The sequence below is a fragment of the Tenrec ecaudatus genome, chromosome 9, assembly GCF_050624435.1.
Source record: "Tenrec ecaudatus isolate mTenEca1 chromosome 9, mTenEca1.hap1, whole genome shotgun sequence".
Lineage (NCBI taxonomy): Eukaryota > Metazoa > Chordata > Mammalia > Afrosoricida > Tenrecidae > Tenrec > Tenrec ecaudatus.
The window spans coordinates 157,286,834-157,397,028 of record NC_134538.1 but is presented as its reverse complement, the minus strand read 5'-3'; the positions used below and the strand labels follow the sequence as shown (position 1 = coordinate 157,397,028).

The window sequence follows — 110,195 nt, the reverse complement described above, 5'->3', positions numbered from 1 at the left end:
TGTACAGTACAGTTCTGTGCCTTCTGGTGCTTAGAAGAAGAATAAAATCATAGCAGGCTTGAGTTGGTACAATACTATTTGAAGTGTACTGGCAAAATATTTGTCATACTTGTTATTACAATATTGATGACAATAGGAATAAAAAAACTTAACCAAGAACAGACTAAAACTTAACTGGCTTTTAATTGCATGTTGGTGTGTCTTTAATTTCTTGATAAATTAGTCTCATGTTTGATGATTTAATATCACCTATTTCTAGTGCTAAGCAAAACTCAATTTAGTAATTTCGATGGTATTTTAGTTTGTCTTTTGCCACCTTCACAAAAACTGCTCCATACCTCGTAGCTTCTCTAACTTAATTGCCCTACCATCTCTTTCCAGAAAATAAATAAAGAGACTGTGCTCCCCTGGCAATTAAGTGCTTTTGTACTATAACCCATCACCCAAGATAAAGTGTAGATATCTAATAAGACACACTAGCAAGAGAAATTATACTTTTCCATTTATATAAATTGTATTCCTTGATATGACTGAACCTATGAAAAAACTCAGACAATATAGTATTGAGTATTTGAACTATGCCTTTGTTCAGTTAGACAACTGACAAACATATTACCGAAGTACCTAATTTGCCAAACTGTTTTATCAAATGAAGCTATATAGCCTTCAAGACTACAAGAACATTTGGCCAAAGTTCATACTTATAAGAAAGATAGGGATTGTGGTAGCAGTGGGATAATTCTGCTTCATGTGGTTGAATTATGGAATGATGTGTATTAATAAATTTAAAAGGCATAAGGATTTATCTTATTTTCAAGGGCTTAATATTTCTTGAGACAACACTTGACAACACAACATTCTCTAATAGCCTTCAGACACAATTACGGATGGCTTGCATGCTTTTTATTTGTTAATGATTCTGAGTTGAGAAAACCACATTATGGGTAAAAAACCAAAAACTGGTGTAGGATACAGGTAGAACTACAGATATAAAGTTGTCCAAGCATCCTCCTGTTTGTTGCTTTATAAAAAATAGATTTCCAAAGGGGTACTGGGTAATTTTCTTTAAGGGGGGACTAGACCTAATAAGTTGTGGAACCTCTGGGTTAAAGGCTCAAAAGCTTGCCCCCAAAACAGACACAATTAGTGTCTGTCCAGAGGAAGAAGAGGAATAAACAGTTTTCAAAACCAAACTCACCCAAGTAGATTTTGATTCATAATTTTGACCATAAGGGACAAGGTAGAATTGCCTCTGGAGTTTCCGAGACTGTGCAGGAGTAGAAAGCTTAGTCTTTTTCCTGTGGAGTGTCTTGTGATTTCAAACTGCCTATCTTGCGATTAAAAGCCCAAGATGGCCACTTTGCTACCTGGGCTCCTAAACATGTAGCAGAGGATGGTTCTGATCCATCGACCTCTGGGTTATGGGCCCACCATGCTTCTGTGCTGCTCTGCTGGCTGTCCTGAGCCCAGAACGATTTGGTTCTTGGCTGTCATTACTGAACATTTAATGAAAGAGTCTACAGCAGAGTTGTGATCAAAGGGAGAGGGGAAGTGGGACAGAATTTTAACTTATAGAATCCAGACTTGATGAAGCAATAGATGAACCCCTGGAAATAACTGCCCCGAGATCATCTTTAAACCAGCAATATCCTCTGACATAGTCAATAGTAAATGATGCCTGCCGGTGGGGGAGGAAAGTGGGGACCTATCACAATGATGGACATACAACCCTAACCCCCCACCCCCAGGGTGGTAAGTGTCAGGGGAAGCCAGCCCCTAACACATCATTACGGGTCCAGTAGGCGCAATTGTACAGCGATATTAAGTAAAGATCATAGTAAAGTTATAGAGAGCATGAGAGATAGAAGTATAGAAATAAATGGGAGTCAGTCACAATTCATGGTAGCATGCTCACCTCAGCTCCACTCGATGGTCCACGTGGAGGGAGAGAGTCTCTCTTTAATGTTAGCCTAAGCTTTTTATATTCTCTAGGGACGTGTAAGTCCCCTAATCACAGGTGCACAGGGAGGGGTTGTGCTATAGGTAATACAATAATGAGAGGGGGTGGTCTAGGGACATACATGCAATACATGTGATAAGATGGGCGGATAACTTAACTTTGGATGTCACAGAGTCAGCTTGGCCTGTTCCCTGACTCGGTTGATAGAGATCATTATTGGTAGGGTGAGAACGCTTGGCCACAGGCCTCAAGGAGGAATAGTTTATTGTCCCTAGTAGCAGGGACTGAGGCCTGCCATATAGTCTGGTTGACTAACTGCCCTAGATGCCTACCCTGTGCTCTGGTGACTGACTACCCTGGGGAGGATGTCTGTAAGCGTTTGACCTCTCCCCACAGGTAAGCAACAGAAACATGGGTGAAGGGAGACAGCAGATGGTGTAGGATATGAAAATATAATTTATCAAAGGAGGGAGAGGAAGGGAAAAAATGAGCTGATACCAAAGGCTGAAGTAGAAAAAAATGTTTTGAAAAGGATGATAGCAACATGTGTACAAATGTGCTCGACACAATGGATGTAGGGATTGTAAAATAATGTTTTAAATGCCTGCCTGGAGCATTATGCTCATTTAAGAGCTAACTGTATGCGATCAAATTGACAACAGCAACTGAAAAGATGAGATGGGAACCTTAGGCCGTGGGGTGGTTTCTAGGAAAGTAACAGCTCCGTGTGAAAATGGATAATGCCACTGATTTGTGCATGTAGAAACTTGAATTGCTGGACTCAGGGTAATAGATGGGGTAAGGTACGTGTGAGGGCGCTGCCTGCAATAACAGCACAAAGGAGAGCCAGGAATTGCAAGAGGAAATTGACTGTGTGTGCTTACTGGATATTGTGATTAAAAATCCTATAGCAGAGTCCTGATTTAAAAGGCCTGTGGGACAGCCGGAGGTACTGAACAGAATTTTGAAGACATGCTTTTTAACAATAAAAGGAAAAAAACACCTAAACCCTATAATATTCAGTGCTGTTGTCAAGTGAGTTCTGACTCCAGATGACCTCTTGTGTACAAAGTGTAACTAGTCTACAGGGTTTTTAAAGATGTGTCCCTCCCCTAAGCGAATCACCAGCCTGTGCTGAAGTTTCCTCTGGGTGGTTTTGAATGGGAGCCCGCAGTGTAGAGCTAAGCCATTGGCACCCCACACGAGGAAAACCAAACCCACGGCCACTGATTTACTTCCAACTAGGAATGACCCTTACACATTCTGAGACCACAAATCTTTACAAGCACAGATCGGCTCACCTTTCTCCCTTGGAATGGCTGGTGGGCTAGCAGAAATGTTTGCTGAAGGAAGAAAAGAAAGTGAACTTCGGAGAATGAGTAGGCATTAATTAAGGAAGAGAGGCAGAGTTTAGGGAATTAAGTTTCCTGTGCCTAATAAACTGCAAAATGTTGACAGACCATGACAAACAAATGCTCTGTGGCAGACTATCACAGATAACGAGACGCAGGTGGTCCAAGAGGAGCCTGAAAAGGTTTGACAGGAGTTGGGTGCTGGAAGCCCCTATGAGAATTTGACTCAAGAGTGATGAGGAGGAGAGTACATAGCCAGATGTGTGCAGAGTGGGAAACAGGCAGTTCGAAGAAGAGCAAGGTTGGAGTTCAAGGGAACTAGGGAGGTCTTGACAGTACAGTCCCATGTGGATTAAACCTCTGGCCATTGAAGGGGGTACATTGGAAAGAAGATGAATGCAGATGTCAAAAACCAAACCAACCACTGCCATCAAGTCAATGCTAACTCTGTGGGTTTCTGAGACTAACTTTACAGCAGTAGAAAGCCCAGTGTTTCCCCAAGGAGCTACTGGTGGTTTCGAACTGCCAGTCAAGTAACCACTACACCACTAGGCATCCTTGAATGAAGATATAGCTGTTAAAATTTAGCCCTTTATGTTCCCTTTTGATGCATTTTGAATTTGTTCTCTTTCTGCTTTCTCTGGGATTGACGGTTGTGTGTGGTATGGTTTTATATGAATACTGGAAGGAAATACAGAGCTAATAATGAGGACACGGATGAAGAAAATGTTCTAAAGTTGATTGTGGTGACTGCACAATTCTTTTTAATATATTTAAACCATTGGATTGTAGGACGTGAGTTAGATGTCAATAAAAGTGTTCATTTTTTTAAGCTTTAAAAAGAGGTCTGGGTCTGGGATAGGAGTCCTGGTGGTGCTGAGGATACAGCATGCGGTTGCTGTACAGAGGGCAGCGGGAGCCAACCAGCGCATCATGGAACAGCGGTCAGCAAGCTGCGATGATCCAGCCACACGCAGCTCCTTCAGTATGTACATGTGCCTCAGTAAAATTGAAACTGAAAAGAAGACTATCATAGTTTTACTTATTAAACTTTTAAAAGGTCGTATTCAGATAGTGGTGATTTCATTTGTTGTTCAGGCCTGCTAAACTCCAAGACACTAAAGGCAGCTCCACACATTGCATTTCAGCAGATCCTGCTTAAGGAGTTGAATGAAGGATGTGAGTGTAGCATTGTTTTATAAGCTGAAAGGGAGGATGAAAGGGGGGCTGGGGGATGGTTGAGCACAAGGTAAGCAAACCAACCCAACAAAGTAACTAGTAAGTGAGCCACACAGGGCGCCCTCTACCAGGCAAGGCAACTGTGGTGCCTGGGAAATGTGAAAGCAAGGATGCCAGTGAGGCTCCAGTAGTTAGTTTTTGTGAAGTTTGTGTAAGTTGTGCAAATGTGGTCTGTGTTGCTTTACTGTTTCTGCAACTTACAATTAGTATTGTCTTGCCTGGGTGCATCCGGAAACTACATGAATCTTCGTGTCCAACTTGACTACAAGCTAAAAGGTATTGTTGATCATGGGACCCTGGCAATTATTACACAGGCAATTATTTTAAATATGTAAATAAAATTAATGTTGGTTTTATTATATTTAGATACATAGGTGGTTGAGATTTACTACAGCGTATTTTATTTCACGTGCAACTAACAAACATGTTACTGGGAAGATTTCTAGTATATTTTCAATTGTTATTGTTTTGAATAATTATTTAGTTCATTTTCTTTCCTTTTAAAATACTGTGTCTTTGTAATGTATTAAATAAAATATATTGTGTAAGGTACTTTTCAACATGGCTATGAAGAGAAACATTAGAAAGACCGTTGACGAGCACCGTGGCTTTAAAACGGAATGGACAGAGTCTTTCACATTTACCTCCCACTCGGATGGCCTTCCAGCCTGTCTTATTTGCCAAGAAAAACGCACACAACAAAAAGTCAAATTTGGAAAGACATTTCATGACCAAACATGCCACATATGCCATGAAATGTCCTGTTGGTGACATAAGAAAGAGCAATGGAAGAACTTGAGAAAAATGTTGAAAAATCCAGTTCTATACTTAATCATTAGAGACATACTGCCAATAATGTGAATCTTGCAAGCTTCGTAGTGAGCCAGGAGATGGCTAAGAGAGGAAAGCCATTCACAGATGGGGAATACGCGAAATGTTACTTTGTTAATGCACATGAATAACTTTTTCAGGATTTCAAGATCAGAGCAGAGACTTTAAATAAAATTAAAAGCATACCATTATCTGCCCAAACTGTAGCAGATGGGATGGTTAAAAAGGCCTCAAACGTGACCAACCAACAAGTCAAAGACATTAAATTAGCTTGGGCCTTATCGGTTGCGGTAAATGAGTCATGAGACCTCAAGGACATAGCCCAGGTTTCCCTCTGCACGGTCTGTGTCACCCGAGGGGCCAAGGAGAACTTTTCGGGTTGTTGCCACTCAGAGGTCAAGTGCATGCAGAGGATTTAGCAAATGCTGTCCTTGCATGCAGGGAAATCATATCACACTCAATAAAATGGTTTCATTGCAACCGACAGTGCAGAGAGTATGATGGGTGCAAGAAATGGTTTTGTTTCCATTTTATTTTTTTTTTTAATTTTAACAATTTATTGGGGCTCATACAATTCTTTTTCACAGTTTTTGTTTCCATTTTAAAAGGAAAAATTAACCATGAAGTGATTACTTTCCATTGTGTGCTCCCCCAGGAAGCACTTTGTGTCCAAACATTTCCTGAAGAAATTGGTAAAATCATGAAATTGGTCCTTAAGATTTCCAACACCATTAAAGCAAAGGGACTTGAGCATCGGTAATTTACAGTGTTGCTAAGTGAAATGGAGAGTGGATATTCCCATCTGCAGTACAACAGGGCTCAATGGCTTTCCAGAGGCGATATGTTAAAGTGTTTTTCATCTTGCATAAAGAAATCAAACTATTTCTCGACAAGAAGGGTGTTCAATATCCAGAATTAACAGAAGATCGTTGGTTGCAAAAATTGTACTTTATGGTAGCTGTTACATCACAACTAAATCAGCTCAATCGTAAATTACAAGGCAGAGGAAATACTGCTTTTTCAGTGCTAGAGGAAGTTGCTTCTTTTAAAAAGAAATTGATTCTGTTTGCTGAAGATTTAGAGTGGAACTTTAATTCATTTCCCAAACTTGTCTCAGTATCGCCAAGAAAACAATGCCCTCGTTAACAAAAATTATTTCAAGACAGCAGTTTTAGACATGAGAGAATCTTTTCTTCAAAGATTTCAGGAATTCAGAAATGATAAATTCTAGCTTTTATTACAAATCCTCTTAAGACCAATGTGAAGGAATTAAATTTTTCTCCGTTTGATATTGACATGGCTCATTTTGAAATACAGTTGCTGGACTTGACAAGCAAAGACATAGGAGCTCCAAATTTATACGTCTTAGTACCAAAACTGAAGAATTCGAAAAATGCCGTCTAATTTCACAGTACAAGCAGACTGATTTTCAATACTTGGACTAGTATGCTGGACGCATATTCTGATTTGAAAAAATTTGCACTTTGTGTTCAGTATCTTTGGGTCTATATATTTATGTGAGCAATTGTTTTCTAACAAGAATTCCATTACATGTAAATTGTGGCGCCAAATTACCGATGCCAACTTGGACTCATGCCTTAGATTAAAAATGACTAGTTCCAAACCGGACATAGAGAAGCTTTCTCAGGAAATGCAAGCTCATTGCTCACACTGAGTGAAGCCAATAAAAGCAGTTGTTTTGTGTGAATTTTTCTTTTTTTAATAAAGATACTATTAATACTATTGTTATATTACTTTTGATTTTCATTATTTGTAAAGATATATTTACGGCTCTTGAATAAGTTTTAGATTGTTGTGCCCACTGCTGCCACCAAAGAAAGCTATGTCGCTGTTTTTGTCAGGATTACAGTCTTAAAAACACTTTGAAACAGTTCTGCTCTGTCTTACAGGATCAACTCAGTAACAGAGGTGGTGTGAAAGAATAGCTAGCCATAGAAACCCCAATCCTTGGAAGGTAGAATCCAATGAGCAAGATGTAAGCATAAAGAACCAATCCAGGGGAATTCAGATGGCTGTTTGGAACAGCAGTGACAGGTGAGAGAAGACTTGAAGGAGGAGCTGAAAAGGAGCCATTTTGGATGCGCTGCAGCAGAGGTGCCTTTTGCGTTATCCAGAGGAGCCTGGGGGCACTGGTTATGGGGTCAGCACGTCAAACCCACCAGCCACTCTGAAGCTGAATGCTCCTGTGGAGATTGACAGTCCCCAAAGCCATAGAAAGGGTCTGAGTGTCAGAATTGACTGGGCCGCAGTGAGTTGAGCTATCTAAGTGCAGTTTACAGCTGATACACAGGTAAGATGTAGTCGATTAAGAGGGCCCGTCTAGCCACAGTTCCTTATGTGGTGTAGGATTAGAATTCTGGGCTCTGGGCCTGTGGCTACAGTGCCTACTTTGGAGGGAGTTCTCTGCCTTACTAATCGATAGGCTTAAGGTGGAATTAAGTCCTAACTTTGGCAGAGGGTGTGAATCGTGTCACACTGTTCCCTTGGGGGTATCTCTAAGACTACCAGAAAGTGTGATTTAAGACATCATCCTTCATATCTGAAAGACAAATACCACACCTCCATCAAAACCATTCCTCCATGTAGAAGAGCCATGTCAGACACAGGACCATTGGAAGAGCACATTTCCAGATCTCTCATCTGACGTGGATGCCAAGACCAGTGACTGGTATGGAAGCTGGGATAGAGTGGGACTGTTGGGGAGAATGACAGGCTGGCCTTCTGGCCCATGGAGTCAAAGACCCAAGGGCTGAGGCCCCCTCTGAGGTCAGAATCCCCATTCCACAGAAGAAAGCAAGCCTGGGCCAGGCGGTATGACTCCAGAGCCATAGTTACTTCTTACCCTGCGGGCTTCTTTTTAAAGGAAACCAGCCTGCCGAATCCTTTTTCGCTTTCTTGATTCTTACCAGAGTGTACACAATTTTCAGACAATATACTCATGCACATGAAAACAGCAAGGAATGAGAAATGTGTGCTAAGCATTTCTACTTAACCTGTTAAATAAATGCGTGTTTGACCTCTTAGTACTATTGTTTTCATGTTTCTCTCTTATATGAGAGTGCTTTGAAATACTTCATGAATAGTTCTCTTGTTCAGTCAATGCGCCTGCCAGTAAGTAGAGCTTACTATTCTAAGTACACGTGAATATATAAAGGAGACGTCTGGAAAGACATAAATAGTGCACACTGTTAGTAATGGTTACCACCTGCCCATGGGGAAAGGGAGGAATGGCTGGGGGAGGAACCGAGGGCTTTTATGTATAGACCACTTGAATCCCTTATAACAGGAAGCTGCTGTTAAAAATGGAGGGGGGAAGCTTATTTCTAAATTAGTTTCTTGGTGGTTGTTTTTTTATGGTTTGTTTTTTGACATCTCCAGTATATCCTAAAATCACAGAGAAACATCTCAAACTTTAGAACTTTAATGATAAATAGACATTGTGGCAGGCATTATGAAATTCTGGTGAGGGCAGTGTCCTAGCAGTCTCTCCAATTTCACGGTTCCCAGCCCTTCCCTCCGGGCTGACTGGGCAACTGGAAACCCACCAAGCCAGCCAGCTCCTCCACTGAGCGCTCCCCCTTGCCGTGGAATTCCTGGTGCAGGGCCACGTGTTGCCGGACGCTGCGCAGGAGGCAGAGATAGGTGGCAGCTTGGAAGTGGAGTTCTTGCTGGGCTCTGCATAACTTCTCGCCGGTGACCTGGAGAAATGGTGAGGTCAGATATGATTATCAGCCCAGCCCAGCACCCCACAGCCCTAGATGCAGCTCCATAGAAGACAATGTCTTGGTCCAGCACTCACTCGGGTTGGAGAGGAAATGCCTACACACACGTGCTCTACGGGAAAGCTGAACCCCAGGCAGCCTGAGAGGGGTTTTAGAGGGGCTTCATTGACTAGAGGGGGCCCCCAGCTTTTAATACCGAAAGGAATCATCTAGATTCAACACATACTACGTTACAAATGAGGACAGGAAAGCTGAGTGGCTCAGTGGCTGGCTGGCCAACAGAAGCGCTGGGAATGACAGCGAGTTCTCACTAGTGTTCCCAAAGGGCATGTGGAACCTTCTCTCCATCAGAGGAAGGCAGGTCGTGGGCTGTCTGCAGGACTGGCTCATGTGGCACAGGCCTTTCCTTGCCATCAAAATTAGCTTTGGTCAACAGTAATAAAATGAAAGATTTATATATAAAAATATGCACGTATTCACAAGATTCATTCATTTGTTCTTATCACTTACCCACCCGAAAGGTCTGGATTCTGCTGACTTACAAAGCTAGAAGGTCCAAACCCATTGCCCCCAGGGGCTACAAACCTTGCTCTCTCAGTTCTCTGAGTGTCTAGAATACATACACCAGTGTATGGTCCTTTATGTGACTAGTTTTGTGTTCTGAGGTGGTGGACGGAAATGTCAGACCAACTCAAGTGGCTTACTGCGTGCATGTGTCCCCAGTGTGGGTCACATCCTGGACACCACGATGGATGTCAACATCATCCTCTGACTGTGGTTTCTTAATTTGAACCTTTAGGTTGGAATCTGAGAACTAGAATGTTTGGGCTAAGATCTGCACATCAAGTATGAAATCACTCAGACATTCAAGAGCTGAAGTCAATGAAATTATCAAACATACTTTTTCAGTAACTAATGTGCCGAGATTAACACCAATTTCAAGGATCAACAAAGGGTAGCATTCACTTCTGTGACACAAGCCCGTTTTCTGGATTGGGAATGTGAGGTTGGTAGCATGAGGGCAGAAAATCATGATCCCAGTATGGCTGACTATGAGTTGGAATCAAACTCAAGGCTGCGGTTTTGATGGAAGACATCAGGAGAGAATGATCACGAGGGAACTGAACCCCAGTGTCTTCCTGTCAGCTCCTACGCACAGCGACCTTATTGAGCAGTCTATTGACAGTCTCCGAGACTGAGTCTGTATGGGAACATACTGCTTCATCTTTCTCCCTTGGAGCAGCTGGTTAGGCTTGAACCACTGGCCTTGTGGTTAGCTGCCTGACATTTAACCCACCAGGTCTCTTTGGGTCAACAATAAAGCCAAACCAAACTAACTGCCACAGAGTCAGTTCCGATTAATGTCAACCGCACAGGACAGCAGAGCCATCCCTGTGTCTTAGACTCTACATCTTCATGGGAGCAGTCATCTTTCTCCCACTGAGCAGCTGGTGGTTTTGAACTGCTGACAGAGCGGTTGGCAGTCCAGTGTAACACACTGCATCACCAGGGCTCTGGGTCAACATTAGGGTAAACCACCAAAAAAAAGAGAGAGAGAGAAAAGAAAAGGCACTCTTCCCTAAAGAGAAAGGGGAGGCTGCACCTAAAAGGGATTGCCCTCTGTGTAAGGCCAAGATCAAGAAATTGGGCGCAGGGTCGCCCCTTAGCCAGAAGGAAGTAAAAACCTTTCCTATAAGCCACATGCCATAGAGTTGTTGCTGAGTGGCCTCCATTTGCATTGATGGTAACATTTAAATTCCTGCCTATCACCTGCTTTGTCTTCCTCTCTCTACCCACTCCTAGCCTAATCCAAACTGCTTCACAGTTCTACTGCTCCTATACCTTTCCCACCCGACATTTTCTTGCCAAATCCAATTTATCCTTCAGGACCCCTCTTAATTTCCTTCTGAAAGCCAATCCTCTAAGTACCCCTTCTTTTTTCCAAGGGCCCTGGCCTACTCCCTTTCCTTAACCTAAGTGCTTCATTGTGTCTACCAGGTATGCTGTGGGCTGTTATTTTGTTTGGGCTTTTGGGGGATCCAATTTCCTAGCATAGTTCCAGAACATTATGGCCTTTCCAAAAATTAAGTGCAAAAAAATTAGGTGGATTTTAGTTCTAAGATTGGCTCTGCCTATCAAAAGTTAAAGCGTCAGGGGTCTTAAAGGCTTGAATGTAAACATGCGGCCATCTAGCTGAGAAGCAACAAAACCCACATGGAAGAAGCACACCAGCCTGTGTGATTACGAGGTGCCAAAGGGATCAGTTATCAGGCATCAGAGAACAAATCATCGTATCATTGTGTGCTCACCTCCCCGATAAGAGTGCTGAAGACAAATGGGTGCATATAAGCAAATGTGGTAAAGAAAGCTGATGGTGACCGGCTAACAAAAGATAGTTTGGGATCTTAGAGGCTTGAAGGTAAACAAGTGGCTATCTAGCTCAGAAGCAACAAAGCCCACATAGAAAAAGCACACTAGCCTGTATGATCACGAGATGACGAAGGGATGAGGTATCAGGCATCAAAGAACAAAAAATCATATCATTGTCAATGAAAGGGAGTGCGGGGTGGGGACCCAAAGCCCATCTGTAGGCAAGTGGACATCCCCTTAGAGTCGAGTCGAGGGGAGAAGATGAGCCAGTCAGGGTGCAGTGTAGCAACGATGAAACATACAACTTTCTTCTAGTCCCTACCCGCTTTCATGATCCCAATTCTACCTTACAAATCCGGCTAGACCAGAGGATGTACACTGGTACAGATAGGAACTGGAAACACGGGGAATCTAGGGCAGATGATCCCTTCAGGACGAGTGCTGAGATTGGCGATAACAGGAGGGTCGAGGGAGGGTGAGGTAGAAAGAGGGAACCAATTACAAGGGTCTACATATAACCTCCTCCCTGGAGATGGACAACAGAAAAGTGGGTAAAGGAAGGCATCGGACAGTAAGATATAACAAAATAATAATTTAGAAATTATCAAGGGTTAGTGAGGGAGGGGGAAGGGGGAGGAAGGGAAGAGGGAAAATGAGCTCATGTGGGGGCTTACATGGCGAGCAAATGTTTTGAGCATGATCAGCATAACGAATGTACAAATGTGCTTTATACGATTGATGTATGTATGGACTGTGGTAAGAGTTGTATGAGCCCCCAATAAAATGATTAAAAAAAAAGACTGACTCTGCATTCTAACTTGGCTGGCACGCTTCAAGAAGCTCACTGGTTTTAGATCGAAGGTTCTTTTCACTACAAAGCTGTTTCCTTTGCCGAAGCCTGGGAAGGCCCCCTCCTGATTGGGAGTTACCAGGTTCCACATGCGCTCTAACGTGCTCGGGTACAGGCCAGGATTCCTTGGGCCTCAGTCTCCACGATTGAAAATCGAAACCCTTCCACTTTACTCTGGTCTCCGGGTGCAGTGTGGCACACACAAAGGAACCGCCCCTGTATGACCTTCGCGCGTTTCCACCTGACATATTTCAAGTTCACGTGTACAGGCACCGAGAACGAGCAGAGACGGCCGGCACACATCCGTCTTCTGTGCCCGCCAAAAGGGCGGTTCCGGGGAGCGGCGATAGTGGCGGGGTGCTGGCAGCTTCTGGTCTGGGCGCTGTCCGCCCCTCCAGGCCTCAGGCTCCTGGGCCCCCAGCCCCATTTCCGCCACTGCGCGCCGCAGGCCGCCCAGGACCCCCGCCCGCCGCGGCTCTCCGCCCGGCCCAGGACCCTGTGCGCCCGTACCCGGTGTGCGCGGAAGGCCTTGGTGAGGTACCGGTAGGCCGCGGTGTCACGGTAGGGTCGTCCAGTGGCAGCGCTCAGGTAGCGCAGCTCCCGCAGGAGGCCCCGCAACGTGCGCACCGGGGACCCCAAGGCCGCCATTTCCCCGAGGCTGGCGACCCGGGCGCGACGCTCCGCCACCGCCCACTCCAGGCAGCGCGGTGGACAGGCCCGACTCGGGCACGCAGAGGATCGCCCTCTACCTGGTCCGTGGAGCCGCCGCAGGCGAGCGCCGAGCGGCCCTCAGCGAGCTAGACGAAAGCAAACGAAAGCCGAGCTGCCCTGAGCAGCAGTGGAGGAAGGTCAGCGGGCCTGGTCACCGCGTCGGAGGGCATCGCTGCCCACCGACCGCAGGCCAGGAGGAAGGCGAGCCCAGGCGGGGTGTGTGGTGTGTGTGTCATAAGCCCAGGAGGCTGTTTTGGGTGATTTTCTAGAAGGGAAATTTAAATTTAGTTTATTTTCTAACCCTTGCGGCACCTCCGGCTCATAGGGGGCAAATGGGGAATGCTGACTCTTGCAAACCAAGCCTAACAGCTGGTAAAAGCACGCCTACAAGCTCTCCTAGAAAAGTTAGTCAAGTACATGATGATAACTCACTATAATTATTTAGGAAAGAGGAAAAGTAATTTTAAGGGAACAAAAGAGATAGCACCCCAGATGGGACTCGAACCCACAATCCCTGGCTTAGGAGGCCAATGCCTTATCCATTAGGCCACTGGGGCTTCTGCGAGCGACGCCTTCTACCGACGTATTCAATGTTTCGGCTTTACGACGTCATTGGCACTGTAAAGTCGACGTAACTTTTAGGAAATGACTCGATTGAAGCACTGGCCGTGGCATGCCGGGATTCGTAGTCCAGAGAACAGAAGAGCCGCGCTCCCGCTCCGGAATCGTCCCGGTAACAGCTGAACCCTCGCGGGAGGGGCTGCGGGCACGCGCACGCTGGCCTACGTCAGCCTGCGCCTGGGCAAAAGCGGGCAGCGACGTCGCCGGGCGGGGCGCACAGGCCGGGTCTTCAAGAGTCGCTTTTGGGCACCTGTTCTTTCGCATCGTCACCGGAAATAGCCGTGCCCCTTCCGGTATTGCGACCTTTCTCGGCTCCGCTTCGCGGCAGCCGGCCGTTAAGTAGCGGCCACTTTGGTTCCGGTAGCGCCTCTGAGGGCACTTCCGCAGAGATAGGAGCCTGTTATGAGCGCTGACCTCCTTTTCGAACAGTGCGGTCGCCTGGCGAGCATGGCGCGGCGGCGAGGTTGGAGCTAGTTCCTCAGAACTTCATTAGAAATGAGTCAATTACTCTGGGGGACAACAACAGAAAAGGGGGTGAAGGGAGATGTCGGACAGGGCAAGATATGACAAAATAATTTATAAATTATCAAGGGCTCATGAGGGAGGGGAAATAAAGAGGACCTGATGCCAAGGGCTTAGGTGAAGAGCAAATGCTTTGAAAATGAGGGCAATGAATGTACAGATGTGCGCTACACAATTGATGTATGTACGGATTGTGATGAGTTGTATGAGCCCCTAATAAAACGTTTTTTAAAAATGAGTCAATTAAAAAAATGAAATGAGTCAATTAGACGTCGCTTCATCTCCTATTTCCGTACTTAATAGTGTAACTTGGACAGGGCAGTCTCTGAGTTTTGATCTCACACAAACTCACAAGGCGTCCTCAATACCCCAAATGCAGACTGAACTCTGACCTCTGTCACCTTGAGAAGCCACCGTTCTTCTCTCTCCCATCCTCTGCTTGGGGATTTAAACTTTGTTCCCGCCACATCTGACGTGTAACTTTCCATTAAAGTTGCCCCAGTGACCCTTTGCACTTCTTGGGGTGTTTCTCAAGAACCTTGTGGTCAGACTGTATGGCAAGGTCATGGCGACTCACTTCCTGCCTGGGTCCTTGCTTCTGTCCCGACCTCTCCCACCTCCATAGCTCCTCACCCCACGTTATAAGTCAGGTCAACATGAGAGTGCGCGGTGGAGGGCCTAGGGCAGTGGTTCTCAACCTGTGGGTCGTGACCCCTGGAGGGGGGTGTCAAGTGACCCTTTCACAGGGGTCGCCTGTTTCCTAACTAGTAAAATGACAGTGATGAAGTAGCAACAAAAATAATTTTATGTTTGGGTGTCACCACAACATAAGGAACATGTATTAAAGGGTGAGGACATTAGGAGAGTTGAGAACCACTGCCCTAGGGTAATCAATTGTATGTTTAGCTTTATGAAAAATGATGGTTTTTTAAAAGATCACTTTGGTTACTGTTTTGAAGGAAAAATAAAATAACTATTTGAAGTCCTAACCCCTGTACTTGTGAATATGATTATTTTGGAAATTACTTTATTACCAATCAAGTTAAGTGAGGTCCTTTCAGAGGAGAGAAGTCCTAATGGTCACCCCTTCTTGAGGACATAATGGAGAATGACTGACTCAGAAATAGTCGCACGTGGTTCTGCTGATGTCCTGAATTCAGCATTGTAGCTTCCAGAATGGTGGCAGAATCCACTTCTCTCCAAAGGCACCCACACTGTCGTATTTCATTACAGCGGCCCTGGCACACTAGGACCCCAGCCCAAACGTGCGTGAGTGCTGGCCGCTGCCACCCTTGGCACCACAGTAATGATCATCTCAGACCATTCCCAGACACACTGTGTGCCAGACTGGTGTCAAGTGCTCCCTATGCGCATGTTGTCTTATATAACTTCACAGTGATCCTGTGAAATATGCTTCCCCAATTATACAAATTCTGAAATACTAATCTGATAGGTAGGAAATAAAGCCTAAAGGTCTAAAACAGGAACTCTTTGAACCTCTACAACATGTTGAGCTAAAAATATCCAAAGATGTAAATATGCACAGAATGTTGGGTGGTTTCGTTATAATGTTGGGTTCTTCACTAAAGAAACATCAGATTCATTTTGAGAGACCTTTTTTTAAAGCTTGTTTACAACACCAGGCATTTGTATAAGAATGGCCATGCATCAGATTCATGCAAAGAATATTTCTGTGTAAAATTTTTTTGCCACTTTTTAAAGTAATTTTGTCAAGTGACTTCCAGGAGCATCTCAAACCTTGCAGTGTGGCCATCTAAGGCTGTCGTATGTTTGAAGTAAGTAGAAACTTGTCTCTTTTTTCTTCTTCAAAGTAATTGATGACATACTTTTTCGTATTAGAAGCCTTTTAAGGGCTCAACTAGAAAACTAGAAGGTACTTCTGTAACTAGGATGTTTCAGAGGAAGGAAATGTGCCCAGCATGCTCAACTTGCCTAAAGGGCAGAGGGCAGGCAGGGAAGCAGGGGCAGAGGGACGACAGGCAGCCTGAGAACCCAGGACTCTGACTCCAAAGCGGGAGTTCTTAACCACTGCAGCTTGGTCCTTTGCAGACAGTCACTCATGTTTGTCCAGCGGGACATGTTCTGAGAGACTGCTTCTCTGCTTTTATTTTCAAAGGATGCTGATGGCTGGCTTTTTCATCTGTCTCACTCACTGCTGCTGAAGCCTGCTCTGGGAGCAGCCCCCCTACAACAGAGTTGGCCTCCTAGTTAGTGAGTGGCCCTCACTGTCAACAGCAAGGCAAGGAGGAACCAACTGCAGCAAGACTTCCCGAAGCCTCCTGATGGGGGAGTGCTCCCCACCTGGTTCCTTCAGATCCCTGGGGGCTTCTGGAGGGAATCTTCTCTCCTCTGGGCCATTGAAGAGAGCGGCATCAGCACTTTAGAATTACCAGAGGGAACTTAAATAGGCTTTGGGATGCACCCCCAGCCCATAAATTCACCTTTGGTGGTTTGGTTGAGTCCCAGCCACAATGTACTTTGTGGTTTGGGTCCCAGGCCCTCACCTTGTGGTGAAAACCACCATCGAGCAGCCACAAGCCTTTTTGAGCTCCCCAGAGCATAGAAAAGTGATGTCGGAGCCCCATAAAATGATTTTTTAAGTGATGTTGACTCCAGACTGCAATGTATGCAACACCATCATGGAAGAGTCTGAAATGTGAAAATGACCAAAATGGGACACAGGGACACGAAACGAGCACAGTCGGTTGGGGAAATAGCGCCAGTAGACCTGCAGGATGCAGGGCTACCACCAAATTTCAATTTATAAACAACACCATAGCTGCAATGTGCCCTAAAGTGAGGGCTGTCTATCAATTTACTCTGTGGTCAGTGTGATAAGGTTTTCTGTCAGCTTGACGGGGCCAGGATGAGAACTGAGCCTACGACAGGCGGGGTCAAGAACTGCCGTCTCAGCCACGGCAGCTGAAAGTCCTCACAATGCTCCCGGTACGTCCTTTCTTCTGTCCATGCCCTTCTCGGGGTACAAATGGTTCAGAGAAATCTCAAAGGCAAGTTCTATGAAAAGGGACAGGAAATACTCTTTTCCTCAAAATTCACAACTTGCCACGTTGCCTTCCCAAACCTCTTGCCTGATTTCATTCTAGTGTCTGCCCTTCACCTGGAAGCTGATGGCTTGTCATTGCACACCCTATATTGTTGGAGATTTTGTTTAACCTATGAAAACTTTTTATTAAACCGTAAAACTATATACATTCAAAAGCCCTGAGCCCTAGATGAGATCACACTTCAGAGTTGGCCCTGTCTTTGGCCCCTCCCCTCACACATTCCCAGGTGACACTGGATGGAATATCAGAAAGAGGAGCTGAAAAATCAAATGTGATCACACTGTTCCAACTCCTCACACAGCTAGAAGCAAGATAGATTCTGTGCACATCACCTGAAGATACAGCTCCATGACCCCCAGTAGACAAATGGGCAACATAGTCATTGCTTGCTCCAGTCCCAGTAATTCTGGGAGCCCTTCAAGGGGCTGGAGGGAATTTAGAACATGAGAGTTTGGCGGCAGGAGCGATTGCTGAGGATCTTCAGGAGGTATAAAGCATATGAGAGGGTACCCCTCCCCGCCCCAAAACACCTGGAATTGTGCTGGGCAAAGCAAAACTTTCATTTTTTTATTTTTATTTTTTTTTGTTTTCAACGTTTTATTAGGGGCTCATACAACTCTTATCACAGTCCATACATATACATACATCAATTGTATAAAGCACATCTGTACATTCTTTGCCCTAATCATTTTCTTTTCTTTCTTTTTCTTTTCTTTTTTTACATTTTATTAGAGACTCATACAACTCTTATCACAATCCATACATATACATACATCAATTGTATAAAGCACATCCATACATTCCCCGCCCCAATCATTCTCAAGGCATTTGCTCTCCACTTAAGCCCTTTGCATCAGGTCCTCTTTTTTTTCCCCTCCCTCCCCTCTCCCCCCTCCCTCATGTGCCTTTTGTAATTTATACATCGTTATTTTGTCATATCTTGCCCTTCCCCCCCTTCTCTGCTGTCCCTCTCCCAGGGAGGTCACATGTGGATCCCTGTAATCAGTTCCCCCTTTCCAACCCACTCACCCTACACTCTCCCAGCATCGCCCCTCACACCCTTGGTCCTGAAGGTATCATCCACCCTGGATTCCCTGTGCCTCCAGCCCTCATATGTACCAGTGTACAACCTCTGCCCTATCCAGCCCTGCAAGGCAGAATTCGGGTTATGGTAGCTGGGGGGAGGAAGCATCCAGGATCTGGGGGAAAGCTGTGCTCCTCATTCGTACCACCTCGCACCCTAACTGACCCATCTCCCCCCCTAAACCCCCCTATGAGGGGATCTCCAGTGGCCGACACTTGGGCTTTGGGTCTCCACTCTGCACTTCCCCCTTCATTCAATATGGTGTATATATATACACATACACATATTCTTTTTTTTTTTTTTTGCATGATGCCTTATACCTGGTCCCTTGGGCACCTCGTGGTCGCACTGGCTGGTGTGCTTCTTCCATGTGGGCTTTTTTGCTTCTGAGCTAGATGGCCGCTTGTTTATCTTCAAGCCTTTAAGACCCCAGACACTATCTCTTTTGATAGCTGGGCACCATGCAAAACTTTTATAATACACATTTTCCCCACTAGGAAAGCATTGAGCAAGTCGCCCTGAGTTAAGTGCACCCAGTGACATTGCCTGGGAAGGTTCTCTTGTCACAGTGAATTTTCTTCTAAATGCTATTTGAGTCAAATCTCATTTTTTGAACAGCATGTGGTTGTGAAATTTTATTTCATGCTGGGAGGGGAATGCCACAGAAACTGTTGTGCTGTTAAACACAGCTTACAAGGACAGCGCTATGGGACAAACTCAAGTGTACAAGGTGGTTCTCTTGTTTTTAAAAAGGTGAAATGCCAATTGAGGACAAACCTCTCATTTTGAACATCGTCAACTTCCAGAATGGATGAAAATGTTGACTCATAGTGCATTTGGAATTTATGCCACCAGGTCAGACTGTTAATCAAGCTATTTAGAGGTTCTGAAAAGACAGCGTAACAGTGTGCAACAAAAAGGGCCTGATTTGTGGCAGACGGTACTGGTTTTGCCACCACGACAATGCACCTCATGCAGCCATGTCAGTGCACCAGTTTTTGGTAATAAGCAGCATACCTCTCTTTCCCAATGCACCTGACTCACCTCACCTCCCTCTGCGTGACTTCTTTATGCTTCCTTGAATGAAGAGGGACATGAAAGGACAGTGATTTGATGGCATAGAAAAGGTGAAGAAAAAAACAATGGAGGTGCTGTCAGCCACCCAAACAGATGAGTCTGAAACGTGTTTCCAAGCAGGGAATCGCAGATTTGACAAATGTACTAAGTGTAATGGAGAGCACTTTGACGGTGATAAGGTTATTTTGTAAAAATATTTAAATACATAGCTTTGGAGGGGAAAAAATCCCACTTTGTGTGGTTTGCCTAATCCCATTCCAGCCCTACTGTGTCATAGTACAGATGATGCTGGCTCATCTTTGGGGTTCAGTTCCGTGGTTGCACTCTTTGGTACCCCCAAAGATAGAGGGCATGACCCAGGTAAGTGGCAAAGACTCAGAGCATTCAGAGATACGAGTGAACCTTACAGCAGGAGCCCAAAGGCACCCCTCCAGGAGCCCCAATCGAAGCAAGAGGGGGAGGCTGGGAAGGCGTGATGTGGACACTGCCCTGTGTCCCGAGTCAGAGCCAGTTCCACAGGAGGTGGGACCCCGAGGCCTCTCAGGGTGGGAAGCAGCGATGATGCTCACCAACAGGAGGTCCGTGGGGCTCTCCAGCTCCTGCAGGTGCTCCTGCACTGGCCGACCTCGGGTTCCCTCTCCGGCTCCTTCTGCAGGAGCCGGACAATGAGCTTGCGCAGCATGTGGTAGGACTGGGCAGACTGGTCCAGAGAACCTGAGTCCTCCGGTCACTTGGCGTCCTTCTCCTAGGCAGCTTGAGGGGCAGGAGCCACTGGCTGAATCCTGCTGCATGGCCTGCTTTGTTGCTTCAGACTGCTTCTCGGGATTGGGCTCAGATTACAGCGGGAGGCCTCCTCTCCTGGCTTCCCTCCACAAGGGCAGCACTAAGGGGCTTCCCGGCCTGGGGACAGGCACTGGGGTATGGCTCCTCACCAAGTCATGTCTCCAAGGGAAGAGACACAAGCAGAAAGACTTGGGTGGCTTAAACAAGGCTGCCGAGCAATCAGTGGTGGGGGGGGGGTGCGCTGGCTCAAACTGTCTGGGGCCAGGAGCCTCTATGAGAACAAAAACACAAATACATAAAGAAAGGAGAGATAATCTGAGAGCTGTAAAACTATCTGAGGTAAATACTAACAACCAACACTCCCTGAAAGAAGAGATTGGAAGGTGGTGGACTGTGGAGGGCCCCCTCCCTGGTGGGGATGAGGAGCTTTCTACAGGATATGTGCCTGCAGGCTGCCTCTAAGCTGCCAGACGGGGCTGGCACAGCATGAACAGAGCCACGGCTCTTGGAGGAGGAGCACGGTCATCCATCGATGTTCCTTAACCTTCCTGAGAAGGCATTGTGGGTATGAATCCCAGCCACCCAGTAGGGGGGCAACCTGTTTCCAGTGATGGCCCTGGGGACTGAGGATGAGGTGCTCTCTGGAGGACAATCCAGGAGCCAATCATTAAGTGTCCTGGTTTTGTTTCTCTAGAGAAACCTAACCTTTCCAAGCATAATGTCCTCCACTTTTGTCCATGTCATGAGGCGTTTGAAAGACTCATCATTGTTGTTTTCTCCCCTAAGAACTATTGATTTTTAACAGTTTTATTGGCACATGATCCACAAACTGTACAATTCAATAGTTTAAGCATATCGAGAAGAGTTGTGCAATGCTCGTTTTCCCCACCGATTGAAGGCTGTGCAGTCGTCCATCGTGTGCATGTACAGGGGTTGCTTACCCATTCCTTTGCACATGGGTTTTTGCTGGCTTCCATGTATCTGCTGTTCTTTGAAATTGCTTAAGTCACCCTTTTCCTTTGGTTAAAAACAGTCGAGTCTCCACAACATGTACCAGAAAGAACAAAATGTTGAAAAGTTGACAGTGATGTTCACACAGCTCTTCTTAATACGACGGAACGACTTAATTGTATGATATGCAAATATCTCAATAAAGCTTTTTCCTTTCTTTTTCTTTCTTTCTTTCTTTTTTATCCCTGTGGAACTTGAGTTTATTATACACAAATATTAACAGGACGATGTTTTCATTCTGAAAATTAAAAGTCATAATGCCTCATCTCTTAGCAGCAACCTCAGATCCAATCTTTTTTTTTTTTTTAACATTTTATTAGGGGCTCATACAACTCTTATCACAATCCATACATATACATACATCAATTACATAAAGCACATCCACACATTCCCTGCTCCCTTTCTTTCTTTTAAAATTGAATCTGTACAGCATCTCTGCGCTCGAGTTTCTCTTTGAGACTGGGCAGCTCCCAGGCAGCCGGAGGCAAGGACACTAAGCTTCCCAGCCTGGTTCTCCTCTGCTTGGCAGTCGGCTGGGTCTGCAGGAGGCCCACCAAGGCTGTCCAGGTGCTGGGAGGGAACTGGGAGCTTTCCAGTGTCTCTCAGATGACAACAGGTTAAAGGATTTGGGTTACCGGGATTATGAAAAACAAAAATAAAAAGGAGAGGCTCTCTTTCTGGGAATCTGCAAGTCTCAGCCAGTCCAGTGCCATAACTGGCTGCTTCCCTGCGCCTGCAGCCTGGGCTCTGCAGAGGAGGCCAGCAAGCTCCTCAACCTCCCCCACTTCCCAGACAGCAGGGCAGGGAGGTGAGTTCTCCCTGCTACACACTTCACTGGTGGCAGTCAGGCGTCCTGCCCCCAGACTCCCCCTCCCCCCAACTGGGAGGAGCCCGCCCCAATCATAAAGCAGTTCTTTCTCTTTCTCTCACTGGGGTCTCCTCAGATGCCCTCCCTCGAGCCTCTGCTGTAGTTGAGCTCTCTGGGTCCCAGGCTCACCTCCCCACAACTAACAGGGGTCCCTGCTCCACTGGGGGTGGAGGGACACTCTCTTCCCCTCCTGCCTTGGTAACCATCAGGGTGGGCTTCTTTGGGTATGAAAAGTCTTTTTCGCCGGGCGTGGTGGCGCGCGCCTGTAGTCCCAGCTACTCGGGAGGCTGAGGCTGGAGGATGGCTTGAGTCCAGGATTTCTGGGCTGCAGTGCGCTATGCCGATCGGGTGTCCGCACTAAGTTCGGCATCAATATGGTGACCTCCCGGGAGCGGGGGGCCACCAGGTTGCCTAAGGAGGGGTGAACCGGCCCAGGTCGGAAACGGAGCAGGTCAAAACTCCCGTGCTGATCAGTAGTGGGATCGCGCCTGTGAATAGTCACTGTACTCCAGCCTGGGCAACATAGCGAGACCCCGTCTCTTAAAAAAAAAAAAAAAAAAAAAGTCTTTTTCTCGATTTTTTTGGTTTAGAATCACCACCTCCTACATACACTCAGCTCAAGTCCAGACTGAACCCCTTCCTTTAAGGACCCACTCCAAGCTAGCTGCCAGGAGCCCTGGTGGCATCGAAGTCACACATTGGACTGTGACCTGGAAGGTCAGCAGTTTGAAACCACCAAAGGCTCTGCGGGAGAATTTTCTGCTCCTGTTCTGAAGTGCCACTCAGCATTGGTATCACTCTATGGCAGTGGGTCCATGGGGCTGGGGCTTCGAGCTCCCTTCCTCAGGCCCACAGGACCCTCAGGGACTCCCACAGTCTGCAGGGCGGCCAACTACCCCCTTCCAGTTTCCCCAGGAGCTGGCCGCCTCCAAGGTGGCTTCCACTTCTTGGGGGGTTGGGCATCAGGCCCTGCTTCTCTCACCAACTCCACACGGGGCTCCCCTGAGGGGAGAGAGGTGGCCGCCCAACCTTGAAGAAGGGAAATGTCAAAAGGATGCCTTCATAGCTGGAAGAAGACCTGACCACCAGGGCTTCCAACTTGCTCACAGCCTCGGGCAGGGTGTGTGGGCGCCCTGGGTCTAGTGCCCCATCTGTAGAACTTGGGTGTGCGTGGGTGATTAACCACAAAGTCAGCGGTTGGAAACCACCAGCCGCTCCTCAGGAGAAAAATGAGACTTTCTACGCGTGTAAACAGTTTCTTGTACAACGCTTCTTTATGCCTTTATGTGCTTGATTAAGTCATACAATAAGTGACTTAAATGCCAATAAACCGATATCTGTTTTTAAAGACATCATTTCAGAAGCCCAGAGGACCCGTTCTCCCAGCCCTGTGTCAGGTCACTGAGTCAGCATCGCCTGGCGACCATGAGTTTAACTTGAGAGTTTGGGTTTGCTCCTGGTGGACCTGATAGAGAACTTCATTTCAGGACAAGCCATCTGCTCAAGGCACTTCCAGTGCCCAAGGGCTCCAGACACCAGTTCCCAGGTGACAGTAGGTGACCTGGAGCAGTAGGCCTATGTAAACGTTTAAAATGTTAATATAACCCCTTTCATTAAAGATGCCTTTATTTTCCCCAAACCATTTTATTAGTTTATACTGCAGACATCGTACCGTTCACTAGTTCAGTTACAGCAAGCAGTGTGGTACAGTTGTTAGCAAAGTCATTTTCAAAACTCTTTCCACCTTCTTGTACTCCTGGATACTCAGCTCCCTGGGACCTCCCCATTGTAACCCTCTTTTATTTTTATGAGCATACACGGGTCTCCTGCTTGGGGAGGGAAGTACTAGCAGCGTAGTGGTTATGCACTGGGCCAGCAGTTCAAAATTTCCAGCAGCTCTGAGGAAGAGAGACGAGGCTTTCTATGCGTTTCTGTAGCGTTACAGTCTCAGAAACGCACAGGGGGGCAGTTCTGCCCTGATAGGGTCACTAGGAGTTGGAATGACTTGATGGCAGTGAGTGTGTTTTGGGGTTATTGTTTGGAGCATTAGGGGACACTGGATATGCAGGGAAATTGTCCTCAGAAGGGGATGTTGTAAGGTGTTGGACCAAGGTCCAACAAACAAACAACTTTGGGAAGTGGAGGGCGCTGGCCAGAAAGTGGAGACCTGCTGGCCTGGAGACCAGAAAGGAGCAAAGGGCGGGCCAGGGTCCAAAGCCACATTGACCCTGGGGGCACCTGCTGACCTTGGCTGCCTGCCCCCCTGCCCTTGAGAGGCTCCTGGGCTCACAGTGACCCTGCAGGACAAAGCAGAGTGCGCCGCAGGGTTTCCAAGGTCATTGTCTTCACTGCCAGGTTCCTCCTGTGGACTTGGCCAGGGGGCCAAAGTGCACCATCACCCATGGTGCCGCCAGGGCTCTGACCTGGCTGTCTAGTGTCTGGGCTTTATTCTGATTAAAACCTGGTTTATCAGCACATAATCCACATGTGCAACAATTCAATAGTTCAATCCTATAAGGTCTATTTGGACACAAAAACAGAATCAAAGACCCAATTAACGGAGTTTTAGAAGCAGGCTTTATTGAGAAGCTTGTGGGCGGGTTCAGCAACTCAGGGTATTAAGCTATTGAAGCTGCGCCGGGGGGAAAAAATTCTGGCGGCGTTTTTATGCCCACTGCTGGCAGGCACAGCTGGGAAGGATCAAAGCTGGGAGGCTATGAGCACACAGGTGCTTCAGAAAGGAGAAGGTAGTTAATCTTATTATCTATATGTCAGGGACGGGTGGAGTGACCATATTTTCAGAAAACATTCTGGCATTGGGCCAAGCTGGTTCCCAGAATTTGGGGTTGAGCAGGGGAGGGGAGGTCAGTTAGGGGTCAGTCTTGAGAGCTAAGATGGAGGTGTAGGACTCAAAATGGAGTCTGTTGTGCCAAGACCGGTCATTTAAGACTCTGCCCTATTGGGAAAAGGGACGAAATTAGTCCATTTCTGTAACTGCTTCCTGCGGGTAGTGGGCGAAGACCAGGGGGAGGGGTTCTTCAGGCAGAGTACTGGGAGTTCCGGCCTGGCACAGGGTGGAGAGGTTGGTATTGCTGTAGCATCATCTGGTGAACTGTTATACGGGTGATTTCAGAGTCAACTCTGCAGGAGCTGAGCTGGATGAGACAAGGAGAAATTAAGAGCAAAATTATTACTAAAATGATGGGTCCTAGTATGGGGGCTAGGAAGGAGTACGGAGAAGAGTTCTACCAGGAAGAGGATCTGTCTGTTCTGAATGTGGTGTTTTGCAGCTCACGGTTTAGCTTGTTGAGGGTCTGGACTCTAGTTTCCACAATTCCCAACTCATTGATATAATAACAGCATTCCTCCTGGAGGAAGGAGGCGGGTTTCCCTTTTTTCAGCTGTGATGAGGTTTAAAGCGCAGTGATCCTGCAAGGCAACTACTTGGGCAACAGAGGTTATTTGTTTCTGCAGGGAGGCTAGAGACTTGGCAGAGGCATCGACTGCCAGCTGGAAGCGTGTGGATAACTTGTCTGCTGTGATGATAGTGTCCAAGGGTCCCGCCGCTGAGTCCTACTGCACCTGCTGCTGAGGCTAAGGAGATGTCCACTGCTATCAGGAGAAAAACTGCTCCTTTAGTACGGCGACTGTATACCTGGATGTATTTGTCCTGGAACTCAGCCGGAGTGTATATAGTGAGCTGCTGAACCAGAGTGACGGGCAGGCACAAAGGGTAGAGGTGGAACTGATGTTCAAATGCTTAGTGAGTGTATAGTTGCACCAAGAGAAAAGTTCTTCTGGGGCTGTTAGTGGTCTGGAGGGGATTTGGGTGACATTACATGTCTGTGCAGATGCACTGGAGTAGAAGAAGGGCACTTGAGTGTTTTCTGGTTGAATGTCTAAGAAGGTTGCGGAGCAAGGACAAGTATGGAAGGTACAAAGCTAGTGGAGGGCAATCAGTTGTAGGCAGAGGCGAGAAAAGGAAAGGTCGTCCGTAGAGTATTTCAAAAGGACTGAGGCTGAACGGCTCCCGAGGGGCCGTGCGAAGGCGAGTAAGAGCAAAGGGTAATAGTTGAGGCCAAGAAAGTTGCAGTTCTAGAGAGAGTATGGTGAGCTGTTGTTTTATGAGACCGTTAGCTCGCTCCACCTCACCAGAAGACTGGGGGTGTAGGCCGCGTGGAGTTTCCAGCAGATGCCTAGTGAGGCGCTAACTGCTTAGATATGAAGACTGGGCCGTTGTCCGACTGAATTGAAGCAGGCTGGCCAAAACGAGGAATGGTGTTTTGAAGAAGGTGAGTGGCGACTATGCTTGCACTCTCAGAGGAGGTGGGAAAGGCTTCAATCCATCCCCTTTCGTTCAGGAAGAGAGCAATACTGGGTGTTTTGGAGTGTAAGTGGGAGATAAAAGCATACTGAGCTAGGAGCGGGAAAGTTGTTGGGCTAAGTCAGTAACAGGATTATGCCACGTGAGTGCAAATAGGAACTGGGAGTCTGGGTGGATAGGAATAGTAAAGAAAGCATTTTGAGATGCAGGAAGGTAAAGTGGGCAGTGCTGGCAGGGATTTGGGAAAGGGGAGTGTAGGGGTTAAGGACCACAGGGGTGATGGGGACCACTGCAGCATTGATTAAGCGGAAATTCTGCACGAGGCAGTATTGTCCATTAGGTTTCTGTACTGGCAAAACAGAGGTGTTACATGGTGAGTTTACAGGGGTGAGCAGACCTTGTTTCAGTAATCTGTCTATGATGGGCTTTTTCCACTTTGCCTGAGGATTGTGGGTGGTATGCAGCGTGGAGTTTTCACTCAATGCTAAGGGAAGTGGCGACCTGAAGAAAAAGAGTGCCCAGTGGATTGATGATCCAAGGGCCAATTTTATTTCCAAAGTACAGTTTTATATATGAATGAGGCGAGGGGACATAGCTTGCATAGTGTAACAATAGCATCCTGATAAAATTGCTCTAAGCACAAACAATTCCTTGGGACAGATTTAATTTTAACAAGGGCAGTTGTATTCTCCGTTTACTCATTGCATCTCTGAACTTGGGAAAACATAAAGACACAGTGTCTTAAGAGAGTCACCAATACACTTCAGTTAAAACTTAGTGATTCTCTATAATTCCTCCCCCCAACTTTTTTTTATAGCTAACACTGAAGAGTAAAAGGCAGCTATCTGCTGAAGCTGTGGTTTCTCCAACAAGCTGCAGGGCACTGAAGCAGAACATTTGGTTTAACTCCTTCCTTATTTCTGCTTGGGTCTGCCTAACAATTCCAGTTTGGTTTGCAATAAAAGTAACCTTAGGCCTAGTCCGTGGGTTTTTGAAATTGGAAATTGGGGGTGGGGATGAGGTTGTGGAGGGGCTTGCCTTAAGAGGGCGATAAGGGGAGAGCGTTGCTGGAGAAGGAGATAGTAGCATGTAACCTGGTTAAAATATCCCTTCCCAGGAACGGAGCAGGGCACGAGGGGAGAACTAAAAAGGAGTGTGAAAATGGAGTTTTGTCGAATGTGCAAAACACGGGGAGGGGGTGCCTGGGGGCTGAGGGGGACCCATCAATCCCCACAACAGAGATCTGGGAAGGAAAGGTAGGGGCCAAGTGAGAGGGGATCACAGAATAGGTAGCCCCCCCTACCCCACCCCCGTACCTGCTACCTGGCGCATGACCCTGGACTTGGTGAGGGTTACAGGAGTGGAGGAGCCAGGGCCTCCTCAGTCCATAAATCCCAGCAGCTCCATACCTTGCAGCTCTGTGTCTGGAGTTTCCTGGATCTCGGCGCCTCAGCTTTGGGAGCTGGGGGCAGAGCCAGGGTCGGGCAGTCCGACTTCCAGTGGCCTGGCCATTTGCACAGCAGGCATGGTTTGTTAGGAGACTTGGGATTGGGGCAAACTTTTGCCCAGTAGCCGTCACGGCCACATTTGAAGCAGGCTCCTGGAGGTAGGCGCTGGCTCCCCTGGGGAGTGCGGTGATGGACAGGATTACCTGGCGACCTTAGGGCTGCTACCAGGACTTGGGAATGGAGGCTAACCACCTGTTGGACCCTTGCCTGGCGAGTGGCCTCAGCCGTCTCCTCCCGAGCATTGAAAACTTTAAATGCCATTTTTACCAGATCCTGTATAGGGGTTTCAGGGCCCTCCTCAGCCTTTTTCAGCTTCTTTCTGATGTCAGGGGCTGACTGAGAGATGAAGTGAGAGGCCAAGATAGAGGCCCCGCTTTTAGACCCTGGGTCCAAACGAGTGTACTTTGTGAGTGCCTCCTGGAGGCGGGTAAGAAAAAGAGCAGGGTTCTCATCTGCCTTTTGAGTAACTTCTCTCAGTTTGTCATAGTTGACAACCTTGTTGGAGACTGTTTCCAGACCTCTAATGAGGTACCTGAGCATGAGGTTTCTATGAGGAAGGTCAGACCCCCAGCTGGGCTGGTAATTCCAACCGGGGTCCTCTAGTGGGATGGCATGCGTCCCCAAGGGGACATTTGGGTCGATAGCGTGGTCTTTGTCTGCTAGCTGGCGGCCAGCATCGGATACCCGCGCACGTTTCTCGGAGGCGAGGGTGGAAGCAAGGATCACTTGGATGTCATGCCAGGTTAAATCATACGTTTGGGAAATGTAGGTAAATTCTTTAATAAACTTAGAGCGGTCTGCCGAGAAAGAGTCCAGGCGGGCCTCTATCTGTGACAGGTCCTGTAAGGACCTATGCCTGCAACCTCTCCTAACAGACAAAGGGCAGCAGGAGGGCTGTGGGAGCAGGTGTGAGAGGCAACCTGTGAAGACAGGGGAGAGCTATGGGGCGGGTGATCGGATGGCATGGGTAGGGCAGACTGATAGGGCGGCGGGAGCTGCGTGCTGAGGGGCTCCACTGGCTATTCAGGGGTTTGAATGGCAGGTTCCTTCTGCTAAGGGGATTGCGCTAACAGTATTTGGCGGGTGGAACAATGGCTACAGAGGTCAGGGCGGGAACACAAGTCCCAAAAGCCTGCACATAGGGGACTTCAGAATCCTTGCCAGTCCTCCTACAGAAATTGTCCAGGTCCTGTGGACATTTAAATCAAAAGTGCCAGTTGGAGGCCAATGTGCCTGGTTGTTAAGCTGGTACCGGGGCCAGGTAACTTGGGAGAGAAAAACAAGTCTTTTCTTTCGCAAGGTCTGAGTATACCCCAGGCTAGAGAAGTTTTTTAAGAGACAGCCCAGTGGAGTCAATGGGTCAATTTTGGACTGCCCGGCACCCATGGTGAGAGTCAGAGGGAGGAGACGACAAAGAGATTCAGCTTACAGACACTGCAGAAGTGTGACTAGGAAACACACAGCCAGGTCAAACAGCTTTAGGCTAACCCTCTGAGAGTTAGTCCAGTCTGAGGGGGCAGCTGCCGTGAGGCCTATTGCCAACAGTCCCGTCAGAGGTGGGACCCTCAAAAGTGAATGCCAGCGTATTAGGCAAAAGGCCACACGGAAAGAGGGAAAGGGAGTGAGCAGAGACAAGGTTTCGGCTTTCTTGGTGAGGGGGACCAGGCAGGAGGGGGTAAGAGGGAGACAGAGAGAGGAAGTGTGGGAGAGAGAGAGAGAGAGAGAGAGAGAGACTCACCAGGCAGCCATAGACTGGTTTTGAATGTGTCCAAGTACGGAAGGCAAGGAGATAGGGGGGCTCTTAGGGGACTCCCAAAGGAGGGGGGAGCCACACGCCTATTCCGGGCGCCATGCCTAAAGGTCCTGGAGATTTGGGGGAGACAGGGGGCTCTCAGGGGACCCCCAAAGGAAGGGGGAGCCACACGCCAATCCCGGGTTTTCTGCTCCAAAACATAAGGTTTATTTGGACGCGAAAACAGAATCAAAGACCCAATTAACGGAGTTTTAGAAGCAGGCTTTATTAAGAAGCTTGCGGGCGGGTTCAGCAACTCAGGATATTGAGCTTTTGAAGGTGTGCCGGGAAAAAATTCTGGTGGCGTTTTTATGCCCACTGCTGGCAGGCACAGCTGGGGAGGGTCTGCACACACAGGGGCTTCAGAAGGGAGGTCATTAATCTTATCTATATGTTAGGGACAGGTGGAGTGACCATATCTTCAGAAAACATTATGGCTTTGGGACGAGCTGGTTCCTGGAATTCGGGGGTGAGCAGGGGAGGGGAGGTCGGTTAGGGGTCAGTCTTAAGAGCTAAGATGGAGGTGCAGGACACAAAATGGAGTCTGTTGTGCCAAGACCGGTCAGATCCTATCGGGAAGAGTTGTACAATCATTGCCACAATCGGTTTTAGAAAGTGCCTGGGCCTGTCTGATTCATTACCAGTTCATTCCAGCTCACTAATGTCTAGGCTGCTGACCTTGATACACTTCATTTCACTTCTGACCGTTTTCAATTTTCCTAGACTCATACTTTGCACATCCCAAGTTGCATCATGGTTAGATTTTTATTTTTCATTAGCAGACTTTTGCAGGTCTCTCTCTAGGCTCTTGCCCCACCAACAAATGAAGATCTCGAAGTCTCCACTCCCACAAGCGCTGCCTGACTGACTGTCCACCCAGGTCGACTCCACTCCTAGGCACCAGTTCCTCCTCAGTCACTTTTGGGTGTCTTCAGCCCCGAGGGGCCCATCCTCCTGAATCTTCCCTAACAGTGTCCTGCTCCCATTCATTTGGCCTTCGTAGCTGACGGTTGCTTGAAGCTGTAAGGTTTCCAGCGGCTACTTCTTCTGAAGTGGACAGCCAATTCCTTCTTCACTGTCTGTTCCATTCTGACCCAGTGACCCTGTAGGACAGGACGGAACTGCCTGAGTTTCTGAGGCTGTAACTCTTTCGAGGGGTAGAAAGCCTAGTCTTTCTCTCACGGGCGGCTGGTGGCTTCAAACTGCTGACCTTGAGGCTGGCAGCCCAATCTGTAACCTCGACACCAATGGGGCTCCTTGATATTGGGAAAGGAATATGTGGCTGGAGCAGTGGGACACAACAGAGAGCTCAGGAGTAGATCCGTGGTCAAATGAGGGCTGGACAGAGATATAAGTAAAACTGGAACTAGTGGGAGGAGTTCCGGTCAGCTAACTGGTGCCGAGAAACTGGCTCACCATCTAGAGAAAAAGAAGTGGCAGCCGGCCTCACATGATGGAGTCAGAGGTGGACCATAACCAAGGGAGGAGGAGGAGGAGGAAGAGGAGGTGGATGATAACCAAGGGAGGAGGGGCTAGACTGACAGCAGAAGAAACCAGAGATCCTTGCTACCCAGGGGCAGGGAGGGTTTTCAAGAATAAGCACCTGCAAACCCAAATGTAAGGGAAAAAGCTTCAACCACTGACAAGGATTTCTGTTTACTCAACGATTCCGTAAGCACCGTTAGAACTGCCGGATGAAACGGCTGAGTGAATCCACACAACCTGAAGAGAAGGCAGACAGAAGACAAGGGAGCGAAGAGCACAGGGGAGGGACAGGCAATCTGCAGCCAGGAAGACCAATTTGGGCCTGGTTCGTTCGGGGTGGTCAGGGACCAGTGGGGTAGGCCCCGCAGGGTTGGGAAGGAAAGGTGTGATGTGGTGGGTGTGCGCTCTGCAGTCCTGATCAGTAAGAAGTGACTTAGCGCCATGTGAGAAAATGGCAGTTTGTAAGCATCTTGCTTGGTAAAATGTCAACAAAAAAACCCAAACAACAAAAAGCCCCTCAAGGAGGCTGGACATGGTGGTTGCAACAATAGACGGAACCCCGGGGGTGATGGTGCAAGACCTGGGGGAGCCTCCCTGCACCATGCCGCCCCCACCCCCAGGGCTAACACGGCTGAGTATTTTAGGTGCATGCCTGCCTAATGAGGGGCACTCATTCAACCAGAGTGGGTGCTGATGGGAGGGCAGGAGCTTGGTGTTTGTAGGGAGACACCGCTGAATCACAGCATGGCGCGCGCACAGGTACACGTGGTCAGATCTGCAAAGGTCATGTGGCTATCAAACGATAGCCCAGACATACCTGGGTGGGGGTGGCGGCGGCGGGGGGCCTCCCTGTGCCAAGAGAATACTTCCAGTGGCCCGACAGAGACCTAGACCTTGGGGGCATTGTTTGAGTCCCTGGAGAGACCCTCACCAGGGCTGTGATTGAACCCAAAATAGTACTTTTTTCTCTAGTCAGTGGAGCTTCTGACACCTACAGAAAGACTCTTAGCTGATGTATAGTCAGTCACCCCAGAACTTTAAATATGTGGAACAAAGAGCAAAGGGCAGATTTTAAAAGTCAGTGTGGCTGCCACCCTCTGAGACCTGCAGCAGCTGATGTCTGCTTCTCAGGTTTACCCCTGGCCAGGGTCAAACAAGGCCTCATCCTGTCTGACCCCAGGTGGCAGCCGGAAATGAAGAGGAAGAGGTTTCTGAGAGAGAGGGCTTTTTTCTTCAAATCAGAAATAATTTTGTCAACAGTTGAAGAGGCCACGTAAACCACCAAGTCTTCGCTGACGTGAGACGTGTTGGTAGGCGGGTCTGCCTGTGAAAAACACGGACTCAAAACACAGCCCCCATCAGGGAAAGGCCGTGGCCTCACTCACCTCCGTGACTCTGAGGACCAAGGGAGTGGGAGGAAGGTTGAGGCAAGAACGGAAAGAGCCCCTGCTACAAGGCAGGGTGCTGTGCTGGGGTGTCATCAGGGCAGAGCTCATAGTGGAAACAGGAGCGGCCCCCAGGTCCTGGCACAGAAAAAACTCCACCACAGGCGAACTTGTCTGGCATGCCGGTGTCCTGTGGGATGCCAAACCCATGTCACCAGGCAGACACGCCTGCTCTGGGGTGGGGGCGGCTGTCCCACTGGTTGTCCTGGGGAGCCCTAACAGAGACTGTATCAGAGCCAAACTCACAGCCACGTGGTCAATTCGGACTGGCAGGGCCTCTCCAGGGTGGGGCCGACTGCCTCCGTGGGTTTCCAGAGGAGAAAGCCTCATCCTGCTGCCTGGCGTGGGCGGCTGGTTTCAAACTGCTAACTGTGCGTCGCAGCCCAGCGCTTACCAGCAGCAGCTGGGCTCCTCACAGAGGCTGTGATAAAGAGACAGCCTTGTGCTTGATCCCACCTTGCTCTTCAAGTGCAAGGACAAACCACTCAATAAAGTCTTTATTCAGTGACAATTTTTTTTTTAAAGAACAGCACTCTTTTGGCTTTATTTCTCTGGTTATTCACATCAAGCACGTTCATTGTCTTTCACCAAGAAAAATCCAACTTGGGGTCCAGCAGGGTGAGAGTGGTTCTCATCTTCCTCATCTGGGTGAGGAGACCAGAGAGCCTTCCACCGTCCTCCACTCTTCACCAAGGCCACCTGCTTGTTTCTTGAAAAAGTAAGTTTCCCATGTTATTTGCATTCGCGGACATGGAAAATGAGACAAAACACTCCGGTCATCCTTCTGTGTGTTCAGGAGAATGTTTGAGTTATCGACACTTTACATACATTGATACTTACAATATGGGTATCTTGGTCATTTAGTGTTATTTTAAATACTAACTTCTATTAGTCTGCTTCCAACTCATGACCAGCAGGGACAAGTCCTTGTACACATCCAATCCCCCCCCCTTAGAATAAGTCTATAGAAATTAAACAGCGGACTGCTGTTTGTTCAATGTGCTTCCTGTTCTCTCGCTGGCTGCCCCGACACGCTCCTGAACCAACCACAGCCATGTGCTCCAGCCAGCGCTGGGCTCTGATGGCCAAGTTTAAGAGATGCTCCTCTTTTCTCTACGCCCTTCTGGGAAGACCCACCTTTTCTGGACCTCTGATGCTCATTCAACTCTACAGAACTGCTTATCTGCTTGCTTCCTCTGTGGCTCTATGTTTTAAAACCCAACTCCCAGAGCACATCTATTTTTAAAAACGTTACATTAATGTAGAATAATAAAACAGCTTGGAAAGAACCATGACCATTTTTTGTGGTTTTCAATGACAAATTAATTGCTGCTGTAACTTTGAAGTGTGTTGCCCGCCCTGAAGGCAGGACTCTATTTTCCATGCGTTTGTGTATGGATCTGACAACACTAGAATGACACCAGAGTAAAATACTTTTGAAATTTAATACACAAAAAACTTTTTTAAAATTTAAAGGGGAAAAAATAAAGAAAAAAAATTTTAAAGGGGACGTGTAAGTCTTAAGACACAGACAGACACGTCGGGATGGAGACCAGCAACAGGAGGTTGAGATGGTGTCCCCCCAAAAGCACTTTCCACGGCAGTAACCTCGAGTAACCACTCGAAGGGGAGGTCGTACGGCGGCCTCTCCGACGAGTGGGACACGGTTGCTCTATTTGCATTTCTTGGTATTGTCAACATCACCGACAAGGATTTCTTGTACACAAATCTCAGTCTTCATTCAGCAAAAGTTCCTAGAATTAAAAATAAGAGTGACAGGGTAGGAAGAGGTAAAATTTGTCTTGACCCACAGGACCAACTGCGCTCCATGTGAAATTTCATGGTGGCTTTGTTTTTGCCACCTTGGCATCATAATGTCCGCCCTGTATTAATGTGCATGAACATGTTCCTTTTTGAGTGGACGTTTTTCATGTGTTAACTGGTAATGTTTTTATCTTGTGACTGAGCCTCTATCAGGCACTTGAAGAATAACATCTGTTTCTCGTGTTTATCATGCTCATATGGGGAAGGCTTACATGAAGAGTAATTTTTAATAGGGTTTACCAATATTTTATTAACACTGGTACCTTTAATATATTAATATTATATAGTTACAAGATGCTGAAATGTTGGAGGAAAAAAACCAACCACTCCCAACCAAACCCAGTGCTGTCTATTCCAACCTCTAGGAGAGAAGAGCTTGGCCCTTTGGGTTGAAGGAGACCGACCGACTGCAACCTCGTTCTCCACGAAGCAGCGGGTGGGGAAACTGTACAACACTTAATCCACTGGGCTCCTGAAAACACGGCTAGCCGACCACTTAATTTGTCCCTTCAATACAGCATTAAGGGGTTATCACCAAGACACACTTCAGCAAGGCTGTCCTTACATTTAAATCTTTCTGTGAAGCCCATGCCGTCCCTACAGGCCAGGACCAGGCCTCTTGGAAAGTCTTCTCCGCACCTCGGTGGCAGTGTCCTGGAAACACAGTCAAGGAAAAGGACGAAGCAGGAGAGGCACCCAGGCCACCACCCCTGCAATTTCTGGCTGTTTGTCCTGCATGTCTTTCTGTGTAGACAATTGCTTCTCCAATAAACTGCGGGTATTTATAGCCTGTCCTGCCCCTCGTCCACCCCAAGGGGCTTTCTGAGGTTCTCTCTTTCTGCTCTTTTCATGGAGAAATGAGTTTCTGAGAGCCCTGTCTCCAGAGACTGGGGCACAGAAACATGCTTGCAGGAAAAGTTCCACCCTGCATGCTGATCCTGACCTGGAAGCACTATACACACGTGGGGGGCAGGGGGACACACACATACCCAGGCCTTCTCCGCTAACCCCAACGTACGCATACGCCTACAGTCCGGTTTCTTCCCGTCAGATGTCCAGAGCCTCCAGCCCAGCTCAGGACCAGCCACTGTCTTCCCAGACCACCCAGTCCCATCGCTCTCCTGCTCTGTCCCGCACACCAACCAGCCAGCCAAGGACCACAGCGTTGTGACAGGCTCTTACAGATCGAGGACGGATGTGACACAGCTAAGGTCACCAGTAATGCGGCAGACACAGAGTCGTATGTACACTTCTCTTTATTTGACACGACAAACACGGGACACATACAAAAGAAGAAGCACTCATGAAACAACCTGCTACTGACGGCAGCGTCTCCACGCAGGCTAATGGGGTGCGGGCTTGAGACGGGCTGAAAGGGAGTCCCAGAGTGTGACCCTGGCTGCTGCCAGGGAGAGGAGCCCTGCGGGGAGGGAGGACCCCCTGGGCTCCGGCTGGGAATGTCTCAGCCCTCCCTCTCATTTCCAAAATTCATCATGGTTTAAAAAATGAAGATCTGATTTTAATTTTTTTGGTTAAAAAATTTAACTGCTTGAAAAATAGAGGACAGCAACTCCCAGAGAAGGCTCTTGGCTGTAGGCGCCTCAGGCCCACCCAGCACTGGACGGGCTGCTGAGCAGGCCCCAGGGAGTGGCCTGGGCTCAGGGCAGGGGCCCTTGGGTGGCAGCAGCCTGTCCACATTCCGGCTCCATCAGAGCTGGGAATTTCACAAGCACCAATTCACCCCCGAGAGCCACACACGTACCCATGCACACACCCGTGCCCACCCATAGATCCTCAACACTCTTTTATTTAAATTTATTATTATTATTTTTTTACTAAAATAATACAAAAAAGGGAGACAGGTATATTTACAAAAACCCATGGCTGGTACAGTACATAATTTTTAAGACACACTAAATGCTACAATCTTTCAGGTCCTGAGATTATTACAAACATCAACTCAAAGCCTGTGTTCAGGTCCAGTTTTTAAAGGAGAAAAAAGAAAAATCCCAAAATAGTAAGTCACACACTTTCTTAAATTACAGTATATCCCCTCGGGCAAGTGGGACCATACCTCTGCCAGCGGGTGTGGGCAGAGGTGGGTGCTGCTCCCCTGGCCTGGAGCAGGGCAGGCAGCAGCTGTGGAAGGTGGGGGTGCCTGAAGTCCCACCTCCGCCTGGCCAGGGTTGGGACCCATGCTGACCTCACACCCACATCAGCCGCTGCGCTCAGGTCTGATGACAGCAGGAGCCCCCCAAGCCCCTCCGTGGTGCCCCTCAGCACAGGGGAGCACAGGGCCTCCCTCCTGCCTACATGTAGCCCCAGATGCACAGATTTCCATCAACGACCCTTTTGCTTTTGTGAAATTTTCAGAGTGAAATCCTAGCTCAAGGACAGTCTTCAAAGGGCGCCTGTATTCTCTGCCTGGAGGCCACAGTGGACGGACCGTGGAGCCACACCCCCCATTCCAGACCAAACCAGGGCCACCCCAGCTTAGAGACTCCCACAGGCCTGAACGGAATGACCATTCCCGTCGTTCTCAGCTGCCGACCTCCAACTGCTACCTCCTTGGCTAGCGCTGTGACTTACAAAGTTAGCCAAAATTTCCCACGAACCGGTCACAGCGCCCCTCCGGGACAGACTGGAACTGCCCCTGCGGCTTTCTGAGACCTGCTGGACTGGCGTGGCAGTAGCTCAGCAGGCCCCGCGGTTACCACGCTGGGTCAGAACCAACTCGCCGGCAGTGAGTTTTTTATGTGAAACCTGTTCCCCAGTGTCCCTCTCCCCACCCTCCTGCCTGTGGCCCTCACTGGGGGCGGGGGCAGGGGCTCTTGGTAGTGCAGGCATGCAAACAGCCATGGCTAGCGGGGCTGGCGGGAAGGAGGGGTGCATCTGGGACTGCTGGGACACAGCTGGGGACGGACAGGCTGAGGGGGTCTCTGTGGGTAGATGGCGCAGTCCCTGGGCAATGTTTTGAAACCCGAGGAAGAGAAAGGAGCATGAGGTTACGAGGAGCCAGACCGGGGTGCAGTTGGCATGGAGTGTTTTCGGAGAACCAAAGATGGGCATGAGGGGTCACAGGTCTATCTGACTGGGCTCTGGATATCAGGGTGGTCCAGGGACACATGGTGAGGTGGTGCCCCATGCAAAAGCCCAGTCGAGCTTTAACGGAACAACTTCGCCCACTACCCAGAGGAAGCGCCCAACTGCAGCCTCCAGCCCGCTCCTTGACAACAAAGGAGGGGAGGAAAAGTACTGCCCGTCACCTGTGATGCCAAGCCCTGGGCAGACAGGCCTCCTTAGTGATACAGCTGACCTCCGAGCCGACTGCCACGTATGGGCAACTGCGGGGACAAGTGTCTCCAGTCTGCATCCACACCGCACCAGACGGGATGGTGGAGTTCCCAATACAAAGACGGAATCATGGGGGGCAACTTTTCAGGCCAATGGTGCTTTGGAGCCTGAGAGAAAAACGGAACTTCTTCCAAGGCAGCCTGAAGGGAATTCCAAGTTCCTGCCCGTGGGGCTGCCAACAGGCTGTAGAAATGCCAGCTGCAGAGCCTGGAACCCGCCAATACCAGGGGGGTACCGGGGAGGTGTTCCAGGGAGGGAGGAAGGGGTTCAGAAGGTGGGGCCTCACAGCCCAGCCATCGGGACTGTGGAACCAAAGTCTCGTCGGCCTTACCCTGAAGCCCGAAAGATAAGCACGTGGCCACAGGCTCCTACTTTGGGACAGACACGCGGAACAGCTCTGTCTTCTGCCTCTCTTCCCTTTTCTCTGGTGAAACACACATTCAACAAAACCTGACGCTTTTTGTTTCTTTGGGTAGCAGTCTTAACATTTATTACTTAAAAATAAAAACAAAACAAACCAGGAAAATGTAGATTCGAGTGGAAAATAAAGACTATGTTTATCTGCATAGTTGATATTGAGAGGCTATGAACTAAGGCCTTACCTGGAAAAACAACCCCTCCCCGCTCCAGGGCCTAAAAATGACAAAAGCAACTATCACCAGAGAAGAACTGGGCCAGTTCAAGCCCAGCTGCACCTGCCTGGGAGCTGGCCGGTCATTCACCTGCTTGCCTCCGAACCCGGAAATGCACCGCACACTGCAAGCCAGAAACACCCACCCAAGGACCGGCGTTCCGCACGCAGCACCAACGAACGAGGCCGTCCCCAGCCACCCCCGCCGCCTCCATCAGGATGGAAACCTGTGGCCCAGACCACGTGCAGTGCCTACCTCTGACTCACAGGAGCACAGGGAGCCCCGCTTCTTCTGAGGGCCAGCGGTCCATCCCGAAAAGGGGTTTAAGGAGGTCGGGCTGAGGAACTGGAAAGGCCAGCAGCTAAATGTCAGGCTCACCACGGCCTCCAAGAAACAGTCTCTCGGCCTTTCTGTTGCACGGGTGCCAGACAAGCCACCGGCAAGACGGGGACACCAGCCCAGCCGTCAACCCGCAAGCACAGGGGTGCTTCCTCACCCACATCCGCTGGACCATACCACACACAGCACTCGCATAAACAACAAATGTGTTTCTGAATCAAAATTCCAGTGACTCTTTTTAAAACTTCAGGGCGAAGGAAACATTTTTATTCTCTGTAAGATGATAATGCTATTTTTAATTATATAGGGCATCTATTAAAAAACTCTGAAATAGTAAAGTCTCTGAGATCCCCAGGAGGTAGGTGAACACTCATGGCCACTGCTCTGATGGGTAACCTGAGGCATGGGGTTGCATGGAGCTCTAGAGGGACACAGAGAGCCCCAAAGTCCAAGTGAGGCTGTGACCGAGCTCTAGCAGATGTCACCGCCAGGAGCTCTGTTTCCTCCTTCGGGGCTACCAGCTTCCTCTTCCCAAAGTCAATGCTACTGACAAGGATTAGGCCTGAGAGGGACTCGCACTGGGTCTGGATGGCTGGCTCCTTCCAGGCGCCCTTGCTGTGCTTGTTGTCAACAAGAAACCAGGAACTCTTGCATGCCGAGCCAGGGTATTTTGCTCACGGGAGAAACGTATGGGCCGGAAGTCAGGCTCAGTCAGGGTGGGATCACCTGGCAGACAGCCATGTGCTGAGTGTCGGTGCCTTCTCAGGGGCCGCAGTCCTCTTCCCTCTGTGCTAACTGTTCACAGGCTCGGAGCAGGCCTGAGCAGCACCCGTACTTGCTGGAGGGAAGCCGGAGGCACCTTGAATGACCACGCTGCCAGCTTCCTGCACACTGTCGCCCTGACCACAGCCCAACCCAGTGCCCAAACCAGCTGGACGCACAACAGACACTGCTCTCGCAGTGGTTGCTCTTAGAGGACGCGGGCAACCTTGGTGGCCACAGGACGGGGTGACAGCCCCAACAGTCAAGGAGTCTACTCGAGTGACTTTCTGGTAACAAGCGGCTTGCTCTCTGCCCACTCAGGCCGATTCCGACTCACAGCGACCCTCGTTTTATACACATGTGCCTATCTGTGTACGAGCGTCCTGCCCACTCACACCAACAGGTCCTGAAGCGCAGAGGATGGCGGGCTCCGGGAAGGCAGGGACTACACGACGGAAGAAACTCGCGGGAGCTCTGCAAACACAGCAGCAGCAGCGACCTGTCCTCACACACAGATACACACCACACAGCACACGCACGTGCGCGCAGGACACCACAGTGCACCACAGGCAAGCTTGAGATTCAGCTTCCTCCTGAATCCCTGACTCATCGGCCTGGACTTCGGGATATCTGAGAACTACTTCAAAAGGAGGGCCAAAGAAAGAAAAAGGCACTTAAGACAAAGGCCTGCATTTACCAGAGCTAGGAAATGACTTACAAAGGGTTGGACTTTCCCCTCAAACTTTTATAAAATTAAATTGCATAACATATCCTTATTAGTTTTCGGCTTCATTACAAAAGCAAAAGCCCTCTCGGCTAAAACAAAAGTCTAGCAAGCCAACAAAACCCACCACACTAGCAGAACAGAAGTCAAAGTGTCCCCTGGGAGCAGGACATTGGGAGATGCAGCGCCGAAGCCCAGGGACCTTCTCAGGTTTGTTTTCCTCGTCCTTCTACCTCCAACGAAAAAAATCAAAAATTAAACACAGAAATGCAAAGCCGACACGGACCAGAATGAAGGGGCCGGTCCGGTGTCTCTGTGGTACACTTCTAAAATAAAGTCCCCAAACTGGATCGAGGGGAGGGGGCGGCCTGAGGAGAGTAGGGCGTCTGCCCTTCCTAACTCTGCATGTGAAAGCAAAAAAAGATGTTTTTTCCCCTCCACCCTTTTTTGGGTGGGGGTGGGGTGAGCTATATCCTGGGTTAAAATAATTTCCAGTATATTGTTTCCAAACAGGCGTCCAATGCAGTCTTCAAACAAGCTCTTCACCTCCGAATCTGCTACCACAAGCCCGATGGGATGTCTGTGAGGGGACAGTGCTGCTCGGATCCCAGTATCAATGGACGGGGTGGCACTCACAAAAGGATGTGCTAACTTGACCCTAGGACGTCCTCAGGGGAGACCAGCCTGTGTCTAGGGGGTCAGCTTCTTGCCAGGCCCCATGTTCCTGGTCTGGCTTGGTTAGAGCCCTCGGCGGCAGAGGCAGGGAGAGCAACGGCTTCGATGTGTGCGGAGCCTTATTGCTTGCATTCACTTTGGAGGCTCTGAACGGGCTTGGCTTGGCACCTGGCCCCCGACAGTCTCTGCCTGTGGCCTGGCAGCGTCTCTGGGGACAGCGCCGAGGACCATTATTGCTTATGAATACTGAGGAGTAATGTGCATGCACAGTAAAAGCTGCTACCACGGCGAAGGCAATGTGAAACACAGACAGTTGAGAACAAACGGCTTCATCTTCCTGCATCATGAACCCCGAGACTGGGGACAGGAGTGGCTGTGCCCAGGGCCTCTTCCTGGCACCGACGGGGCTAATGCTTTCTAGGACACGCATCACTCTGGCCTTAAAATGCTAGAAGCTACCTACCATCGTACTCAAGAACACGACTGGACTTTTACTTTCAAGTGCAAAAATACAGTGGGACTCACAAGTCTGTGCGATAGTGAACCAGTTTCCGCGTGTTTTCCAGTGAGGAAACCAGCAGAGGGAGGTGCCCATGAGCAGACGCGGCGTGTCGATGGTGAGGGAGAAAGGAACAGGTGTGCATTTCCTACTGGCGCCTGCCCCAACCACACTGGGTCATGCTCGCAAGGAGGTGCGACAGGGTGGATGGGATGGAGAGGCTGGGAGGGCTCGGGCCAGGCAGAAGCTCTTCAGGCAACAATACCTTAAGACAGAAAAACATCAGCTCCACTCCCGTGGACTTCTCAGAGCCAGACCTGGGACGAGTACAATACGGGGGGTGGGGGGTGAGGGGGTGGAGCGCAGGACGGGTGGACAGTTCATCGGGTTTTTCCCTAAACAATAAGGAAAGGAGTTAGTAGGGATCTGCATGATTCGGGATTGGTGGGCTAAGAAATCAATACCATTTCTAGATCTGAATCCACAATGCATTTCTGTTTACCTATATACATATACATGTGCATGCACACACTCCACCTAGGGGTGTGCGTGTGTGCGCACAGTGATCAGCAGGCCGACAGGTTAACATTGAGCGCTCAGGAAAGACCTGACCTCCCTCCTGGTATCTGAAGAAGAGCTCCGGTCACACTAGCACAGACATTCAGGCAGGAGGGCCACTCCCCTGGAACAAACCAAGAACTGGCAAGCTTCCAGAATTAAAAACAAGCTAACGCCAAAGCCTTCATCAGACACACGCCCAATGCAAGTCAAAGCTCTCGGCGGGAACCCACTGCCCCTCGGCCACACATACCTCTTTGTTTCACTGGTAAGCTAAACTGTTAGCAGCAAGAAATTATAGCCACGATTCCTTTGAAATAACCCCTTCCTTTAACTGTAACAAGTTCTTGGAACTAAAGTTTTCAGTTATTTGCTAGCTCTTTTGCCCTGAAGCAGCCAACTTGACTTTGAAGGCAAAGTAAAGGCAGAGAGATCCAAACAGATCCGTGGAAATTCATTCACAGTCCCAGTTACCTGGGACATCTGTTTACAACAGAAAAAAAGCATCACATACATACTTCCATTTAAATAAACTTAGTGGCAGCGGGTGATGTGTGACGAGAAGGTGGCTGTGACTCGCTGGACGCTGCTCAGGCTTTGTTCCTTTCTCTGCTGCTTTTGGGCTAGCCTGTCATTATACACAGACCCAGCAAAGCGCCTGCCCCAAGTCTAAATAGAGAGAAAAGGAGGGACTAGAGAGAAGAGGAGGAGGAGGAGGACAAAGTGAACAATCAAATAAAACACCTTTGAACAGAACGACAAGCCCCTCCCGGTGCATCCAGAGGACGCGGAGCTGACGTTCACACTAACGTCAGTAAAGCTGTGAGATTTCTAACGGCGCCGACCTTTCTGCCACACGAATGCACAGCAAACTACTGTGACAGTTACAAAAATAATCTCTTCATCCTACGGTAACTCCTCCCTTTGAATTCCACCTTGAGGATTCAAACTGCGGATGCAGTGTGTGCAGTGCGCCGAGCGCTCAGAGAGCACCGGCCGCGGCTGTGTGCTGAGGGGCCCAAGGGAGGCGGGCGGGCCCCCATCAATGGTGCGGGCTGGGCTGCGAGGGCTCAGAGCACCCAAGCCCGGCCCTGAAGCAAAGGATCGCCGTCTCTTAAGAGAAAGTGTAGATGCGACCATGTGTGAAGCTTGAGGATGTGGCTCCGGACCAGTCGCCAGCAGACACACACCTGACCCGAACGAAAGGGGGACGTGCCCGTTCTGAGCGGCAGATGCGATGGAGCCTGGCAGGAAGGGGCCATCTAGGTTTTGTCTGACCTCAGACACGGAGGGGCTCAGTAACCACAACACTGTGCTGAGTGAGCCCCCTGGAGAGCCCCCCACCCACCGTTCTGCAGCACCCGGGGAAGAAGCTTCAAGTCTGCACAGGATTTCTGGGGAGTGCCATCTGAGATCAGATGGGGGGGGGGGTGTCACCAATGTTTAACGTGGCAGATGTGCTGCACAGTCCACTCACAGACAGGACCACTACTCGTGACACATGGGCCTCGCCCCGGGGTTCACCTGGGAGTGCCCAGATCCAAGCCCACCCATCCTCTCCCTTTCTGCTTCCTCCCCTGGGAAAGGCAAACTTGAGCTTCTGTGGGGTTGACCACCCAGTCTGTGTGGTAACTGGGACTCTCTTTTGGAGAGGCAGAGGACGCAGACTGCACGGAGGGAGGCTGCTCTTCCTTCGGCACCTGGCGCTCATCCAGGCCCGCCTGCGCGTGTCCTCCTCCCCACAGTGCCCGGGACGGGAGAATGTAAACATCGACAGCAGCAGCAGCAGTAGCCCCTTCACGTAGCGCCCACCAGCCAGTCGAGTGCCGCCTGCCCTCTGCTCGCAGGGACGTCACTGAGATTTCCGCGGGAGTTTAGTGTCTCCTTTACTTTGGCCTCCATCTGAGAAAGACAAAGGGTGGATGGGGAGGGGGGCAAGCAGCACAGCAGCCAGCTCTGATAGAGGACGTGGCGGGGTCACCTGCATCCTCATTGCGGATGAGCACATGGTGAGAAGGCTGAGACACAGACGCCACCACAGGAGCCCCTCCCCTACAGCCAAAGGTGCAGTGTGGTGAGGACGATGAAGGAGCCAAAGCGCCAACGCCCATCTGCAAGGGACCTGTGTCTATGGGTGTCTTTAGAAGGCAGGTGAACCCCCATTTCTTGCAAGTGGAGTGGACTTCCTTACCACAGCACTGACAATTCTTTTAAATAAATAATTTTATGGGGGGCTCTTATCACAATCCACACATCAGTTGTGTCACACACCTTTGCTCTTATGCTGCCATCATCATTTCCAAAACATTTTCTTTCTCCTCGAGTCCTCTGCATCAGTTCCTTTTCTCCCCTCCCTCGCCCACCCTTGTGAACCCTTGATACATTTGAAATTTTGTTTTCCTATCTTACATCATCCTTTGTCTGCCTTCACCCACTTTGTTGCTCGTCTCTGTGGGAGGTGGAGGGTGGCATGTGTATGGGTTATAGGTCAATCATTGAGATCGGTTTCCCCTTTCTCGCCCTGCCCTCGTGGTATCACTACTCCTTTTACATTTCCTACAGGGTTTGGCTGTCCTGGATTCTGTGGGTCAAGAGCTCATGTGTACCCAGGGACATTCTCCAGTTTAGCCAGATTATAACGCAGAACTGGGGTCATGACATTGGCGTGTAGGAAACATTAAAGAACCACAGGACTGTTGTGTACTTTGTCAGAGGTATCCTGCCTCCTGGCTTACTCATCCCTTCCTTGTAAGCCCCTTGTGAGGTGATGTCCAATTGTCTACAGATGATTTTGGGTCTCTGTCACATCGGTACGATTACATGTTTTGGGTCTTCTGAAGCCTGATACCTGATCCTGTTGACACCTCATGATCACACAGGCTGGTGTGCTTCTTCCATGTGGGATTTGTTGTTTCCCTGATAGATGGCCGCTGGTTTAACTTCAAGCTAAGATGCCAGACATTAAATCTTGTAATAGCCGGGCACCATCAGCTTTTTTTCACCACATTTGCTTACGCACCTGCTTTGTTTTAAGTAATTGTGTCAGGAAGGTGAGCATCATAGAATGCCAGGTTATTAGAACAAAGTGTTCTTGCATTGAGGGAGACTTAAGTAGAGGCCAAATTTCCATCTGCTACTGTAATACATTTTTTTGTTTGTATTACTTAACATAAAAAAAATGTACTCAGACCTATCTATAAATATCTCTTGCCTCCTGGTTCTTTCCTCTATTTCCTGTTACTTTCTTTCCTCCAGTCCCACTAGGCAATTAATTCTTAATCACTTATGTAAATGAGGTACAGCTGAGTCCGAGCCAGGCCCTCCCTGGTGTAACAGGGAAGATGAGCCACCAGGAACACATGCAGCTTTGGTGTCTTGGAAGGAAACACATAGTCTTCCACTTAGCCTCCACTAAGCACGGGCTGGTGGGGGCTCTCTACCCCCACAGAGAGCTCCAGGCTCAGAAAGCACAGAGGCAGTTCTTTGTCCTGCAGGGTCACTGTGGGTCACAAACTTCTGGAAGGCAGTGGGTGTGGGTTAGGTAATGGGCAAAGCCCGGGCTGGAGAGAAGCAGGAGCACAGTGTTGCCGTAGGGTCATTGGGTGTTTTTTAAAAGGCAGTCAAGGCAAAGCCCTGGAAGGGTCTGAGATGGGACATTGGCTGAATCTGAGGCCAAGGCATGGATGGTGGAGTGGAGAGGCGCAGACCACCACATGCCAACCACGGAGCCCACGTGTGGGAGAGCACACACGCCACGGAGCCTGCTGCAGCCATGGAAGCACAGACAGAGAAGCACACCATGGAGACAAGGCGACTGTTCCAGGAGAGTAACTTCCGGGAGACCATCTAATGAGCCGGCTGTCTGGCAGCCAGTGTGGCAGCCAGTGGACAGCAGTCACCTATGCGCTAAGGGAAAGTTAAATGAGAAACATGGCAAGGTATTTTTAAGTGGGGTTTTGCTCAAAGGGTTGGTTAATTAACAAAGTAAATCACCTTTATACAAACTGGATAGTGAAAGTCCTTTAGCCTGGAATCCAGCAAATCGCAGCCCCAGGCTCCTCTGGACACAATTTATGTCTATCACTTAGGCTTGGTGGGGCCCAGCCACACTCATTCTCTGCCACGTTAAAGTGGAAGCTTTGAGCCGCTGCCAAGAAATAACACGGCCTGTGAAACCGAAAATATTTACTATTTGGTCCTTGCATTAAAGTGTGCTGGCAACGGAGTGGCAAGGTCCCCAGGGAATGCTGAAAGTGGACTTTGGGGCCAGGGCGTGGTGCCCCAACAGACTGGACTGGAAAACACTCCTAAGGGCCAACAAACGATCCTTGAACTAACTACAAGCTCTTCTTTCTTGATGTGTTTAGTTTTGTTCTTTGTCAGTGGTTTGTTTTTGTTGTTTTGTTGTCTGGTTGTATACTGTTGCTTTGCTTTCCTCTGTCTTGTTTCCGTGCATATTATTGTCTCCACAGGTCTGTCTGAATAAGACAGGCTGGATGAACTATCTGGAGGAAAAACAATGGGACCGACAGTTCCGGGGGGACTTGGGATAGGGGGAGGTGGGGGGGGTAAGGAAGTGGTGTTAACAAACACAGGGACAAGGGAACAACATGGGACCCAAAAAGGTAGTGAGGGGGGAGTGGCAGGCCTGGTAGGGAATGATTAAGGGTAAGGTTACGTAAAGAAGAGGTATAGAAAAAAAAAAAGAAGAGGTATAGCTGTAACCCAGGTGGGGACGGAGAGTGGTAGTGGGGCAGGAGAAAAGTCAAGGGAGATGGAGGAAAGAGCTAGGAGTCAAAGGGCATTTATAGAGGTCTAGACAAAAATATGTACATGCAAATATATATATGAGGATGGGGAAATAGATCTATGTGTCTATATTTAAAGGTTTAGTAGTAAGGTGGCGGAAGGACCTTGGGCCTCTACTCAAGCACTCCCTCAATGCATGAATACTTTCTTTTATTAAATTTGCACTCTACGATGCTCACTCTCCTGACACAACTGCTGAAGCCGAAACGGGTGAACAAGTAAATGTGGCGAAGAAAGCTGATGGTGCCCGGTTATCAAAAGAGATAGTGTCTGGGGGTCTTAAAGGCTTGAAGATAAAGAAGCGGTCATCTAGCTCAGAAGCAACAAAGCCCACATGGAAGAACACACCAGCCTGTGTGATCGAGTGGTCCCGAAGGGATCAGTTATCAGGCATCAAAGAACAAAAAATCGTATCATTGGCTGCACACCTCCATGATGCGATTGCTGAAGACAAACGGGTGCATAAGCAAATGTGGCGAAGAAAGCTGATGGTGCCCGGCTATCAAAAGAGATAGTGTCTGGGGTCTTAAAGGCTTAAAGGTGAACAAGCAGCCATCTAGCTCAGAAGCAACAAAGCCCACATGGAAGCACACCAACCTGTGCGATCATGAGGTGATAAAGGGACCAGGTATAAGGCGTCATGCAATATATACATATATCAATCATAGTGAATGAAGGGGGAAGTGCAGAGTGGAGACCCGAAGCCCATTTGTCGGTCACTGGAGATCCCCTCATAGAGGGGTTTAGGCGAGGAGATGGGTCAATCAGGGTGCGATGTAGTACCGATGAAGAATACAGCTTTCCCCCAGATCCTGGATGCTTCCTCCCCCCAAATACCATGATCCGAATTCTACCTGGCAGGACTGGATAGAGCAGAGGTTGTACACTGGTGCATATGGGAGCTAGAGGCACAGGGAATCCAGGGTGGATGATACCTTCAGGACCAGGGGTGTGAGGGATGATGCTGGGAGAGTGGAGGGTGAGTGGGTTGGAAAGGGGGAACTGATTACAAGGATCCACATGTAACATCCTCCCTGGGAGACGGATGGCAGAGAAGCGGGGAAAGGGAGACACCGGATAGGGCAAGATATGACAAAATAACAATCTATAAATTATCAAGGGCTCATGAGGGAGGGGGGAGTGGGGAGGGAGGGTAAAAAAAAAAAGAGGACCTGATGCAAAGGGCTTAAGTGGAGAGCAAATGCTTTGAGAATGATTAGGGCAAAGAATGTACGGATGTGCTTTATACAATTGATGTATGTATATGTGTGGATTGTGATAAGAGTTGTATGAGCCCCTAATACAATGTTTAAAAAAAGTGTGCTGGCGCTGGCTTCAACTCATACAGTGAGGACACTCACATGGATGGGCTGTTCCTCGGTCCATACCAGTGCCTGGTTAACTCCCTAGGCCACAGGGACCGCAGCGCCACCACCTGCTCGTGCCAACAAGAACCTAAACCTAGCCTCAAGTTACTAAGAACAACCTGTCCTACCCAGCCAGCTGGGCTGCAAGGACGCCGGGGTTACAAGCTGGGACTCAGGGGAGAGTAGGGACCATGCAGATGTGCGTCTGCGCGCTGAAGGCTGGTCATTCACGTGAGTGCTGCCCACAGCCATCTCCTGCTCAGCAGGCTTTCCAGGAGTGGAGAGGGCTGTAACTTACTGGGCTCGGGCGGCGGGCACCTGTGGCTCTTACCGTGAAACGTCTGCTGTGCGTGGGCAGGCAGTGGGGAGTGGGCCAGTGGTGCTGCGTGCTGGGCTCCCGGCTGTAAACCCTTTAGTAAATCTGGAAGGGAGGGAAGAGATGAGTCAGCACCCTCTCCACAGGACCGCAGGGGTCCTTGCTGGCACACACACTGCGCACCCAATGGGAGCGCGGCCCCGACGTAGATTTTCACCTGGGATGTACACACGAGGGGCTTCAACAAGTCTGAAAAAGTGTTTATTAGAAGGCAGTGCAAGTATTCTACCAACTTTTCAAAGCTCCTGTGTGTGTGTTAAAAAAGGTGGCCATCCAGCTGATTCTGCCTAGCTGCCGCCCCACAGGATAGACCATAACTGGCCCCAGCAGGCCTCCCAGTTGTTAACTTTCCAGAAGCCCGCCGCAGCGCTGTCTCCCACGGCGCCTGAGGGAATGTGAGCACGCAAACCACCCGGCAACCATGCCGGTCTCTCGGCAGGAAGTGCATTACGGAGGGGACATATGGCTCGTTGAAAAAAAAACGGGAAAAGGAATGCCGGACACCAGGAATTTGACTGATCATGTGCCGGATAAAGTCAGGTGTTTGGGAAAGCAAACAGAAACACAACAAAACCCTTGTCTTCATTACTGCGCTGGCTTCACACCTGTTGCTGGTGGGAGGGGCTCGCCCCGCCTGGTCACACAGGGTGCCCCGCAGTGTTCAGGGCCCACTTACTCTGCGTGAGGCTGTGGTGGAAGGCGGCTGAGGTAGATCCCGAGGTGGTTGTCGCTCCAGCTGAGTCCGTTCCGAAGCCGAGGAGCTCCAGGGGAAACTGGAAGGGCATGGTCACTGGAACAAGGCCACCCAGCATCCCAAAAGGAGCCATGTTTTGATTGGTTACAGACAAAGGTGACGTCATGAGAGTCAGAGGTGAGGCATTAGCCAATAGTGACGCTCCTGCTGTGGACTGCAGAAATCAGGGGTCAGAATTGGAAGGAAACTGGGTGCTTCACCCACTGCCGTCTTGCTCTGCACCCTCAGTGGCACAGGGTTGCTTCCAACACAGGGCTTCGCTTCCAAAGGTGTGTGGTTTCGAAAATGGAGTGAAAATAAAATGGAACTTTGCCGCCAACTTTTGGAAGCCCACTGCAGTGACCCCCAGTGACCCTACAGGACATAACAGAGCTGCCACCCAGGATGGCCAAGGCCGCAGACAGCCATCTCTTTCTCCTGGGAACAGCTGGCAGGCTCTGAGTAGCGGCTGAGTGGGCTCCCTGCACGGCAGAAAGCAGAGATCAAAGATCAGAGAAGAAGACACTTCACCCTAGATTTTTCTTAAGACACGAATAGATGCAAGGCTGTGTCTTCTATTTGCTCTAACAGAGAAAGAAAAGTATTCAGACTGAGGTGGGCAATGGAGGGGGCTTCAGAAAGTGTGCAGAAAGCATCTGTTCTTTTAAACTCCATTTCCCACACTTTTGGAAGCTTCTCAGTCAGTTGGAACGGCTGCCAGTACTGGCTGTGGCCACCTGCGGGTTGTACGTGACACTGTCGGCCAGCTTGCCTGACTCACCACCTGCCTTATGCTCACTTCTGATGTTGCTTTCTGCTTTTACACCTGCACCCCGAGCCCGCAGTAATAAGTTCCAAACTTGGTCACCACACTGTCCCTCACACCACCCCCTCTCAGAGCGCAGCTGTCCTGTCCTCTCCGCACACAACCACCCAGGGTGCTCTTCCAAGCCCCTGCACTCGTCCCAACCCCCCCCCCCCCCGTGCCAACCTTTACTGGGCAGGATCATCGCTTCCAAGTCTCCTCTGCCCTCTCCGATCGCCACCATTCCAGCTCACCCCTAAGGTCCAGCAATGATCTCATGTGCTCTCCTTTTAGCCTAGAACTTCCTAACACTGGCCCTCTATTCCAATACCTGCTCTGTCCTTCCCCTCTGAAGACCAGCGTCATCCCCACCCCACTGCTCTGGAATAAGACATCCCTAAGGTGAGCGATGGCTATGAAAATGGAAATCCGATGGTAATGGTGAGCTTCTGAAAAATTCCCTGCATTTATTCCAGCAAGCTAACTTCAGTTTTCGATCAATTTTGGATGTAGGAATAAAACAGTTCTTTTCCACTTTGATTTTCTTTTTTAAAAAAACCGTTATTTATTGTCATCAATTTACATGCCACTCTCTTAATTTCCACAATTCATAGTTCCAGTTTCTGGATTTTCTTTAAACCTCAGAACCTATGGAAGGAGAAGGTTGCAGGGAACTCTGGGGCGCTTCTGTGCAATCCAATGTTACAGTGTGTACACGTGTGCACATCAGTCCCTGAGGTGAGATGAGAGAACCGATTCCGGCAGAGGCTGACTAACGAGGTCACGCCAAATTCCCAGCACAAGTGCAGACCTCACAGGTGACTAGTGCCCATGAAAAAGGAAAGCGGTTTCCAGACTTATTCCTTAAGGCCATGCTTCCGGTAGAGGGTCTGTTCTTTGGACTACTCTCACGGGACGCGTAAGCAGAGGCCCCACAGCTGGCTGCAGACAAGGCCCGGTTGCCTGTGCTGTGTCCATTCTGATTAGAGGGGCATGGCCCTGCTTCCAAGAGGGGTGGGGAGGGCCACAGGTAACAGTTAAGACACGACTCAAAAGCTGGCCTAACGCAGCATCTGCTTAACGATGTCTTACGTCCCCACTGACGTGGAAAATAGGCGAGCTCCCAAGTCATGCACCAGGGAGGCTGTCTGCCCTGGGACTTTCTCTGCCTCTCGGGCATTTACTGACAGAGACCTGACCAAGGGCACTTCACTCTCCCAGGCAGGGTTCACTGCCATCTCTGGCACCGCGAGCTTAATGGCTATCTTTATTTTCCCGCCTCCAAATGCTCCTGGTAAAAACGGCAGGAGAAACTCTGAGCAGGAGAAACGTCTTTGCTTTTGTTTGTTTTTCCAAGCCAATAATCCTTAGTGCTAGCTACTGTGCGTTTTCTCCTCTGTTTTACTAAGTCTGCCGGGAAGCACGAGCCAGGAGGAGATGCTTGCACGCCCCCCACTGCACCTGGGACCGATGGTGCGCCCTGCCCACGGCCCAGCAGATGGGAGACCAGCTGGAGAAGCCTCAGACACCGCATCTTTCCTTGCCCTCATGACCCCACTTCCTGTATCACCTCCACCTGTTCTTGCTCAAGACCCCGCACACATGTGGCCTCTCTCATCTCCATCTTGGTCCCGGATCTCTAGGCGTTTGGTGACTATTTCCCCATGGGACCCAGTGGCCAGCAGCCAGGCAAGAGCACCCTGAACGGTCAGCTCCCCACCGTACACCTTAGGTGTTACCATCGTCACCCCTCTCACAGGCAAGAGGCCTAAGCGGACAGAGGTTCTTGGTGACATGGACTTGAGGACACGATGAGCTCATGCTCTATTTTTAGGAAAATAACTGTGTGCCCCTCACCATGTCGGCACTATAGGAGTAATAGGCACGCACATGCTTTCTGGGAGAGTGTTGTGTGGAGGGATCTGTTTCCTCCCTTCCACAAGTTTCCCTAACACGAAGGAAACCTCCCCAGCTTTATGCGCATACTCAGCCTCTCCTTCTATTGTGCCAACCATGACATACAGATTGGAGCATTTAGGAGAGAAAAGGCAGCCGGGAGCAAAGCACTGAAGCAACCTGGACAGAAATGACCCTGAGTCAAGTTGTCATCTCGGGAAGGCAGGGAGCCTCTGAGGCTGTGCCTGAGTGTAGTCAGCTGTGAGGATCACGGAATTCTGCAAACGAGGGGAAGCCTAATGGTCTTGCCTTGAAAGGAGCAGGAAAATAGACACCACCAATTACGGCAACTCCAAAAATTGAGCAAGTGAGCATTTGGAAAAACAATAACCTGACCTAACCGACATAAATAACATTCCCATCCACATTTGTCTATAAAACAAAATGGAAACATTAGATCACCCCACATTACGAGGCCCTTTGTAGATCGTTCTTGGCCTTGCAGGGGTGGGTGCCACGGGTCTCCAGGAGCGCGCAGAGCTGTGAGCAGCAGCTGTGAGCAGGGCAGTCCAGGACAAGCCCCGTGATCCATCTCCAGGGAACTCTTCTTGGTGGGCCCTACCCCTGGTCCTTATCACAGACTCCTTCCTGGTCAGTGAATCTCTGCCATTGCCACAGTCCCTGAGCTGCAAGCCGGCCACCCACGGCCACGGGAGGTCTCCCACCACACAGAACAAGTCAAGTGCAGGGCTTGCCCACAGCCCCTGCTGGGGCTCTGCTCCCTGACCTCGGCCTTTCCCCATGGTCACCCTGCTGGCCATCACTTCCCAATCCCTCCTAGCCCAACGGCTCCTCAGAGCTGGCCCTGCTCTAGTGCAGCCCCGAAGAGCGCTTCCCCAGGAAAAAGAGGAGGCTGTCTGCTTCTGTGAAGACTGAGAACCTGGCTCCTCACAGGGTCAGTTCAACTCGGTCCTACACGGCCACGGTGGGTGGAACTGAGCTGATGGCAGCGAGCTTTTCTGAGGAGGGGCTTTGCGTCCCTGACAGCCCCACCGCGACTGTCAGCGGCCACGCCTTAGCCATGCTGCCTGGCTTCTCTCCCACAGCACAGGCACATCCTCCGAAGCTCTGTCTCTGCACCTTCGTGCCGGGACGACCTCCCCGAGGCCAGGGACCCGAGGTGCTGCCCACCCTGTGGGGCACCCATGGAGGAGCGCCTGGCACAGGTGCAGGAGCGACGAGTCCTCTGTGCAGGTGAGCCTGGGCTTCCCCGTGGCAGGCAGGATGCACAGGAAAGGTATCCATTTGAAGGCGAGAGAGGGGCCCTCAGCGGGAAGGTCATGGAAGGGAAAGCAGAGAGCAGCGGTCCTCCACCCTTTCACACGGCTCCTAGCCGGAGGGTGGGGTGGGTGCAACCACACAGTTATTGTCGTAGCTACTTCATCATGGTCATTCTGCTACTGTGATGAATCGGGCAGTCCCTGCGAAAGGGTCGTTTGACTCTCAGGTTGAGAACCGCTGGCCTAAAGCCAGAAGGCAGTTAATATCAGTCTGAGGCCAGACGGGGCCTGTACCCTGGGAAGTGGCAGAGAGCAGGCGCCTCCTCCCCACAAGGTCTGCAGCGCCCTTAGGAAGCCGGGCTCCCTTGTTGGCGTGACCAGCAGGGTCACGGGGCTGTGCTAAAGCAGGCGCACCGGGCAGCACAGGACAGAGTCGAATCGATCCAAGAGGAAACGCAGATGAGCCGTGCAGGTGGGACAGCAAGGTCCCAGAGCAGCCTCCGTGCAGAGTGAGGGACACGAGGTGTGCCAGGCAGCTTCCTCAGCAACAGTGCATTCTCCATAGGAGACAGACACGGAAATGTCAGGAGAGAACCAGTGAGACCCGAGAGGTGACCAAGGATGGACCAAGAAACGATATTCAAAGAAAACTATGTAATCGCTGTAAGAAAGCGACTCCAGGGTTTTGACTTGGGAATGCCTAGAGGAAAAAGTCAAGGGCTAAGAGCAGGCGACCCCTGGGAGGGACACCAGGCAGGGAGCTGCAATCTCTGATACAATCCTGTCCCCTGCTCCGTGGCAAAGCATAAAGACTCATTTAAAAGTCAACTTCTAAACAGAGAACATGGACTGGAACACAGACTGCCTCCCAGCCCTTACTGAAGACATTCCTGACTTCCACACACAATTCCTAGTACCCGTTTATCTATTCTTGTTAGCTTCCCATTTTGGAGGAAAGCAAAAGCAAGCAGATGAAATACCTGCTGCTCCCGGATTTCACTGGCCGAGCTAAGAGTGAGCTGAATTTCTTTCAACATTAGGATTCGACAGCGGCAGAAGGGGCCTGGAGCTGCAGTTGTGCGGGAGGCCCACAGCAGTGTAACCAGCTATGGGGCGATGCTGCCCACCGTCAGCTACGATTTACGCAGGAGCAACTTGAAGTGAAAACTTGCATAGACCAAACCAATAGCCAAACTCCCGGCCATCAAGTCAATTCTGACTCATAGCCGTCCTACAGGACCAGAATGGACTAGACTGGACCACCCTACGGCTCTCAGAGACTGTGACTGTCTGCAGGAGCAGAGCGTTTCCTCGTCCTCCGAAGGGTCAGTGGGGGTTTCCAACTGCTGACCCTGTAGTTTACAGCACGAGGTGGAGTCACTGCACCCCCAGGCGCTTACTCCCTACAACAAAGGAGCTGCTGAGGTGACTCGCGTCTTCCCCAGTCATGGGAGGGAAAGCTGAAGCCACCTGCAACACCCAGTGGTGGGTGGCGACGAGGAGGCAGAGAGGGGCTCCCGGCCTCTCCAGCCAATCCAGCTTGAGAAGCGGTGCAGAAACACCCCAGCCAGGCTTGAGATCACCTTCTGGGTCTAAAATCACTAAAACCAGGCAAGCCCAGCATGGTTTGGGGACACGTGGAGAAATTTTAGGATGTAGGCTGCGGAAACGTATTGATTATATGGGAGCAACCCTCCAAGTCAGGGTGGCCTCGGTAGCCTCCTATTCAATCCTCCACCTGAAAGCGAGGGAGGGCCTTCGGAGCATTGGGAGAGCGTTTGGAGCACTGGATGAGCTAGCACCGGTGCCTATCCAGGAGGGGCTGGACGGATTCACAAGGGCTCAGGGAACGAATGTGGTAAGCACACCACAGTCATGCTCAAGAGGATCGAGTCAGCTGGCCAGAAGGGGGATTTGAACAACAAACTCGAGCTCGGAAAAATTGTGGCACAGGAAGACTACAGAGACCAGTGTGACACAGGAAGTCATGGCTAAGTGACTGCAACATCAACGCAAATTAACAATGTTATTTGGAAACATGCGTGGCTTAGAGAGTAGCACAGGTTCAGACACCTGATTAAATAAAAAACACAAAGCAGCTTCAAAAAAGCCAATGGAAAAGTGCCCTTTTAATTCCACTTTCCAGGAACGTTTTGCAGCCCCTCTCGTCAAGCTGGCAGGAGTGGGGAAGGAAGGGAGGAGGTGAGGAGCATCGGGTGGGCTCCTAAGCGACCGCTGCGCTGTGATGAGTGACCAGGTTTGAACATGCATTTCCGCTGGGAGATACTTGGCTGGGGGAAACAGAACCCAAACCAGAACACTTCCAACAAGACGTCGTCCCAAAGAACCTGTCGCGGGACCATGGGGGCCATCACCCATCACCAGTCTGGTATCAGACCGACTAACAGGTAGGACGGCGCCACCCTCCCTGCTGGCCCAGGGTCGTGCGCACCGTACATACCTGCACGCTGGCTGTTACCACCGAAGACCCTGAGGCAGAGGACGGTCTGTGTGGAGTAGACAACGGTTTAGTAGCACCCTGTGTTCCACTTCCTGTCCCCCCAGACAGACTAGTCCTACCAGCTCCGCTTGAGTTAAGGGTGCCCCCTCTGCTGGCAGGTACATTCAATGCAATTCCACTCAAGCTGCTCTTGCCCGCAGACCCCATGGAAGCTGAGTTTGTGAGCTTGGAGGAGGACGGGAGGCCTTTTGCGGCCGGGAGGCCGGCAGTGCGGTGGGCCGGCAGTAAGTTCAGGGTGGGAGAGTGTCTGCTGAGGCTCATCCCGCTGGGCTGTTTGTGGCCGGGGTTACTGCCGGCGCTGCTTGAGGGCCCACTCTGGGCGACGAGTGCGTTTGGGCTATTAGAACTCGGGGACGCCGTGGGCTTGGGGGCTGGGTTGGATTTGGACATCAGCTTCGTGGACACTGAAGGCTTGGTGGACAGAGAGGGCTTGGGTGAGGGCGAGGGCTTGGGCGACGTGGCAGGCTTCGGAGAGGCAGCGAGCTTGGGGGAGGCAGCCATTGAGAATGGAGGCTTGAAAGCCTGCGTGGAGATCTGTGACACCATAGCCTTGGCTAAATAGTTACTGGAGGTAGTGGTGCTTGGGGCTGTCCTGGAGGCCAGGGGGTGGGGCCCTGCGGACCCATTTCCGGATGAGGGGTTGGGCAGGGGCAGGCGGTACAGAAGTGGCTTGTCCGCAGACTTCATCAGAGGGACGGAGCAGGACACGTGGGGGGTGCTGCTCAGCTTCACCACGGGGTTGCTCTGGGACTTACTGATGGTCGCCTGCAGTGGGGACACATAGTTCTGTGGGACCGCCGAATGCTGGTGCACCTTTGTGGCCTGTGCCAGGGAGGCCGCCTCCTGGGCCTCCGAGGCTCCCAGGGTGTGAGAGGAGGCAGTGACATGGGCTTGGGACGAGGAGGCAGTGACATGAGTCTGCGAGGAGGGGGCGGTGGGGATCTGGCCTGACCGCTGCAGCCCTTGCTGGAGCAGCCGGGCCGGCAGAGGCTCAAGGGAGACTTTCGGGTTCTGAATGGAGGCCCCGGCAATAAGGCCTGACGAAATGGCGGTGTGAGCGAGCTCCGGGGGTTTCTTTGGGGCCGGGCCGCTGTGGCCAGCAATGAGGCTGGAGGAGTGGGCCGTGGGAGCGGAGTCCAGTTTCTTGGGAGTGGCCAGAGGCAGCTTGCTCATGATGCTTGCCAGCTTCTCTTCTCGCAGGCCGGGCCGCGGCTTTGTGGGCAGCACGCTCATGCGAGAGCTGACCGCGGGGCCCTTGCTCCCATTGTTGATGGCCGCCAGCGCCTCAGACACCAGCTCCAGGGAGGGCGCGTGGAAGGCCAGGTCTTCATCCAGGGAGTCGTCCAGGCAGATGGTCTCCTGGGCTGCGGCCGAAGCAGCACTGGTGGAGGCCATGGCCCCGCTGCAGCCCGCGGAAGGAACCACAGGAGGGGCCCCGGAGCCAGGTGTCTTCTGGTCCTTCTTTGGACTGCACTCCTGGGACAGCAGCACCGGAGGGGGAAGACAAGAGCAGAAAGCACAAAGTCAAAGAGCACCCAAGTTCAAAGGACAGAGAAATGCTCGTGGTGGTCACACTGTTTTCTGCTGGAAGACCTTCGAGAGGGCCCAGACCAACATCTTCCTGAGAACAGAGCTAACTATGTGCTCAAGCCCCAGGGGTCTGGCACAGGGTGCACACCAGCCCCGCTGAGCCTGGCTAAGGAAGCCTCACTGAGGAGAGGGCAGGAAACCAAGATGGGTGGCAGTCACATTAATGATGAAGCCCTGCCCCTTGTATCAGATCTCCAGGCACAATTCCATGCCCTGCCAGAGGGGTTCCTTTCTTCCTTTACTCTCCTTGACCCCTCTGTGCTAGACAATCCCTGCAAGCTCTTCCCAGGTCCAGTGGAATCTGCTAAGATGCTGACCACCTGGTCAGACTGGCTGCGTGCCCACTCTGTCCACTCTGCTGGTCGGACGCCCAGCATGGGCGAGACAACACAGCAATGACGTCAGCAGCAGCAGTCTACTGTGCTCCACGGCAGGGTCCCCCAACACAGCCCTCCATAATTGAGCCAGCACCCATGTGCTGAGTGCCCGGTGCTAAGAACACAAAGGCGTCTCTGGATTCTTACGATTGCCTGGAAGGATGGGACAAAATTGACCTTGCTTAAAAATTCAGGGAAGAGAATTATTTAAAGGGAAAATACATGAAAAATCAATGGGTTTCTTTTGCAGAGAAACACAAAGACAAATTTTCTTTCTAAGATCAAGGAGAAATAAAGCCATTATCAAAAAGGATTTGTTTTTAAAATTACTTTCTTCAAAACCAAAAGGCAGGCAAACTCCACAATGACCCTGAGCTGGAGCCTCCTTCACACACAGCACAGGAGGACAAGAACCCAGACGCATAAGCAGTGAGGTGGCATCTGGGGGGCAGGGGCTCCGTCCAGCAGCTTCTCAGGCAGCACAGGAGGTAGGCTGCTGGAACTGCCCCTCTGTAGCCCCTCAGGCATTTCTGAGGTTGCCCTCTAGCACCCTACCCAAAGGAACAGCATGTGGCTATTGGGCAGGATGCAGGAGCCCTGGGGGACAGTGGGCTATGAGATGGGCATCGGTGTGAAACCACCGGCCTCGGCAGAGAGGAGGCTTTTTGCTCCCGTAGAGACTCAGTCTGAGAACCCCAAATAGGCAGTTTGACAAGCACTCCACCTGATGAGCGACCGTGAGACGGATAGATGGGATGGAGGGCTGGACAGGGATGCCCCCAAAAGGGCCAAGTGTGTTTCATGAGAAAGTTAGAGCTTATTTCCCTGAGGAGAAACTTCTAGATTGTTTTACTTTTTTCTCACTTCTTTGAATTGTAAGCATTTCCTTCTATGACCTGTACACGCATGGGGGAGGGGAAGGAGGAGCGCGTGTAGGCACCACAAGCCGGCCGTATGTCAGAGAAAGGACCGGGGAGCTTGCTGACACACCTGCAGAAGCAGAGCCGCTCCTGTCCTTGACAAGAGTACGGGCTCAGCACACCTCAAAGCACGGGCCTTCATTAAAATCCAACTTCACATAGCTTTGTTTTTCATTTTGAAAGGTTACAATAGACTTGGTTTTCTTTTGCATCTGCTTCACCTCGTTTGACAGAGGGCTGTTTAATCCCTCCATGCACTTTCAAAAATATTAAAAAATTGCTGTCAACTATTTTATGATTCACATCCAACTCAGCCAAGACTGGCTTTTGCCTGGATGCTGTGTCGTGACGAGACGCGGGCTCATGTTAGACACGGGCTTCTTCTGTGGGAAGCCAGCAACAAGAGTGTGTGAGGCCCCAGTTAGTTGCTAGTTCCTAAGCTAGTGTTTTTTCTGTTTTCAGTGTAATACATACTCCGGAATACTGACAGAAAATGTGCGTGTGAGTGAACGGGGAGAGGGAGGGCTATTGGTTTTTTTCAAAGGTCAGATATATTTCTAATCACAACATGAACAAGAAATCTGTTATTAAAAAAATGAGCGGTAGGAGCAAGTTTTAGGAAATCTGAAGCAAAGATGGCCAAATAAAAAAAAATCTATCTGGAATATGCTAACTTAAAACCATCGCCTCACAATAAGCCATAGGCCGTCTGCAGCTTGCAGTAGTCAGTCGTTTTCATGACAAATCTTGTGAATGTTATTTGGTGGCTTAGAATGAGGCTCAGTCTTCTCACGTTCGCCATCTGGAGCACACACTGTGTTGCTCCGGGTGCTGAGCTAGGATTCCCGCAGTTGGAATCAACATGCCGGCAGCCAGAGACCACCTCGCACTTAGTTCTAGGTGCCCCGGTGGTGGTCGAGGGCACGTCAGACTGGATTCTCAGGGCACGCCTACCCCTGCAGGACAAAACTGGGTCAGCCAGAAAATGTCCTTCCTAGTCCCAAGCATGTGATGGTGTGCAGGCTCCGCTTCCGAGTGTCACCCCGGGAGCACTCAGAGACCAGCCACGACGTGAGGGAGGTAGCAGGCAGGTCCCCATGGGCAACCGCAGAATCGGTGGCGAAGCGACAGACCCACCGGCAGTTCTTTCTTTACGTCTGATCCTGACGAGAGTCTGACAGTCTTGCTCTCTCAAACATCCCCTGAAAGGCTCTGTGCTCCACCTTACCCAGCTTTCCTCAGTGGCAGGATGGAAAGCACCGTCATTTAATGATGCTATTCTAATCTAGCGCTTCACACAGGATCAGTTCTCCCAAACAGAGTAAAGTCCCCGTCTTAGAATAGGGTCCCTACTGAGCTAGCCTACCCATACAGAGAGACCTGTCCCACCTGTCATTGACCGTGATGGGAGAGCTGTAGTCCAGTACCTACCTTCACTTTAGGTTTAGGTGCGAGCATCACTTTCTTCTTTGCCCTGGGGGAAGACGGGAAGGGAGCTGGTTTCAGGTGTGCTTCAAGGACAAGTTACGGCGAATGCCTACCTCTATCCACATAGGGGAACAGGTACCTCTCCTACTGCAGGGGGGAGGGGACTAAAACCATGCATAAATATTCCAATTACATGGGAGAATAAAGCAATATTTTCCAACATTTGGATTAATGGGGAGAGGGGAAAAAAGGCCTGGTAATTTGTGAAACACAAAATGCAGACAGTGAAATTTTGTGGTTTTTAAAAGGTGAAAAGTAAACTTATCAGCCAAAAAATTAGGCTAACAAAGCTGTGTGAAGGGGTTTCCTTCAAAGACGTGTGAGGAGCGACAATCGTAGGGTAAAAAGAGAGGGCTTCACTCAACCTCACGTCAAGTTCAACCACAGCCAACAGGGTGGCAGAAAGGCTTTACTTACCAAACTCGGACAAAAACGTTCTCAAGTTAAAAGCACAAACCACCTTTCAAATGGAATGCTTTGCGTTATTAAAGAAGAAAGAAATGGTGAAACACCTCACGGCACGGTTTCAAAGATTTTAACACAGTGAAGTGCATCAATCACAAAGAGACCAACGTCATACATTTCTATCAAGAAAAGATTTTCATCCTAAAAGGCAACTTTGGTAGCTCCTGGGTGGGAGCAGAGGAGCAGCAGGCTAGGGGTGGACAGGCATTCACCTGGATGAAGGGATTGGAGACTATCTTACAGGAAGAAGACAGGCAAACACACACACAAAGGGGGTGGGGCAGGGCAGGGCAAGCCACTGGGAAAGACTAGGAAGTTGTATATATTGTTGGATGCAAAAGTGATCTGATATGCAAGCCTTTACCTAATTCACAATAAAAAGTTAAAATTAAGAGAAAACAACAACAAAAAAAGACTGAGACCCCAAGGCCTAGGATCAGAAAACATTCAACCCTGCCCACGGTTTTCTCACAGCCCCTCCTAATCCACTGCCAACTCAGTGAGATCTGCAGCCTTTCTTTGCCGTACCCCGGGTGAGACAGCCGCTCCGCGTAAGGCAGTGTCTCACAGGGGCAACGTCACCACGGTTCCAGAAACCACCCCAAGAACGACGTCAATGTGCTCTGAGGACCACACAGGCAATGTTCAAAATGACGTCTAAAATAATGGGCAATGCTGCATTTCACACAGGGTAGCTGAGCTTGGGAGTGCGCGTAGCAGGAACAGAAATAAAAAGGATTTGGAAGTCTGCTTTTACTCACGGAGCGGAAGTGAGGTGATTATGCACACGCCGGCTTTCTTTGAAAAGCATTCTGGAAAGTAAAGGACAGGTCAGGTTTACTAGAAGGTCACAATCCATGAAACAGCACTTGACGCACATTTGCGGGTTTGATCTCAGTCGGCTCCAGCCTGTTTACCAATCCTAGTTGTACTGGGCTGTTGAGTTCAGGGAGCCGCCTCACAGGCAGTCTGCAACATCGCTGTGGGTTTATAACCTTTTCTAAACCCACACATCTCAGAACAAAAAAATTTTATCATAGTGAAAAGCCCATTTGTCGGCCACTGGACACCCCCTTAAAGAAGGGTCTTAGGGAGGAGATGAGCCAGTCAGGGTACGATGTAGCAATGATGAAAATTGCAATTTTGCTCTAGTTCTTAAATGCTTCCTTCCCCAACCCACCCATCCCCCCCGAACTATCATGATCCCAATTCTACCTTGCAAGTCTGGCTAGACCAGAGGATGTATACCGGTACAGATAGGAACAGGAAACACAGGTAATCCAGGGCGGATGATCCCTTAAGGACCAGTGGTAAGTGGTGATATCGGAAGGGTAGAGGGAGAGTGGGGTGGAAAGGAGGAACCGATTACAAGGATCTACATGTGACCTCCCCCCTGGGGGATGGGCAACAGAAAAGTGGGTGAAGGGAGACGTCGGACAAGGCAAGATATGACAAAATAATTTATAAATTATCAAGGGTTCATGAGGGAAGGAGTAGGGATGGAGGGGAAAAATGAGGAGCTGATGCCAGGGGCTTAGGTGGAGAGCAAATGTTTTGAGAAGGATGAGGGCAACGAATGCACGAATGTGCTTCACACAATTGATGTATGTATGGATTGTGATACGAGTTGTATGAGCCCCCAATAAAACGATTTAAAAAAACAAAACAACCCACACATCTTTGCCGCCAATTCCAGGTGGAGCGCATTGGCAGCATGGGTTCGCTCATTTTTATCATTCTTTACTCAAGATGCTCCCAGAGAGCCGCTCCAGGCAAGGGCTCCCCTCCCAGAGCCCTTTTCTGCTCAGACCCTGGAACGAGGTCCCTTACTTTCGTTCACATGGCCCACAGGAAGCCCGCTCCCAGAGTTCCCAGCCTTCCTCCCACGGCCCTTTCCCCTCTCCTGGGAGTGCCGAGTGCAAGAAAGAGCACATGGCGAGTCGCTTTGTGCTTTACCGCTGGAGACGGTGGCGCAGGAGTGCGCGCCGTCCACGTGGGCGCACTTCCCAAGAGCAGTAACCAAGGGGAACACGGCAGAGAGCACACCTACCTTGCCTGCATCCAGCCCTTAGGCCACAGCGGCTTCACCTCGGTCTCCATAAAGGATTTAAGATAATCTTCCGCAGACTGGCTTTTATTTGGCTCTAACTCATAGCATCCCAATTTGATTTCAACAAGGTTACATAACAAAGTTCTAAACAGATTAAAAAGATATATGTGTATAAATAAATCTGACTACAAAATTATATAAAGTTCTAAACAAAATGACAGAAAACTAATTTCTTTTGAAATTTAGAAAGCACAGAAATCTGACGGCAGTGATACAAGATATAATCCGAAGAACTCAGAAAATGAGACAAGGAGAAACTGTGCAATTATGACTTCCCAACCTAAAACGACTCCCTTGGACACCTTGAAGCAAGGCACCCAGGCCTGGGCAGCACCGGCATTCTCTCTGGGAGGAGAAAGCCCCGCTAAAAAAGAGGGCTCATCTAACAAGCTTACTGCACCTTCCACTCTACTGTCGAGACCGTGTGAAACCGTGTGGCTCGGGGAGTCACGAGAAGATTCGCTCACTGGAAGGATGCTCCAGAAGTGAAGGTGACTCAAGATCAAATGCATCCCCTCTGGAACCACACTCGGTAAGCACACGCTTGCCCATACACAGACAGCCACATCTCACTGGGCAGGAGCCCTCTGGGCACAGCTGTCTGCCAGAGCGCAGGGTGGCGCCCACCTCACCTCAGAGTATCATCCCAGTGGAATTTCTTTCTTGGGCCGATGACACGCTTCCCTGGCTTCTCATCATCATCTTCTTCAGACCCGTTTCTTTCTCGCTCTTCATCGGTTTGCAGCCTGATGAGAACAGTTATGTTATTCTAGAGTGCCTACAACGCACTCCCCTAATCACTTGTTGAGCTGTGGGACACAACCTTCCCACACAGGTCGTGCTTTCAATTTGCAAAGCGTCCCCCTGGTTTGGTGACGCTAAAGAAGAAACGGCATGGGCATTCAGCGTGCAGTTTAGGGAGGACCTGTATTCAAGTCCAGCCCGCTCAGTTCGTGCGAAGTCTGACCAGGCCAGCTCTTGTCTGGCCACACCCAAACCGTCAGCCCACAGGCACCTCTGCCACGCAGACGTGCTCAGTGGTGGCATGTCAGTGGCAGGCTCCAGGGCAGAGCCGCACGCGGAGAGGAGGGGACATAACATACCGAGCACACTTGGCCTGGCTGCGCGCCTGGCAGTCCTCCTGGTACTTGAACAGCTGCTCGGGCATGACACTGCTCACGGCCAGCTTCAGTTTCTGCAGAGGCTCCCTTAGACGGTCATCCTGAGGAGAACGCACACAAGTTCCTTCAAACCTACTTCCCAGGTGAACATTCTGCTTTGGAAACTGAGGGTGTGCATGTGTGAAAGATGTGCCCATTTACACGTGGCCATTTCTTCTACGGCGCCAAGTTTCCCACCTCCATCAAGTCAAATCTGACTCCCCACCTCCAGCAGGGCAGGGCACAACTGCCCCTGAGGCTTCTGAGGCGGTTTGTCTTTGCAGAGCCTCCACACTGTGCACTACTAGGACGGCCATATTTCTGACTAGTCAAGGAGACGCCCACTTTCTGCCTGATGCCCCAAATAATCACTCACAGTCGCCTTTACATTCTTAAAATGACCCCCCAAGTCAGAGCTATAAGCAACATGGAGGTGCTGAGAGCAAAGGAGTCACATGCAGAACAAGTCGATGTCAGCAGCTTACTGGGGTCGGTCCCCCTAGAGCGGAGCCGCAACGGGACACGGGGAAGCATGGCCTAGCATCCTGTCTCTTACTGTTTTCCACTGTGGACACTGGGCTGCAAACAAACTCGCTAGGTTCAGTCTGACGCAAAGGGGGCTGGGAGACCCTTAACCGTGCGGCTTCGGGACAAAAGTAAGGGCACAAACAGGTGTGTTCTTGACAATCTTCACTAAGCAATTTGCAAATATTCATCTTGCAAAGAACTAGGTCCACCTGGAACTGCTCAAAACAAGCTTGAGGTAGTGTCCCAGGTGCAGGATGATTGCGCTTACATCCATCTCCCTTCCAGTCCCTGACCTCACTTTTCCTGCATGGAAACCACTGCTCTTAGAAAGTGAGCATGGCAAAGGTGGGCTTTCAGGAATGACCATGTCCAGTCTTCAGTATGAAACGTGGTCCATGCACACCATTGAATAGAGGTGCATCATAAAACACATGGTGGGCATCTGCCATCACCCCCCCACACACACACAAACACACACACACACAAACAGCCAACGAGAGAGACACTGACGCCCAGCACCCATTTCTGGAAGGCTAATCTCCAAGACCAAAGGAGCAGATGTCACCCCACTCGTCACAACACAGGAACGTCTAGTGGCACTAAAACAAGAGTTTCCAAGGACATAGTCTCACAGCTGAGCGTTGCTGTATACAAACGGATAGATTTCCAACACTTTCAACAACAGCAAAGGTAACACATACACATGGGACGCGAAAGGAGCAAGTTGCAGGAGACTGGATGAGGGGATCCCCTCATTATGAGGGCCTCCTGGGAAAGCCCCGACTGCAGGAAGCTTGTGGAATGTGTAGACCCTGACTTGAGACAACACATGGCAGAGAAAAGCAAGGAAAAGCTAACCCAATGCTCACGGAACATGAGGAGCTCTGACCACATAATGTGTCTTAGGAAGAACCTTCATCATCTGCTATCGTTTCCCTACTTCCAGTGCGTCTTCCGATCACTGGCATGTTTCGGGGCGGCTCCAGCCCTCAACATAGGAAGGGAGTAGGCACAGCCACAAGCCTGATCCTTCAGTAAACCCCACTTCTCCAAGCCGCTTCTCCCCATCCACAGTCACTGCTCTGCCCAGTGACCACAGAAAGCCGCTCGTGCTCTCAGACCATAGCACACGCTCCTCCGTGCCAGGCTGTGCTGTGCTGTGCGATGCCCGTCCTCTGGCTGACCTGAGGGGGGAGCCAGACACTCAAAGGCTGACACTGGGATATAAGACCTGGGAGCAAAGTCGCCGCATCTGCAGGTGCACACGAAAGGACTAACACGTTTGTCCACATCGCTTGCAGCCTGCTACATCTTACTGGAGTCCCTAAAAATCCTACTTCACAGAAAAAACATCCCTCATTTCGTCTTAACTGCATTTGGGTCATTTCTCATCACTTGCAAGTTCCAGAGTTCAAACGTATCATGCAAGGCGTCAACAGGGCAGTGGAGGTGCCAAAAATCCTTTCCCATTATGTGGGATGGCTTCCCAACCCCGCCACGCCATCAAGTGAGATGGTGAGAAGACGGTGGATGGCCCTGGGCAGAGGAACTGGGTCTCAGCTCATGCAGGGAGGCCTGGACAGCACCCTGCTAAGTACGCACACATCTAGTGAGCGTCCCACTGTCTTCATGATGGAGGTGCATGAGCGTAGCTGAGGGAGACATTATATCCAGTTTCAGGAATAAAAAATAGTTACAAAGATGCTGAGAGCAAAGTACATCAGCCACAGAACTGACATCAACTGACCAGCCCAGGATCTCTGTCTCAGAGAATACTGGTTTCTCCTTTAAGCCAACGCCTGTCAAAAGGGGATCCACCACTGGCAGCTTCTCGTCTCTGTGAGGCAGGAGCTCTCAGGCACCCTGTGTGCGCCCCATGCGGCCGCGGACTCACCCAGGACGACGCTCACCTGCACGTTGAGGTGGAGCTTCTTGAGACGTTTCACCAGCGTTTCCTTGTTGCACGGCACAAAAGCTTCCAGGTGGGAATAGACGCTGCTCCGAATGACAGGGCCCAGCTCCTGCAGCTGTAACTCAATGCTGAGAAGAACAACAAGAAGTCAACGGGGCAGCCTTTCCTCCAGGAGTGTCACACAGCCAAGCGGCAGCACCAGCGTGCTGGCTCCCTTTGTCTTCCCCCGCTCGCCAGATGAGTCACTACTCATTGCACAAGACACCTCGATAGACAGAAACCCTGGACAGAGTGTTATGAGTCTAACTTAAGAGTGATTTCACGAATTACCAACAAGCTGGCTAATGACCGTTTGGTCACAGCGGGATAAATGAACTTTAAGGGAGGGTTGTCACAGGAAGCTGTTATAGACACGCCGCCCGCCCAACCCTAAGTTGCTCTTCTCCTTTCCCTTACAGGGGCTCTGATGAGGGAAACCCCTAGTTACATGCCTGAACTGTGAACAATGTTTCCCTGACTCTTGCTACGCTACAGAAAGAGATATTGAGGGGAGTAAAAAAGGAGATATTGGCTGGTCTGTTCACTCAACCGCATTCTCTAGTTCCGGTTTCCACTTGTATGTTAGTTTTTTGAGAAAGAAGTTCCTAAAAGGGTATATAGGTTCCCGGGAACTAGAAATTTAAACGAGTTTTTAATTATCAGCTCATTTCAGTCTAATTAGCAGGGTAAGTCTGCTAATGAATAATTAGGTCCTTCCCAAGATGGAAGACGGCTGCTGCGGAAGGAAGGTGAGAATGCATGTTAATTCAAAGACTAAGGTCAAGGCCAAGATGAGGAATGTGGCAACACATCACGCACTATCACATTTCCCAGTAAGAGATGGTGCGGAAAGACTTAAACATGAAAGGGACGCAAGATCCAACAGAAACCCGGCTACCAAACCAACTGTAATCATGACCACCAGCCACGTTGTGACTTCAGACAGTGAAATGTGGGACACTGTGCTTCTGGGAGCTGGTGACCAAATGCAGAGGCTCATCTGGAAACATGGTGAGGGCAATAGGTTAAACCTGGGGTCAGAGAAGAGCACCTAGACCTTGTCCGGTGTTGTCAAGCCGGGTGCAGCTCAGAGCGACCCCATGTGTGTCAGAATGGAACAGCGCCGGGTCCTGTGCCATCCTCACCAACGTGCTTATGGTTGAGCCACTGTTGTCTACCCACTTTGTCCAGGGCTATGCCCCACTTACTGCCCTTCAACTCTGCCAAGCTTGAGGTCCCTCCCCTACAAGTCCAACGGACACAAGAAAAAGGCGTAACACCCTTGGCTCTACGGAGCACTCTGGCCCTGCTTCTTCAAACACTGATGGGTTTGTCCTTTTAGCAATTCATGGTGCCGTCAATATTCGTGAGCAGCACCGTAATTCAAATGCATTAATTCTTCCTTGGTCTTCCTTATCCAATGCTCAAGGTTCACACAGACGAGGCAACTCACAACAGCAGTCCTCCAAGTAGCACCCTTGCTTTGTCAGTACCCCAAAGAGGTCTCGTACAACAGGTTCACCCAATGCAGAGCATCATTCGATCACCTGACTGCTGTGTTCAGCACTGACTTTGTAGATAAGACCCTTCTGTCCCCACAGAATCTCCACTGAAAGACTTACCACCTCGGGAAGCTCTAAGGAGCTGTCCCATCTGTCTTCTAAGGTCCCGGGGAGTCGGAACGGACTTGACAACAGTGTGTTTGGTTTGGTTTCTAACAATAAATGATTTTGTGAGGTAGGGCCAGGAATGCTGAATCATGAGAACGCAAGTAACCCCACACCTCAGGTCTTAAAAGAGCAGTGCTCTCCAGAGAAGGAAGACATCTCTGTTTGGGACGTGGGGAAAAGAGGCAGAGGAAATAGCAAAGCAAAAGAGAGAGAGAACAGCACTTGACTGTGAGCAGCAGGGCCTGAGGAACTGGGGCAGAGCCGCACAGAAAGAAGAGATGAACTCCAAAGAGGGGCTGGTTGGGTTCCCAGCAGACCCAGGAGGAGCTTGCCCAGAGCCTGGTATTCTGCTAAATGGTGCCGCGGAGGCCTGGGGAAGGGTTTCAGATTTCTCTCCTCTCCCAGAAGCGTAAATAGACCTGAACAGTCTCAGCTGCTGGAGGACCTGATCCTGTCAGCTACAGGCTCCCAGTGGGGAAAAGAGCACAGTGGGCCCGCTCCCCGGTCACGGAATCTGGGGCAGCTCGAGGACCGAGGGCGCCCCTGGGGACTGACTGAGTTTGGTATTGACACAGAGCTGGGGAGGAGGCGAGGGAGTGGACAGCAAGCACTTGCCTCCTTTCCACACAGAATCAATCTGGAATTCTGCATCCAAAGGAACTGGAACACAACCCACTCCTCCCCCCCCCCCCCCCCCGGCGGACTGTATTCTAGGCTGTGGTTCCACAGAGCAGAGCCATCACCAATGAGCTGTGACTATGACAACAAAAGCAAGCACAACGATGCACTCACGCCACCTGCAGGGACCCCAGCAGGCAGCGGACAGGGGCATGGTGGACAGTGACTGGGAGATCTCATTCAGTGGTGGCGGCGGCAGGCAGGGACACTCGGCGCGCGCTTTCCCAGAGCTGTGTCCTCGCAGTGCCCACGGTGCTACCCGACTGGTGCCGTCATCTCGGCGGTGAATCGAGGAGCTCGCAGGCTCTGCACCGACCCGGCGCTATGTGGGACCGGCTGCGTGCACGCAAAGCTGTGGAGCCCTAGCGGGTCCCGCGGATCATGTCAATCCAGGAATCATTTGAGGTTCTTCTAGGAAAAGTGGAGTTGAGCAATCCATTACGTGCACCTAGAGGCCCCTAAAAGGAAAATTTCTCTGAAGATGTGTGTGCTTCTGCATGGAGACCCTCTGCATCTGGGCTGTAAAATGCACAAGACTGAGGTAGTTGTTGCAAGACTGGACGTCCTGCTTGTGCTTTGGGAAATGGCCAAGCAAAATGTGGATCTTTGGTAGCTATGCAATGCAAGGAAGTCTGGGCCGATCAATGGAAGCTTTTGAACTTGCACTGAACAAAGAACTGCAAGGGCTTGCCCATGCCAGTCACCTGGACAAAGAGGAGGCCGTTAGAAGACTCAACCCTAACCGCTGTGAGTGAAGGTAAGAAAGCATTGGTTCTTAAAACAGATGAAAAGAGAAATATCAACCACTGCTTCAAGTGTTTTTTTCTGATGAATGCGTTTCGTCATCATCATCTTCCTCTGCAAGTCACAAAAAGGCATGAGGAACATAAAAGAACAGTGCAGTCAGTTGGTAGTGCCAAAAGGCGTCCATCTAAGGCCTCAACAAGTGAGACACGCCGGACAGGAAAGCGTACTCTCACTCCCAACAAACACCTGCGCACCGTTCCCCCAAACAAGTGAAGGAACTCTTGAAAAGCAGGACAGGTGACCACACGAAAAGTTACAGGTCGACGGAGGGAGAGACACCCTCCCTCTTCATCTGAAAGGCAAGCGACCCAAGGGACGTTTACAACCGCAAGACTCAAGCTAGCAGCAGCAAAATGGAAAGGCTACATCAATCAGAAAGATATTTTCCAAGAGAAGAAATTTCTCCAAATCCTGTCGGGGGCGGGGTCGAGGGAAGGGAGAAGCAGCAGTGGGCTAGACTGGCGACCAGTGGAACCTGAGTGAAACCGAGCACGGTGGGCCATAGAGGGAGAGGAGAACTCATCAAGGAGCTTAACCTGCTGACATGTACTCCCTCACCTAATTTACAAACCCCCTCCTGTAGGCAGGCGGAGGAATGGTGGAATTGTGGTTACAGGAAACGTGGCAGGGAGGAGGGAACAGAGTGAGAGAAGCGGGGAGCCAGGCCCCCACACTAGGACCCAGGGGATTCCTGGCGTGACTTCAGTCAGCACGAGCAAAGGCTTTAAGTAAGAGTGTAAAAGGGCAGCAGCGGTGGGAAAGACACGGAACCAGAGGTTCTAGGCGAGAGAGCAGAGGGCAATCAAAAGGAGAGTCAAAGAGAATCAACCTCGAAAGTGACTCCATTTCATTTAATCAGATAGTGGAATTTGAAAAAGGAAAAAAGAATGAAGGCAAAAAAAGTAAGAAGGCAAAACAAATTATTAATGTGCCAAGGAAATCAGCACCGTTACAGTTTTGTGATTCGTTACAGCCCCTCAGTGGAAAGGTCTCTGATCCTAAATTTCTTTATTGGGGACGATTACAAAGCCCAAAGAATGGTTTGCTTTCCTCATGACACTACTTTCGGGTGAAGGTCTGCTTCTGGCAACTTGGGAGTTAGACGTCTCAGGGGATGTTCTGCACAGCATTTCCTATTCTGCAGCTCTAATTTGGTCTCCTAACAAGAATGCCCTGACAGTATCGCTCCTTCATTGCATGATGGTGTAGAGAATTCTAAGACCCATCTTCTTTCTGCTGTGTGAGAGCCATGTGCACTCAAAAACACAATGAACCAACAATAAACAAAAAAATCAGGACGCGAGAGTGGCCACAGATGCAGGTACTTATAAGGCAGAATCAATCACCTTATGAGATTGGTTCTCTTGGTTTGTGGGCCTGGGCCGTGGCCTGCTGCAGCAATCCAGATGGATTGATTTAATGTCTTTATTAAAGTATATGAGCTACCTCCCAATACGGGCACAGTAGCGTCTGAAATCTTCAAAGCTTACCAGCAGCTCTCTGGTCGCCTGGAACCCATGAGAAAGGGGGAAATCAGGAACCAGAGAAGAAGTCAGACTACAAGACTAAGTGCCTCCACGATCCACCCCACCACCTCTACCAGAAGAACTAAGGGTGCCCAGCTAGCACAACGGATATTACACTCAGGGATGCGATAGTGACATCTTGATAAAAAGAGAAACGAATGGAACAGAACTTGAAATGTATAAAAAATCAGACTTATTGGACCTGTGGAGGTTACGGAGATTGGCGGAGACCCAGACGATGGCCCTGAGCTGCTCTTTAAATCTTCCGTTAAAACCACCCCCTCAAAACACCTCTCTCTTCAGTAACCAGTTAGTCCAAAAGACCGACACCCTTGAGTATTGTGTTGTTGTTGTTTTTACGTTCTCCCTCAACGCAGGAACACTTTGTTCTAAAAACCTGGCATTCTGTGACCCCCAACTTCCCTACACGACCACAGAGGACAAAATGGGTACACAAGCAAATATGGTGAGGAAAGCTGATGGTGCCCAGCTAGCAAAAGATATGGCATCTGGGGTCTTAAAGGCTTAAAGACAAACACGCTGTCATCTAGCTGAGAAGCAACAAAGTCCACATGGAAGAAGCACACCAGCCTGTGTGATCATGAGGTGTTGATGGGATCAGGTATCAGGCATCAAAGACCCAGAACAAAAAAATCCTATTAATGTGAATGAGGGGGCGTTCGGAGTGGAGACCTAAAGCCCATCTGTAGGCAACTGGACATCCCCTTATAAAAGAAAACAAGGAAGAAACGAGCCAGTCAGGGTGCAGGATAGCACCGATGAAACATACAACTTTCCTCTAGTTCTTTACTGCTTCCTCCTCTTCCACTATCAAGATCCCAATTTGTTCATGGGTACAGGTGGGAGCTGGAAGTATGGGGAATCCAGGACAGATAAACCCCTCAGGTACACTAGTGAGAGTAGTGATACCAGGAAGGTAGAAGGAAGGTGGCGGGAGAAAGGGGGAACCTATTACAAGAATCTACATATAACCCCCTCCCAGGGGGAATGACAGCAGAAAGAAGGGTCAAGGTTGACATCAATCCGTGTAATTATCAAGGGTTCAAGAGGGAGGGGAAAATAATGAAGAGCTGATACCAATGGTTCAAGTAGAAAAAATTGTTTTGAGAATGATGATGGCAACATATGTGCAAAGGTGCTCAATACAATGGATGGATGGATGGATGGATTGTGTTAAGAGCTGTATGAGCCCCCAATAATTTTTTTTTTAATTATGTAAGGTCAGAGGGCCATCAGCTATTTTAAAGCCTAAACGATAAGGTGGAGGTGGGGTGGGGGGGTGAGGGTGTGGTGGGGGATGGACCGGGACCACAGGGATGTTAAGTAAATGGATGTAAGTCGACCCAAACAGAAATCATGAAGATGTTAACACAATTCAAACACTGTCTCATGGAGCATCAAGTCTAGAAATGTGAGATTTTACTATGTATTTTTCCACCAAAAATAAAATTTGCGATGACATAGTAGCTGTCACCCTTTCCCTCTCCCAATCTAACTTCTGTCTTCACCACCTTGCTCTCCTCCCACCCACAGCAAAGCTGCTGACACGCACCCGGACTCTCTATCTGCCTGCAAACAATTGCGGGATCCTAAGGAACCTTGCTCGATGTCACTGTTGTTTGGGGTCTGGGTAAGGCAGGCAGGTGGAAGAATATGCCGCAGTTAGTCTGAACACCGAGTTTCCAGAAAAGCAGTGTCATACCACCTGCTGGCCTTCGAATTGAATTTGACCCACAGCAACCCTGTCAGACAGTAGAACAGTCCCACAGGCTGTAAATCCTTATGGAAGCCGGGCGGCCCCATCTTTCTCCTAGAGAGTGGCTAATGGGCCTGAACTGCCAAGCTCTGGGCTCAAAGCTGAGCACTTCAACCACTGCATCAGGAAGACGGCATGCTACACATTTCAGTCCAGGTCAGTACACCTCCTCTCCTGGGGCAATTTTCTTGGGAAGCTGTGATGGCCACGAGTGGACCGCGAGACCCATGTCAGGCAGGCCGGCTCTGCCGACAAACAAACGCTGGGCTCACCTGGGATGGGCCACGGGAGCGTATGCATGGATAGTCAACTGCACTCAGATGTAGCTTGAAGGCCTTCTAACTTTTAAGTGAATAAAGCCAAGTCTTACAGAGTTTTCATCAAAGAAGAAAATTACTTACTCCAGAAGAATATTATTCATATCCTGTGTAAAGAATTTTTTCCTTCCCTCTTCATCAAAAAGCTTGGCAGCCTAGAAAAACATAAAATTGTCAGTACAACTCACAAGAAACAGTTACTCTGAAGGTGAACATTGAATGAAAAAACCCAGGGAACTTCATTATCAGTAGAAGGCCACAAGAGTTGCGGCCAACAGCCAGGCGAAGCCATTTGAGACCCCGACTGGACTGGCTACTGTCTTAGTTTCCTGCAGCTCCTGTAACAAGTGACTGCCACAGGTATTTCCTCTCTCAGGTACTGAGGACAGGCATTCAGGACCAGCAGGGCCACAAGCCCTCCTCTTTGACTATGGGCACCAGTATCTCTTGCCATGTGGCTGCCTCGCTTCTACCTGTAGGACCAGCATCTGCATACCGTTCTCGGCTCTGCCATCACTGTCTCCTCTGTGTGGCAGAGCTCCCTCGGTCCCCCACTCTTCTAAGGGGGCTTTCCTGGATAATGTAGGGCATTTAGTCCTTCTCAAGTTCCTGAGTCACATATGTAAGTCACTTGTTTTCCTTCCTCCATACACAGTCATACTGCCAGGTTCCAGGGGCTGTGATGTTGCTACCCGGGGGAATCATTTTGTAGACATCCAGATACCAGCTTGAGCGTCTATAAAGGTGCTATGATGCTTATTAAGAGTAACCCTCTTTAGAACTATCACAGCCCACCTGGCTGCTGCAGACGCCTGTGAACACACAGAAGCATCCAGTGACGTATCCAGCTCCAGTGCCCGAGCTACCTCGCTGCTGACTGAGCAAGGATAAGGCTGTTCCCGGATTCTGTCAAGAGCTCCCCCGAGAATCCAGCAACAGGGCCCCAGGTGCAGAGGGGTGATCCAGGCAGGAGACAGAGAGGATGCTCTCCAAAGGAAGGTGAAAGTGGAATGAGCATCGACTGATAAAGGAAGAGAAGCCACCAAGCACCTATTTTCTCTTCCCCTGTGAATGAGCAGACACGCTGAGCCAGAGGGAGCAGAGAGCAGGTCCACCTGCTCACAGGCACTGTGATCACCGAACACAGTTCACACGGACCCGGAGACCAGTGCTGCTACACGGTCCATGAACTGCTGGGTGGGAAACCACCTGCTCTAAAAACACAACCAAACCCCAACAAGAAGGTTTTGGAGAAAGCTCTTTGAGGGTAAGACTGCTCCTGACTAACCTCTGCACTGCTGGGACCCAGCCTGGATGCCTGCTGTAGGGTGGGCAATTCAAGAGGACTGAAATACATTTCGACACCCCCCTTGTTCTTTAAGAGCGATCTCCATATTGAATCGACCTCTCACACACACAAAACTCTTTACTGCTGTGGGTGGGCGACCCCTGTGTTCTGACCATCCGGGTCACCAAGACACATACAGAGACATCTCACTCTCCGGAAACATGGCCGGCACTCCTGGTGCATGGTGCCCCCAGGACGGCACTCGCTGTCGGTTGCCACTGAGTCCAACTCTTGGCTCCAAGGGGTTTTCAACTCGGTGCCCCCTTGGAAGCCGATCACTTAGCCTATCTGCCACATACCCTCTGGCGACACAAGCTGCCAACCTAACCTAACATGCCGAGGAGCTGGTGTGAAAGCCCCTAGGTTGTGAAAAAGGAACCTCCACTTTGCACCAGGTGTGTCCTGTGTCAAAAGCCCACAGCTGCTGAGGACAGAGCGGGCAGCACAGGGCCCCAGCCCTCGCTATGCGGCACTGTCATTGCAGCCACCAGGACAGCAAGAGACTAAATCCATTTGAGGAGAGCCTATAGCCAGGACACTGCCAATTGTCACCAAGAGCTGAGCCAGGGCCAGGCAACTGCCCAGGCTGTGAGGAGCAGAGACGCTGCCCAGAGCTGCTTAGAAAGGGTGAACACTGGGCATGTGCAGGTGTGCAAGTGGAGAAGAAAGCTGATGCAACAGAAGAAAGCTCAGAAGCAACAAAGTCCACATGGAAGAACACACCAGCCTGTGTGATCGAGTGGTCCCAAAGGGATCAGTTACCAGGCATCAAAGAACAAAAAATCATATCATTGACCACACACCTCCATGATAGGATCACTGAAGACAAATGGGTGCATAAGCAAATGTGGTGAAGAAAGCTGATGGTGCCCGGCTATCAAAAGAGATAGTGACTGGGGTCTTAAAGGCTTGAAGGTGAACAAGCAAAAAACAAGCAAAAAACAAGCAACTGCCCAGACTGTGAGGAGCAGAGACGCTGCCCAGAGCTGCTTAGAAAGGGTGAACACTGGGCATGTGCAGGTGTGCAAGTGGAGAAGAAAGCTGATGCAACAGAAGAAAGCTCAGAAGCAAAAAAGCCCACATGGAAGAAGCACACCGGCCAGTGCGATCACGAGGTGCCAAGGGACCAGGTATAAGGCATCATGCAAAAAAAAAAAAAAAGATATAAGTGTGTGTATGTATGTGTATATATGTGTATATGTATATATGTATATATATACCATATTAAATGAAGGGGGAAGTACAGAGTGGAGACCCAAGGCACAAGTGTCGGCCAATGGAGATCCCCTCATAGAGGGGTTTAGGAGAGGAGATGGGTTAATTAGGGAGTGATGTAGTACCAATGAAGAACACAGCTTTCCCCCAGATCCTGGATGCTTCCTCCCCCCAACTACCATGATCCGAATTCTACCTTGCAGGGCTGGATAGGACAGAGGCTGTACACTGGTACATATGAGGGCTGGAGGTACAGGGAATCCAAGGTGGATGATACCTTCAGGACCAAGGGTGTGAGGGACGATGCTGGGAGAGTGGAGGGTGAGTGGGTTGGAAAGGGGGAACTGACTACAAGGATCCACATGTGACCTCTTCCCTGGGAGAGGGACAGCAGAGAAGGGGGGGAAGGGAGACTCCGGATAGGGCAAGATATGACAAAATAACGATGTATAAATTACCAAGGGCACATGAGGGAGGGGGGAAAGGGGAGGGAGGGGAAAAAAAAGAGGACCTGATGCAAAGGGCTTGGGTGGAGAGCAAATGCCTTGAGAATGATTGGGGCAGGGAATGTATGGATGTGCTTTATACAATTGATGTATGTATATGTATGGATGGTGATAAGAGTTGTATGAGTCCCTAATAAAATGTAAAAAAAGAAGAGAAAAAAATGATTAGGGCAAAGACTGTACAGATGTGCTTTATACAATTGATGTATGTATATGTATGAACTGTGATAAGAATTGTATGAGCCCCAATAAATTGCTTAAAAAAAGAAAAACGAAACTTCCAGAAAGGCAATTAAACCAGCCAAGATGCCACCCTCTGTAAGAGGGCTACCACGTGGCAGTGCAGCAGGAAGCAACACAGCGACCCGCACAGCAACATCAACCTTCCCACGAGCTGGAGCTGAAGGAAGGCCAAGAGACGGGGCCGGACACGCCTCTCAGTCCCAGTCCCGTGAGGTTCATGACCACAGAACAAGTAAGGGGAATCGATTCTTCAGTCAGACTTCATGAAAGGAACATGAACGAGAAGACGCAGTGGAAACACCAACAGGAACCTCTTAAGGCACCATTGAGCTGCCCCTTCAGTGACCCTGAGCGCAGCAGGGAAGATCCAGGGCCAGGGCTGCAGAAGCTCCCCTAATCAGATAGTTGATGCGGAGGAGTCTCTAACAGAATGACCTTCTTAAAAAGTTCCCTATGCTGTGAAGTTTCATCCAACTCGGAGTAGGCAGCCCGGCCCAGCCCAGGGAGCCTTTCTGGAAGCCAATGGCCTCGCCTTTTTCCTGGAAAGGGGTTGAACCACCAACCTCTCAGTTGAGACTGAGTACTGCACCCCCAAGGTTCCTTAAAGATAACACAGGCGTGTTATGTAAACAGGTCACTGTCATCCTAGAAGAGTCCACGTTACAATGCATTTTAACAATTACTTTATAAGAATAACGTCACACAACTGGAGAGGGTTGGAAGCCTCGGAACTCTGCCCTCCCTTAGAGGGCAGGGGATGCAGAATCGACCACAGCTGGCAGGGCAGGGAATGTGAGATGGGGGAGAGGGGATCCTACACTGGGTTCAAAGTACATTCTGTGTGATGCCGGTAACCACTACAAAGTTCTCTCTCTCTCTCTCCCGAAAAATGACTTGCAGAAAGGAGACAGAAAATGCAAGGTCACTCTGGCTGCTGCCAAGCTACTGAAGCCAATTCTGAAGTGGCTGGACCAACAGGGTGCGGACCAAGTGCAGACACGCTCCTGCACTGTAAGCACGCGCCCTCGTTTCTCTCCATCGTCCTCACACGGCCCAGTCACTCAGCCAACACTTTGGGTTAAGAACACGCCCACGATCAATGCAAGAAGAGGCTGATAGTGGAAGGTGATGGGAAAGAGTACACTACCCCCTGTTATAAACGACTTCCTTTCTTTTGACCCATGCATCCAGCCACGATGGCTCAGAGGACTCCACGGCTGCTGTGCGGAGCCCTGTGAGAGGCGGTGTTTGTGCAGCAAATGGAAAGCACTTACGCTGCGGAGGTCTTCAATCCGTTTTTCCAGCAGTGCTGGCAGACCCTCTGGGAGCATGGGTACTAGCTTGGGCAGAACCTGAGAGGCGTAGCCAGGCTGGGTGGTGTTCCCATTCTCGCCCCCCGACTCAGAAAGGGGGCTGCCGTCGGAAGCGGCGTCCAGCAGTCTGTCAAAGTCAAAGTTGTCCAGCATCTCTAGGGCGTTCTCGGCTTCCTGAAACAGCTCGTGTTCATTTGTGCTAACAAAAATGGGGAGGTCCGGGTCAGCGCTGCTCAGGTTTAAGTCAGAGCCGTCGTTGCCCAGGGGGACAGCGGCAGCAGGGGGCTTGTTCAGGGCTGAGGTCTGCAAGGTCACGGGGGGTTTGGGGTTGGGCTCCTCTTTCTTCAGAGCATCCTTCTCTTTCTGAAACTTCCTGATCATGGCAGCCAGAGAGAGAGAATCTTTGTAACGTTTCTTCTTTTTCTCGGATTTGTGTGAATTTAGAGCCACAACTCTATGAAGTGGAGGAAAGGAAACAGAAAGACTGGTTAGGCTAGGTTGGGTTCTGAGGGCGCGAGCCCTGCGTAAACAGTAGAGAATACAAACAAGCGCTTGGTGGGTGGCAGAGCAAATGGCTCTCACCTGCATTTCTCCTTACAGGCTACGCCACAGTAGCATCTTCTCAGCCATGACCTGGGTCAGGCCACCTATGAGAGGCAGCTTAGTCAATGGCCATTACCACAATGAAGAGGGGAGACAGGCAAAAAAAGCCAGACATGTAGCCACATAGGCTAGCTCTATCCGAATGTCTCTGAACCTTTGCACCTACAGAGCAGACCCAGAGAGGTAAGCACTTGCCCGGCAGGCAGCCTGACACCCCTGCTGGTTCAAGCTTCCAAGAGCCAGGCCTCAAACCTGCTGTGTCACTGAGCACCCTGACCTGCCACACTCCATCTTCCTAGACCCTGTTCCATCCACCAGTACCTGCAACTCTATTTCCTTTTCCATCTCTGGATGGAGGACAGCAGCACTGGCTAGACAAGTGGACAGGTACTCCTATGTCCCTACAGGAATTAAGCAGGGGTGATCTCCGTTAGCTACAACTCCGAAGAAATTGTCTCCAAATTCCATGACTTAGGTGCTTTGATACACAGGCAGTGAAAATCAGAAACCACGCCCAGGGCTATCAAGCCGATTCCTCCTCCTGGCCACCTGCAGGAGAGGCACCACCCATGGCTCCCAGGCTGTCCTCTTTGGAAGCAGTGCCGCATCTTTCTCCAGCAGTGACCGGACCCTTTAGCTAGCAGCCGGTGGTCTGACCCCTGTGCCAGCCATCAGGGCTCCTTCACCAGGGAGGGGAAGACGAGATGCTGTGGGCCCTGGCCGAAATTGGCCTGACTTGAAAGGTGGTCGAAGTGGGACCAACTGGTGCTGAACCTGATCTTCTACAGGGCAGGGAGTCTCAGCAGGCCACAGCGCCCTCATACACCTGCGTTCACATACCCCAGTTGTTTGGGAACTTTCTTCCTTGGTTTCTTCTCTTTTTCCCCTTCCTCTTTCCGCTTCCGCTTCTTCACCTCAAGCTCATCTTCTTTCATCTTGGGAACCTGCAGAACGAACAGAGCAGACACCTTCTCCACACTGAGGCTTTATCCCCTGGCCTTGGGGCCACAGCCCATACTCTCCTGCTCTAAGTGCAGATCCGCCTCAGTCTGGAACCAAACAGGAGCATAGTGAACCGAGCACTGTGCTCTCCATGGCCTGGCTACTTGGGATCAAATGGACACAAGCCACTCCAGAGATCAGATAAGAAGCTCAGGGCAGCAAGGCGGTGTTGCTGGGACAGCAGATTCAGGAAGGAGGCTGCCCCACTGGAGGGACCTGGAGAAGCAGATGAACCGGTGGGTATGTTCTCAACCACAACAAAATCAATAAAACTTAAGACAGGGGCGCAACTCCTTGGGGTTCATAAGCACCCCCACTCCAGTTGTCTGGGGAAGAAACTGGCAGTCTTCATCGTCAGCAAACAATGCGGGGTCCTGGTGCAAGCCGAGCTGACTCTAACGCTGATGAACTGAGGTCACTCAGTTCTCTGCTTCCCAACACTGCCCACGTGTGCCGTGGTAAACCAGACCCTCCAGCACCCAGCACACGTGGGCTAGTAGCCCTGCCCCCTTTCCCGAGACGAGCTGGGTAAACTAGCGGTGGTCTTCACTACAGATGGAGACTGGACCACATGCACAGAAGGGCTGAAAGCAAGTGATTTGTCTCTCACCCCTCTAACCCGTTTTTTTCAATTCTTGCCGCCACTGTGGCCCTAAAGAGCCTAGAGCTCTATTGGAGTCCTGGCGCCCTAGTCTCAGCTGGTAGCGAGGTCCACACTCACTTTCAGTGGCTTGTGCTTCTGGTGGTCAGCAATGTCCTCCTCCTCAGTATCTGACGCCTGTCGAAACTGGAGCGTACCGGTGTTGATGTAAAAGCCTCCATACTTTGTAGTCAGAGAAGCAGGAACTAATTCATCATACTAGATTAAGACAGCAAAAAAATTCAGATATATCCTTTTGGCTTTAATTTTGTCAGCACAATTCAAACAACCCATTCATCACGTCAGCACCTTCCTCGAATCCCACCTGGGAAAGTGGCATCACAACTGACTTCAGGAGGGTGCCTGCACCCAGCACCGCTCCCCTCCGGCATCAGCTGCAGGTGCACACGCAGGGCGGCCCAAGGACCCGTGCTTGAGGAACGGGCGAGCACAGGGCGGCACAGTCCTACGAGGGGATGCCATGCAGCCACAGAATAGTGATGTCATGGAATCCTTCACGTAAAAACTGTTAAAACATGGACCTGATTTGCTGTGCAAGGTTTCACTAAATACACAAAATATTATGCATCCTCTCTCACAAAAATAGTCTGTGGAACAAAAGTTAGAATGAGGGCTAAACATTTGGGTGAATCATTCGATCGTATTCACTCCCTAATTGCTTCCAACAACACAAGGTCCTGATGAGGACCGACACAAGGGCTAACCGGTGCTCAGAAGGTAATGTGGAGCGACCCCATCGTGTCTTCTGTGCCAGCTCTTGGCTTCTACGGGGGGACTTGTGAAGCAGTGTCTGAGAGTCCCACAGAACAAAGAGCGTCGATGTGCTTAAACAGAAGGAGAAAAGCACACTGCACAGGCACTACGAAGGGTCTATGAGGAGCTGACACCCTGTCACAGAAGGGTTTACATCAGACCCAGAATGAGCATCATGTCCCCAACACCTGGACCTACACAAGGCTTGCTACCTGACCCAAAAGGGAGCCATACACCCCACCACCTGGAACAGACGTTTGTCTCAGCCGATGAAGATGGACAGAAGAAAATGTCGCACAGAGTGGGGAGTGGGGACCTGACTACCTACCCAGCAACAGGACAATCCCTGCTGCCTGGGCCCTAACTGGGGCTCTTCAAATTACCTATCTAATCTTCAATAAAGTCAGGTATTGAAGACAATTCTTTATGAGGCCAGGAATATACACAGCCTCTGAGTTACTAAAAGAAGAAAACAAAACAACAAAGCTGTTTTAAAAAAGGACTTTTAAAAAAACAAATGAGTGATAGCTAAATACCAGTTCATTTATCTATAGACCATTGTACATACGACACTTTCTTTAAGTTCTCAACTGGTTCAGGCCTATTCGCAGAGTCTGACTTACCTGGCACTTCCCCAGGGAATATATACAGGAGGCCTGTTCCCTTTTTCCTAGTACTAGTCTCCTTCGGACTTGTCCACAATCAAAGAAAGAGCCCAATTTTTATTCATAGTGACAAATAAATTGATCAATATATCAAATTAACAAGGGTAAGCCCGCTATAAATGAAATCTGCACAACTTGTTCAAGGTAAATAAAGGCAGCAAGAAATACACTAAGAACAAGGGGCAGTTTAGTAAACACTGTCACATGCAAATTTTCAACAATCACCACCAATAAAATATAGGTGTAGTTCCACGTGAATGTGCATGTATCTATGTGCACACAGACATACCTACAGGCACACGTCTGTCCATGTTTATGTGTGCTGCAAATACATGGACAGCCTGTATGAGACCCTACCTACGTCATGGTTACAAGTACTGCCAAGACCTCGCAGCACACGGGAAGGGTTCACTGATTCTGAAGGCGTGGCCCATGGTCTCATGAGACAAGTGCTCAATTGGTCCAAGAGAGCGCATAAGGATAGCATTCTATCTTTGAGTATGATAAGTAGTGCGTGGCTGTCTAAGATACAGCTAATGGTCTCTGTCCACTTGATGCCAGGGAAGTAAAGAACTGGGATGCGTGGTCCATGAGAAATGTACCTCCTCCGGCCGGGGCTAGAGTTAGATGGTGTGTGGCTACCACTGCTGACCAGAGGCACGGTAGCTCGTCCAAGTTAGGGGATAGGAAAACGTAGAGCAAAATTAAAACTCCTAAAAAAGGCTCTCAGACATACTGGACCTATAGAAACTAGAGATACCTACCTAGTCTATCACCCTAATCTATATCTTCTTTGAACCTGGAAGTGAAGCTACTTTCCTTCAAGTAATAGACTGACTTCTACATATGTACACAACCTGGTGTCAATCTGAGAGGATTAGAGTGAAAGGGTGGAGGCTGGCCTATCAATCAAGATATAACCAATGACACCCCTGTGTGGGCAGGGCCTTCTCCTGAGAATTCTGGGAACTCCGAATTTTCCTCGTTGGAGGCGGAGACATCTTCTTACTCTACTCGCTCCCTTGGAGATGCTACTGACAAGGCTGATTCCCTGAGAAGCCACATGAAGCCCCTGCCAGCACTGAGAAGCTTACACACTACTGGATCCAGACTTTCTACGCACTGGCCTGTGATCGTCCTGCATTCAGCGTCAGTGCATTTCGTGAGTCTGAAGAGGACTTTATAGATTGGTATCGGACATATGGGTTAATATCAGACCTATGGGCTTGGACTGGACTAGGTTGGGATGCTTTCTTAATGTACAATTACCTTTTATATAAAACTCTCATACACATATGAGTTTCTATGGATTTGTTTCTCTAGTCTACCCAGACTGACATAAAGGATGGTATGTGGTCTCACCAGTTGACTCAGGAAGACCAGGCTTCTCGAGGGGGCCAGCAGGCCTGGGATCATGTCAGTCACTGAAGTCACTGGCTGAGCCCTGGGGGGCTCTGCCATTGTACAAGTCTGCCTTCTCAGGCAGCGTGCTGGGCTCCTGCCAGGAGGACCCCTCAGACACTTTGTGGAGAGGCTGTGGCCTGGCCAAGAGAAGGGTCAGCACACTGGCTTCTGCCAGCACCTCCTACCAAGCCTGGACTCAGGGCTGTCCAATGGGGTCGGTACACTCTTCACAGGCTCGAGGGAGAGTCTGAAGAGGAATCTAAAGAAAAGTGTTACTCAGCCTGGTCCCATCGCTGATAAATAATCAGGAAGATGTTTTCTTTCCACCCTTTTATAATCTGCATATATGTGGGGCTAAAAAGAATCTTCAAAAGCATTTCTTTTCGGGTACTTATAGTATCTTCATTCTATCAACTATTCTACAAGCACTGAAAGCTTACCATGAAAAAGACAGAGGACAACATTGCTCCTAACGGAGCAGGTTTGTTGGGACATTATTTCCTAAGCCCAAGCTGTATCATGAAAATGACCATGAACCTGTTCTGGGCAATGGACTAAATTACTTTGCAGGTCCACAGACAACCACTCTTTTTGTTTAATTTCTGTTTGTAAAACTGGGACCACCTACCTATCTTGTCCTATGTACGGCGAGAATTAGTGATATAACCCAACAACTCGTATGTACAAAACCTACCCTTGTTAAAAGAGTGGCATTTCAATTTTCTTCACGACAACCCAGGCTGGAGAATACATTACACACATACGCACACAAATACAACAAATGATTTCCTCTCAGTAAGGTTCTGGCCTACTGGAATGCTCTTCTTTTAAAAATGCAAGGCACATCCTCTAAATTGATATAGTATCCAATTCTGGGCTACAAAAGGCAACTTGAAAAACACTTTATTCAAATAAGCTGAATGATATAAAATAGAATATTAAAAAGCTATTTATATTAGCCTGAATACATGCAATGCCCATTTATTTACAGCTGCGGTCTCCCTTGGGTTATTCGGAATTCAGACTCTCCTTCCACACCTGTCTGTTTACACGGAACCTAAGGCTTTACACTGGCCTCTGCCTTTCAGATAAGGGTTCAAGTCATTATCTCACTGGGGCCACAGAGTAATTCTTTCTGCGGGGCAAGCAGGCCACAGACGAACCCTGGGGAATTTCACTACAGGATATATTTCACGTATGCATTTGTTCACGTGTTCTCCTTCTCCGACCTCACCCCACCCCCCCGTGATCATTGCAAATAAATGGGAAAGCAAGGCGAGCCAGGGCTAGACTTGGTTCTAACTCAGAGTTCCGATCAAGGTCATGTAACTTGAAAACACCCAATGGCCTACATTTTGATAACAGCAAGCCCTCTCCACTCCCAAGGTGAGATCTGTCTGTCTGTCCATCCATCGTGCCTGCACACTGGTTGCCTGGTACAGCGGACTGGTTGATGAGAGGAGTGCTACATAGGGTCGGGTGGCCCTATGTAGTGTGCCGCTGCCAGAAGTCCTTCCTGCGATCACATGCCTTGTCAATACCCGTGCAGCCCAGCGCTGCTGCGGTGACTGGAAAGACATGTGCTCACTATAAGCAATACAACAATCACTTTAGTGTCCCTGTCTGCACCTCCGACAGTATCTCTCAACCACAGAGGAGAGAGCCTGGCCAAGGCTGGGATGAGTGTGGGGAGAGTTAGCAATACACCTGGCAACTCAAGCCACACTCATTGCTATGGGAACCAGCGCTTTCCATTTCATGGAAAAAAGAGGATTCCAGAGGCAAGCTGCAGACTTGGAGCAATACAAATTGGTCAAAAAGGCTGGCGATGGGCACGCTGCCACTGTCCTAAGGCACAGCTGCATTGAACAGTGCAGTACGTTCCAGAGCTGGCTGCCAGCAGCACTCACTGTCCAGACTGAGGGCCCTCACGGGCCGATTTCAAAGCCTGCCTGCCCCCGCTGGGGAAGAAATTCAAGATGTAAGTACGCTTTGTCCAATACATTTCCAAACATAGAAAGTGGCCCTGTCTAAATATTCACACTCTGTAAATACACTGCCTCTGTACAAGAGGTGGCTGAAGGGTGGGGTGGGCTTCAGAACACTTGTGGAAAATGGCATGAAAAGGCTCTGGAATCTCCCCAGGCAGGTTCTGAAGCCCCTGACTGACTCAGCACACCAAGCAAACACACACGCTGGCCTTTAGTGTTCACACACTAAGTTCCACCACCAGGGGCAGGCTAAGCCACTCCGGTGAGGCAGAAGAGCCCAAGCAACCTCGAGAAGGAACAGATCTGCAGGCCACTGTGACCGGGGAGTTGGACTGCTGGCTGGTAAGCAGGCACTCGGGCACCCTGCCCGTTCACTCACACACACTCAATAGATTTCAATGAAATGGGACCCCTTCTCTTCTTACTTCTGCTTGAGACGCATTCTGCTAGATGCTTAGCTAAGCAGGATTTGACTTATAACACTTTCATTTTTAGGAACATTATTTTTCCACATAGAAAAGTGCCACAGAAACTTTGTAATCAGTACTAAGGAGCTCCAAAAAGTTTGTGGAAAAACAGAATTAAAAGATAATGTAACTTTTCCACAAACTTTTAAAAGTCCACTCACACTCTAAATGTAGACTGCTTGGCAGTAAAGGAAATGTGGGATGCGAACATAAATATATCCGGAAAGGCCGAGGTAAAAAAATATAGACTACGACCTCCCTTGTGAGTGTTTTCAAAGAGCCCTGGACCAACTCCAATTCAGAGGGCGCCTACGGGGCAGACTGGGCACGGGCCAAGGGGTTCCCAAGGCCATCAACCTCACCGGAGCGGACAGCCTGGTCTTGCTCCGGCCGAGCTGGTGGGTGCAAGCCAGGAAGCTTTTGGTTCACAGGCAAACACATTACCCACGACACCACCAGGGCTACTTAGAGGATACCCAGGTCTGTGTACCCTACGTGGAAATTTCCAGATGATGACTCATGCTTACCTCTTGGGAGAGGGGCTTTTGGGCACTTTTGCATTCTACTTGATACCCTCCTTACACTTTATTGTCCTTCTACCATAGCCATAGTTTAACCATTCAAAAAATAAATGAAACCCCACACAAAAAATGTTTTATTCAGGCCTCACACCGGAAATGTTAAATAGTGCATCCGGGTTAGGTCAGGTGCCGCACCAGTCTTTACGTCTGCTCACAGTCTAACACAGCGGTGCTCAACCTTCCTAATGCTGTGACCCTTTAATGCAGGTCCTCATGTGGTGGGGACCCCCAGCCATAACATTGTTTTCACTGCTACTTAATCACTGTCATTTTGCTATTGTTATGAATTGGGCAACCCCTGTGAAGGGGTCGGTCGACCCCAAGAGGGGTCACAACCCACAGGTTGAGAACCGCTGGTCCAAGGAACGATTTTTGAGCATTTGGCTAGAACTTTTTTCTTTCTCTTTTGCTCAAAATGTTTTTAATTATTCAATAGGGCAAGAAGTGGATGACGAAATCAATGCTAAGCACACATCTGAAAACAGATGATTTTAGGCACCCTGAAATTTGAATGAATGGAACAGGCACCAATCGTGACAAACTCTGGCCCGAGGGCCAGTCTGCTCTCTGGTTTGTTTGGGGCAGCGGGGTTTGGTGGGTGGGTGTCGGGAGATCAATACGTGTGGTATGCAGAACTATAAAGCCTGTGTGTGAACGTCTCGAAACAAAGGTTTGGGGACACAGCCACCCTCAATCACTCACGCTCTGCTCCCACGCAACAAGGGCAGAGCTGTCTCGACACAGGCCTCCTGCACCACGGGGAGCCCCCCAGAGGAAGCCTGGTCTAACAGAGATGTCGGCCTGTCCCACGGTGGGCCTGCTCAGCACTGACAGAGCCCTTAAAAGGAAGAAAGAACTGACAGACCTTAACAACAGTTTAAAAGCACCAGTAGACACATTCATTGGGGCATTTGTTACTTGACCCCAATTTCAACAATCCCACACAAAGAATTTGCTTTTGTATTAAATATACATTACTCACAGCCTCTGAGTTATCGATGAACGGATCTGTCTCATCATAGCCAAAGCCAATATCAATGAGATCTTGTAGCCGATCCTTCCGGTGTTTACGAGGTTTCCCCCCCTGCAAAGAAGAGACGTTAGACTAGCTAGGCACTCATTTGGCTTCCGGGGAGTCAAAGCCGCTGTAAGAAGAATTAGCTGGGTTTCAGTTCTGTGAGCGTGCAAACGTCTCGAGACAGAGTCCAGCGGCTGTCAAGTGAGCGCAGACTCGGGATACCCCGAGAGTCCGCGCAGACCGGGGGTGCTTACAAGTCACTCCACTCTGATGGGAGGGTGGGAGGGAATCCTTCAGATACAAGCTATTCTATAGAGAAAAAGTGACATTCGGGCAATAAAAGTACACTGAGAACTGTGTCACCTTGCGGGGTGGGGTGGGGAGAGACTTAAGTACAGAAAAACACACAGAGGGAAACGGAATACAGAGGAGTCGTCTTCCATGCCAGAGGTGAGACAGACACTGTCCCTAACCCTACATCAGCGCACACAGGGGGAGCTGGGAATGACAGCTTCACAACTCAGTGGAGAGCAAGTACTAACCAAATCAAGGCAATCTAACTTATCAAATTATAAACCTTTAAATCCTGGCCAGATGGGGGAAATGCACACCTATCTGCAGGGTTTATTAGGATGTTGTTATTGATTTCATTCCTTGAGACAGGCAGTGTAACCATGTAGTCTGTTCTTTAAAAACTTCAACAACCAAAAATTCCTCCAGGTTCCTTATCCCAAAAACATAAATAGTAGTTTGAGTGACTTTAAAAAAAAAAGAGGAAATTAAAATTGAAAATGGACTTGGAAGTCTTAGTGACAAACAAATTCATCTCAAACAAAGGTCCTGACATCCTGACAAGCCGGCGCTAACGCAGGTGCGATCAAGTCTTTCTGAGCAGAGGCCACGACACTAATCCAGCCCTTTGGGAAACAGTCGGAAGTCCTCTGGCAAGAGGCCCCGGGATGGTCCCAAATGCACACGGTTTTCTCTTCGCAATGGGACTGCTGTCACAGCAGAAATGGGTTCAGATACTTGTAAGGAAAACAATCTTTATCTTCTTTAACCCAGCAATTCTCCTAGTAAGTAAGGTGGCCTGTCCTAAGTAATACTTAAGACTCACAAGCATCTGCCGAGAATGTAGGCTGGAAAGGGCAGAATGTGCAACACTGAAGCAACTTACAAATTCAAAGTATGAAAAGTCCTTTTCCTCAAGGACCTTGAACCAGACAACCTGCAGGCCGAGTGCATCGAGCCCCATCTAGTGCTCTCGGTGTGGTATGGACACCCCAGTAAAGACGACCCACAATGGCACCAGTGGCGTGGTCTTACTGTGGGGCGGGATAAATGGCACAGGGTGCACTGTGAGCTTTTGACCAAGGGCCTGTTCCAGACTTCCGGAAGAAGTCTCTGCCCTGAGTTCAGCGCAAGTGGAAGCACACGTGGTGGGGATGGGGCAGGAGCGCACGCCTGACTGAAGAGGGCCCTTAGCAGGACTGCAGGGGCTCCAGCTCCTGCTCCTGGGTGAGGCCCTGCCCACCCCCCACAGGGCGGGAGAAAAGTCCCAGATTACTGCAGGCACGAGAGAGCTGCACACACCTATGCTGCTGCTGCTGCTGCTGCCACCAGGCACTCAGGAGGGCCGACACCGCACTACCCACTGCTTCCCATGTACCAGATGTGGGGCCAACCAGGAAGCAGTGGAGTCAATCTTTAAACACATGCCTGTCGGACCCCAAAGCCTCACTTCCATACAAGTGCTGAAGGGGAAGGTTTACACCGGACAGGGGCTGTTCTCGGCCAAGGCACCTCCCTTGTTTACTAACTCGCCTCTCGCGGGTGACACCCTCCGTGTCCCTCCTGCCATACAACTCCCCGAGGTTGCTGGTGGGAATCTGAAAGGACACAGCCACCCTGGGGAGCACCTGAGCAGCATAGAGGGAGTCCACAGGCTCTGCGTTGTGGGGGCAGCGGGAGTCCACTTACATGGCCTTCTCCAAAAGGCCAGAAGCTACAGTGACAGGACCCAGATGAGTGACTGACAGGAAACAAGGCAGGAGGAAGCTATCTCAGGCGATGGGACTGTTCCCCATGGTTGTGTGGGGGAGAGACAGACAGACACCAAGCACACTTGTCAAAGCTCATCCAACTGTAAGCCACCAATGGGTGAGGTATTTTACCAAAATTACACTTCAGCAATGTCCAAAAAAACCCAAACCTCATCAATTCGACACCAACTCCCCAGGCACACCTTGGTCCTTCACACTTCTTTTCCATCCCACCCAATGCCGGGCCCTTGCATTCCACTCCGTGCATGGATGCCTTAGCCAGCCGCTCCTCCTGCACGCTGCACACCGAGCTCCATGCATCCAGAGCCCTTAATATGGCTTTCCACGCCTTTGACACATGACTCCAGCACCTCTGCCGGTTTCCTTACAACGTTCCAGCTTGCAGACAGAGAGCCATTCAGAGGCACCTCCTTCTTCCCTCCCAGCCTGTCTGCTTATCTCCCTAATGTTTTCCCCTTATTTGGAACGTCGCTCACTCCCCTCTGCTTCACCCCACCCTTCACAGCTGAGTACAAGTTTTAAACCTTTTCTCTGAGACACAGGCAAATTAAAAAAGACAATGTCTTTCTTTTTTTCCCTTTAATCGTTTTATTAGGGGCTCATGCAACTCATCACAATTCATACATACATCAATTGTGTAAGGCACATTTGTGCATTCATTGCCCTCATCATTCTCAAAACATGAGCTCTCCACCTAAGCCCCTGGCATCAGGTCCTCATTTTTCCCCCTCCATCCCTACTCCCCCCTCCCTCATAAACCATTGATAATTTATAAATTATTATTTTGTCATATCTTGCCCTCTCTAACATCTCCCTTCATCCACTTCTCTATTGTCCGTCCCCCAGGGAGGAGGTCACATGTAGATCCTTGTAATCGGGTCCCCCTTTCCAACCCACCCTCTATGTTCCCAGTATTGCCACTCATACCACTGGCCCTAAAGGGATCATCCGCCCCGGATTCATTCCCTGTCTTTCTCGTTCCTATCTGTACCAGTGTAGACAATGCCTTTCACTGCTCTCCTAATGTATTCTTCATCTAAGCGCAGACTAGCTGCCTGCAAGCTTTACCTTGGGAAATTTCAAAAAGGAAATGGGCTCAATTGTCATGAATAGATGATTATGTACACACAGGTACACACACACACAAACTTTTAAACATTTTCTTAGAGAGGGGATGGAAGTCTACAGGGCACTGGCTTTCTCTAGAACAGTTGCTACACATCCTGCTTTGTGACCTGGATTCCAATCCCCAAAATGTACCAGACTATTTCCCACTTGCTTGTGTTTACTCTCCCTTCCTCCCTAAGCCCACCTGTCTGCTGCGCGCCATCCTTGGGCAGATGGATGCTGCTCTTTGGATCTCGAATGACTGACGAAGCTCCCTGGTGTTGCAGCCCACTTTCTAGGTCTGTTGATTGTCTAGCGAGATATTGAGTCACCTGGCTCCTTGAATCTATCCATCTGAAAGCATGCCATCTTCACCAAGTATTGTAACAGGGGCAGAAGATAAATGACACACACTCTCTACAAACAATGTTAACACTTTCAACTAAAGGCACCATTCTACAACGATATGGTTAAATATTTTTAAAAAAATAAAAACTTCACCGAATGTTCCACTCAGCCTACACTAGTCTCAGATAAAGAACCATCAATGTTTATGTGTCATTTGCAAAGGTGTCCAACCCCCAGGTGGTCACAGAGAAAGGGCAGTCAAGCGGCACAACACGGCTACTCTGGCTAGGAGGGGAATGCCACCGAGCTGTCTGTCCCCACTGGAAAGGGGTTCAAGTGGTGAAGGAGAACTTTCATTGGCTGTGCGCCATCTACAGGCAGGAAGGTAGTCGTGCACTACTGGAGGGACTGAAGGAAGGAGACCTGAGCACATCAGAAAGCACTCCACAGGGCGGGCAGCCAACTGTCCACTTACACACTGAGCGGACCCTGACTCAGCAACCCCGTGGGCAGGCCGCAACCATTCGTGCCACAGGGCGTCCGAGGCTGTGAAGATGTGGCAGGCAGCCTGCGCTTTCTCCAGACAAGCAGCTGGTGGGTTCACACTGTGGGCCTCTGGGTTATCCCCACGCCTCACCAGGGCTCCCACAGGTGGTGTCTTTAATTTTCCTGTGATTGATCTAGACTTGTACAACGAACCACCACCACCGCCCTTTGAAATCATCTACATACACACACACACACACACACACACACACACACAGAGCTCATCTCCCGGGGGGGACACAGTATCTGGTAGGGAATGGTAAGTGGGAGGTTTACAGTCAGCTGACGTTTAAGAACATCCTGCCATGAAGCCTGGAGGGTAACACACATTCACACTCAGAAACACATGAAATGCCATGACAACACTTCGCCACTTCAGCGGTTCAAGGAAGATGTTGTGCACCTTTCCCTTTCTGAGGGAAACCATAGCGACTGAAACCAAGTGGAAATCAAAAATCAATCAGAAGGAGCTGACACACCACTGGCCACTGCAGTCACAAACGCTGCAACGATCCGTAACGGCAGCGTGCTGGTGTCATGACTGAAACGGAAAGGGCAGACGGTAGCATAGATGCCCGTTAGCCTGGCTGGTGAGGGAGCTGAACACAGGCCTTCACAGGGCAAGTGGAGGGGACTGCAGCGACGGGCTCCTCGGGTCAGTGGTTCGGAAGTGAGTGCAGACGTATGTGCCATTCAAGGGCAAGGGGCAGCGCCGAGGGCCAGCCTAAGTGCCGTGAATGCTTTTCTTGAAACGCTGGAAAAAATTATTAGAAGAAAGGTTATTTGCCAGAGCAAATATTTCATGCAAACTTGACGGACCTTTTTTTTGCGGGGGCGAGGGGGGCGCGGAGTAATACCAGAAAGGAGCTCCATTTCCAAAGAAGAGAGAGTGCACCATGACTTAAGGCAACGGGAAGCTAGGCTACCATGATGCTCGGAGCACGACTGTTCGGGGCTCACAAGCTCCAGCCTCTGGCTCTGGCTCACTCCCTAATGTGAGGACACTTCTCTGGTGGTGTGGTGGCCTGCATACGGGGCACAAGTCAGCAGTTTCACACCACCAGCCTTTCTTTCTGCTCCCCTCAGAATCAGTCTCAGAAACCCACGGGGGCAGCTCTCCCGTCACTGAGCTGTGGCCGTGAGTCTCGTTTTCGGGTGTCCATGCTATCATGAAGGAAGGCATGTCGTCAACCCCGTTCAAAGGCAAAAGGCAAAGGCTTGGTTCACAAGTGCTGTCTCTGGAGGGTGTTGCTTGCACTGTTTGTCCCTGTGTTGAATGTTAATGGCCGTGATTCCTCAGGTGCCTGACAACACAGTTGGACAACCAAACACTTTAGACGACCTTCACACCAATGCAAGGGTCACATTTCTAGCCCCCAACACGCTGCTGCTCAGACACTGGAGCCACAGCCTCCTTTGTAAAGGCCCACAACTGACAGCTGACTTTTCCTGTGACCAGTCTGCACTCCCCAAGAAGCTGGGTGAGCTTTGGGGAGACCTGCAGGAATGGTGCGTAACACCTATGACGTCACCAGACACACTGCTGATTGTTGGGATGAAGTGAAGCCACCAAATAGGAAGAGGGTGTGGAACAAACTCACCTGTGCGCCCAATTCATCCCTGCTTTTCAGGGTGTGCAGGTGAGCATCACCCAAGCCCAGCCAGCTGTGGTGAGACTGGCAACCAACAGCCTTATATACTCAAATATAAGCCGACCTGAATATCAGCTGAGGCACCTAATTTTTTTTTAATTTTAACAATTTATTGGGGTTCATACAATTCTTTTCACAGTTCATATATATACATACATCAATTGTATAAAGCACATCTGTACAGTCTTTGCCCTAATCATTTTTTTCTCTTTTCTTCTTTTACATTTTATTAGGGACTCTGTATGTATATGTATGGATTGTGGTAAGAGTTGTATGAGGCACCTAATTTTACCACAAAAAAAACTGCATTTACAACGTGCTGAAAACATGGCTCGAGTGTACAGAGGACTTAACTCCCAAGAAAGCCCTCACGGAACTAGAGCAACAGCTGGTGCCACCTGAGGAAAAGACTAGACCCACCCCACCTGGAGAGCAGTCAGCCGGAACCTTCATCTCAGGAAGCAGAGCAGCACGCAGTTACAGAGGCCCTGCCTGCTGCAGGACCCCTTGGGAAGAGAGAAAGAAAAACTGCAAATGCCAAAGGCCTGCTGCCAGGAGCTACGGCCAGCAGTACACTGGCCTCTCCCCCACCAGAACCACACGCCGCCCACCTCACCGGCACCAGCAGCATCTCCCCCTTACTCCACCACCTTCTCCTGTATCATCCTCTTACGAACGCCCTAGTGTCACCTCACAAATGCCCCTTCTCTTACACTGGGCTCTGAGACCGGAGCGCATGGTAAGCTTTTCTGGTGGTCTCTTTGGTTTCCTCTACCCAAACTATTTATGTATTACCCTCAGGAGTGGACCTTGTTCGTAACCAGCACAAACGGTAACTTGTAGGAACCATGTTCATGATGCTTCTTTCTTCTCACCACATGATCTTTGTGGCTCTCAAGCTCTCATTAATCGCAAGAGAAGTTCACCTTCTTCAGACTGGACTCTCCCATTTCAACACCTGCCTTTCAGATCTTTGAAATCATCTTAAATGGGTCTACTTACAGGGCCACTGGGGGGACTCAGCCTCGGAAAACTGGAATCGGACCCACACACACCCGAGCAGCGAACCGGGGTTCAAAGGCTTTGCTCTTCCAACTAAGGGCGTCCTGGTCCCCTCCTTCACATGGAGACCACACGTCTGCTGCTGGGGTTCTCCTTTTCTTCCTTCTGCGTGCACCCTGGGAAAGCTGACCCTCCGCCTGCCTCTGCTTGCCCACCCACCTTTCTATCCTCAAGCCTCGGTGTCTGTGGTGCTGAGTCGATGGACTGAAACAAGGCTTTCAGCAGCTGCCAACAAAGTCCGTCTCAATCAATCCAGAAATAACAAGCGTCCACCTAAAGGGTCGCACAACAGGGTCTTCCCTGCAAAGCCTAGTGCGAGCTGCCCTTTCTCAGCATTCTAGGCGAGAGCACTCCGCAGCCACAGCGGGATCCAAGGCTGGCCTGATACAGCCGCTGGGTCTTTGCTACTGTTTGTAGTACACAGCTTACACCTTCAATGCACCTCATAAAAACGCAGTTCTATTTCTTACACAAACCTGCTTACAACAAGCCCCATAAGGGGTGCCAGGCCTACATGGAAGAAGGCCCTTGCCATGGGCCCCTCCAGGGCACCGGCGCGCTGTGACTCAGCCTTCTGAGTCATTAGTACCTGCTTAACCTGATGATCGGTGTGTCAAGCCAACCCAATGCAGTCCGATTACACGGAAACTCGACACAGGCAAGCAAACAAGACGGACCCAGCAGGGAGACGCACCAGGATCCAGCAGGCGTGCGCTCGCTCACTGAAAACTCAACACCCCCAAGTCGCAAAGCTTCTCTAGGGGACCCAGCCCTGTCACTCACCAACTTCTCTTTCTCCATCACTCCCCGTTCCCTCCACCTGGGCAGAGGAAAAGGGGCAGCATTTCAAGTGGTAGCAGGATAGCCCCGGGACAGGGGCAGGGGCAGGGGCAGGGGCAGGCCAACTTCGCAGTCAGCACGCAGCCTGGGACGTGGGAAGCAGCTGATCCTCACCTGTTCTTTGGGGCTATGAGGGTTTAGGTGAGCTGATTTCACCGAGTGAGGCCAAGAATGAACAGGCAAGCCACGGCCTAGGAAGACCAGCAGGGACTGCCAGGAGGAAACAAAGGTCTGAGCTGGAACCCGCCCTCATGTCCGACAGCCTCCGCTTGTTTCACAGAGGTGACTATGCTCTGTTTGTGAGATGACACAGTCGTCTTACTTTGGGGTGGTAGTCACCCATCTGCCCAAACACACGCCTTTGCCCTTAGGGACCAGAGCCGGCATGAGGTCCAACAAAGTAGGATAATGGGGCCAATAGGAGACTGGTCAAATTCTCACAAGTCCCAGGAAGAATGAGGAAAGGCTTTTGTGAAGTCTCCCTGCCTCCGTTTCACCTTTGAGAGCAGCTTTGTAAACCATCCACTCAACTGAGTGATTATTTGCTGTGCGGTGTCTGTTTCCAAGACATCGCCATCCTTTAAAAGTCTCTAGACAGAGTGGTTTTCAAAGCAACCCCGGAAGGGAACCAGAGTATTGATAGAGTGGCTTTGTTTCTGCCCTGCGAGCAGCTGTGGTACGGGTGCCCGTCACAGTCACTTCTGTACAGCGAGGTCAAGGCTCGCCCTCCCTGCGGACTCTCCAAAGTCTCCTTTCAAGGCACAGCATGGCACGAATGCGAAGGGTGCCGCAGAATGCACGACGCCCTCCTTCCTCCTCAGAGCCATCCAGAGTCCAGATCGTTTAGCTTCCTGAAGGTAAAGCCCATCTCAGTCTAGCACGGTCTTCTGGAGTGACTGGGGTGAGAGAGCGAGGGAAACTGCTAAAGAAACCCTTTCCCCACCCCGGGCCCTCTCTCGTCTTACAAGGTGAAGAGAACACACAGGCAGCCTCATTCCCCGATGGAAAGCGCAGCCCAGGAGCGCACCGCAGCCACCGAACGCTGGGCGAGAGTCTGGACCCCAGGGTGGAGGAGAGGCCAAGGCCTTTGGGCCCTGCATCCCTGCCACGGGAACCAACAAGACTCGTTTGGAGCCTACAAGAACAGACATGCCAGACCCTGGGCTCGCATGGTATTTAGTAAGATTTATGAGGCTAAGCCAAAAAGCACTGCTAAAAAAAACATAGAAACCCTTTTTAACAGCAGGAAATAACAAAATCTGAAGTGTTAGTTTCTCGACATCTCCTCCGTCTAGGTCCGGACATTTCTGAAAGATGGGCTTCTTCGGCTACCTTTCCTCGACGCATTCTGTGCGCCGTGACTTACACTACATTAGAGCAGCAGCCTGGGGACCCCAGGAGGGCTCAAGTGTTCCTTTTCAATGTGTGTGAGTCTGGGGACAGAAAGAAGTCTGAAGGGCAAATGCCGGGCTGGAGGGTGATGGGTTAGGTTTCCCAGGACAGCCCTTGCTACCCCAGAAGGATGAGCAGTTTGCAGTGTTCCTGAAACTTCTTCCCAAGGAGCCCTCCTGATCGCCTAGTGTTCTTTGGGCAAATCTGTCACGGTGACTCCTTTAGAATCCCAAAAAACAGTCACTGACAGCTTCTGGGCTGCCCTCTCTGCCTTGAATTTAGCAGGCCCAGCAAAATCCTTCGGAAGTCATGGCCTTGACTGGCCTGGTTTTCTGAGTCACCCAGGGCCCAGTGAGATTCAAGAAGGGTTTTGCTGAGAACGTGGCTGTAGCCATGCGCTGTTCACACAGACACGTTTAAACGTGTCTGGCTTGGAATAAGGCCAGCTGTGTCTGAATTGGGGCCCGAGCAGCAGTACGTTTGGGTTTACGCTCATGTGCAGTGCTCTCCACACCTTGCCAGAGTGAGCAAGCAGCACAACGCGAAATGGGCTGGGGATAAAAAGCAGGAGAGGAACCAGGAGTTCCTTTCACTCCCTGTCATTTCCCGGGGAGCTACAGGTGGGAACAAGGCTAGAGGTCTCTGTCCACCCAGAAACGCCTCAGAAGAAAGGCCTGGTGATCTTGCAAAAGATCAGTCTACGCTAACACACACGGCTCACCATGAGCGGATGCTGACTCCAGGTGACTGCTGAGTAATTTCAGCCATCACTGCATTTCAACAACCAGAACCCTCTCGCCCGCTCTTCCTGGGTAGCTGCTGCAATAGAAGGCCCCTCCTGAGACCCGTCTGTGGTTCTGCCTGCCTCCCTCCCTCCCACCTCACATTCCACTCCTGCCACAGCACAGTCACCAGTGCTACCAGCCACATGTCCCATCCCTGCCTCAGCTTCCTCCCACAACTGAACCATACAACTGGCATTGCCCACATCCAGGCCGCAGTTAGTCACACAACTCACTCCAAGAACCACCTGCGCCCCGGGCCATAGCCCATAGCACCCCACTTTTGCCTTAGCTAGGATTTAGTGCCCGCAGTTCCAGGACACGTCCTACAAACACATTCCCCTTGACAGTGGAAATGGCGTGCGCGCCCTCATGTCCCCACCCGCTCCGCTCACAGGGAACCAAGGCAGGCTGCACAGGCAGCCAGAGTGAGGGCAGATGCACCAGAAAAGAACACTGTGTGCACGTCTGCCCTGTCTGCAGCCAGGCCCAGGGCTGACCCGAGGGGAAGGGCAGTCCTGGCTTCCACCTTTGGAGAAGTGGAAAGTTCTGGCACACGGAAGCCCACGTTGCTCACTGACCTCCACTTGCCCATTTTGAGCATCTCGAGCTGGATGGCACCTCTTCAAGACCCGTCACAGCCCAGTAATTTTCTCAAAGGTCCCAGATAACCTGGTGTGGCCTATACGGTCACTTGAGTTCAGAGCATCTGGACCGAGCGACCAAAGGATGGAGGAGCAAGGGCACTAGTAACAGAAGGGCTGAGCGGAAAGCTCAGTCACCAGGGTGGCCAATGACCAAAGGTTAATACCCCACAGGAGACCATGATCCTGAGTCCCCATGGAGTTGAGAAGAGGAGGGGCCAGAGCCCTCCTGTCAGGTCGGGAGCACAGAGGGTAGTGAATGTAGCTGCCAACCAGGACCCCACATTTCGCTAGCACTCGGTTAGTTTACATGCGTAACCACCCGTTTTTCCATCTGATGTAGCGATCACTTTGGTATCTGTCCTCCGACAAGAAACTGAGGCATTGGGTTAGGGTTAGGGTAGAAAAAAAAAAAGAAACTGAGGCATTAAACAGCCAAGCGCCCCAACTGAGGTCAGCGGCCAATAATGAGGACAGGCTCAGCTGGGCAGCCTCCTGTTCTAACTCTCCCAATGCCACCACGGCCTCTCCCATGCCACTCGCCTGAAGGAGGCAGCCTCTCCTGAGAAATCGGCCACCCTCTGGACTGGACACCAGCCTCTGAGTCCCGTTGCAGCCCCCAGAGAGCAGCCTGAGCCCTGAGGGCTCTGGGTTCCCAGTCCAGCCCTCCATGCCGGACCCCAACCACTGGGCGGGCAGTTGCTCCAGGAGTGGAAGGCTGGTCCCGAACAGGCCCTCCAGCGGCCTTGGAGTCACACAGAAGACCAGCCGAGAGAGAGGCCCACATGACTTTACACGCTCGCTCCTTCGACTCCACTTCTATCGTACTTCTAGGAACCCATGCTATGTACACGGAGAGCTGTGCCACGCTCCGAAGTCACTTACTATAGCACTACTTATACAAGCAAACTTCTGGCGCTGATCACAGCAGCATGGTCACACAAACAGTACGTCTCCATACACGGCATACCATGAAGCCTCGTGGGACAGAGTGTGAGTGCTTTCTTTGTCTCGTATGAAAACGCCTCCATGACAGTAAACGAAAACAAAGAACAGGGGTGGATTTTTGATAATAGGCAAGGGGGGTGCGATACGACACATCTATACATTTTAAACCACCTAAATGTAGTGCTTGGAGAAAATAATACATTTAACCAATGGATTCGCTTGTATCAGAAACACAGGCAGTGTTTCAAACTCGATACATCATTCTACAGTGCTATCTGATCACATGTATTATAATTAAACTCTACAAGGAATTGTGAATAACAGCTTTGGCTAAATCTACTATCAAAATACCCACCGGCCTAATCTTATGTTTATTATCACATAGTCACAGCACAGAGACCCAGGAAGACCTTCAACAAGTGGGAGCCCCTCGGTCTACAGACGAGAGTGCTGTGGAGGGAAGCACCTCACCAAGAGGACCCAGTGAGGGTGCTGAGCATGGCCTAGTAGCTGACTGGCCCTCCAGGTGGGCCAGTCCCATCTCAGCGGGTCGGCTGTGGCAGTGAGCACTCCACAGGGAAGCAGAAGGGCCTGGCAGGAGAGGTTGTTTCTCAACAGCGACTTGTTCCAGAAAACTTAAGGTGGGGGGTTAAAATCACAAGAGGAACTTGGGGTGAGGTTTGGGTCTACCCAGTCAACTGTACTAAGAAACCCCATGAAAAATAAGCAACTTAACATCCAGGTCATTAAAAATAATTTCCTACATGAAAACAAACAACAAAAGGTTGTGGCACAGAACATAAAATGTTCATAAATTTTTAAGGCAAGTGGAACCTTTTCAAAGTTTCATGCTGCTTCTGATTGCATCTGACCCGAGGGCTCTGGACTCCTCAAGAGGCAGGAAGGTGTGAGGACCACCACGCTGGGTATCACAGCAGCATTGATCCCTGGGGTCCGCAGGAAGGGGACAGGGTGACAGCTGGACAGGCCTGGTGTGCAGCCTCTTTTGTGCCACTCTGCCATCTCAGATCACTTACTTTACCTTACAGTGAGCTCAGTCTCAGCGTCTTCATCTATAAAACGTGAGCAATACTGGTGGTTTTATCAGAACGGCGGGAGATATGTCAAACAAACTACCTGAACTACAGAAGGAATCATTTACTATTGTAGCCGCCACGAAGCTATTGGAATTTCCATCTGATGTCTAGCCATTCAGAAGCCCTGCTGGGTGGGATGATTAATGCACTTGGCTGCTAACTGAAAGGTTGATAGTTCGAACACAGCAGACACTCTGTGGGAAAAAGCCGTGGCAGTCTGCTTCCATAAAAGTGACAGCCTGGGAGACAAATCGACTTGACACAACAGGGAGGTGGTAGCATGGTGCCCCACTATCCATTTGTGAAGACAAGTAGGAAGTGGGCGTTGTAAGCCCACCCAACCAGCCCCAGCGACGAAACACCCTCAGCAAACACTGATTTTTATACTCACATATTTCATTTCAAACTTCTTAGCCAACATTTCAACTTCCTCCCTCTCCCGATGCTCATCGTTAAATGGGTCTTCCGTCGGAATGGACCTCTTCTGACTCTGCGGGAATGGAAAGAGAAGTAGAAGCATTCGTACGGCTTCAACCAGAGTTGGACGTAGAAGAGGGCTTCAACCAGTGTGTGGGAAATGGGATCAAAAGAGATCGGCTTTCCTCCACAACTTCCACATACCCCCAGAAAACGCCAGATCACACCTTCCCGAACACAATGGGCTGCTTTGGGTCAGAAACGCTTCTAAAGCCACCTCCAGATCAAGACCGAGTGCCCGACGCTCAGTCACCTGCCTGGGGACGTCACTTGAGGACGTGCAGTGGAGAGGGCTCGGGCTTGCTGCCGAGGCCAGCATGGGCCATTCAGGGAGCGCACTTTATGCTGGACAAGTCGGCGTGGCAGCACTGTGGAAGGGTCATCACGTTGGCTAGCGCCCTTCTGGCAGGGGCTTACTCCAACAGGGGCTGGCTCACACGCCACATGCGCTCACCACCAACTCACGCCAGCAAGTCTATCCTAGCAGACAGGGCTGCGCTGTGGGGAAATGGGATGCAAAGGTAAGGGAGGTCTCCCACAAACGGTTCAAAGCTCCCTCGTGTACATGCTTTTTTAAATACACATATCAAAACAAAAGGGAAAAAAGCTACTTATGGGTAAAAATTGTCATCCAGTTATGGACAATAGAGCAGAAAGTTGTTAAAAATAATAAAACGAGGCTAGGTGTGGGAACTGAATAACACTGCCAAGCATTTAAAACACACGGACATCACAGTTGAAATACTGGATACGGATGTGGCTGATGCTCACAGTGGTAAAGAGCCCTGGCTGGGCAGTGGCTTAAGCGCTGGGCTGGGCTGGCAACCACAGTGTGAGCGGTTTGAAACTACCAGCCTCCCCAGGGGACAGGAGATGTGGCTGTCTGCTTTGGTAACGGTTAGCCACCCCAGCAGCCCTGTGGAGCGGTACAACCCTGTCTCGGGAGTCACAGGTGGCTTCACTCTGGCTACAAAGGCTGAGATACCCTCCATCTAAAAAAGATGACAGAAAACACACGGGCAGAATGAATCCACACCAGCTCATGGCACCTGGAGCATGAGTAAACGGTGATACCCCTTAGAGCTTAAAGGAATTCACTTTAGAACCAATTCCTGCTATAATAAGCAAGAGAAAGACAAGGTTTTTCACTCCCTTAAGGACTTACAGTCCCAGAAACCCACAGGGGCAGTTCTGCCCCGTCTATAGTGTTGCTGTGAGTCAGACAGAATTGACTCAACGGCAGCAGTGAGCTGCTTTTGTTTGGTTTGGTTCGGTTCAGTTCTAAAAGGCAGTGAACACGCAGACTCCTTTGCTCCAAGGTGTTCCCAATAGCCCTTATGCACATGGTCTGAAAGGAAACCCGAGTGTCGGGAATGGACTGATACTGAACTTAAGAAGGGTGGTTCTGCTCAGGTGAGCCTGGCCTAACTGGAGGCCACAGTTAAGGACAGTGATCGAGCCTGGCCATTACACACTGTCCCTACAGGTCCCTGAGCTCCAGCCTGCTGTGTTGTGTCTGCTTTTAAACAGAAGCATCTTCGTGTTGTCTTTAAGAGGTTTCATGGAAATTTTATCTAGAAATCAAAAAGTCCATTCTTATTTACTTTTGATAGCCGATACAAATAAGCTGAGGACAAGTCACAATTAAGAATCCTTTTCCTCCCTGAAATTGAGTCTCTAATAAGTGTCTTTGTTTCTTATGAAGAAAATGATTTAAAGATATTAAAGTTCTAACCACCCACATGGGGAATGAATGCAACACTGTGTCCACTGATCTTAACGCTGCTTTCGAGAAATAAGTCCATACAAAAATGTGCCACGGGACAAATAGTGGGCTTCCACAGGAGTTAGGGTACCACACTAACATCACTTAGTTTTATTTTGACAGTAAATGCTGAACTAGCATTCTGGGTGACTAGAAGAGTTAGAAAAAAACATTTCTTTTGCACCCGTCATCGACAAACCAGATTTCAAAACTGTATTAGCACACGTCAGCCCACACAGTGAGGAACTCAGTTTTCAGGGCAGAGGAGGCCCCACCACCACCACTACTGCTACCATCCTGGGCCCTTGAACTCCTGAGTCAACCTTACAGAGACAAGAAGGTGAAGGACTAGCCAGGCCGGGGCGGGACAACAGGGAGGTAGTTTGCTCTGTCATGTTTTATAGGCCACCTACACTGACCAAATGTGGTTTTCCTCCTTCGTAAAGAAAAATGCTGATTGTCTTTCTGTTCCTGGAGCTACTGTGCACACGGTATTTATGAATGGGGCTGATCTAATCAACCCTAATATTGATGGTATTTGCTCATTTCAGTAGTCCCATATCCAACAGAGTGAAAACCTTACTCGGGGATCAGCAGCTTCCCCCTTTGCCTCTCAGTCTATGTGGTACATGCACTGCTCAAAGGCAAGAGCTCAAAATTGCGTCAATTTTGAAAACATTTCAAGGGGAGGAAAACCAGGTAAGGGTCCAGCCACCTTCATTCGATCTCTCCTCCCAGACCCCCTTCTCATGGAACGACACCCTCTTGTTCTCTATTTGAAGGCTCACTCTACGTCCTCACTTACTACACACCAAGTGTGTTCACTGGCAGTGACCGGGAAAGGTGGGCACATTTCTGTCCCAAAAGTGCACTGCATAAACTGTGGATTTTTAAAAGCTGGAATATGCCAATTGGCATATGGAATCTCACCAAAATGACAAGTCCTGGTTGAAAATTCAATTTGAAAGCCCTAAATGGAAAATTCAGAAAAACACAAAGATTAACTTTTTTCCTATTAGTGAACTAATTCTGGTTCCATCAAATCTACTAAGCTAAAGATCAAAACGGGACTTGATCCCTAACTTTTCTCCTTTTTATCCCTCTCTCTTTTTAAAAAAAAAAATAAGGGTAAGATACATAGCTAATACTAATTTATCACAGCCTGAGTATGTATGTAGTGGGCTACGCACTGGACCTGCTAACCAAATGAAGAAGACAGACAAGGCTTTCTGGCCCTGTCAAGAGCTAGTCTCGGAAGCCCAGAGGGGCAGTTCTAGTGTGTCCTGAGAGTTGGAATCAACTTAAGGGCAGTGTATTGTTGTTGTGCAAGTACTACAGCAAGAAGAGGGTCACAGTTTCACAGTTGTGGCCTTTGGATTTCTGCCATGCATTAATTTTACTTCATTTCTGCAGGACCCTCTACGTTTAAAGGATGAGTTGTTTCTCTGTACTTCCAACTATTGGTTCATACCAAGGGCAAGACTCTTAACAGAATTACTTATCCCCATTCTGTGTGGTAGTCATAGCTGGGTTCTTGCCCCAGGGAGTCCCGCTGGGCTAACTCCACAAGCCAATGCGAGGCATTATGATGACCAGGTGGTTTTTGCCCAAATATGTTTCCTTAAGGAACTAAAACTACAAACTAACTTACTGTATATACTCGAGTATGAGCCCACCCGACTATCAGGCAAAGCACCTAATTTTACCACAAAAACGGCATTTAAAATGTGCTGAAAAATTCGGCTTATCCAAGAATATATACAATACATTAGGAGTTAAATTATAAGTACGTTGAATAACTGCTCCAATCCAATTATTCTCAAAATGATATGATTAAAAAAAGACCAGCACATTTCCTAAAGAACGGGGCCACCCTCACTGAAAGCCACTCAAGCAGGCACAGATGGGGACAACCAATGATCTCCAGCCTCCGTTTCGTTTTGGCTGAAAACATTTCCCAACAGGCACCACACAATTACCGCCAACAGCGCCCAATCAACAAAACCTGGTGATGTTGCTTAAGGACCCTTCCGGTTAACAGCCAAGGATGACGGGGAGACCAGTCGAATCTGGGTACCGTTAACCTGTGGTTCAAACCAACCTCACTGCTATCCAGTCCATTCCGACTCACAGCGAGTCCATGGGGCAGGTAGAACCGCCCCTGAGGGCTTTCAAGACTAAATCTCCCCGGGAGTGGAAAGCCTCTCATCTGCCTCCAGCCGGGGCGGCTGGTGCTTTCGAACGGCAGACCATGTGGTTAACAGCCCGATGCTCAACCCACTACGCCACCAGGGCCACCTATCACCGCTGCCCTTTCATACAGTTACGCCGTCATTTCCCTTCCTCCCTTCGAAAGGTCACCCACCAACCCCCAACAATGGAAAGGACCTAAGGCAACAACAAGCCCCTCTTAAGGCCCTCGCTCAGTGCCCGCAAAGGCCAATCTGAGCCTGGACATTCCCAATGAAGTTCGCGAACCGCCAAAGCCGCGGGTTTTGTCATCGCCGCCCCCCACCCCCCCGTGACAACGGCCCTGTCGTGAAGGCTGCAACCCGAGCCTCTAAACCCAGGGCCGACCGCCCAACGAGGACGCGCACGGGATCGGGAGGCGCCGTGGAACGCAGACGGCGACACCTTCCCACTCCCTGCCCACGTGAAACAACTCCACGGAAAAACAAAGCTAACACGGGCTCCCGGCAGTGAGCCGACCGAGGAAATCCAGCAGCCAGACAGCCACTCGTCCCCAGCATTCCCAACGTGGAATTCCGAGGGGCTGAGAGTCTAGATGACTTTTAAATCCCCTTGGGAGGGGAGAAGCGCCCCAAGCGCACGCACACAGCCAACAGCCCCGGCGCTGGCCCCGTGCGCCCCCAACGCGAAGCAGGAGCCGGGTGCCAGCAAAGGAAGCCCCCCACCCCTCTGCCCCAGGTCGGGGGGCGTGTCCCCCAAGGCTTTCTCTTCCTCCCACAGGACCGACGGCGGCCGCTCCACCGGGACAGCTCCGCCGCACAACTTGCGGGGAGCCAACCCCCATCGGCAGAGCCGGGGGACCCCGGGCGGGTGCGCGGTCCCCTCGGAGCGCGGAGCGGCGCCCGGGCGCCCCCCGCCCCGTCTCGGGGCGTCCCAGGTCGGTGTACCCGTTGTTCTCCGCACAGCAGCAGCTCCGGGTAGCTGAACTCCACGCAGCTCTCGTCCGTGGGGTCCTTGAGCACCAGCTCCAGGCGCACCGTCTGGCGGGGCGGCCCCGGCGGCGGCGCGGCCCGGGCGGCCGGCTCCCGCGGCGGCGGTGGAGGCGGCAGGGGCGGCGGCGGCTCGGGCCGCGGGGGCTCGCGCTGGAGCAGCGCCATGGGCGGCTCGGCGCGGCTGGCCTCGCGCGCCGGGGGCTGCGCGTCGGGCCGGGGGGCGGCCTCGCGCGGCGCCGGCGGCTCCGGCCGGGGCGGCTCGCGGGGGGGCTCGGGCCCGCGCTCTGCGCCCCCCGCGCCCTCCGCCTCGCGCCGCCTCGCCGGTGACAGGCTAATGAAGGCCACCCTGCGCGGCTCCGCCATCCCCTCTGTTGTGGCCCGCCGCTCGCGCTCGGGCCGGTGCGGGGTCCACGCCGGGCTGCTCGCCCGCCCGCCCTGCCGGTCTCTCTCCGCCGCTTCTCTGCCCTCCTCCGCCCTCAGCCGACGCCACCGTGAGTGCGGACCGTGCCCGCCGCCCCGCCACTACGTGCGGACCGGCCCCGCCGCCATCGCCCCGGTTGCCGCGGCCGCCATGTTGGATCCCCCACATAAATAGAAGCAGGCCGCCGCACGGGCGCATGCGCACGCGGCAGCCGCTCGCGTCCACAGTCGTGGCTGCAGCTCCCTTTTCCTCTTTTCCTTTCGACGGCCGGGAGTCCGGACGGGTCCGCGGAAGTGACGTCACGGCCCGGCTCGTTGCCCGGGGAACGGGGACGCTATCAGCGCCGTCCGCCGGAGGCGCTCGGGGTTCCCAGCGGCTTCCGGAAGCGCCGCCAGTCGGAAGTTCTGTGGTCCCTCGCGTGCTGGCGACGGCGAGGCTTCGGGTTCCCAATTCCTGTCCGCAAGCCCGGCCGCCGCCGCGGGAAGGGTTGTGGGCGACCGATCGAAACGTGGTCCTGAAAGCTTTGCAGTTGGGAAAGCGAACAAGCAAATCAGCACTGTCAGGTCCCAACTGTCGGAGTTAGTAGGAAACTGCCTAGGAGGGCTTGGTGGCGAATGAGTTGGGTGCTCGCCAATCACAGCGACATGGGTGGCGAAGTGTGGCTGCTAGTCCACCAGCCGGCTCCGGGTGTGGCGGTCCCCTCCCGGAAAGGTGACCCACCACCGAGGAAATCCCATCAGGTGGTCTTCCACACTGACGCCTCAGAAGAAAGGGCTGGCGGTAACAGCCCAGGATCACAGCCTGGAAAACCCAGTGTAGCAATGCTGCTTGGCACACGTGAGATTGCCAAGAGGTTGGGGTCACCAGGAGGCATGACCGATTCCACGGCAGCCAACAGCAACGCTCTAGACATACACTTCCCAACGACCCATTTTGGAGGTGGGGCAAGAGAAGATCCTGGATCAAGACACACCTTGCGGAACCCCCCTGAGATAAGCCGACTGGCTTTCAGATGGGACTCAGCAGAAGAAAGTACATTCCCGCATTCAGAAATTCATGCCTGTGGTTTTTACAATAGCCGGATTACCAGCCCCTGCTGGTGGGCTTCCTGGGCTTAGCCAAAGCTTTGTCACTGAGGAGTGACAATTCCTTTAGCTCTGCTCCCCTTTGCTTCTCCCCTGGAGCCCCTGTGGCCGGCGCCGGCTCCCGCGCAAGCTCTAGCTCAAACCCGCCAGCCTCTCCTGGGAAAGATGGGCTCTGCTCCTGTAAAGATTTCCTGCCTCAAATCCCCCTCCAGGGCCACTATCAATGGGAAGCGCCCAATGGCAGTGGGTTGGGTTTGGTGGGGAGGTATTACTTTGCCCAGGAGACGTGGTAGTGCCCTGTTTAAAGCTCTCAGCTGCTAACTGCTAGGCTGATCGTTTGAAATCACCAAACAACTCCCTGGGAGAAAGCAGTGGCAGGCGACTTCCATACAAATTATACAGCCTTGTAAACCCTGTGGGGCAGGTTTTCCCTGTCCTCCTGGGTGACTGAATCTGAATGAACTGGAAGTCTGTGGCTTTGGCTTTTATTCTGATATGTAAGAGGATGGGATGATGTTGATTCCCAAGGTCCCTCTCACCTCCCAAAGGCTCTTCCTGTTCTCTGACACCCTTTTTATCTCCACAGTGCCTCTCCTCACTCCAGTCTCTGTTGTCAGAGTGGCACTATGGGACCTTTCTGTTCCTACTAGTCTTGCAATGGGGCCATCTTCATGTTTCTAAGACACTCTTAACTATCTCATTCTCTATCTTAGTTGCCAACCTGCCTACAAAATAAGTTCTCTACGTACAGTCAGACTCTCAACAATTTCTCTCTTAAGCCTCACACTGCAACCTAGAATACAGACTCCATTCTACACAGTGACCCAGGACAGGAGCACACACGTACGTACCTGAAATAAAAGTGCCAAAGACAATACTTAGCGTATAGTGTGCAATAAAGTAGAAATAAGTTAATATAACACAAAGATAAGGAAGTGAGTACAACCAGAAACACACAGCATTGCTGTGAGTACTGCACTCCACTGGACAATCCATCCTGCGACACCAAATGACCCCATATATTCTCAAGCAGAGAGAAGACAGTGATGAGGCTCCCCCGGGAAAGAATCAATGGAAACAACAAATAGAGTGGAAGCAGTGGGAATGTTGACACATAGTGGAAGATACAAACAAAGCCATAGAACAATTGTTAACTGGGAAGTTAATCTGCTGTGTGAACGTTCACATAAAACAAGAATCACTGCTGTCGAGTTGATTCCGAGTCAGCAGGACTGGGTAGAACCGCCCGAGACTAACTTTATGAGAGTGAAAAGCCTCCTCGGTCTCTCTTGTAAAACAATAACATGTCATTGTTGTTTACCTTAGGAAAGCGTTTACTCACTGCCACGAAAGCCTAGAGTGCATGTGGACAATGCCTACCACGGACCTGGCCCACTGTTGGGCAGGCAGCGTTTTGTTCTGTTGAACAAGGGGTGGCTCTGCTTTAGAACTAACTCGACACCAGTATACACACCCCAACACATGAATTACATCTGATACCATCCTTGCACCAGAACATACGGACAGCTCTTCTCGGGAACCCAACAGGCTGGATTTTCTACCAGAAAAGTAAAATTCTTGCTTTCATTCGACATGAATCACAGTTAGTTGGGGTAATAGCCAGTTAAGGTGGCCCCTATGAATCCAGTTTCCTGTTTGCCAGTCATCGTTATTTTAATTTGCATTTGTTTGGTGACTAAGGGATTGGTGGGTCTCTTCAGAAGCTTGGTATTGTGAGGTTTACTTTGGACTTTCATAGCCTTTGTCCACTCCCCTTACAGTGCCTGTTCTGCTTAGTGCTGAATGTACTGGGAGGTTCTCCTACATTCTAGATGATAGTTTCCTATAGGTTAGGTACATTGCAAGCATCTTTCACCAACTTGTCATTGGTCTGTTAACTGTATCCTTGATGTTTGTCATTGAATGATATAATCAGATGAATTATTTTCCTTTTAGTTTGTGCTTTGGCAGTTCTGTTGCAGAAATCTTCTTCCACTTTACTTTTTAGTACAACCTTTCATATATAGGTCATTAACCCCTCTTGGATTAAATAGAATCCTTTTTTTTTTTTTTTAGAAACCATTTTCTTTGTTTTTTTTAAACAATTTATTGGGGCTCATACAACTCTTATCACAGTTCATACATATACATACATCAATTGTATAAAGCACATCTGTACATTCTTTGCCCTAATCATTTTTTTTTCCTCTTTTCTTTAGGGACTCATACAGCTCTTATCACAATCCATACATATACATACATCAATTGTATAAAGCACATCCATACATTCCCTGCCCCAATCATTCTCAAAGCATTTGCTCTCCACTTAAGCCCCTTGCATCAGGTCCTCTTTTTATTTTTTCTCCTCCCTTCCCTTTGCCCCCTCCCTCATGTGCCCTTGGTAATTTATACATCGTTATTTTGTCATATCTTGCCCTACCCGGAGTCTCCCTTCCCCCCCCTCTCTGCCGTCCATCTCCCAGGGAAGAGGTCACATGTGGATCCTTGTAACCAGTTCCCCCTTTCCAACCCACTCACCCTCCACTCTCCCAGCATCGCCCCTCACACCCTTGGTCCTGAAGGTATCATCTACCCTGGATTCCCTGTACCTCCAACCCTCATATGTACCAGTGTAGAATCCATTTTCTATATCCATTTTCTCCATATAATAGGTGTGAGTTACATAATCTGGTATCAACTTATGAAGGGGTGGATCCTAGCCTGTCAATCAGGTCGCAGCTTGATGACCTCAGCTGGAGGAACCACAGAGATAAATAGCTCACTGGAGGCCAGAAACACAGAGACTCTCTACTTTGTCTTCCTGCTCACAAGAAGCATGGAGCTACGCTAGAGCCCTGGAGCTGGAGGAGCCGGGTGGAGACTCCTGCCAGTGTTGAGATGCTTCTGCCACTGGTTCCACAAGACTCCACCCACTGATCTGTGATCTTCCTGCATTCGGTGTCATTGCATGTGTTGCGTGAGTCTGAAGAAGAATTCATAGATTGGTATCGGACATATGGGCTAATATCAGACTTACGGACTTGATCTGGACTGGGATGTTTTCTCAATATACAATTGCTCTTATAGAAAGCTCTTTTTTATACACAGTTTCTCTGAATTTGATACTTTCTCAAGTCCTCCCTAACACAATAAGCCAGTCTTCTCAATTCTGTATAGTCACAACCCAGTCTTCCCTCAGGGATGTGTGACCTTATGAGGTACTCAGATGCTATTATGTACATACAAATACACACACACACACACACACACACACACACGACATGCATTCCTCTGAACCCTTCTTTTTCTATTATCTCCTCCTCCTGTTCAAGTTTTGTGGTCTCTACTTCCCTGGCCTTTGGAATATGTCTGAAAAGGCCAGTCGCCCTCCCTGTCTTTGTTAAGATTGACCCAACTCTTCATAATTTTAAGTGTGTGCTCTATTATCTCACATTAATTCTAAAGTAAATTTCTCCCCCAAATCCCATTGGAAATTCCATTGTGATTGCAATAAAGTACATATCAATTTCATTAAAATTGACATATTTATAATATGAAATTGTCCTATCCAGTTTCTCTTCTATGGCCATTATTGGAACATTTCAACTTTTTCCCAGAGAGAAAAAGATTTGTGGAATCTTGGGCAGATGATTCCTAGACGTTATATACTTTTATTATTATTTTACTCCCATTGCCACTGAGTCAATGGTGATACATACTGATCCTGTAGCACAGGTAGAACGGCCCCTGTGGGTTTCCAAGAGTGTAACTCTTTATGTGAGTAGAAAGATTCACGGTATCTTTCTCCCTCAGAGCAGCTAGTGGTTTCGAACT

General features: G+C 50.1%; 2 protein-coding genes and 1 non-coding gene across 3 annotated transcripts; all 3 read right to left on the bottom strand.

The window, feature by feature from the left end:
* Window positions 1–5,944: 5,944 nt before the first annotated feature.
* Window positions 5,945–13,227, bottom strand: FMC1 (formation of mitochondrial complex V assembly factor 1). The gene is made up of 2 exons (XM_075558730.1): window positions 12,856–13,227; window positions 5,945–9,101 (listed from the first exon to the last, which is right to left on the bottom strand). The coding sequence occupies exons 1-2, from the start codon at window positions 12,991–12,993 to the stop codon at window positions 8,898–8,900; spliced, it is 342 nt and encodes a 113-aa protein (XP_075414845.1). The 5' UTR covers window positions 12,994–13,227; the 3' UTR covers window positions 5,945–8,897.
* A 313-nt stretch (window positions 13,228–13,540) lies between these two features.
* TRNAR-CCU (transfer RNA arginine (anticodon CCU)) lies at window positions 13,541–13,613 on the bottom strand. Its single transcript has one exon. It is a non-coding gene; the product is annotated as a tRNA-Arg (tRNA).
* Window positions 13,614–35,754: 22,141 nt separating this feature from the next.
* On the bottom strand, window positions 35,755–105,552 carry UBN2 (ubinuclein 2). The gene is made up of 17 exons (XM_075558723.1): window positions 104,811–105,552; window positions 99,823–99,921; window positions 86,915–87,016; window positions 80,132–80,269; window positions 79,249–79,352; window positions 77,767–78,259; window positions 73,265–73,335; window positions 66,365–66,494; window positions 63,870–63,988; window positions 63,399–63,512; window positions 62,707–62,850; window positions 61,418–61,468; window positions 60,135–60,177; window positions 55,757–57,292; window positions 49,258–49,489; window positions 48,537–48,626; window positions 35,755–43,931 (listed from the first exon to the last, which is right to left on the bottom strand). The coding sequence occupies exons 1-17, from the start codon at window positions 105,216–105,218 to the stop codon at window positions 43,882–43,884; spliced, it is 3,924 nt and encodes a 1,307-aa protein (XP_075414838.1). The 5' UTR covers window positions 105,219–105,552; the 3' UTR covers window positions 35,755–43,881.
* Window positions 105,553–110,195: the final 4,643 nt, after the last annotated feature.

Excerpts from the sequence above, each read along its gene's own strand:
- FMC1 (XM_075558730.1), bottom strand. The coding sequence starts at position 12,993 with ATGGCGGCCTTGGGGTCCCCGGTGCGCACGTTGCGGGGCCTCCTGCGG. Across the intron at positions 9,102-12,855 it reads AGGCCTTCCGCGCACACCGG|GTCACCGGCGAGAAGTTATG; the intron begins GTACGGGCGCAC and ends CCATTTCTCCAG.
- UBN2 (XM_075558723.1), bottom strand. The coding sequence starts at position 105,218 with ATGGCGGAGCCGCGCAGGGTGGCCTTCATTAGCCTGTCACCGGCGAGG. Across the intron at positions 78,260-79,248 it reads AAAGTTCCCAAACAACTGGG|AGTTGTGGCTCTAAATTCAC; the intron begins GTATGTGAACGC and ends TCCACTTCATAG. Across the intron at positions 61,469-62,706 it reads AAGGGCTGGATGCAGGCAAG|AATGCTTTTCAAAGAAAGCC; the intron begins GTAGGTGTGCTC and ends TTTACTTTCCAG.